Genomic DNA, 144,179 nt, shown 5'->3' on the forward strand with positions numbered 1-144,179 from the left:
AGCAATCCCTAGGCAATTTATTTTTTCATACGTGCACAAAAATATTAAAATTCATCGTAAAAAACTACACATCAGAAGGAGAAATATGCCAAAAGTCTCATCAAATTTGGACAAAAAATGAATCACTTATGAATTTTTAAAGATCATGAATCAAAATGAAATGAAAAATGAAAAAGAAAATGAAATGAAATGATTTTAATGTGAATAATGGCATTTTTGTAATATCAGCAACGAGAGCCAAAACGCGGTCGTTTAAATAAAAGCAGTGGCAACGTGTGAGTGGTTGGAACGCGCGGTAAACAAGAATTCGAAAAAAGGCCAGGCAAATCAGAATCAAACACGCGTATTCTTCATCATCTTCGTCAAACAAATTCCAGAAAATCATGATGAACAAAATTCAACCAAAATGATCAAACGATATATCAATGGAACCGTCTAAACACGTACATCATGGATATGAACTTAGTTTGACCTAATTCTAACTGTGTTGCACGGATCGAGCGAAAGAAGTCTTCACATCAAAACTTAAATCCTAGATTTCTCATTCGATACTCAACCAAATCCAAAACCACAAGTTGCATGCTACTCTACGTTGAAAGATCTACACAAACCACATCTCAATTCAAGCAATGGTTGAGATCGAAAATTTACCTTGTGGATGAAGCAGTTCGTGATTTGTGTTCTTCAATGTCCAAACAGCAAAAACAGATGAAGATTAATGGTGCAGAAGTTGATTGGAATACGTGCCTCAGCTCAATTGCGCTCCAGTTTGAAGAATCAACAAAATGCCATGGATGAGCTTGCTTCCAACAGTCCAAATTCCTCAATGTTTTGGCCTTGAATTTGTGAAACAGATGCACACAACCACTGGTAGATGATAGATCAAGCACGAATTCACACTATGGATGATGAATCTTGATGAAAATGATGAAAAAGTGTGTGAAAGTTTTGAGAGAATTTGGAGGGAAAGTTGGTTAGATCTGAAAATGTGATTTTTGATTATGATTTTCTGTTACACTTAAGCCTTTATACCATACACTAATCCACTTGTTAATCTCAATTAGCAAAATGAAGTGAAATTAGCAAAATGCATTTTTAAGTGAAAAGGCCAAAATGTCCTTTTATTATGCAGCCAATGTAACAGTGCCAAGCCAATGCAAACAAGTTCTAAATGTCATTTGGAATGTGTTGAAATGAGTTTTAAGTGCAAATACCATGTAAATCTCAAAATCACCTTTTCATGCCAAAATTGCAAATTAATCCACTTGAAAAATGACATTTTGCCATGATGATTTTTGATGAAATGTGATGATGCATCATGAAAGTACACATAAAATGTGGTTTGCTCAAAGAAAGATCACCCAATTTGGCCATTCCATGTGAAAGTTATGCCACTTTGAATTTAGGCATTTTGGGAAATGATTTGATCATAACTTGCCAACCATACATGAGAAATGAGTGTTCTTGGACTTTTTGGAAAGGTGAGAGCAAGATCTACAACTTTGATGTTGAACAAAATTTCATTTGAAGCATTTTTGGACATGTAATTTTGAGGTGAAAAACTTTCCATTTTTGGAAACTTTCAATTACAAGTCACTTTCTATTTTTGGAAAGTTTTCTCCTGACTTTATTTTCTTCATTCTTGATGTTTGAAATGTCAAATGAAACTTGTTTCAACATGAATGAAGTGTCTCTAACCTCTCCCACCTCCAAATCCATCAATTCAAGCCCAGTTGACCACAGTTGACTTTTCTGACTGATAGATGAATTTGGCTATGCACTGATCCACTTGAGCCTCAATCTTCTGATGAAATGGCTCAATGATGAAACCCTAGCTTCCATAAGCTCCATACAATCATGAAATGATCCCCATATCCATTGTAGACCCCATCTCCATGCCAAGCCCTGATTGGCCCAATGCAGATGATTAGGGTTGACCAGAGGTCAAAACCCTAATCTCAAAGTATCTGATCAATCTATTGAATCTCTTGGTGATAACAAGACCATGATGATGATGATGTATCATTTCAACCAAGATCAAGCTCAATCTCCTTGAGAAACCATGAAACCCTAATTTGAATCACCAACCCTCAGATGATTAGTGATCAGTTCAATGAAACCCTAGCTTGCACCTTAACCTTTTATCTTCTGATCAAGACCTAGGAGGATGACTTGCTCAATGTTACCACATGATATGCAATTATGCAATGCCTAATGACCTAAGAAATGCAATGCAAAATGTTAAACTAGTCCCAAGAGAGGAGGGCAAATTTTGAGGTGTTACAGCTGCCCCTATTCAATCCACTGTGAACCTGTCGATATGAATAGCCTCGGCTTTCAGATGACCAGGGTGAAGAGTGATTGAATACCAAGAACAGACGAAAAATTTGCACTCTGATGGGAAATAATTAACAATGCCTGTCAGAATCGGCAAAGAACACAATCTTGAAGGAAGAATCCGTCTGGTACGGAGAAAGTCGGCCTGATCACCGAAACAGAAACATCGACCCGGATACCAAAATAAATGGTAACACAGGGATAACCATGGCCTGAACACCACATCCGCTGGGGATTATCATCTCCTTTCAATGCTTTTCTTGAACCCCGAAATCTTCTGATTCTTCCCTTTTCTTGAACCCCAAAATTTTCTTTCGCGCAAATGATCCCAAATCACTGCATTTGAACCCCGACATCTTGTTTGCCAAAATAATGAACCCCATTCTCCATTTGAACCCCAGTCGCCTGACGATAACTTGTGATCGCCATTGTGAACCCCATTCTCCAGAAAATGCCTCAACATTTCCCTTTCTCCATTCGAACCCCGCTCTCCAGAAAATGTCTCAACACTTCCTTTTCTCCATTTGAGCCCCGTCTCCAATTTCTTGTGATAATTCCGCTGGCAATGTCGGAAATAACACCAAACACCACTCTGAGGGCGACATATCAGAGGGTACACCTTCACAAAAGGAAGGTAACATGTGCATCTCTTCTTCAGAAGACACCCATAACGACTTCCATTGGCCTCAGCCCAAGTCTAAGGTGACACAAGAACAGAAGATAATCCTGAGGACCTCATCCTGGATATAATCTTCAACTCCAATCTCCATTTGGACCCCGATCTCCAGAAAATGTCTCAACATTTCCTTTTCTCCGATTGAACCCCGATCTCCAGAAAATGCCTCAACACTTTCTTTTCTCCATTTGAACCCCGTTTGTCGCGCTGATCGCGTAACGTCCTTTGATTTTATTTCCATCTCCGTCCGACGGAAAAATTTCCTCCAGTATCGCACTACTGGGGAACATTGCTGATCTGACATCACGATGTTAAACTCCTCAGAGTAACACTTTCAACCAGACACTGACTAATGACTGGGAAGAAAGTCGACGTTTACTGGACATCGAACAATGATGTTTACTAACACCAAAGAAAACTCGACCAGACATTAACCAATGACTAGGAGGAAACTCGACGTTTACTAGACATCGAACAATGATGTTTACCTGACACCAAAGAAAGCTCGACCAGACATTAACCAATGACCGGGAGGAAACTCGACGTTTACTGGACATCGAACAATGATGTTTACTGACACCAACGAAAACTCGACCAGACACTAACTAATGACTGGGAGGAAACTCGACGTTTACTGGACATCGAACAATGATGTTTACTTGACACCAAAGAAAACTCGACCAGACACTTACTGATGACTGGGAGGAAACTCGACGTTTACTGGACATCGAACAATGATGTTTACCTGACACCAAAGAAAACTCAACCAGACAGGGATCAACACGACACTTACTGGTATCACAAGAATGTTGAACTCCTCAGAGTAACACATTCCAACTTCCGTCTCGCACGACAGGAATCTCCTCTAGTATCGCACTACTGGGGAATATTGTTGAACCAACACCACCATATTGAACTCCTCAGAGTAACATCTCCACCATCCGGCGAAACTAAATCTCAAACGGTAACCACGGCTTGAGTTGCGCTGATCGCATAACATTCCCATCTCTGCCCGACGGAAAAGTTTCCTCCAGTATCGCACTACTGGGGAAGTACTGTTGATAAAAAACGGTGCCAAACTCCTCAGAGCAACACCTTCACCCTCAGGCAACCACTTCTCAAACGGTAACCACGGTCTGAGACTAGCTCATGCTTGCAATAATGATGCATGATTGATTTTTTTCAGCGTAATGCTCCATAATTATGGAAATGCTACGCGATTTATTTTTCTATGCAACATGCTATGCTATTTTTTCATGATGAATGTATAAAAGATATCCCCTTCAAGGGACTCTTCTGAGGAGCTCGAGACACTCTGCCGAGGAACTCATCAACACTCTGATTCCACCCTGCTGGGGATAGCACTGCTGTTGGAAAAGGCAACCCTTGCTGGGGATAACCTCCTTTGCACCCGATCCGCTTGGGGAATTGCTGGGGATAGATCCACCAATGCACTCTGTGGGGATACAACTGTCTTTGACTTGATGGGGATATCAATCCCGACTCTATTTGGGGAACCACCGCACACAGATACTTCCGCTGGGGAAATCGCAACCTTCAGGCCTGGCGACTGGGGAAGCATCAATCTGAAACCTGCTGGGGGTAACCATCCTGACCCTGCTAGGGAGATCATAGACCTTTGATCTGCGGGGAATAGTCCTCACGACTCTGTTTGGAGAGATGAGGAAATCTGGTACTGAACACCAGACGACTCGTCGAACCTTTGGTATTCATATCCAACTCCCATATCAGCTTTCCAATTTTGAGAACTGCCAGACTCGTCCGGACCTTTCTGCTCCATCATCTTGTATTCCAAACCGCTCCGTACTCAACGGAAAGCGAACTCCTGGGACTTATACAGGCTTTTCAATTTTCCGATTTTGAAGAGTCTTCTTGATTAATTCCAAGGGTCGTCGTACGTCTCGTCGCCTTTTCACCGTCTTTCCATCCATTCGTCCCTGATTGGACTCCGTGGGGACTGTTTCGTCAAGAGCTTCCACATCACAACCTGCAAGTGAGTGAAAAATATCTAACAACACCTGCAAAAGAGATCGTTAGATAAAACCGTGCCCCAGGCGTGTCAAGATTTCAACACTTGGGTCACTCAACCTTCCGAATAAGATTTCAAATGAACCTCGTCCGGCTTGTGGTACATCACATTGCCAAGCACATGTTAACCTAACATGAAGGAGGCAACATGAGACCACACTAATCCTAGGTGTATACTCGGGCCTGGGTTTTAGCCCCACTCAGAACACCCACCCCAAAACAGAGGAACCACCTGCACAGAGGACGACAACATGATAGTATGATGCAGTGCAAATATTTATGCAAATATATACACAATCAGAATAATAAATGCAATAAATAAAGCGGCACAAGCAACCTAAACTATCCTAGAACGCTAGGAGAGACTCGCTTAGGGAAGATGGACCAGCAATAGGTCAACTTCTATATCCCCAGCAGAGTCGCCAGCTGTCGCATCCGCGAAAAACAACCGGCGGGCTAAAACAAAACAACACAGAGCCGCCACCGTGCGTTATTTATCCCAAAGAGGGAAAGAACGCTCAGAGTAAACCTGGAAAGAACATGGTCTCGCGACCAAAGAGAATGGGATCGGGAGTCGGTTACGCAAGGGGAAGGTATTAGCACCCCTCACGTCCGTCGTACTCGACGGGATCCACGCTCTAAAAGAAAGAAAAGGTTGCTAAAACAAACATCACACACACACGCTGAAAACAACACAGGTGGGAGAAGGGGGAAGAGGGCTCGCTAGGATATCGCATCCTATGCCTACATATCTCGTCTGGAACGAGAATCAGAGCTGCCGTAGTTTGGCTCATGCACGCCAAACAAGACACACACAAACACGGGCAAACATGGAACCCGAACGTCAATCGCTGGACTTACATCGGCTTCCGAACCAAACAAACACACTCAGGATACGGACAGCCAATCGCTGGTCTTACATCCATATCCCGACACACAAGAGGGAACAAACAACAAGTTACTAAGGAGTCAGGCACTCGAGCCTAGCAACGGCCAAGCAAACACACACAAAAATAAAAAAAGGTGCCCGGAGAGACCTCGCACGGTCTCCTGCCTACGTACCTCATCTGGTATGAGGATCAGGGCGACGTAGGTTCCCCTGAACGGGAAAGAAATTCTAACCAGATACAAAGGGAGACACACTACTAGGGAGCTGAACTCGAGCCTAGGTGTTATCATGCATCATTGCCCTATGTTATGGTTTCTACCTACTTGCACAACAGCAAGCTAATCCTAACCAGGAAAAGCAAAACACACATGCTCAATCAAAATAAGGCAAAACATCCACAAGTAGCACACACTATATCCAGTCAAGTGAGGCTCAAACAAAGGTGAGACTGCCAAGGCAAGTCAACTGTATAGGGTAGTGTTCGCTCTTAACCCTGACATTGAGAGTCAGGGTGAAGCAGATGAAAGGTGAGTGAAGATGAGACTTCACATCTCTTATCCCTGGCCAGGGAGAGCTTCAGACAAAGGAGCGTGGGTTCAGAAAGTAGGAACCCTTCTACACTCATGACTCTGACTCAACTGATCTTGGGTTAATGTCCCAATGCATCAACGCAATGGTGTGAGCAGAGGGACGACTCAACAGAATAGCGGGGGATGGATTGCACATCCCTTGGGTTCCGCCAATTGCCTTAATCAAGGTCTTTTCCTGCTTGGGGACAAAGTTAAACAATCACAAACATCGCCTCTTAAGGAGGACTTCAGACAGGTGCCTGGCTAAATAACAAGCCAGGTCTTCCAGACTACATGGAGACAAGAGAGTCTACCTCAATTGGTTTATACAACCAAGCAGCAGCACAAAGCAAGTTCAAAGATGAATTGTAAGCGACTAAAGTACCTGAAATCAATCTAATCCAGTCAGTATACCAATCACACAGTCAAAACAACAGTATAAAAACCAACAGACAATGTGCAATCAAACAATGCAATGTGCAAAGCACAATCAACTTAAGTGAGCCAAGCATCCTACAAAATAAAACAAGTTAGTTCACAACAATTAACCAAATCGAACTTAATTAACTTGCATTAAATTCTTCAAAGCATTTGCTTCTCAACCTGAAAATCACATTCAAACGTGAGAAACAAGACCACTAGGACAAGCCTAGGGTCCAAAGGAGATGAAAAATCCAAAACAGCAAGTGAAAATCATCCAAAATCAAGATTTATCAAGCAAAAAGAGAAGAATCCAATTGGTCTCATGCTCATATCATTCATTATCATCATTTCATAAACAAAATATCACAAAGCATGCCATTTACAACCTCAAAATACCAAACAGAATGATCACAATCAAATCAATATCAAAACAGCTCAATAAGTTCCACAAAAATTCCAACCTAAACAAAACACATTCAATGAGCATCATATCAAATTTCATGCTATTTGGACCAGAGGAAGTATGGAAATTAAATTCACTAAGTTCAGACAAGTTCAAGCAAGCCAACACAAGGCATCAAACAATCATCAACTTACATCAATCATAAAACAGAAATGAAATATGATAAATGAATGGGATCAAAACCACAATGACCTATAATGTGTCTAGAATGCTCATACCAAGTTTCACACTCATCCAATTAATGACCAGAATTTCACAAAGCAAATACCAACATGTATCACAAAAAATCAACAAATGACCAAACAGAGGGAAAAATTCTAATCAAATAGGAAATGCCATCAATAAATCCAGAAAAATACACATGTATTCTCAACGTCCATATGCTCAATCATGCAAAAATTTAACTCAATCCAATGTTCACAAGCACATCAAATAAAATCATGAAATTCACAAAGCATGGTGTGACACAAATTGTCACACCTCTAATCAAAAATTCATATCTCATCAACCAAGGATCCAAAAACTGCAAACCATACATCAAAATCATCAGCAAAGAGTCCAGAATAGGCATGTAAAATTTCAAGCATTTCTATGGAAGCATCATCATTTTATGAATGATATGGCAAGCATGGTACACAAATGATACATTCAAGCAATCCCTAGGCAATTTATTTTTTCATACGTGCACAAAAATATTAAAATTCATCGTAAAAAACTACACATCAGAAGGAGAAATATGCCAAAAGTCTCATCAAATTTGGACAAAAAATGAATCACTTATGAATTTTTAAAGATCATGAATCAAAATGAAATGAAAAATGAAAAGAAAATGAAATGAAATGATTTTAATGTGAATAATGGCATTTTTGTAATATCAGCAACGAGAGCCAAAACGCGGTCGTTTAAATAAAAGCAGTGGCAACGTGTGAGTGGTTGGAACGCGCGGTAAACAAGAATTCGAAAAAAGGCCAGGCAAATCAGAATCAAACACGCGTATTCTTCATCATCTTCGTCAAACAAATTCCAGAAAATCATGATGAACAAAATTCAACCAAAATGATCAAACGATATATCAATGGAACCGTCTAAACACGTACATCATGGATATGAACTTAGTTTGACCTAATTCTAACTGTGTTGCACGGATCGAGCGAAAGAAGTCTTCACATCAAAACTTAAATCCTAGATTTCTCATTCGATACTCAACCAAATCCAAAACCACAAGTTGCATGCTACTCTACGTTGAAAGATCTACACAAACCACATCTCAATTCAAGCAATGGTTGAGATCGAAAATTTACCTTGTGGATGAAGCAGTTCGTGATTTGTGTTCTTCAATGTCCAAACAGCAAAAACAGATGAAGATTAATGGTGCAGAAGTTGATTGGAATACGTGCCTCAGCTCAATTGCGCTCCAGTTTGAAGAATCAACAAAATCCATGGATGAGCTTGCTTCCAACAGTCCAAATTCCTCAATGTTTTGGCCTTGAATTTGTGAAACAGATGCACACAACCACTGGTAGATGATAGATCAAGCACGAATTCACACTATGGATGATGAATCTTGATGAAAATGATGAAAAAGTGTGTGAAAGTTTTGAGAGAATTTGGAGGGAAAGTTGGTTAGATCTGAAAATGTGATTTCTGATTATGATTTTCTGTTACACTTAAGCCTTTATACCATACACTAATCCACTTGTTAATCTCAATTAGCAAAATGAAGTGAAATTAGCAAAATGCATTTTTAAGTGAAAAGGCCAAAATGTCCTTTTATTATGCAGCCAATGTAACAGTGCCAAGCCAATGCAAACAAGTTCTAAATGTCATTTGGAATGTGTTGAAATGAGTTTTAAGTGCAAATACCATGTAAATCTCAAAATCACCTTTTCATGCAAAAATGCAAATTAATCCACTTGAAAAATGACATTTTGCCATGATGATTTTTGATGAAATGTGATGATGCATCATGAAAGTACACATAAAATGTGGTTTGCTCAAAGAAAGATCACCTAATTTGGCCATTCCATGTGAAAGTTATGCCACTTTGAATTTAGGCATTTTTGGAAAATGATTTGATCATAACTTGCCAACCATACATGAGAAATGAGTGTTCTTGGACTTTTTGGAAAGGTGAGAGCAAGATCTACAACTTTCATGTTGAACAAAATTTCATTTGAAGCATTTTTGGACATGTAATTTTGAGGTGAAAAACTTTCCATTTTTGGAAACTTTCAATTACAAGTCACTTTCTATTTTTGGAAAGTTTTCTCCTGACTTTATTTTCTTCATTCTTGATGTTTGAAATGTCAAATGAAACTTGTTTCAACATGAATGAAGTGTCTCTAACCTCTCCCACCTCCAAATCCATCAATTCAAGCCCAGTTGACCACAGTTGACTTTTCTGACTGATAGATGAATTTGGCTATGCACTGATCCACTTGAGCCTCAATCTTCTGATGAAATGGCTCAATGATGAAACCCTAGCTTCCATAAGCTCCATACAATCATGAAATGATCCCCATATCCATTGTAGACCCCATCTCCATGCCAAGCCCTGATTGGCCCAATGCAGATGATTAGGGTTGACCAGAGGTCAAAACCCTAATCTCAAAGTATCTGATCAATCTATTGAATCTCTTGGTGATAACAAGACCATGATGATGATGATGTATCATTTCAACCAAGATCAAGCTCAATCTCCTTGAGAAACCATGAAACCCTAATTTGAATCACCAACCCTCAGATGATTAGTGATCAGTTCAATGAAACCCTAGCTTGCACCTTAACCTTTTATCTTCTGATCAAGACCTAGGAGGATGACTTGCTCAATGTTACCACATGATATGCAATTATGCAATGCCTAATGACCTAAGAAATGCAATGCAAAATGTTAAACTAGTCCCAAGAGAGGAGGGCAAATTTTGAGGTGTTACAGCTGCCCCTATTCAATCCACTGTGAACCTGTCGATATGAATAGCCTCGGCTTTCAGATGACCAGGGTGAAGAGTGATTGAATACCAAGAACAGACGAAAAATTTGCACTCTGATGGGAAATAATTAACAATGCCTGTCAGAATCGGCAAAGAACACAATCTTGAAGGAAGAATCCGTCTGGTACGGAGAAAGTCGGCCTGATCACCGAAACAGAAACATCGACCCGGATACCAAAATAAATGGTAACACAGGGATAACCATGGCCTGAACACCACATCCGCTGGGGATTATCATCTCCTTTCAATGCTTTTCTTGAACCCCGAAATCTTCTGATTCTTCCCTTTTCTTGAACCCCAAAATTTTCTTTCGCGCAAATGATCCCAAATCACTGCATTTGAACCCCGACATCTTGTTTGCCAAAATAATGAACCCCATTCTCCATTTGAACCCCAGTCGCCTGACGATAACTTGTGATCGCCATTGTGAACCCCATTCTCCAGAAAATGCCTCAACATTTCCCTTTCTCCATTCGAACCCCGCTCTCCAGAAAATGTCTCAACACTTCCTTTTCTCCATTTGAGCCCCGTCTCCAATTTCTTGTGATAATTCCGCTGGCAATGTCGGAAATAACACCAAACACCACTCTGAGGGCGACATATCAGAGGGTACACCTTCACAAAAGGAAGGTAACATGTGCATCTCTTCTTCAGAAGACACCCATAACGACTTCCATTGGCCTCAGCCCAAGTCTAAGGTGACACATGAACAGAAGATAATCCTGAGGACCTCATCCTGGATATAATCTTCAACTCCAATCTCCATTTGGACCCCGATCTCCAGAAAATGTCTCAACATTTCCTTTTCTCCGATTGAACCCCGATCTCCAGAAAATGCCTCAACACTTTCTTTTCTCCATTTGAACCCCGTTTGTCGCGCTGATCGCGTAACGTCCTTTGATTTTATTTCCATCTCCGTCCGACGGAAAAATTTCCTCCAGTATCGCACTACTGGGGAACATTGCTGATCTGACATCACGATGTTAAACTCCTCAGAGTAACACTTTCAACCAGACACTGACTAATGACTGGGAAGAAAGTCGACGTTTACTGGACATCGAACAATGATGTTTACTAACACCAAAGAAAACTCGACCAGACATTAACCAATGACTAGGAGGAAACTCGACGTTTACTAGACATCGAACAATGATGTTTACCTGACACCAAAGAAAGCTCGACCAGACATTAACCAATGACCGGGAGGAAACTCGACGTTTACTGGACATCGAACAATGATGTTTACTGACACCAACGAAAACTCGACCAGACACTAACTAATGACTGGGAGGAAACTCGACGTTTACTGGACATCGAACAATGATGTTTACTTGACACCAAAGAAAACTCGACCAGACACTTACTGATGACTGGGAGGAAACTCGACGTTTACTGGACATCGAACAATGATGTTTACCTGACACCAAAGAAAACTCAACCAGACAGGGATCAACACGACACTTACTGGTATCACAAGAATGTTGAACTCCTCAGAGTAACACATTCCAACTTCCGTCTCGCACGACAGGAATCTCCTCTAGTATCGCACTACTGGGGAATATTGTTGAACCAACACCACCATATTGAACTCCTCAGAGTAACATCTCCACCATCCGGCGAAACTAAATCTCAAACGGTAACCACGGCTTGAGTTGCGCTGATCGCATAACATTCCCATCTCTGCCCGACGGAAAAGTTTCCTCCAGTATCGCACTACTGGGGAAGTACTGTTGATAAAAAACGGTGCCAAACTCCTCAGAGCAACACCTTCACCCTCAGGCAACCACTTCTCAAACGGTAACCACGGTCTGAGACTAGCTCATGCTTGCAATAATGATGCATGATTGATTTTTTTCAGCGTAATGCTCCATAATTATGGAAATGCTACGCGATTTATTTTTCTATGCAACATGCTATGCTATTTTTTCATGATGAATGTATAAAAGATATCCCCTTCAAGGGACTCTTCTGAGGAGCTCGAGACACTCTGCCGAGGAACTCATCAACACTCTGATTCCACCCTGCTGGGGAATAGCACTGCTGTTGGAAAAAGGCAACCCTTGCTGGGGATAACCTCCTTTGCACCCGATCCGCTTGGGGAATTGCTAGGGATAGATCCACCAATGCACTCTGTGGGGATACAACTGTCTTTGACTTGATGGGGATATCAATCCCGACTCTATTTGGGGAACCACCGCACACAGATACTTCCGCTGGGGAAATCGCAACCTTCAGGCCTGGCGACTGGGGAAGCATCAATCTGAAACCTGCTGGGGGTAACCATCCTGACCCTGCTAGGGAGATCATAGACCTTTGATCTGCGGGGAAATAGTCCTCACGACTCTGTTTGGAGAGATGAGGAAAATCTGGTACTGAACACCAGACGACTCGTCGAACCTTTGGTATTCATATCCAACTCCCATATCAGCTTTCCAATTTTGAGAACTCCCAGACTCGTCCGGACCTTTCTGCTCCATCATCTTGTATTCCAAACCGCTCCGTACTCAACGGAAAGCGAACTCCTGGGACTTATACAGGCTTTTCAATTTTCCGATTTTGAAGAGTCTTCTTGATTAATTCCAAGGGTCGTCGTACGTCTCGTCGCCTTTTCACCGTCTTTCCATCCATTCGTCCCTGATTGGACTCCATGGGGACTGTTTCGTCAAGAGCTTCCACATCACAACCTGCAAGTGAGTGAAAAATATCTAACAACACCTGCAAAAGAGATCGTTAGATAAAACCGTGCCCCAGGCGTGTCAAGATTTCAACACTTGGGTCACTCAACCTTCCGAATAAGATTTCAAGCTTTCAATCTTATATACATGCATTGGAAGGGACCTGTATGTCTTAAAATGCAAGATTCTTTATCAAAAATAACCTGGATGTTTTTGCAATCAAAGCGGTAATGAAAAACAAAAACAAAATTATCTGACTGAGTATGCATTTTATTGATTTGAAAAGTGTGGCTCAAATTGAGCAATACAAAGGAAGCAATTCCTGAAAAGAGGTAATTGCGCACAAAAGGAAAAATCTATCCTAATGGCAATATGAAACCCGTGATCTCATCGAGTTCCAACTCGGTTACACCCCATATGTCCTCAGACTCTCCGTGCCTTCTGCCTTCTGAACAAGACGATTCCGATTGAACCCTACCGGGTATTATCCATGATGCCTTAACCAAAGCGCAAACGATCCTGCTAGACGCAATTGTTCGTTTCAATCCCTCTTTTGCCTGGACCGCCCTTTCGGGTTTTCAGCCCACCGGGATACCCTTTTTTGCCCAAGCCGCCTTTTCAGGTTTTCGACTTGCCGGGTGTACAATTTTTCTTTTTTATCCCTAATTTTTGCCCGAACCTTTCTTTCTGTTTTTTTTTGTTCGCCGGGATGCCCATTTTTGCCTGGACTATTTTATTCTTTTCGTCCAGCGGGTCTCTTTATACGAAGTATTTTTTAACTGCGTCCGCATTCATAGGGGATGGAAAATCTTCGCCATCCATGGTCGTTAGCAACAAGGCTCCGCCAGAGAAAACCTTCTTGACCACGAATGGACCTTCATAATTAGGTGTCCATTTGCCCCTTCGATCGTTTTGAGGAGGAAGGATCCTTTTCAGCACCATATCACCTACGTGATACACCCGAGGTCGTACCTTTCTGTCAAAAGCACGCTTCATTCGTTGCTGGTATAACTGCCCATGACAAATGGCTGCCAGCCTCTTTTCCTCAATCAGGCTTAACTCTTCGTACCGGGTCCTTACCCATTCAGCCTCTTGCAATTTCACGTCCATCAGGACTCTCAAAGAGGGAATCTGAACCTCAACCGGTAGCACGGCTTCCATTCCATATACCAATGAGAAAGGAGTTGCCCCAGTAGATGTGCGCACCGACGTTCGATACCCATGCAATGCAAACGGCAACATCTCATGCCAGTCTTTATAGGTCACGACCATCTTCTGCACAATCTTCTTTATATTCTTGTTGGCTGCCTCAACCGCCCCATTCCTCTTCGGACGATAGGGAGAAGAATTGTGATGCTCAATTTTGAATTCCCGGCACAATTCTGCCATCATCTTATTGTTCAAATTAGAACCATTATCAGTAATGATTCTCTCGGGAACCCTGTATCTGCAAATGATGTCTCTCTTGAGAAACCTGGCAACGACCTGCTTCGTCACGTTCGTATAAGAGGCTGCTTCTACCGACTTGGTGAAGTAATCAATAGCCACTAATATGAACCTATGCCCATTCGAAGCTGTAGGCTCAATCTTTCCGATCATATCAATGCCCCACATAGCAAACGGCCATGGGGACGACATCAAACTCAACGGATTTGGAGGCACGTGCACCTTATCAGCATAAATCTGGCATTTATGACACTTCCGCACGAAATTGAAACATTGGGCCTCCATTGTCATCCAATAATAACCTGCCCTCAGCAGCTTCTTCACCATCGCATTCCCACTGGCATGGGTACTGAACGATCCTTCGTGAACCTCTTTCATCAATTGGCTTGCTTCTTTATCATCAACACATCTGAGCAAGACCCAATCAAAATTTCTCTTATACAAAACCCCATCCTTATTCAAATAGAACACCATGGCCAACCTCCGCAGAGTCTTTCGGTCCTTCTTCGATGCTCCCTCAGGATATTCTTGAGTCTCCAGATAGCATTTGATATCGTAATACCACGGCTTCTCATCATCAGGCGCTGTATCAACAGCAAACACATAAGCCGGTCTATCCAGACGACCTACTTCCACACTGGGGAACTGATTCCACCTTTGCACCTTAATCAAGGCGGCCAGAGTAGCCAAAGCATCTGCCAAAGGATTCTCCTCTCTAGGCACATGATGCATCCTCACCTTGGTGAAAAACGTCAATAATCTCCTCGTATAATCCCGATACGGCACTAAATGAGATTGATGCGTATACCATTTTCCGTTAACCTGATTTACAACCAGAGCTGAATCTCCATATATGACAAGGTTCTTGATTCTCAAATCAATCGCCTCTTCAATCCCCAATATGCAAGCTTCGTATTCAGCCACGTTGTTGGTGCACTCAAATGTTAGCCGGGCAGCAAAAGGAATGTGGGATCCTTTCGGCGTAACCAAAACAGCACCAACACCGCTTCCATTCACGTTAACGGCCCCATCAAACATCAGAATCCATTCGAATTCAGGGTCAGGCCCCTCCTCCGGGATTGGTTCCTCACAATCTTTCGATTTGAGAAACATGATGTCCTCATCAGGGAATTCAAACTTCATCGGTTGATAATCATCAATGGGTTGCTGAGCGAGGTAATCAGACAATACACTCCCCTTGATCGCTTTCTGAGAGGTATACTGAATATCATATTCTGTCAGAATCATTTGCCACCTCGCAACCCGTCCGGTCAATGCTGGCTTCTCAAAAATGTACTTGATTGGATCCATCTTGGAAATCAACAAAGTGGTATGAACCAGCATGTACTGCCTTAGTCGGCGAGCAGCCCAGACCAAAGCACAGCAAGTTTTCTCGAGCAGTGAATATCTTGTTTCACAGTCGGTAAACTTTTTACTAAGGTAGTATATGGCATGCTCTTTTCGACCAGACTCGTCATGCTGCCCCAATACACACCCCATAGACCCCTCGAGGACCGTCAAGTACAGAATTAACGGTCTTCCCTCCACAGGAGGCATCAGAATCGGAGGCTCCTGCAAATATTCTTTTATCTTTTCAAATGCCGCTTGGCAATCATTATTCCACCTGACCGTTTGATCTTTTTTCAACAACTTGAATATTGGTTCACACGTGGTTGTTAGATGAGATATGAACCGCGAAATGTAGTTCAATCTACCTAAGAAACCACGAACCTCTTTCTCCGTCCTCGGTTCAAGCATTTCTCTTATCGCTTTTACTTTAGCAGGATCAACCTCGATTCCTTTTTCGCTTACAATGAACCCCAGCAATTTACCGGACCGCACTCCGAAAGTGCACTTATTCGGATTCAACCTCAGTCTGAACTGTCTCAACCAGTCGAACAACTTGGCCAGACTACCAAATTCCCCTCTTCTGTCTGGGACTTTGCTATCATGTCATCAACATAGCATTCAATTTCATGATGAATCATATCATGAAACAAAGTCACCATGGCTCTCTGATAAGTAGCACCGGCGTTCTTGAGACCGAATGGCATCACCTTATAACAAAAGGTGCCCCACGGTGTGATGAACGTTGTTTTCTCCATATCATCTGGCGACATTTTGATTTGATTATAGCCAGAAAAGCCATCCATGAAGGAAAACACCGAGAATTGAGCCGTATTATCTACCAACACATCAATGTGAGGTAGTGGAAAATCATCTTTCGGACTAGCTCTGTTCAGATCTCGGTAGTCCACACACATTCTCACCTTCCCATCCTTCTTCGGGACTGGCACGATGTTCGCAACCCATGGCGGATAATTAGTGACAGCAAGGAACCCAGCATCCCATTGCTTCTGCACCTCTTCTTTGATTTTCATTGCCATATCAGGTCGAGTTCTGCGCAATTTCTGTTTCACTGGAGGACAATCAGCTCTCAATGGTAGCTTATGCACAACGATATCGGTATCCAACCCTGGCATATCTTGATAAGACCAGGCAAAGATGTCGACACACTCTTTCAACAGTGCTACCATTCTGCTCTTGACACTTTCCTCCAAAGCAGCCCCGATTATCACTTCTTTCTTGACCTCGTCGGTACCCAGATTCACAACCTCAATCTGCTCTTCATGCGGCTGAATCACCTCCTCCTCTTGTTTCAACAACCTGGCTAATTCCCCTGGCAGTTCACAATCTTCTTCGTCTTCTTCTTCAGCATGATAGATCGGATTGTCGAAGTCATACGAGGGTGTAACAGGATTGTTATCAATGAGATCCGGAGACTGATCGCATCTGCATGAATGTTGATTCATGCATTGCTTTAGAACCGGAACGAGACAAATTGAAAAAGAAAAATGAAAACATTGCCATTTTTATTTTGTTTTTATTTTTAAACTGCAAAAATAAATGAAAAACAAGGAACACCGCTTTTAACTGAAAAACATCCTTTTATTGATGATGCAAAACTTGCAAATTTAGACATGAGGTGGCCCTTACAATGAACCGTTACGTGTCGGGCAACACGTATGGCTTTCATGCATATAAAATCAAAACAGGAAAAATATTACTCTTCCAGCAGAGTGACCGTGATGATCTTTTCAGCCTTCCAATTCTGGATTCCCATCCCTGGTGCGCACGGCTTTATCCATCGGTCTATTTCACAGTCGCTATCAGCTTCATCACTCATCATGCAGATGTGATCCGGATCCAGCATTCCGGCACTAGTGAAGGTGACTGACGTACGGCGTCCTCTGCCTTGTCCCGAGCCTCTGCCTGGCTGATACCCCACTCCGAAGCGGTCTTTCTTTGTGGAGATATCCATCATCCTGCCCCAACCAGGAGCCTCCCCATTCTTCACCACCTCAGCGGCCTGCTTATACGAAGATATGGACGGTTTTTCCTCTTCTTTGGCAAACAGAGCATTCTCCACCTTAACGGTTTCAAATGCTTGACTGGGCGTCTCCCATATTTCACCGTCCATTTCAACGTACTTGAATGAGGACAAGTGGCTGACAAAGATGTCCTCTTCTCCGCACACAGTGACGACCTGTCCTTCCCAGATATATTTCAACTTTTGGTGCAAAGTCGAGGTCACTGCCCCAGCAACATGAATCCACGGGCGACCCAACAGGCAACTGTATGCCGGCTGAATATCCATGACGTAGAAAGTCGACTTAAACACCTCCGGGCCTATCTTCACAGGAAGCTCAACCTCTCCAAACACGGCCCGCTTCGACCCATCGAACGCCCTTACTATTAGATCAGTGGGAGTCAGAATCAGCCCGTCACAATTCAGCCTTCTTTGGCAACACATTCAATGAGGAGCCGGTATCAACCAGCACATGCGAAAGCACAGCTCCTTTGCATTCCATTGCAATGTGTAGAGCCCGGTTATGATTTCTCCCATCCACAGTCAGATCCATGTCTGTAAAACCCAACCCATGGCTGGCATGCACGTTAGACACGACCGTCTCCAACTGGTTTATCGTTATCTCCTGAGGAACATAGGCTTTCTTCAGAATTTTCAATAGAGCCTCTCTATGCCCCTCAGAGCTTAACAGCAACGACAGAATCGATACTTTGGAGGGAGTCTGCTGCAGATGGTCCACCAACTTGTACTCAGACTTCTTGATGTTCCTTAAGAATTCCTCTGCATCATCATCAAGTTTCTCTTCCGACCCCACGGGCGCCGGTGTCACCACTGGAGTACCATCGCTCACCACTGCTTTCCCTTTCGCCCTGGCTAAAGCCTCGGCCTTTTCTTTTTTCTCTTTTTCTCCTTCTTCTCTCCTCAACGCGTCAGGGGCAAACAGTCTTCCACTGCGAGTGAAACCACTGGGACCGACATTATCCACCTTTGAAACGGTGGTTTCATCCGCAGTCTGCTCTTCCACTTTCTCCCCATTGCAATATACCTCCCCACCATAATGCCATGGCACGGCATCATCTTTGTCATACGGAATTGGTCCAGGTACCGTAATAGTAACTGGAGCCGCCTCAGCTAGATTTGACAAATCCACCGGATCAAAATAAATTGTTATGGTGGAGACTTCATCTTTCCCCAAATCAACCTTCTCGATCAGAATACTCCCATTGTCCATCAAACCCTGGACAGTCTCTCTCAACAATTCACATCAATTGTGAACAACAGTGCACTCAGCACAATCAATACCACAGCCCGGATGAACCCCACTTATCAACAACTGCCTCTTAACCTCAGCCAGAGGAGTCTTCAACTTATCAACAGTAGACAGCCCCACCCTACTCTCCTCAGAAATAGCATTCACCCCCCTTTGACCATGCGCGGGCATGGGATTAGCATTGACACTGGGAGATGGTGCGAAGTTGATAGCTTTCGAGTCCACCAGGTCTTGAACTGTGTGCTTAAAAGCTTTGCAGTTCTCTATGTTATGCCCGGGAGCACCTGAGTGGAATTCACATTTTGCATTCTCATCATAATTGGCTGGCCTCTGATCAGGTCTCAAAGGTGCCAAAGTCCTTAGTTATACCAACCCCAGATCCTGTAATTTCTTGAACAAGAAAGAGTAAGTCACAGGTGGCCTGTCAAACTGCCTATCATTCATCCTCCCCCGCACCTGGTAACCAGCCCTCTGAGGCCTCTGCTGAAATGGTTGTCTTTGTTGTTGAGGTTGCTGCTGTTGCTGCTGCTGTTGCTGATTATCAGCAGGAATAGTTACCGCAGCAGTGTGCTGAAAGTAACGATCCCTACTAGGTCCCCTCTGAGCGTAGACCGCACTGGTATCACCCTCTTTTTTCCTCTGACCGTTATTGAAGGGCTTCTTCGACCCTGAAGACGAAGCACTACCCTGTATCTTTCCAAGCTTCAGCCAGCTCTCTATTCTTTCCCCAGCCACCACTATATCTGAAAAGTTGGTCACCGGATAACCAACCATCCTCTCAGCATATGCCCCCTGCAGGGTCCCCATAAAGAGATCAGACATCTCTCTGTCCACAAGTGGAGGTTGCACTCTGGCAGCCAATTCCCTCCATCTTTGGGCGTATTCTTTAAACCCCTCGTTATTCTTTTGAGACATACCCTGCAGCTGGGTACGACTCGGAGCCATATCAGCATTGAACTGATACTGTTTAAAGAAAGCGTCCCCCAGATCTTGCCAGTTCTTGATATCTGAGGACTTGAGCTTGGTGTACCACTCCAGTGAGCCTCCGGACAGACTGTCCTAGAAGAAGTACATCCACAGCTTTTGGTCCATGGTGTATGCAGAGATCTTGCAGACAAACGCCTGCAGATGAGTCTCGGGGCAGGAACTCCCATTGTACCTATCAAATGTGGGTGCTTTAAATTTCTGTGGGATCACAATCCCCTCCACTAGCCCTATATTTGACATGTTGACCACCCCAGGAGTGGCATAGCTCTCCAAAGCTCGGATCTTTTCAGCCAGCAGCTGAATCTCTTTGTTCTGTGGTGGGGCACCGTATTGACCAAACGGTTCGTTGTGCATCGAGAACTGATCAGCCTCCCTGTCTTCCTCTCTGTCGTCATCAACCCCAAAGAAAGGCGGGAACAGACTGTCCTTCAGATTCTGCCCAGGTTGACCACCAGCAGCACCAAAACCAGCGGCGTTGTTTACTATACCCACTGTTGTCCTCTTACCACCATCTCTGGAACCACCCAGCCCCTGGTTGGAGACACCATCCAGGTTCACACCACTGTTTGCCGCTGAAGCCCGCTCGAGCTTCTCAACTTTATCAGCTAGAGCCTTCTGACCAACTGCAAAACCTTGCATGATGTTGATCAGCTCGTTCATCTTGTCCTTCAGCTCGAGGATATCTGAATTCGGGAGATCCATCAGTCTAGGAGTATTGCGTCGAGTGAAATATTTGTGCGGGCGTGTTGAGTGCAAAGGTACAGTTCTGCGAGCACGAGCAATGATTCCTGAAACAATCAAGCACGTTAGAACTGATACCTGCAAAATAAAACACAAGTTATTATGATCATGCATGAATGCAGTGTTTATCCACATGAGGAACACTTTGTCTCTTGATCCTGGTTTCATCGAGACATATAATAACCCGGCAGCAATATTCTGATATTCAGCATTTGATTTCATCATACAGATCAGAGATAGATGATTTAGCAAAATACTACCCAACCATGTGTGTGTGCTGTGTGAGTGCATACAGGAAAGCAAATAAAGCTTGAAGATCAATCATTGAATGAAAATAACCATCACATAGCAAAATGCACAATAAGTGCCATAGTCATACATCAAATCAGATACAAATCTCCAGAATCGGGAAAGAAATACAAGCAAATGAATTCCGTCAACAAGCCTGACGGTAATCCACACAAATGACAAAGGTCTAGCCTGACGAGGGTCCCACAGAAGGCCCTATATCATCAACCATCTTCACGAACTCTGCGGCGAACCTAAGCTCGGTGTTCTCTTGCTGTAATCTCCCCACCTCTTTCTGATGAATCTTCATCTGCCTGAAGTAATGATCTCTCTCTGCCATGTAATGATCTCTCTCGGCGATGATCTTCACATTCTCTGTTTCCTTGATCTTCAGCTTTGCCTCCCACTCAGCAATGAGAACTCGGACTCTGTCATCCCTCTGATCTCTCATGAGGATTTGCCTCCTCTTCTCATCTTCGATGACCCTTGAAGCTCTGGCTAGCTTCTCCTTCGTGATGTCGTGCTCCTTTGTCGAAGATGCCAAAGCCTGACTGACCTTCCCATAGTAGGCAGTATCCATCTCAAAGCGCTTTGCTTCCAAGGCATGTCGCTTGTCTTGATCTTCCATTTTCACTCTAATCTCCTGATTAGCCATCTGAACCCGAGCAACACTCATCTCCAATTCAGCTTTCTCTGCAAGCAACTGATATCTGGCTCTCTTCATCTCGAGGAATTCTTCCATACTGACAGAAGAACGCGGACCCTCAATCAAAGGACACCCAGGATCACCTCCAGGAAATGGCAGACGTGTGATCTCGATCCTCTTCCGAAGCCAATCATCAAATAGAGGAAAATACCGACTGTTGACCTTGCCATAAGGAACTTTACCCTTTCGCTGAATGTCACGCCATTCATCCAATACTTGCCTCAGCTTGGCCTGATTGCCCTCAATTGGGAAGTAAAAGGACTCCTGAATCTCTCGTCCAAGAGGAGGACCCTCCACAGCAAACCCCATATGTCTCCTGAGAAGCACCGGGTTGTAATTGACGCAACCCTGAACTCCCACAAGAGGCACATTGGGAAGACTCCCACAACTGCATATGAAATCCCGTCCTGCCATACCGTTATGAGTCCATGCTATATCAGCAGCCCGCAAACCCATCAATCTGAATGACCACTTGACAGTCGGATCGAGATGAGCAAAAGCACCTCGGGAAGGCAAATACCCCATAAACCACCTGAATAGCATCTGAGCACAACATCGGATCAGACCACCACGCCGCTTCTCGTTCCTGTTATGAACCGAGTAATAGACATCTCCAATCAGAGTAGGAATAGGGTTCCTCTGCATGAACAATCTGATAGCATTATGGTCGACAAAGCTCTTCTGATTAGGAAACAGAATAACACCATAAATGCTCACAGCAACCAAAGCACAAACCGTCTTCCAGTTACCCACTGCAGCATACTCCTTGGCTTTAGCTTCCAAGAAACTCAAGTGAAAACCCGGTAATTTTCCCTTCTCCTTCAAACCCTCCTTGATCATTTCCGGACTCAAATAAAGAGCACGGGAAATCCCAAGAATGTCAGGCTCCACCCTAGTAGCATGGAAAGGAATCTAATCACGGATCTGCATACCCAGGATGCTAGCATAATCCTCCATCAGAGGTCCCAACAAATAATCTGGAAACACAAAACATCTCAAGCCCGGGTCATAGAACTGGAGAAGTGTATGAATGGCGCTCCTGTCGCTGTCGGTGAGCCTGAAAACCATCTTCAGAATACTACCGTATGACTCTCTGAACATCCCCACATGGTCGGGTGTAATCAAGGGTATCATATCTCTCAACACACCTATCTCTGGATCGAAGAAACTGTAGGCAACATCATGCTTCAAACCGGTCCTCATGTCTGAGCAAAGAAATCTCTCAACCAGGATCTCAATCAAAAATGTCCCTGCATATGGATAAACATGTGTTAGATGCAGGTAAATGCAAATGTTAATGATGCTGATGAATGAATGCAATGCATTGCCATCCTCCAAGTCATCTGATCATCTGTTGCTCTGAGTCAAGGCCCTGATCTCTGAACCGATCACAACCATCTGAGGGAATATGTAACCACGAATCCAACTCAAGGGTTCCGAAATAAACGGAAGATACATCACCATCATCATCAAACAATCTCTGAACAGATACCCACAATCCTCTGAATCGGCCCGGGGAATCCTGAAATAAACGGATCCCCACTGATAAATAACTCGGACAACACTCCGGCGTCTCAGCAATAAATGACCATAAATCCGACTTATAAATAGGACTCTGATCAACTGTTGAATCGATAGTCACCATCAAAGTCACCATCTGAACATGCATCTGAAAGAATCACCCTCCCCTCACAGGTAAATTCTAATCAGGTCATCCTAAGGCGGATAATAGTCTCGACAATCGGGCAGAGACACTCAATGGGTTTGCCCTTTCAGGTGTGCCATTGTAGCTCTCCTGAGATCGTCTAAACCAAAGATCCAGGAAATGATCGGCCACCAGAGTCAATAGCTCAGATGAAGTGACTCAACCAGAGTGGAGTACCCCACAAAGGAAGAGCACTGTCAAATGAACCTCGTCCGGCTTGTGGTACATCACATTGCCAAGCACATGTTAACCTAACATGAAGGAGGCAACATGAGACCACACTAATCCTAGGTGTATACTCGGGCCTGGGTTTTAGCCCCACTCAGAACACCCACCCCAAAACAGAGGAACCACCTGCACAGAGGACGACAACATGATAGTATGATGCATGCAAATATTTATGCAAATATATACACAATCAGAATAATAAATGCAATAAATAAAGCGGCACAAGCAACCTAAACTATCCTAGAACGCTAGGAGAGACTCGCTTAGGGAAGATGGACCAGCAATAGGTCAACTTCTATATCCCCAGCAGAGTCGCCAGCTGTCGCATCCGCGAAAAACAACCGGCGGGCTAAAACAAAACAACACAGAGCCGCCACCGTGCGTTATTTATCCCAAAGAGGGAAAAGAAACGCTCAGAGTAAACCTGGAAAGAACATGGTCTCGCGACCAAAGAGAATGGGATCGGGAGTCGGTTACGCAAGGGGAAGGTATTAGCACCCCTCACGTCCGTCGTACTCGACGGGATCCACGCTCTAAAAGAAAGAAAAGGTTGCTAAAACAAACATCACACACACACGCTGAAAACAACACAGGTGGGAGAAGGGGGAAGAGGGCTCGCTAGGATATCGCATCCTATGCCTACATATCTCGTCTGGAACGAGAATCAGAGCTGCCGTAGTTTGGCTCATGCACGCCAAACAAGACACACACAAACACGGGCAAACATGGAACCCGAACGTCAATCGCTGGACTTACATCGGCTTCCGAACCAAACAAACACACTCAGGATACGGACAGCCAATCGCTGGTCTTACATCCATATCCCGACACACAAGAGGGAACAAACAACAAGTTAATAAGGAGTCAGGCACTCGAGCCTAGCAACGGCCAAGCAAACACACACAAAAATAAAAAAAGGTGCCCGGAGAGACCTCGCACGGTCTCCTGCCTACGTACCTCATCTGGTATGAGGATCAGGGCGACGTAGTTCCCCTGAACGGGAAAGAAATTCTAACCAGATACAAAGGGAGACACACTACTAGGGAGCTGAACTCGAGCCTAGGTGTTATCATGCATCATTGCCCTATGTTATGGTTTCTACCTACTTGCACAACAGCAAGCTAATCCTAACCAGGAAAAGCAAAACACACATGCTCAATCAAAATAAGGCAAACATCCACAAGTAGCACACACTATATCCAGTCAAGTGAGGCTCAAACAAAGGTGAGACTGCCAAGGCAAGTCAACTGTATAGGGTAGTGTTCGCTCTTAACCCTGACATTGAGAGTCAGGGTGAAGCAGATGAAAGGTGAGTGAAGATGAGACTTCACATCTCTTATCCCTGGCCAGGGAGAGCTTCAGACAAAGGAGCGTGGGTTCAGAAAGTAGGAACCCTTCTACACTCATGACTCTGACTCAACTGATCTTGGGTTAATGTCCCAATGCATCAACGCAATGGTGTGAGCAGAGGGACGACTCAACAGAATAGCGGGGGATGGATTGCACATCCCTTGGGTTCCGCCAATTGCCTTAATCAAGGTCTTTTCCTGCTTGGGGACAAAGTTAAACAATCACAAACATCGCCTCTTAAGGAGGACTTCAGACAGGTGCCTGGCTAAATAACAAGCCAGGTCTTCCAGACTACATGGAGACAAGAGAGTCTACCTCAATTGGTTTATACAACCAAGCAGCAGCACAAAGCAAGTTCAAAGATGAACTGTAAGCGACTAAAGTACCTGAAATCAATCTAATCCAGTCAGTATACCAATCACACAGTCAAAACAAACAGTATAAAAACCAACAGACAATGTGCAATCAAACAATGCAATGTGCAAAGCACAATCAACTTAAGTGAGCCAAGCATCCTACAAAATAAAACAAGTTAGTTCACAACAATTAACCAAATCGAACTTAATTAACTTGCATTAAATTCTTCAAAGCATTTGCTTCTCAACCTGAAAATCACATTCAAACGTGAGAAACAAGACCACTAGGACAAGCCTAGGGTCCAAAGGAGATGAAAAATCCAAAACAGCAAGTGAAAATCATCCAAAATCAAGATTTATCAAGCAAAAAGAGAATCCAATTGGTCTCATGCTCATATCATTCATTATCATCATTTCATAAACAAAATATCACAAAGCATGCCATTTACAACCTCAAAATACCAAACAGAATGATCACAATCAAATCAATATCAAAACAGCTCAATAAGTTCCACAAAAATTCCAACCTAAACAGAACACATTCAATGAGCATCATATCAAATTTCATGCTATTTGGACCAGAGGAAGTATGGAAATTAAATTCACTAAGTTCAGACAAGTTCAAGCAAGCCAACACAAGGCATCAAAACAATCATCAACTTACATCAATCATAAAACAGAAATGAAATATGATAAATGAATGGGATCAAAACCACAATGACCTATAATGTGTCTAGAATGCTCATACCAAGTTTCACACTCATCCAATTAATGACCAGAATTTCACAAAGCAAATACCAACATGTATCACAAAAAATCAACAAATGACCAAACAGAGGGAAAAATTCTAATCAAATAGGAAATGCCATCAATAAATCCAGAAAAATTCACATGTATTCTCAACGTCCATATGCTCAATCATGCAAAAATTTAACTCAATCCAATGTTCACAAGCACATCAAATAAAATCATGAAATTCACAAAGCATGGTGTGACACAAATTGTCACACCTCTAATCAAAAATTCATATCTCATCAACCAAGGATCCAAAAACTGCAAACCATACATCAAAATCATCAGCAAAGAGTCCAGAATAGGCATGTAAAATTTCAAGCATTTCTATGGAAGCATCATCATTTTATGAATGATATGGCAAGCATGGTACACAAATGATACATTCAAGCAATCCCTAGGCAATTTATTTTTTCATACGTGCACAAAAATATTAAAATTCATCGTAAAAAACTACACATCAGAAGGAGAAATATGCCAAAAGTCTCATCAAATTTGGACAAAAAATGAATCACTTATGAATTTTTAAAGATCATGAATCAAAATGAAATGAAAAATGAAAAAGAAAATGAAATGAAATGATTTTAATGTGAATAATGGCATTTTTGTAATATCAGCAACGAGAGCCAAAACGCGGTCGTTTAAATAAAAGCAGTGGCAACGTGTGAGTGGTTGGAACGCGCGGTAAACAAGAATTCGAAAAAAGGCCAGGCAAATCAGAATCAAACACGCGTATTCTTCATCATCTTCGTCAAACAAATTCCAGAAAATCATGATGAACAAAATTCAACCAAAATGATCAAACGATATATCAATGGAACCGTCTAAACACGTACATCATGGATATGAACTTAGTTTGACCTAATTCTAACTGTGTTGCACGGATCGAGCGAAAGAAGTCTTCACATCAAAACTTAAATCCTAGATTTCTCATTCGATACTCAACCAAATCCAAAACCACAAGTTGCATGCTACTCTACGTTGAAAGATCTACACAAACCACATCTCAATTCAAGCAATGGTTGAGATCGAAAATTTACCTTGTGGATGAAGCAGTTCGTGATTTGTGTTCTTCAATGTCCAAACAGCAAAAACAGATGAAGATTAATGGTGCAGAAGTTGATTGGAATACGTGCCTCAGCTCAATTGCGCTCCAGTTTGAAGAATCAACAAAATGCCATGGATGAGCTTGCTTCCAACAGTCCAAATTCCTCAATGTTTTGGCCTTGAATTTGTGAAACAGATGCACACAACCACTGGTAGATGATAGATCAAGCACGAATTCACACTATGGATGATGAATCTTGATGAAAATGATGAAAAAGTGTGTGAAAGTTTTGAGAGAATTTGGAGGGAAAGTTGGTTAGATCTGAAAATGTGATTTCTGATTATGATTTTCTGTTACACTTAAGCCTTTATACCATACACTAATCCACTTGTTAATCTCAATTAGCAAAATGAAGTGAAATTAGCAAAATGCATTTTTAAGTGAAAAGGCCAAAATGTCCTTTTATTATGCAGCCAATGTAACAGTGCCAAGCCAATGCAAACAAGTTCTAAATGTCATTTGGAATGTGTTGAAATGAGTTTTAAGTGCAAATACCATGTAAATCTCAAAATCACCTTTTCATGCCAAAAATGCAAATTAATCCACTTGAAAAATGACATTTTGCCATGATGATTTTTGATGAAATGTGATGATGCATCATGAAAGTACACATAAAATGTGGTTTGCTCAAAGAAAGATCACCCAATTTGGCCATTCCATGTGAAAGTTATGCCACTTTGAATTTAGGCATTTTTGGAAAATGATTTGATCATAACTTGCCAACCATACATGAGAAATGAGTGTTCTTGGACTTTTTGGAAAGGTGAGAGCAAGATCTACAACTTTCATGTTGAACAAAATTTCATTTGAAGCATTTTTGGACATGTAATTTTGAGGTGAAAAACTTTCCATTTTTGGAAACTTTCAATTACAAGTCACTTTCTATTTTTGGAAAGTTTTCTCCTGACTTTATTTTCTTCATTCTTGATGTTTGAAATGTCAAATGAAACTTGTTTCAACATGAATGAAGTGTCTCTAACCTCTCCCACCTCCAAATCCATCAATTCAAGCCCAGTTGACCACAGTTGACTTTTCTGACTGATAGATGAATTTGGCTATGCACTGATCCACTTGAGCCTCAATCTTCTGATGAAATGGCTCAATGATGAAACCCTAGCTTCCATAAGCTCCATACAATCATGAAATGATCCCCATATCCATTGTAGACCCCATCTCCATGCCAAGCCCTGATTGGCCCAATGCAGATGATTAGGGTTGACCAGAGGTCAAAACCCTAATCTCAAAGTATCTGATCAATCTATTGAATCTCTTGGTGATAACAAGACCATGATGATGATGATGTATCATTTCAACCAAGATCAAGCTCAATCTCCTTGAGAAACCATGAAACCCTAATTTGAATCACCAACCCTCAGATGATTAGTGATCAGTTCAATGAAACCCTAGCTTGCACCTTAACCTTTTATCTTCTGATCAAGACCTAGGAGGATGACTTGCTCAATGTTACCACATGATATGCAATTATGCAATGCCTAATGACCTAAGAAATGCAATGCAAAATGTTAAACTAGTCCCAAGAGAGGAGGGCAAATTTTGAGGTGTTACACCCCTCACTAGCATGTTGAAGCTATCCTCACATGGTGGATTTGTGGTTTTAGGTTGAGTTTTCTCCCTTGGATAACAAAAGACCTTAAGGCTTTTGGACCAATCAATTCACCAACTTGTTTTGAGATTTTTACCCCGAACTACGAGGTTTTGATCCTAATATTTTTTAAGATGGTACGTAGGCAATGGGTTCATCCATCCAAACACAAAATGTAAATAACTTGTATATTCTCTTCTCATTTCTTCAATCATGTTTGCACAAACAAATATTCACAAAATACCAACCTTACAACAAATATGAAAAGGGCTCCCTAGGAGTACCTAGGATGTTTTGGGTGTTAAAACCTTCTCATTGCATAACCAACCCCCTTACCCCGATCTCTGACATTTTTACTAGTTTTTGATTCGATAAAACTTATAGGTTTTTGTTCGCTTTCTAACCATTCCTTTGGATAAATAGAAGTGTGGTGGCGACTCGACTTGTATGGTTTACCTTAGATTTAGTCAATATCTCGAATGGTAACGAATACCCCGCTACAATGTTCAAACTGTTTTGATCTGAATCTCATCATATAATGTGAATTGCTTGTGTTCAAATGGTTTTTTGAAGTCCTCGTGCAAGAGGCAAGCCAGTGGTGGCTTTGATTTCATATTTTGAGAAGTTTCAATTTGCATACCTGGAAATTCAAGCTTATATTTCTCATTCAATAGAGATCTTGAGAGAAATCCAAGGTTACAGGGGTGATGTACATCACCCCAGCTTCATTTTGGTACCACGATTGTGCATTTTGGTTTAGGTTTAAAAACCTACAACTGGTGGCCGGAATCAGTTGGTCCACCGGAGAAGACGGTGGTTTCCACCACCGTCCCAACGTGGAATCATCTGACCCCTTGGATCCCACTCATTTGATCTAATCTTGGCCTTTAGTTCTTTTGACCTTTTTAATTCATGTTGCTTCGCGCTTGACTCATGACTATGGTGGAAGCGCGCCTCTGAGCCATTGGATTTGTCCACGTCAATTAATGAAGTGGATCCAGCGCTCCAGGATTTTTCATATTTTCTAATTTCTGTTTTATTTTCTTTTAATTCCATTTATTTTCAAAACTTCATAACTATTTTATTTGGAATCACAAAAATATGAGTCCAACACTAAATTTTTTCTTGAAAAACCTAGTTTCATAATCTGATTTTTTATTATTTTTGTGATTCCATTTAATATTTTTTGTGAATTATTTTGTTTTTAATAGTTTTTAATTCATTTTAATTACTTTTTGATATCCAAAAATTCCAAAAATATTTTCTTAACACATATGGATCATGATAAGTCTATGAAAAATATTCTCATCAATTTCTTAATTGATTTGAGATTTATTTGAGATTTTAATTCATTTGTGTTATATTTTATTGTTTTTAATTGTTTTAAAATAGTTTCTGTTTTCAAAAAATGTTGAGAAAATTTGTCAAACCTTGTTTGACCATGTTAGACTTATGATAATTCAATTGGACTTATCCAAGTTGATTTGAATTGAATTTGAAGTTTGACCTTAGTTTGTTCGTTTTATTTTATGCATTTATTTTAATTTCAAAAATACCAAATATTATGTTTGACTTTGTTGACTTCTAATCTTCATTTCTCTTCTGTTTACCATTGGTTGATGTTGATTTCATTCACATTTGATCATTGTGTTTTGATTATGTCATTTGAATTCTCCTTTATCCATTTCATTTCATCTTCATCTTCTTCTTCTTTTTTTATTTTGGCCAATGAGTTAATGATTTGTGGTTAGCCTTGACATATGAGAGGCTTAGCCTTCTTTGATCCAAATCAAACTCAACTTGATCAAAGATCAAGTGAGTTGCTTTGTATCCCAGATATGTTGCTTCTTGGTCAATCAAAAAACCTAAGATCCATACAAGGCCTTTCCTTCTTTTCTTTTCGCATGGCAAGTTATAGGAACTTGGCTTACTAGTCATGATCTCTAACTTGTGTTTATTTGCCTATAGTGTTATTGACTGGCCTTAGATAGGTGTGACTACTACATTAGTCCACTTACGATTGCTTAACATAGCGCTAAATTGTCTTATGACACACTAACACTAACTACTAATTGCTATCTTTGATTCAAGCATTTAATTTTTGAAATTTACTTTAATGCAATTTACTTTCTTGCTCATTTATTCATATTGTCTTTTCCCTTTGCTCACTTGAGCTCATATTTTATGTTTATGTCATTTTTCTTTTGCTCATTTGGGCTCATTATTGTATATAAATATATTATTGCTTTGTATTTCTTTTGTGTTTGTTTGTGTGAACCCAATGCAAAAAAGGAGAAAGGACTTAGAATTAGGACCTTACCTATGCTTAAAGGAGTTCAAGAGCAACTAGGCCTCATGCCTTTAGAATGCTAAACTTGTTGAAGAGAAACTAGGCCTCATGCCTTTAGAATGCTAAATGTTAAAAGTTGACTTGAAAGGACCTATAATTCTAAACTCATTCTTTATCCATTCCTCTTATTGCATTGTGAACCTTTTGATTGTTTGTTCTTGTGTGATAGGGATTCCAAAATTGAGATAGTAAGAAGGATTATTGTCATGAATAGCCAAGTTAAGAGTGACAAGCCAAATGGAGATCCTAGGAGTGTGAATGTATATTTGTTTTGATTGCTTGTTGCTTGCTAAGTCCAAAGGAAAGGAGCATCTTGAATTATCTTTATGATCTCAAGAAAGGGAACTCCAAGGGTTTTATCTCTTCTCTTATCTTTGCATGTTTAGGACTAGCCCTTCTCTTCTTCTATCCATTCTAACCCAATCCAAATTCACTTTGTGCAAACATTGACATTGTTTTTAAAAACTAGAAACTTAGGCCTTATGCCTTTGACTTTTCAAAATCTTTTCATCAATACTCATTGTGAATAAATCTTAATCTAACTTTGACTTCACTTTGTAAATACACTTAACTTGTAAATACAACTCACTTCAAGTTATTTTTGTGGTTCCAATGGCCACCTTTGTTAAACCTTTTCATAAGCATTAGTCATAGGTTTGAGTTATCATAGTGGTTGATGTAAACCTCACCTTATCCTTAATGATTGGACTATAAGTCTTCCATACTTATTATAGGGTTAACCCCTCACTAGTATGTTGAAGCTCTCCTTACATGGTGGATTGTTGGTTTAGGTTGAGTTTTCTCCCTTTTATAACAAAAGACCTTAAGGCTTTTGATCAAATCAATTCACCAATCTTTTGAGATTTTTACCCCAAACTACGAGGTTTTGATCCTACCTTTGTGATGGTACGTAGGCAATGGGTTTATCCATTCAAACAACAAAATTGTAAATAATATGTATATTCTTTTCTCGTCTCCCCAACCTTGTTTGCACAAATATTTTCACAAATACCAACCTACAATACACATTTGCAAAAAGGGCTCCCTAAGAGTAATAAGGATGTTTTGGATGCTTAAAACCTTCCCATCTCATAACCAACCCCCTTACCCAGATCTCTGACATTTTTATTAGTTTTTGATTTGATAAAACTTCTTACATGGTTTTTGTTCGCTTTCTAACCTTTCCTTTGGATAAATAGAAGTGCGGTGGCGACTCGAGTTGTATGATTTACTTTTGATTTAGTCAATAAATCTAAAGGTAAGGAATACCCCGCTACATTAACGCCATTAGAATTTTCTTGATTGGGAATCATGTGCCTACTCTGTTAGGAGATATGTACTTCTCTTTGCATCTAAGAATTTCTAAAAGTGGTTTATTTTGCACTTGCCTCAGACGCCTACTTTTGTGGAGAACAAGCAATGTCTACGGTGGTCTCAGAGACTTATGTCTCTCCCTAATGATGATATAGTTTGGTATGAACCTTCATTAAGAATTTTGGAGATTATTGATTGTTGTGGTGATTTGTCTAATGTGCCTCTCATTGGTACACAAGGAGAAATTAACTACAACCCTACTTTGGCTCGTCAACAACTTGGGTTCCCCTTGAGAGACAAACCTAATAACACTTTGTTAGAAGGTCTTTTCTATCACGAGGGTAAAGATCCCTAACATTTGAAGCAGAAGATTGTGCGTGCTTGACATAATGTGTAGCTTTGGAAGCTTACACTATTTGGGTGAAGAAGAGAGATTTGGAATTGAAAATTCCTTATGCTTATGAAAGACCTAGGTCTATGGTTGTGGTTGAGCCATTAAATCTCCCTAACCAAGATGTAGAGGAGTTGGAAGACGTGCTCGCCGAGATGAAGCAAGAGAAGGATATGTGGGAAGAGCGATTCCATGCTTTGAGAAGAAAGCATGAGGAGTTGCAGCTTGAGTCAAAAGACAAAGATGCACTTATTGAGTTTCTTGAAGACCGATTGACGAAGAGACAGAGAGAACCGGAGGTTTCATCTTCCTCTAGTATGCCTCATCCTTTCGTCGCTTGGAAGAAGATTATTGATCAACTTTTCCTCGAGAAGACACAGATGAAGACTTCTTTTGAGACCGGGATTCGATGCATCCGAAAAAAATACGCGCCTACATCCAGATCTTCTGATGTTATTATTAGGGATCCTTAGACTGACTAGTTTCCTTCTCTCTTGTATTTTGTATTTTGGTTTTTGAAATTGTACTCAATGTAATCCTTCCAATTATATAAATAAAAGAAATTTTTATGGTCAATCAAATTGTTGCAACTATTATTGTCATATATATATATATATATATATATATATATATATATATATATATATATATATATATATATATATATATATATATATATATATATATATATATATATATATATATATATATATATATATATATATATATATATATATATATATATATTATATATATATATATATATATATATATATATATATATATATATATATATATATATATATATATATATATATATATATATATATATATATATATATATATATATATATATATATATATATATATATATATATATATATATATATATATATATATATATATATATATATATTTGCAAATAATATAATAAGTTCTTCGAAAAATAAAAACAATCAAGCATTGCATTTCATGCATCATTTGCATAGCAGGTTTCTCTTTCGCCAGATGTCTTATTGGTATTTCTTTTGTGCTTCAGCCAAGCTGACTCATCGATACAATACCTGCTCCAATCAGTCAAAGATTATGGAGCATCTAGAGCAAGAGAACAGAGACTTGAAGGACGAGATCGTTCTCCTGACTTCCATGATGGAGTTAGTCCTAGATACTCAAAACCAATCTTCTCCAGCACCTGCAACTCCTTCTCAGAGGACTGTTATTTCAGAGGTGTATACCTCTACCATTCCTGCCACTGCTGCTCATTTTGCGCCTATCATTCCTTCCGGGTTCCCATGGGGAATGCCGCCCAAATTTATGCCTGAAGGTTTTTTACCTACCTTTGCTTCCATGTCGACATCTAGCCCGGTCATGTCTGTGCCGCCGCTAGTTGTGCATACTCTACCCCGTGTTGAAGACACCATCTATCATTTTGAGCCATCTGAGGGCCTTGACGTGTATGAGAAGATGGATGAAATGAAAGATCAATTCCTTGAGTTATGAAAGGATTTGAAGACGTTGAGGGGTAAAGCTCTGTTTGGTAAGAGTGTTGCGGAACATTGTTTGGTTCCGAATGTGAAGATCCCGGTGAAGTTCAAAGTGCCTGACTTTGAAAAGTACAAATGGAATACTTGTCCACTCATTCATCTTGTGATGTACGCCAGAATAATGTCGATGCAAACTGATAATGATCAGTTACTGATCCATTATTTTCAAGACAGTCTGACCGGTGTCGTGTTGAGATGGTACATGAGCTTGGATAGTGCGAGCATTCGTACATTCAATGATTTGGATGAAGCACTTGTGAAACAATACAAGTATAATGTGGACATGGTGCCAGATAGGGATCAATTGAGGTTGTTGTCTCAGAAGGATAAGGAGACGTTCAAGGAGTATGCTCAAAGATGGAGAGAGCTTACCGCTCAAATTACCCCTCCTTGGAAGAGAAGGAGTCGACCAAGATTTTCCTCAAGACCCTGAGCTCGTTTTACTATGAGCGGATGATTGCCAGTGCCCCCAGTGATTTTACCGAGATGGTAAACATGGGGATGAGGCTAGAAGAAGGTGTCCGAGAGGGACGGTTAGCTAAGAAGGAAGCGTCGTCCAGCAAGAGGTATGGTAATAGTTTTGGTAAGAAGAAAGAGAACGAAGCTAATGCAGTGTCTGTGGGGAGGCAGAGGAGGCCTCGTGTAAGAAGAAGTAAACCACCCCGTCAACACCATCATCAAGTATCACCTGTAATCCCAGTATTTTCTAGCAATCAATCAACAACAATGTCAACAACCTCCACAACAATGAACAAACACCTACAACAACAACAATACCAACAATCATCAACAACAACCAAACTTTGAGAGGAATAAGGTCTCTTTAGACCCTATTCCTATGACGTACGCAAAATTGTATCCATCATTGGTTCTCAAGAACCTTTTGCAATCGAGAAACCCACCTCAAATCCCTGAACCACTTCCATGGGGGTACAAACTAGAACTTCGATGTGCCTTTCACCAAGGAGCTCCTGGTCATGATATCGAGAACTGCTACCCCCTGAAGTATGAAGTCCAAAAGTTGGTTAAGAATGGAATGATGTCCTTTGAGGACTATGTGCCGAATGTCAAAGTTAACCCACTACCTGTCGATGCTAGAGAATGGTCAAGAGGTTCCTTTTCCTACGACCAGTTCTTTTGTGAGCATAGCTAATGTTACGAAGGGGATCCATAGTGGTCCTGTCTTTGGGATGGTGTTCCCGAAGGAGGTGGAAGATTTATCTGTTAGTAAGAAAGTTGAAGTGCATGTGATAGATTTTGCTAGTGCTCCAAAGTGTCAGTCTGGTGAATACAGCGGTTTGAAGCCTAGCGACGATGATGAGGTGCTCAGATTGATCAAGAAGAGCGAGTTTAATATGGTGGAGAAACTTCTCCAAACTCCCTCCAAGATTTCAGCGTTGTCTTTGTTATTGAACTCAGAAGCGCACATAGAAGCACTGTAGAAAGTTCTAGAGCAAGATTATATGGAACATGATGTTACGGTGGATCAGTTTGATCATATTGTAGCTAACATCACTTCCTGCAATATTCTTAGTTTCTGTGATGAAGAACTCCCCGAGGAGGGTAGAAATCATAACTTGGCTCTACATATCTCGATGAACTGCAAAGATGATGCTCTGTCAAATATGTTGGTTGACACCGGGTCTTCATTGAATGTACTTCCGAAGTCAACTCTTTCCCGACTGTTGTACCAAGGAGCTCCGATGAGATATAGTGGCGTGATCGTCAAAGCATTTGACAGTTCTCGTAAAACTGTGATCAGTGAAGTAGACCTTCCAGTGGAGATAGGTCCGAGTGACTTCCAAATTACTTTTCAAGTAATGGATATCCACCCGCCCTATAGTTGTTTGTTAGGAAGGCCATGGATTCATGAGGCAGGAGCTGTTACGTCAACATTGCATTAGAAGCTGAAGTTTTTCAAGAATGGAAAGCTTTTTATTATTGGTGGTGAGATGGCTTTGTTGGTAAGCCACCTGTCATCTTTCTCTTATGTAGAAGCTGAGGATGAGATTGGAACTCTGTTCCAAGCCTTGTCTATTGCTGAGGAAAGGAGAGTTAGGGCATCATGTCCTCATTTAAAGGTGAGTAGAAAATTGTTGAAGATGGTCAGTCTGATCAGTGGGCACGAATGGTAGAAGTCTCCGACAACAAGAGCAGAGTCGGTTTGGCTTTCCAACGAGGGTCATGTGTGACTAGAGCTGAAGATGTGCAACCCAGTTTCCGTAGCGGAGGGTTCATTCATGGTAATCAACAAGACTTAGCTGATATGGTCGAGGGTGATGAAGACGAAGATTGCACCAATTTTGTGACGCATGGAAAAGCTTGCAATAATTAGATTGCTGTTGATATTCCTGTTATTATGCATCGATCTAAGTAATTGCTTTTATTTATTTTTGAAAATCCTTCTCTTATGCCTAAGGGAGAAGTGAACATTGTTTAGGCATTTCAAATTCGATCATCAATAAAATATAATTATATTCATCCACATCTATGATATTTTATTTTCACTTTTTGCTTTAATCTGAAAATGGTAATCACAAAAAACATAAATAAATAAATATGACTATCCATCTGCATAATATTTGGTTACAATTCACTTCTCTAAAATCAAAATATCAAATCATTATGCAAGTTGGTTTCTAACCCTATTGAATACAATGATCCTACTCCTTCTCCAAATTTTGAAGTCCCTGTGTTTGATGCTGAAATTCTGGTATCAGATATGAGATGTCGAAGGTAATGTCATGACACTAATATCTGAACAATACAAACAGGATAAGCGATAAAGAATAGTAATGCAAGAGACACAAGCAATTGTTAACCCAATTCGGTGCAAACTCACCTACGTCTAGGGGCTACAAAGCCAGGAAGGAAATCCACTAAATAGAATCAATTCAAAGACTCTCAGTAAACAACTTCAAGTTACAGTCTTTTCACCTAATCTCTACCCATGTGACTTCTACCTAAGAACTCTTAGATATGAGATCCTACTCACTCCCCCTCAATCATAGCAGTGATACAAAATAAGAATTACAATGAAAATAAGACACTCTTCAAAGACACATACTTGATCTTACTTAAAAGCTTCAATCAAGTAAACACACACTCATGCTTCAAAGCTTAGAGTGGACAAATTACAACTCAAAAATCAAACCAATTCAATCATCTATGGATGAATTGAATGGCTTACAATTCACACGACCACACAAGACTTAAACCCGTATTCTCTCTCAATATTTTGTTCGTTATTTCTTGTGTATAAAACTAGGTTTTCCATGTCCTTTATATAGAAGCAATTGGCTAGGCTTGGACATCATAAAACCCTAAAACTATTTTCCATTCAAATCTTTGTTATGAGATATAACAGACTTCCTATCATGCTTCTATATAGACTTTGATCTACACTAACACCATTTTCATCTTTTGAGACTTTCAGATGTGTAGGAGCAGGTGTCCTTTTATGACTTGCACTCTTCATGCCAAACTTCTTTACAATGTTTTTGGCATATTTTCTTTGAGATAGAAAGATAGAATCTTCCATCTGCTTGACTTGTAGCCCAAGAAAATAGGTCAGCTCTCCAACAAGGCTCATCTCAAATTCAGACTGCATTTGTTTAAGAAAATGTTCGACCATCTGATCTGACATCCCACCAAACACAATATCATCCACATATATTTGAGCCATCATGATTTTTCCTCCTTCATTCTTAACAAATAGGGTCTTGTCAATACCTCCCTTCCTGTATCCATTGTTAGTGAGGAACACTGTTAGTCTCTCATACCAAGTGTAGCGGTGTATTCGTCGCTTTCTGATTTATTGATTAAACCATAAGCAAAGCATACAATGAATCGAGTCGCCACCGCACTTTTATTTATCCAAAGGACTGGCTAAAAAGCGAACAAAAGCCTAAGAAGTTTTACACATAGAAAACTAATGAAAAGATCAGAGAATCTGGGTAAGGGGTAAATTACGCAATGGGAAGGTGTTAGGCACCCACCACGTCCTAGGTACTCCTAGGGAGCCCTTTTCACACTTGTTGTACTAAATTGTTATTTATTATGAAATATTTATTGTGCAAACATGATTGGGATGATGAGAAAAGAATATACAATTTTTATTGTTTTTTGTGTTTGAACGGATGAACCCGTTGCCTACGTACCTTCCATCAAAGGTAAGGATCAAAACGCCGTAGTTCGGCTAAAAGATTTCCAAAAGTTAGTGGATTCAATTTTAAACACAAGCCCTAAGGTCTTACGTTATCCACGGGAGAAAACTCAACCTTATACAAACAACGAGTCCACCATGTGAGAAAAGCTTCAACTTGCTAGTGAGGGGTTAACGCTATAATAAGCAAGGAAGACTTACAATTCAATCAACTAAGGACAAATAGGTGAGATTATAATCAACCAACTAGGATAAATCAAACCTATGACTAATGTATGAAAACTTAACAAGAATGGACAAAGCCACAAAACAATTGAATGGGTGAAGTTAATTGATTATGATTATTCACAAAAGGAGGGTCAAAGTATGATTAAGGTTGATTCAAAAGAAGTATTATGAAATAGAGTTTGAAAAGTCAAGGACTTAGGGTCCAGGTTTCTAATTTGAAAGCATGAAGATGTTTGCATAATATTTATCTCAAGTTTTGAAAGTAATGTGTGAAAAGGTTTAGGACAAAGAGGGATGAATGGATGAAGACGGAGTGTAAAACTTCCTAGAAGGTTCACCTCTTGAGATCATATAGAAGATGATTCAAGTGTGTCCTTTGGAATAGGCAATGAGCAATAATAAACAAGCAAAGCAAAAGGAGAAAGTCAACAAAAGCGGATACTGGATGCCAATCACTGGACTTATACCAATCTCCTAAAGCAAAACTGGATATCAGAGGCCACTCTATGGACTTATACCAATCTCCTCAACAAAGAAATAAAAAGTGGATACCGGATGCCAATCTATCTGGGCTTATACCAATCTCCAACATAACAAAGCAAACACTTGGATGTCAGATGCCAATCTATCTGGGCTTATACCAATCTCCAACATAACAAAGCAAACACTTGGATGTCAGATGCCAATCTATCTGGGCTTACTCTAACCTCCAACATATGATCATGGGTAAACAAATGCCAAATTACATGGACTTACAATTGCATCCTCACATACAACGAACAAATGCATCAAGCAAAGAGGAGATGAGTGGCCAATGAAATGGTCTTATACTCACTTCCATATCATAGGAACAATGGCCAATGAATGGTCTTACAATTGTCCTCAATGGGCAAATAACAAAGATATGCCACAAAGACAAATGAAATGATCATGCACTAATGAGCAATTAATGATGATAAATGCACAAAGCATGCAGGCAGATATGTACAAATGAACTAAGTAATCAATCAACCAAAGTCATTCAACACACTCTATAACCAAACAATTAGGCTCATACAAAGGGTAGGCATTGAAGCCAACTGGAATAGGGTTAATGGTGCTCTTAACCTTGACATTGAGAGCCAAGGTGAAGCAGATGAAAGGATATGAGGGGTGTGTCTCATGCTCTTATCCCTGGTCAGGGAGAGCTTCAAATGATAGAAGGTGTGGGAGTTCAGAAAGTGGGAACTCTCTCCACAGATTATTGACTCGATTGATCTTGGGCTTTTACTCACTATGCATCAACACATGTGGTGTGAGCAAGGTGAGTGACACACAGAATAGTAGGAGATAGGTTACATATCTCTTGGGTTTTACCAAGTGCCTTATTCAAAGTACTTTTCCTGCTTGGGACAAAAGTAAACAAGCACAAACATCGCCTCTTGAGGAGGACTTCAGACAGTTGCCTGGCCAAGTAACAGGCCAGGTCTTCCAGACTACATGAAGACAAGAGTTTCTACCTCAATGCTAATGCTTAACAAGCAAAGCAATGCAAGTTCTTAAAAGAATTGAGCAACTAATGGTACCTGAAACCAATCAAACAGAATCAGTATGCAACTCAAAGTCAAAACCAATATAAGATAAGGATCAACAGTCAACACAATCAGTCAAATGTGCAATGCACAAAGCTCAAAGCATATGAGCTAAGCATCCTACAAAACAAACAAGTTAGTTCACGACAATCAATCAAACTCAATTAACTTGCATTAATCTCCTTAAAGCATTTGCTTCTTAACCTGAAAAGCAAACTCAAACATGAGAAACAAGACCACTAGGACAAGCCTAGGGTCAAAAGGAGATAAAAAAAATCAAAACAGCAAGTGAAAGCTATCCAAAATCAAGTTCAAACAATTAAGAAACAAACCCAAGTGGTTTCACATTCATATCATTCATCATTATCATTTCACAAATAAATTAGGTCAAAGCATGTCAAATAGAACCTCAAAGAAGTCAACAGAAACACTCCACTCAAATCCAATCACAAACATTTCAATAAATCCTCAAATAATTCATGATCAAACATCATCCATAACATGATAAGCATACCAAATTTCAGCTCATTTGGATCAAGGGAAGTAGGTCAATCAAAATCAGAAAGTCAAAGCAAGTTCAAGCAAACTCATACAAAGCATCAAAACATGCACCAACTTCAATTAATCATAAAATAGAAACAAAACATGATAAATGAATGGGACCAAAGCCATGATAAACTTCAAGATGTCTACATTACTCATGCCAAATTTCACATCCATCCAATTAATAACCAGAATTTCACAAACCAAATACAAACATGTATCACAAGAAATCAACAAATGACCAAACAGGGGAGAAAATTCCAATCAAATAGGAAATGCCATCAATAATTCCAGAAAACTTCATATGTATTCTCAACATCCATAAGTATCTTCATTCGAAAATCCAGATCATTTTGAGTTCAATAAGCATGGTAATTAAAATCATGAAGTTGGACATGAATGGTGTGACACAAATTGTCCCACCTCTATTCAAAAAATCATATCTCATCAACCAGCAATGATAAAATCACAAACTCTACACAAAAATGACCATGAACATGTCTATTTTAAGCACAAATAATTTGAGAGGCATTGGATTAAGTATCATCATTTCACAAGCAAAATGGCATGGCATACACAAATTGGACACATATGAACAAACCCTAGGCATTTTTAAAATCTATACGTGCAAAAAATCTGGAAAAATCACCATAATAAACTAGAGATCATGAGGAGCATTTCACAAAAAATCCCACATTATTTGGACAAGTATTGACAGAGTTATGAATTTTTTAAGATTGGCATACCAATTGAAATAAAAATTGAAAAAAAGAAATGATTTAAATGAAATATAACACGGACAATGGCATTTTTGTAATTACGAGGCTCACTAAGTGAAACGCCGCGTTTCACTTAGTGGCGTGGCAGCCAGTGATTGGCTTCATGGGCAAAAAACCGCGGAACGCATGCAGGACACGGGATTTGAAGATCAAACACGGGTTTCTGGGTTTGAAATTAGGGTTTTGAACGTGTTCTTCATCATTTTTTCCAGATTTTCCAGCAAGAACATTTTGTAACCAAAATCAACAAACAATATACCATTGTGTTCATCTCCTAATGCTCATCAATAATCCAACATTCATTAACCCTAATTCGAGCTAACATGGAAGAAACAAGCAACATAACATTCACATATGAAACTTCATGTCAACATAACTTTCACACTACTTGATGAAATTTCACGATTCAAAGCTCATTACAACCAGCATGGAAAGATCTATAACAAGCATATCATGATTTCATCATTGGCAAGGTTCGAAAATTTACCTGATTTGAAGAACAATGTTGATTCGTGGTTATGTGGCCTTGGAAAGTAGAAACAGCAGCTCAATGATGCTCCAGGAGGTGAATGAGTGAAGATCCTAGCTCAGCAACGCTTGGTAGTGCTCAAAAATCTGACTGCCATGTGAGGATGCTCAATGTAACAGTGCTGGTTTTTGCTCTACAGTTGTGGATTCATGCTTGCAAAGGCTTCCAAAATGATAGTAGATGATGGACCAATGCACAAGAGCACGAGTTCTTTGGAGATTTTTCAGAAAAATTCCAAGTGAAGAAATGAGAGATTTTGAGAGAAAAGTTTGGATCTCAGTTTTTGTAAATTGTGGCTAGGGTTTTCAGTCTGAAATATGCAATATATACTCCTGATTAACAATGCCTAAACTTGGTTAATAAGGTGGTAAATGAAATTAGCTCAATGGAGGTGTTTTGGCCAATTAGTGAAATCACTCATGTTGCATGTGCATGGCATGCTACAGTGCGAAAATGGGCCTAAACATATTCCAAATATGGTTTTTGGTCATTTGCAATTGGTAGAAAGTGTAGGCAAGGCTTAATTTGAAAGTAATTTTTTCACCTCTCCCTTTTTAAATTCAATGCACTTGAAAAAGGCCATTTTGATTGGATGATTTTTGGTGAAATGTGATGAAGGATTTGGATAGAGCATGTCAAATGTGACTTGTAGCAAAAAAGCTCACTCAATTTGGCCAAATGGTTTGGAAGTTATCTCACTTTGAAGTTCAAAAATTCTTGAGAATGATTTGATCATAACTTGCCAACCACACATGAGAAATGAGTTTTCTTGGACTTTTTGGAAATGGGAGAACAAGATCTTCAACTTTCATGTTGGACAAAAATTTATTTGAAGCTTGTATGATGAAGTAATTTTGAGGAGAAGAACTTTCCATTTTTGGCAATTTCCAATTACAGGTCAACTTACTATTTTTGGAAACTTTTCACCTGACCTCAAATTCTTAAATGATGATGTTTGACATGTTATATGAGGCTTGTATGGACATGAATGAGACCTCTCAAACCAATTCCCACCATCAAATCCCTGATTAAATGCACAGTTGACCATAATTGACTTTGCTAGGGTTTTGGTTGACTGAACCATGTTCTGATGAATTCCAAGCCCCTACCACTTGAGATCTTGATTCAAAATGATGTCACAACTCATATGAACTCTTAATGAATGATCATGGTGCCCAAATTCTTCAAGAATGGCCACCATCCACTGTTCAATGGCTGATTTGACTGTTTTGACCTAGCTTGCTTCGTCTGCAAGCAACATGGTTAGATGACAATATTTTTGTACTTTTGGTTAATAGACAGATGAAAAGCAATGATATACAAATGCAAAACATGCTTGGTGATCAAGAACCACACTCACAAGATAACCCACCCACTAGGAGGGAAGCAAAGGTGCACAAAGATCCTTGAGGCAATGATATGGTATGATATGATGCCATGAGGGATCTTAGGGACAAAAATTGGGGTCTTACAGATGCCCCTATTTAAGGTCATTCTAGCCGGAGAAGTGAAGTTTAGAAATCTTCATCTCGACGCGGTAGAATGGGCTTAAATAACAGTAATGAGACAAATTTTGGTCCCTAAGAGACCTCATGATGCAGATGTATGCATACAAAAGACACAAACTCTGTGGGGATATAGTTCACACAGAAGAAAAGACGATCCATCGGAGTAATACACTCACCAGGAGCAGAGACTCTAACAAGACTCTCGTTGGGGATAGTATAAAAGAAAAAGAATGCGTGAGCAAGACACGACTTTGAGTTGGGGAAAACAAAACTGACACAGCGTGAACAAGACACGACTCTGATTAGGGGATAACAGAAATCAGACCGGAGACCTCACTGGGGAGTGAAGGACTCACACTGGGGAAAAGAAAATTCCAAAGGAAAAAACATCCATTGGAGAGACACAAACTGACTCCTCGGGAGAAGCAAAAGGAAACTTCACTGAGGAAGCACCAAAGAATTGAGGTGTTACCGGTATAAGGGTAACAAACTCAGGAAGGATGAATATCTAAGACCGGTATAAGGGTGAGAGATATCAATCAACCGCACATCTGAGAAAGACCTGGAAAAGGTACATAAACTCAGGAAAATCTGACTCCACAGGGGACCGAGGTCATAATAGGGAGCAGAAGGGGATGGAACACCAGGGATACCGAGGTATATAATAGGTAACCGACCGAAACGCGAATTGGTATATATGCCAAAACACTCATCATCCGAAAGGAGGGCTTGAAAAAGCAAATCGACTTACAGGATGGATATTCGAGTCCATAACGGGAGAACGAATCTTACTCAACTGGGGACACAAACCCAAAGAGTGCATGAGATATAATATCCATTACCGGCAGACCGTGGATAAGAATACTCACATGAGATATATTATCTATTACCGTTAGAACGTAGATAATAAACTCGCATGGTAAGAAACACCAGAGATACCGAAACATATAATAGGTGATCTACCGAACACGTGAATTGGTATATATGCCAAAACACTCATCATCCAAAACACAAACTGGTTAAAGGATGGATATTCGATTCTACAAAGAATACGAATCTTGCTCAACTGGGGAAAATCAACAGAGGATTCCAACTAAAGAGCGCTTGAGACATATTATTCATTACCGGCAGACCGTGAATAATATACTCGAAAGGAAAAGACACCAGAGATACCGAAGTATACAATAGGTGACTAACCAAAAAGAGAAACAATCGATACCAAGCATCCGGGTAAACGAAAGACAACTCAAAGGGATAAATTGCAAGCATCCGGCAATTATCCAACAACAAAGAACATTCGACTCCGCAAAAGGAAGTACGAAACTTACTCGACCAGGGAAACTTAAAAGGCTTCGACTGAAGAGTGCATGAGATATATTATTCATTACCGGCAGACCGTGAATAACATACTCGCATGGAAAATTATCCACAACCGGTTACTGGGTTAATAAAAGGAAGGCATCGGGGTACCAAACTAGGTATATAATGGTGACCAACCAAAGGGAGCAACAGACATTATCAACAAGAGGGTAAATGAAAGGAGACCCGCTGGGGATAAATTGCAAGCATCCGGCAATTATCCAATTGTACCACAAGGCACAAACTCCGCTGGGGAGAAACATCACCACTTGGGATTTACAACTACCGAAAACGGGGTAGAAGACCACAAACTCAACTGGGGATAGAAATCGCCACAGGGAGACACCAACTCTGTTAGGGATAAAACCACAACAACAGGAATCCACTTATAACCAGGACGAACCACAAAAGTTACCCTGTTAGGGGAAAAGAGATAGGACTTACAACTACCGAATACGAGGTAATAGCCATACTCTGGTGGGGATAACCATGAATTAGGGTTTACATCTACCGAATAAGGGGTAGAAAACCAAAAATCTTGCCGAGGAATAAAAGGTATATAACCACCAATTCCGCTGAAAGGGCAAAGAAAATAGGACTTACAACTACCGGTATAAGGGTAGAGGCCCGAAAAACTCCGCTGGGGAACAACCCACTGGGAAGCACAAGACAGTTGACAAATAGCCAATTCGGGATCAATCCGAAAAGACAGACTGAATCAAGACACGTCCTAATGAGGATGTAACTCAAATAGAAGAATCCATCCCAATATATATGTTGGGAGGAAACGGAAGAAACCGTCATCCATGAGGAAATATCTCAATGGGGAACTGCAGAAGGAAAGACAAAAGACACTTTCTGCTTATGGGGCTGACTCTATATGGAGAGATTTAACACCCGACATCTGCTAGGGGAGATCTCTTGGGGATCTGTATCACCATAGCAAGGAACAATCAACAAGAGATATATGGCGAGAAATGCAACATGAATATCTGAATGTTTATGAATATGCATGAATATGCATGATTTATGTTTTGATGAATGCTGACAAAACAGACATATCTAACACAAACAGGTCCAGGAATCAAACGCCCGGTACTATACTTCCAGGGGAAAAACCAACTGGAAAGCCAATCTGCGAAGATCTACATGCTATAAAGCATAGATCTGGGGGTACTGCTGGGGAAGCAGAGGCTTAGAGACATCAGGAAATACCAAATCTCTGAGTGATGGATCAGCAAACAGCCCAACCAGGGTACAGAAAAGTCACAACAGGCAAAACAGCCACCAAGACGAATCTGTTGGGGAACAAGAGAAAATCTCGAAGATCCACAGGGGATCTCAGCATCAACTGAGAAACAAAGAGCTTTGTAACTCCAAACAACTCCGGGGAACAACCCATTGAAGGAGAATAACATCATCCAAGTAGAATCCAACTGCATAAGCAACTCTACTAGGGAAAACTGCTGCTGGAGAAAACTGAGTCTTCAACAACACTTTGCTTGCAACTATGCTGGGGAACAACCCCATCACAAGATCTGGAGAAAGAAGATACAAACAAACCAGGAATATGAACCAAATGTCTTACCTGTTGGAGATCATGCCACCCTTGGGAGAGCACTGAGATATTCTTGAGTATCCTTTCAACCTTATGGATATTCACTTTGTTTAAAAACAGCAAATTTTGAAAAATTTGATTTGGTTAAAAACAATGATATTTTATCAATTAAAACATGCAAAACATTTGTTGAATTGAAATAACTAAGAGTGCAAATAATTGGATAAAAGCTCAAATTCATTTGATGGAATGGTAGCCTGCAAATGGCAAGACTCCGTAGATCTGTACAAATTTGAAATCAGTGATATATATTGGAAGAGGGCTACATTGAACATAATGATCCTTTCTCTACCAATTTGAATCTCGATGTATTCGAAGCATCAGTTTGACGACGAATCGAGAATCCTCTGACGAAATGACAGTTGTGGAACAGAAAGTCTTGTCAGGATGCAGTTACTTGCCAAATCCCTAATTTTTGCCTAGATTGCCCCAGAGTGAGGTACTCAATCTAGCGGGATGCAAATATTCTTTTTTTTCAAGTCTCTAATTTTTGCCTGGATTACCCTTGCGGGTTCTCCACCGAGACGCTCATTTTTGCCTAAGCCGCCCTTTCGGGTTTTCAACTTAGCGAGCAATTCTGTTTTTCTTTTGCATATACTTTTTTTTTAGGCAAAGTATTTCTTGACCGCATCTGAATTCACAGGACGAGTGAAATCCTCCCCATCCATTGTTGTAAGCATCAAAGCTCCGCCTGAAAAGGCTCTCTTAACAACATATGGACCTTCATAGTTTGGAGTCCACTTGCCCCTGGAATTGGGCGCGAAAGACAAAACTTTCTTGAGCACGAGGTCACCCTCTCGGAACACACGAGGCTTGACCTTCTTATCGAATGCTTTCTTCATTCTTTGCTGATATAACTGACCATGACACATGGCAGTTAACCGCTTCTCTTCAATCAAATTCAATTGGTCATAACGACTTTGAATCCATTCAGCATCAGTCAACTTGGCTTCCATCAAGACTCTCATTGATGGGATCTCCACCTCTACTGGGAGAACAGCTTCCATGCCGTAAACAAGAGAGAAAGGGGTTGCCCCTGTTGAAGTGCGTACAGACGTACGATATCCATGCAAAGCAAATGGCAGCATCTCATGCCAATCTTTGTACGTGACGGTCATCTTCTGGATAATCTTCTTGATATTCTTATTAGCAGCTTCAACAACCCCATTCATCTTAGGTCTGTAGGGAGAGGAATTATGGTGTGCAATCTTGAATTCAGCGCACAACTCATCCATCATCTTGTTGTTCAGATTAGATCCATTATCAGTAATGATCCTCTCTGGCACACCATAACGGCAAATCAACTGATTCTTGATAAACTTCACAACCACCTGCCTGGTTACATTTGCGTACGAAGCGGCTTCAACCCATTTGGTGAAGTAATCAATTGCTACGAGAATAAACCGGTGTCCGTTGGACGCTTTCGGCTCAATCATGCCGATCATGTCGATTCCCCACATAGAGAAAGGCCATGGTGATGAAATCACATTCAGAAGTGTCGGAGGAATATGAATCTTATCCGCATAAACTTGACACTTGTGACATTTCTTCACATATTTGCAGCAGTCAGACTCCATTGTCAGCCAATAGTAGCATGCTCTCAACATCTTCTTAGCCATGGCATGTCCATTGGAATGAGTACCAAATGAACCCTCATGGACCTCAGTCATCAACAAGTTTGCTTCGTGTCTATCCACGCATCTGAGCAAAACCATGTCGAAATTTCTCTTATACAGCACTTCACCACTGAGGTAGAAACTGCCTGACAACCTTCTCAAAGTTTTCCTATCTTTCACAGATGCCCCAGGCGGGTAGACCTGGTTCTGGTGGAAATTCTTGATATCAAAATACCAAGGCTTGTCATCTTTCACTTCTTCGATTGCAAATATGTGAGCTGGTCTGTCCAAACGCATCACAGTAATATTGGGGACATCATTCCACCGTCTGACCATAATCATGGAAGTGAGCGTAGCAAGAGCATCTGCCATCCGATTATCCTCTCGAGGAATGTGATAAAATTCAACTTCTGTGAAGAATGTTGAAATCCTTCTTGCATAATCTCTGTATGGTATGAGACTTGGTTGATTCGTCTCCCACTCACCCTTGATCTGATTAACAACCAGTGCCGAATCACCATACACATCAAGATGCTTGATTCTCAAATCAATGCATTCTTCAAGTCCCATAATACAGGCTTCATACTCCGCCATATTATTCGTGCATTTGAAAGTTAGCCTTGCTGTAAACGGAATGTGTGAACCTTGAGGAGTAATGATCACTGCCCCAATTCCATTTCCATATTGATTAACAGCGCCATCAAACACCATCGTCCATCTGGAACCAGGTTCCGGACCTTCATCAAGTGTAGGCTCATCGCAATCTTTCATCTTCAAATACAAAATTTCCTCATCAGGGAAGTCATACTGAACAGGCTGATGATCTTCGATTGGCTGGTGCGCTAAATGGTCAGCCAAGATACTACCTTTGATAGCTTTCTGAGCTCGATACTCAATATCATACTCAGACAACAACATCTGCCAACGGGAAATCCTCCCAGTTAAAGCAGGCTTCTCGAAGATATACTTAATTGGATCCATTCTGGATATCAACCAAGTTGTATGATTTATCATGTACTGGCGCAAACGCTTAGCAGCCCAAGCCAAAGCACAACACGTCTTCTCAAGCATAGAGTACCGAGACTCACAATCAGTAAACTTCTTACTGAGGTAGTATATAGCAAATTCCTTCTTCCCTGATTCATCTTGTTGACCGAGTACACAACCCATCGAGTCTTCAAGAACTGTCAAATACATAATCAGAGGTCTTCCTTCCACAGGCGGAGACAAGATCGGAGGTTCAGACAGATATTCTTTGATACTGTCGAAAGCTTTTTGGCAATCCTCGGTCCAATCATGAGGCTGATCTTTCCGGAGGAGCTTGAATATCGGCGCACATGTGGCAGTCATGTGGGATATAAATCTGGAAATGTAATTCAAGCGGCCAAGAAAACCTCGGACTTGCTTCTCAGTTTTGGGTGCAGGCATCTCTTGTATTGCTTTGACCTTTGCAGGATCAACCTCAATACCTCTTTCACTTACCACAAAACCCAACAATTTGCCAGAACGGACTCCAAATGTACATTTGTTTGGATTCAGGCGAAGTTTAAACTTCCTCAAACGCTGAAAAAGCTTCAACAAATGCTCAATATGCTCAACTTCCGTTCGGGACTTAGCAATCATATCATCAACATAGACCTCTATCTCCTTGTGCATCATATCATGAAACAAGGTAGTCATAGCTCGTTGATACGTGGCTCCGGCGTTCTTCAAACCGAAGGGCATCACTCGATAACAGAATGTTCCCCAAGGTGTGATGAATGTTGTCTTCTCCATATCCTCTGGTGCCATCTTGATTTGATTATATCCGGAAAATCCGTCCATAAACGAAAAGACTTTGAATTTAGCTGTATTGTCTACCAACATATCAATGTGTGGTAGAGGAAAATCATCTTTCGGGCTAGCCTTATTCAAATCTCTATAATCAACGCACATACGGACTTTTCCGTCCTTCTTAGGAACAGGCACAATATTGGCCACCCATTGAGGATATGTAGAAGTCACCAGAAACCCCGCATCAATTTGCTTCTGAACTTCCTCTTTGATCTTCACTGCCATATCTGGATGAGTTCTTCTGAGCTTCTGCTTCACAGGCACGCAATCAGGCTTCAAAGGCAGGAAATGTTGCACAATATTTGTATCCAAACCCGACATGTCTTCATATGACCATGCAAAGATATCTGAATATTCTCGTAGCAAACTGATCAAATCTTCCTTGACAGACCCTTCAAGAAGTGCCCCAATCTTCACCAGACGAACACAATCCTCAGACCCCAAGTTGACTGTTTCCAAGTCTTCGAGATGCGGCTGAATGATCTTCTCTTCGTGCTCAAGGAGACGGGTGATCTCATCAGGAATCCCCTCAACGTCATCTTCCTCTGCCTCAAATACAGGGAATTCAAAATTAGGAGATGGCGTTGGATCATTATGTTCAATGGGTTTTAGGATCAACCTGCATAATGATTTTGGTTAATGAAAAACTTCAGAATTTAAACAAACAAACCATTATGCAGATGAAAAAAAAGATTGCTTTTATTCTTGTTTTTATGGGTTTTTTGTGATCACTGATTTCATGCAAAAGCAAAAAGTGAAAACAAAGGAAAAACAAATGTTTAACAATGCATTAATTGAATGAAAACATCATTGTATATATGCTTTGCCAACAATGTCATCACTTCTCCTTTTGGCATGGGAGAAGGGTTTCAAACAAAGTGAACAATTACTCTGATCTATGGATGACCGTAGGAACATCTACAGCGACCCAATTGTGGCAGACACCACCAGGAATAACGAAGTTGTTCACGTCTTCTGCATCCTCTTCCAAGATAGCAGCAGCTTCCTCCTCAGATTGATCATCATGGATGAATCCTCCACTCTTGAACAAACCTTGCTCATTATATGCCCCAGAACAGTAGCCAATGCCAGCCTGGGATCTATTGTCTTCAAGCTCGATCACCTTCCCTAAACCAGCAACTGCACCACATTCAATGGCCAGCTTTGCATCTTTGTAGGAAGTGAATGAAGGAGACTTCTTCTCGATTGGTTCATCAATAGATAAAGCTTGGAATGGCATTCCAACTTCATCTTCAGCGTCAATATACGAGAAAGAAGACAGATGGCTAACCAGGAGAGCCTTTTCTCCCCCTACCACCACCAGTTTCTTATTTTTGACAAATTTCAGCTTCTGGTGTAGGGTGGATGTCACGGCGCCAGCCTCGTGAATCCATGGTCTGCCTAAGAGACAGCTATAAGATGGGTGGATATCCATTACCTGGAAGGTAACTTGGAAATCACTTGGTCCAATTTTGATTGGGAGATCAACTTCCCCAATCACGGTCTTGCGCGACCCATCAAATGCCTTCACAATAACCCCACTCTGCCTCATAGGAGGACCTTGATATGACAATCTGGAGAGTGTGGTTTTTGGCAATACATTTAGAGAAGATCCAGTGTCCACCAGCACATTGGACATTGCATCAGATTTGCAATTCATGGAGATATGTAAAGCCATGTTGTGGTCTCTTCCCTCCTCAGGGAGATCAGCGTCACAAAAGCTCAAAGTGTTGCAAGCGGTAATGTTTGCAACAATACTATCAAATTGCTCAATGGTGACGTCGTGATCAACATACGCCAGATCCAAGACTTTCTGCAGAGCCTCCCTATGGGGTTCTGAATTCAGCAGCAGAGAAAGAATGGAAATCTTGGATGGCGTTTGTAGAAGCTGGTCTACAACGTTGTACTCACTCTTTCTGATGAGCCTCAGCATCTCATCAGATTCTTCATCTACAATGCCACTCGGGCCAACTGAAGAAACGGGAGTTTTTTGTACAGAGGAGGATGGTTTGGCAACATCACGTGCCGGATTCTGAATATTCACAGCTGTCCCTATAGGACGCTCAACAGTATCAGAAGCAACAACCTTAGGAGGTGCAGAAAACACACGACCACTTCGGGTCAACCTGCTTACATCAGCGACGTTGGTCACGGAAGTTGAAGGCAAAGGCACTTCTACCCCATCTTGCACAGCAACAGGGTTATATCTGAACGGTACGGCTCTGCCTGAAGAGTAAGGCACAGGGCCTGCAGGTTTAATGACCAAAGAAGGGGAAGCCTTCGGCTTGCTGCTATCATAGCGGATAACAACAGGCTCAGGTAATTTGAACACTGGAGATATAACATTAACCTCCGGTTCGTCCTCGTCGACATTGCGATTCTGTAAAATCTCAATGGTTCCTTCGTCTAATAGCTCTTGCAACTCTCGGCGGACCTGATTACAACCCAGGCGATTCACAGAACAGATGCGGCACTTGTCGTGGTTGTGCTCCATGTAGCTGTATTGACACAGCAAACGATGTAATTCAACCAACGACTGTCTAATGTAGCTTACATATCCGACCTTGTACTTCCCAAGGCATTCCTGAACCATATTAACTGATTTCCCATGAGAAGGCAATGGGTTCTTGGTGACATTCGGGCCTGAATCTTCAAAACTCAAGATTCCACATCTCATAAGGTCTTGAACCTTAGTCTTGAGTGGGTAGCAATTCTCGATGTTATGGCCCGGAGCACCGGAATGGTAAACACAATGCTGATCTGGTTTATACCACCATTGTGGATTTGCAGGAATGGCAGGAGGATCCCTGGGAGAAACCAATTTCCTTTCCAACAAGGAAGGATAAAGCTCTGCATATGTCATAGGAATTGGATCGAAGCTGATCTTCTTCCTATCATAACTCAAGTTAGCTTGATTGGTTGTACTTCCACGAGGCTGGTAAGCCTGTTGCTGTGGACGATGTTGTTGCTGGTACTGAGGCTATTGATATTGTTGCTGATGCTGATACTGCTGATGTTGCTGAGCATTATCTTTAAAGACAGGTGCTATATGAGCCACCTGGTGCTGATGACCGGCACGACGTGCAGGCTTCCTCTGAACAGAGGGTCTTCTGTGCTTGGGATGGGATTGCACAGCATGTGCTTCCCCATCCTTCCTCTTAAACGCCCCATATCGTTTAGAAGAAGAGCTCTCATCTTTCGCCAATCGTCCTTCGCGGACACCTTCCTCAAGACGCATCCCCATGTTCACCATCTCGGTGAAATCAGAGGGAGCGCTTGCTACCATCCGCTCATAATAGAATGAGCCAAGAGTCTTCAAAAAGATCTTGGTCATTTCTTTCTCCTCTAGCGGTGGAGTAATCTGAGCTGCCAGCTCTCGCCACCTCTGGGCGTACTCCTTGAATGTCTCCTTATCCTTCTGAGACATGGCCCTGAGTTGATCACGGTCAGGCGCCATATCAACATTGTATTTATACTACTTGACGAAGGCTTCGCCAAGATCGTTGAAGGATCGAATATTAACACTGTCCAAATTCATGTACCATCTGAGCGCAGCACCGGACAGGCTGTCTTGAAAATAATGAATCAACAGCTGATCATTATCAGTTTGGGTAGACATCTTCCTGGCGTACATGACTAGGTGAGCGAGTGGACAGGTGTTCCCTTTATACTTTTCAAAGTCAGGTACTTTGAATTTAATCGGTATCTTCACACCGGGAACAAGGCACAACTCGGCAACAGACTTGTCGAACAAATCTTTACCTCGAAGAGTCCTCAATTCCTTTCTCAGCTCAAGGAATTGGTCGTTCATGGCGTCCATCTTTTCATCAACATCCGGGCCCTCAGACGGCTCGGAGTGATAGATGGTGTCGTCTACCCTTGGCATGGTATGCACGACAGGAGGAGCGGCAACAGGGACCGGGCTAGATGTCGGCATGTGAGCAAAAGTTGGCGCAGGCAGATCAGGCATAAAACCTGGAGGCATTCCCCAAGGGAACCCGGGTGGCATAACATTGGGCACATGATGAGCACTGACTGGCACAGTCGAAGCGACGACCTCTGAGATGACCATCCTCTGGGCAGGAGTTGCAGGCGGTTGAGCAGGTTGATTTTGAGCAGCAAGGAGTTGCTCCATCAAAGCGCCAAGTCTGGCGACCTCTTCTTTCAGTTCTCTGTTCTCTTGTTCTAGCTGCTCCATAACTCTTGCAGAATTGACTCGAGTATAATACCGGTGAGTCAGCTTGTCTTCAAAATAAATGAAGAACACAGAGTTAGGACAAGAAGACCAGAAACAAAGGGTACCTGCTTATGCAAAAATGATGCATGAAATGCTTGTGCAGATGCTTTATTTATTTTCAAGGAACCCTTAGGGTATTGTTTGCAATATTTTGAATAGTTAAAGCATTTTAATTTCTCACGGAAAATATCCCATTCAATATATCGAGACAAAGAAGTACAACATTTTTGGTCATTACAAAGAGAAAAGGGAAATAAACATCCTATGGATCCCTAGAAGCTCGGGATGCTGGAAGACGAGAAGTACACAGCTTCTTGATCTCTCTCTCATAGGCCGCTTCCATGTCTGCTTTCTCCTTTGCAAGTCGATCATACCTCCTTTTCCAGAATCTGGAAGACTGAGGAAGAAGAGAGGTCCAAGTGTCGTTCGGATCGTCGATCACTCGATGCTCGAGGAACTCAATCATAGCGTCCTTCTCCTTAAGTTGCTGAAGCAATTCTTCTCTTTCACGGATCCAAGCACGCGAAAGGTCTTCTTCTCTCAACTCCTCTACACGTTGGGTAGGGAGGGTTGAAGGCCCAGCCACATCCAACGGTGTAGGTCTCGGATGATCATATGGCATCAAGTACACGGCAACTCTCTGTCTGACCCAAGAGGTGTATGGCTCCAAAGCAATGCAGTTCTTTGGACCCAACTCGTTCCTACTCTTCTTGTGAATACTGCGCCAAGCACGGACAAATCTGGCTTTCAGGCCTTGGGGATCTTTACCCTCCTGGAAGAACACACCTTCTAACAGAATGTTATGAGGTTTATCCTTTAGGGGGAACCCAAGCTGACGTCGTGCGAGAATGGGATTGTAGTTGATCCCACCACATGTGCCAAGAAGAGGCACATTAGGGAATTCACCACAATAGTCAATGATCTGGACGGTATCATACACGCGATCATACCAAGAGATTTCATCATTAGTGAGAGACATGAGTCTCTGAGAGCACCGTAGACATCCCTTGTTCTCCTTGAAAGCAACTGTATGCGGCAAGTGCGAAATAAACCACTTGTATAGCAAAGGTAGACAGCAGACAATAACTCCTCCACCCTTTGCGTTCCTCAAATGCAAAGAGACATAGGCATCGCCCAACAAAGTCGGAACGGGATTAAGAACTGAGAAGATCCTAATGGCGTTCATGTCCACGAACTTGTCGAAGTTGGGAAACAACACCAATCCATAGATGAGCAGCACAAACAAAGCCTCAAAGGCATCCTCACTCATGGCCTTCCCATAAAAAGTAGCTTGAGCAATGAGGAACTCGGAAGGAAAACCCTGAATTCCGCCTTTGGTAGTCAGATTAGCTCTAATCAAATCTTCATCTATGTGCAACAAGTTGGCAATCTCTCGAGCAGTCGGAATACTCTTTAGGCCACTGAACGGCACTTGATCCAGAATCGGGATCCCAATAAGGTGAGAATACTCCTCCAAAGTTGGCAACAACTGGAAGTCCGGAAATGAGAAGCAATGATACAGAGGATCATAAAACTGCGCCAGAGTACTCATCAACCCTTCATCAACCTGAGTAGTCAGCAGAGGTAGAAGCTTCCCATAGCGAGCTTTGAAACCCAAGGGATCTAATACATAAGATGTCAGATTCCTTAACTCTTTTACATCGGGCTGTCTAAAGCTGTACTTCTTTGTATGCCTTTTTGGTCTTTCCATGTCTGAAAAATTTGCACATAAACCCTTTTAAGTTCCTTGAAAATTTTCTTCTTTTTTTTCTGATGACATGAAGTGCAGATGAATGCATGAATGCATGAATGCAACAATCACACTCAAGGATCAAACAAGTCACACCAAACAAAGGTCATGGGAAAGCTCATTGTATCCCTAATATCAATCATCCATTTTGGTGGATTTAGGTTTTCACCTTATCGACACCCAAGTTCCATTGATATTAACGGTACATGAACCGGCTCGAACATCCTTAATATCAACCATCCGTTTTGGGGGATTTAGGTTTTATACCTGATCAACGCCCAGGTTCCATTGATATTAAGGTTGTCTGAACGACTCAACCACGAATCACGGGTTTGCTGAGAGTCACGAGCATGGAGTCTCGGTTAAGAACCACCCAAAGGGAGTGTACTAGGGTTTAAACCTGCCAGACATGTTCTACCAGAGGTTCCCATAATCATCGTTCCATCTTTCGAATATTATCGGAGAAACGAATACTCGTATTCCAAAAATATTCTCAAGAGAAGCTCTTATGAGTGTAGTATCGCGTAACAATCGCATCAGATCTTACATCTGAACGACCTCCGCACTACGTCCTAAAAAATAGGCCAAGATGGGCTTGGTAAACTACGGTCCTTGGCTTCTGCGGCACATGATTGAAAGAATAATGCCTAACCACAAATAACTTGTGTGGCATTATTAATCCAACATGACATCCACCAAGTGAATGGACTCGCAAGTCAACTGGCTAAGGAATACTCCACACCAGTCAACAAGACTATGCCATTCTCCTATCCTAGAGTGCACTCGAGTTCGGGTATAGAACTCATCTCACAGAGATCACCAAAGCAAACAGCAATTGTATATCAAGCAATTCAAACATTACAATCAATACAGTTATCCCAAATTGTACAAAAATACGTCAAATAACAAATAATAATATAGCACAACAAGGGTGAAAAGTAGGCAATACCCCCAAGGATTCTCTCCCCAGCAGAGTCGCCACTTTTCTGTAGCGGTGTATTCGTCGCTTTCTGATTTATTGATTAAACCATAAGCAAAGCATACAATGAATCGAGTCGCCACCACACTTTTATTTATCCAAAGGACTGGCTAAAATGCGAACAAAAGCCTAAGAAGTTTTACACATAGAAAACTGATGAAAAGATCAGAGAATCTGGGTAAGGGGTAAATTACGCAATGGGAAGGTGTTAGGCACCCACCACGTCCTAGGTACTCCTAGGGAGCCCTTTTCACACTTGTTGTACTAAATTGTTATTTGTTATGAAATATTTATTGTGCAAACATGATTGAGATGATGAGAAAAGAATATACAATTTTTATTGTTTTTTGTGTTTGAACGGATGAACCCGTTGCCTACGTACCTTCCATCAAAGGTAAGGATCAAAACGCCGTAGTTCGGCTAAAAGATTTCCAAAAGTTAGTGGATTCAATTTTAAACACAAGCCCTAAGGTCTTACGTTATCCACGGGAGAAAACTCAACCTTATACAAACAACGAGTCCACCATGTGAGAAAAGCTTCAACTTGCTAGTGAGGGGTTAACCCTATAATAAGCAAGGAAGACTTACAATTCAATCAACTAAGGACAAATAGGTGAGATTAACATCAACCAACTAGGATAAATCAAACCTATGGCTAATGTATGAAAACTTAACAAGAATGGACAAAGCCACAAAACAATTGAATGGGTGAAGTTAATTGATTATGATTATTCACAAAAGGAGGGTCAAAGTATGATTAAGGTTGATTCAAAAGAAGTATTATGAAATAGAGTTTGAAAAGTCAAGGACTTAGGGTCCAGGTTTCTAATTTGAAAGCATGAAGATGTTTGCACAATATTTATCTCAAGTTTTGAAAGTAATGTGTGAAAAGGTTTAGGACAAAGAGGGATGAATGGATGAAGACGGAGTGTAAAACTTCCTAGAAGGTTCACCTCTTGAGATCATATAGAAGATGATTCAAGTGTGTCCTTTGGAATAGGCAATGAGCAATAATAAACAAGCAAAGCAAAAGGAGAAAGTCAACAAAAGCGGATACCGGATGCCAATCACTGGACTTATACCAATCTCCTAAAGCAAAACTGGATATCAGAGGCCACTCTATGGACTTATACCAATCTCCTCAACAAAGAAATAAAAAGTGGATACCGGATGCCAATCTATCTGGGCTTATACCAATCTCCAACATAACAAAGCAAACACTTGGATGTCAGATGCCAATCTATCTGGGCTTATACCAATCTCCAACATAACAAAGCAAACACTTGGATGTCAGATGCCAATCTATCTGGGCTTACTCTAACCTCCAACATATGATCATGGGTAAACAAATGCCAAATTACATGGACTTACAATTGCATCCTCACATACAACGAACAAATGCATCAAGCAAAGAGGAGATGAGTGGCCAATGAAATGGTCTTATACTCACTTCCATATCATAGGAACAATGGTCAATGAATGGTCTTACAATTGTCCTCAATGGGCAAATAACAAAGATATGTCACAAAGACAAATGAAATGATCATGCACTAATGAGCAATTAATGATGATAAATGCACAAAGCATGCAGGCAGATATGTACAAATGAACTAAGTAATCCATCAACCAAAGTCATTCAGCACACTCTATAACCAAACAATTAGGCTCATACAAAGGGTAGGCATTGAAGCCAACTGGAATAGGGTTAATGGTGCTCTTAACCTTGACATTGAGAGCCAAGGTGAAGCAGATGAAAGGATATGAGGGGTGTGCCTCATGCTCTTATCCCTGGTCAGGGAGAGCTTCAAATGATAGAAGGTGTGGGAGTTCAGAAAGTGGGAACTCTCTCCACAGATTATTGACTCGGTTGATCTTGGGCTTTTACTCACTATGCATCAACACATGTGGTGTGAGCAAGGTGAGTGACACACAGAATAGTAGGAGATAGGTTACATATCTCTTGGGTTCTACCAATTGCCTTACTCAAAGGACTTTTCCTGCTTGGGACAAAAGTAAACAAGCACAAACATCCCCTCTTAAGGAGGACTTCAGACAGTTGCCTGGCCAAGTAACAGGCCAGGTCTTCCAGACTACATGAAGACAAGAGTTTCTACCTCAATGCTAATGCTTAACAAGCAAAGCAATGCAAGTTCTTAAAAGAACTGAGCAACTAATGGTACCTGAAACCAATCAAACAGAATCAGTATGCAACTCAAAGTCAAAACCAATATAAGATAAGGATCAACAGTCAACACAATCAGTCAAATGTGCAATGCACAAAGCTCAAAGCATATTAGCTAAGCATCCTACAAAACAAAAAAGTTAGTTCATGACAATCAATCAAACTCAATTAACTTGCATTAATCTCCTTAAAGCATTTGCTTCTTAACCTGAAAAGCAAACTCAAACATGAGAAACAAGACCACTAGGACAAGCCTAGGGTCAAAAGGAGATAAAAAAAATCAAAACAGCAAGTGAAAGCTATCCAAAATCAAGTTCAAACATTTAAGAAACAAACCCAAGTGGTTTCACATTCATATCATTCATCATTATCATTTCACAAACAAATTAGGTCAAAGCATGTCAAATAGAACCTCAAAGAAGTCAACAGAAAGACTCCACTCAAATCCAATCACAAACATTTCAATAAATCCTCAAATAATTCATGATCAAACATCATCCATAACATGATAAGTATACCAAATTTCAGCTCATTTGGATCAAGGGAAGTAGGTCAATGAAAATCAGAAAGTCAAAGCAAGTTCAAGCAAACTCATACAAAGCATCAAAACATCCACCAACTTCAATTAATCATAAAACAGAAACAAAACATGATAAATGAATGGGACCAAAGCCATGATAAACTTCAAGATGTCTACATTACTCATGCCAAATTTCACATCCATCCAATTAATAACCAGAATTTCACAAACCAAATACAAACATGTATCACAAGAAATCAACAAATGACCAAACAGGGGAGAAAATTCCAATCAAATAGGAAATGCCATCACTAATTCCACAAAAATTCATATGTATTCTCAACATCTATAAGTATCTTCATGCAAAATTCCAGACCATTTTGAGTTCAATAAGCATGGTAATTAAAATCATGAAGTTGGACATGAATGGTGTGACACAAATTGTCCCACCTCTATTCAAAACATCATATCTCATCAACCAGTAATGATAAAATCACAAAATCTACACCAAAATGACCATGAACATGTCTAGTTTGAGCACAAAAAATTTGAGAGGCATTGGATTAAGTATCATCATTTCACAAGCAAAATGGCATGGCATACACAAATTGGACACATATGAACAAACCCTAGGCATTTTTAAAATCTATACGTGCAAAAAATCTGGAAATATCACCATAATAAACTAGAGATCATGAGGAGCATTTCACAAAAAATCCCACATTATTTGGACAAGTATTGGCAGAGTTATGAATTTTTTAAGATTGGCATACCAATTGAAATAAAAATTGAAAAAAAGAAATGATTTAAATGAAATATAACACGGACAATGGCATTTTTGTAATTACGAGGCTCACTAAGTGAAACGCCGCGTTTCACTTAGTGGCGTGGCAGCCAGTGATTGGCTTCATGGGCAAAAAACCGCGGAACGCATGCAGGACACGGGATTTGAAGATCAAACACGGGTTTCTGGTTTTGAAATTAGGGTTTTGAACGTGTTCTTCATCATTTTTTCCAGATTTTCCAGCAAGAACATTTTGTAACCAAAATCAACAAACAATATACCATTGTGTTCATCTCCTAATGCTCATCAATAATCCAACATTCATTAACCCTAATTCGAGCTAACATGGAAGAAACAAGCAACATAACATTCACATATGAAACTTCATGTCAACATAACTTTCACACTACTTGATGAAATTTCACGATTCAAAGCTCATTACAACCAGCATGGAAAGATCTATAACAAGCATATCATGATTTCATCATTGGCAAGGTTCGAAAATTTACCTGATTTGAAGAACAGTGTTGATTCGTGGTTATGTGGCCTTGGAAAGTAGAAACAGCAGCTCAATGATGCTCCAGGAGGTGAATGAGTGAAGATCCTAGCTCAGCAACGCTTGGTAGTGCTCAAAAATCCGACTGCCATGTGAGGATGCTCAATGTAACAGTGCTGGTTTTTGCTCTACAGTTGTGGATTCATGCTTGCAAAGGCTTCCAAAATGATAGTAGATGATGGACCAATGCACAAGAGCACGAGTTCTTTGGAGATTTTTCAGAAAAATTCCAAGTGAAGAAATGAGAGATTTTGAGAGAAAAGTTTGGATCTCAGTTTTTGTAAATTGTGGCTAGGGTTTTCAGTCTGAAATATGCAATATATACTCCTGATTAACAGTGCCTAAACTTGGTTAATAAGGTGGTAAATGAAATTAGCTCAATGGAGGTGTTTTGGCCAATTAGTGAAATCACTCATGTTGCATGTGCATGGCATGCTACAGTGCGAAAATGGGCCTAAACATATTCCAAATATGGTTTTTGGTCATTTGCAATTGGTAGAAAGTGTAGGCAAGGCTTAATTTGAAAGTAAATTTTTTCACCTCTCCCTTTTTAAATTCAATGCACTTGAAAAAGGCCATTTTGATTGGATGATTTTTGGTGAAATGTGATGAAGGATTTGGATAGAGCATGTCAAATGTGACTTGTAGCAAAAAACCTCACTCAATTTGGCCAAATGGTTTGGAAGTTATCTCACTTTGAAGTTCAAAAATTCTTGAGAATGATTTGATCATAACTTGCCAACCACACATGAGAAATGAGTTTTCTTGGACTTTTTGGAAATAGGAGAACAAGATCTTCAACTTTCATGTTGGACAAAAATTTATTTGAAGCTTGTATGATGAAGTAATTTTGAGGAGAAGAACTTTCCATTTTTGGCAATTTCCAATTACAGGTCAACTTACTATTTTTGGAAACTTTTCACCTGACCTCAAATTCTTAAATGATGATGTTTGACATGTTATATGAGGCTTGTATGGACATGAATGAGACCTCTCAAACCAATTCCCACCATCAAATCCCTGATTAAATGCACAGTTGACCACAGTTGACTTTGCTAGGGTTTTGGTTGACTGAACCATGTTCTGATGAATTCCAAGCCCCTACCACTTGAGATCTTGATTCAAAATGATGTCACAACTCATATGAACTCTTAATGAATGATCATGGTGCCCAAATTCTTCAAGAATGGCCACCATCCACTGTTCAATGGCTGATTTGACTGTTTTGACCTAGCTTGCTTCGTCTGCAAGCAACATGGTTAGATGACAATATTTTTGTACTTTTGGTTAATAGACAGATGAAAAGTAATGATATACAAATGCAAAACATGCTTGGTGATCAAGAACCACACTCACAAGATAACCCACCCACTAGGAGGGAAGCAAAGGTGCACAAAGATCCTTGAGGCAATGATATGGTATGATATGATGCCATGAGGGATCTTAGGGACAAAAATTGGGGTCTTACACCAAGCCCTAGGAGCTTGTTTCAAACCATAGAGGGCTTTCCTCAACTTGTACACATGCTTTGGAAGATTTGGATATGTGAATCCTTTAGGTTCTTCAACATATACTTCCTCATTTAAGTAGCCATTCAAGAAGGCACTTTTTACATCCATTTGGAACAGTTTGAACTTCAGAATACATGCCACTCCAAGCAATAGTCTAATGGACTCAAGGCGAGCTACAGGGGAAAATGTTCCATCAAAGTCAACTCCTTCAACTTGAGTATATCCTTGTGCTACTAATCTTGCTTTATTTTTAGTAACCACCCCTTGTTCATCAGATTTATTCTTATACACCCACTTTGTTCCTATGACATTTAGTCCTTCAGGTTTTGGAACTAGTTCCCATACTTCATTCCTCTTGAATTGACCTAACTCCTCCTGCATGGCATTGATCCAGAACTCATCAGACAAAGGCTTCCTTGACATTCCTAGCCCAGAAATATTCCTTCATCACTTTTGGGATCCATCTTCCTTCTTTGTTCACGATCAGTCAAGATATAACATTTACTACCAAACACATGGAAGTATTTGACTATAGGTCTTCTCCCTTTCCGGACTTCATATAAGGTAGTAGGAGTCCCTTTCTTCAAGGTTACTCTGTTGTGAACCTAGTAAGTTGTGTTCATAGCTTCAACCCAGAAGTGGTAGGGCAATTTCTTGGCATGAATCATAACTCTGGCTGATTCTTGGAGAGTTCTGTTTTTCCTTTCTACCATACCATTTTGCTGGGGAGTAATGGGAGATGAGAACTCATGACTAATTCCCTCTGATGCACAGAATTCAACAAAATTTCTGTTCTCAAATTCCTTCCCATGATCACTCTGATTTTGATAACTTGACTTTCTTTTTCTCTTTGAAGTCTTAGACAAAGATCTTTGAAGATTTCAAATACATCAGATTTTTCTCTTATAAAATTGACCCAGATGTATCTGGTGAAGTCATTTACCACTACATAAGCATACTTCTTCCCACCAAGACTTTCCACCTGTATGGGTCCCATCAAATCCATAAGGAGGAGTTCCAGCATTCTAGAAGTGGTGTCATGTCTGAGCTTCTGGTGTAACATTCTTGTCTTTTTTCCAATCTGACATTTCCCACAAACTCTTCCTTCATCAATATTCAAGTTGGGAATTCCTCTAACAGCTTCAACAGATATAATCCTCTTCATTCCTTTAAGATGCAGATGGCCCAATCTTTGATGCCATATCTTCACTTCTTCTTCTTTGGCTAGAGTACACATTGATGAATAGCCAGTTTCTTGAGAACTCCACATATAGCAGTTGTCCTTAGACCTAACCCCTTTCATGATCACTTCATTTTCTTTATTAGTAATCAGACATTCAAGTTTTGTGAAGTTTACAGTTAGACCTTGGTCACATAGTTGATTGATGCTTATTAGGTTTGTAGTCAGTCCCTTAACAAGTAGGACATTGTCAAGATTAGGAACTCCAGGGCAGTTAAGCTTACCAACTCCTTTGATTTCACCCTTTGCTCCATCACCAGAGGTTACATAGCTGGTGGCATGAGGATGAAGTTCAATTAGCAGGCTTTTGTTTCCAGTCATATGTCTGGAGCACCCACAGTCAAAATACTAGTCTTCTTTGGCTGAAACCCTGAAGGAAGTGTGAGCTATCAGGTTTGTAACACCAGTCCTAGGAACCCATTATTTGCTGGTGACAGGTATGTGATGTTTGGGTATGGGTTGATGATGACAAGGACTAGGATACCCATTATTATGCTCCTACGGACTTCCAGTTTCTTCGGATTTCTTTTCCTTAGTGGCAACATTTCCCCACAAAGATTTCTTTTAACATCCATATCATATGCATCATGAGGTCTCTTAGGGACCAAAATTTGTTCCTATATGGTGTTATTTAAGCCCATTCTACTGAGTCGATACGAAGATTTTAACCTTCATCTCCTCAGTTAGAACGTCCTTAAATAGGGGTAGCTGTAAGACCTTAACTTTGACCCTAAGATCCCTCATGCTATCTAATTATATGCATTAGCATTGAGATCATACATTGGCATCCTCCTTACCCCTGATTCATTGGGTTTGCATTAGGAGAGATCACCAAGCACCATGTGATTGTATAATACTTTGTATTTTATCATCTTTATTAACCAAAATGCCAAAAATATGTCTTTTCATTTGTCTAACTCTTTTGTAGATAGGGCACATGATCACCTTTGAGCTCACATCTAGAGTTTAAGACCCTCATTGCCAAGAGCACAATCAAGGAATGGTCTACAATATCTTTAGACATCATATATGGATCCCCATGAGCTTCACATGTTATTTTGATCATCAAATCATCAAGAGTTTGAAGTTAGTGTGCCTAGGAAACCCTAGTTCATCTGGGTATCTTATGTAACTTCTTCAATCAAGATTCTTCAACAATTGGTAAAATATTTCAAGGGACATCTCAAGTTTCATTATATTATGCATACATGATCTCCCATGAGTCCCAAGAGTCGGGAGAATTGTAAGCTAGCAAGTTGGTTAATGGTGGTTGACTAGAGGAATTCCTCTAATCAAAACTGGGGTCGCCTAGACCCTATCTCCTACAATGTTTGTCATATGAAACTGATTCCAAGAGAAAAGGCACTCTAAATGATATAAGAAACAACTTTCATGTTGGGGTCTAAAGCTAGTTTTGCTTGGAAAATCATTTTTTATGGTGAAAGATTATAGGTCATTTTGTCTAAACCCTAATTTGGAAGTCAACTTCCCAAGGCCATAACTTGCTCAAGTTTTATAATATGAAAGATTTCCAAGTTTCACAATCAAATTCAAGGTGTATACTTCAACTTTTATGTTTGGAGTAAGAGATAATTCAACTTTCATGAGCATGTGATATGAGGATACATTATAGGTCATTTTGGACCAATACCATTGAACAAGTGATTTTCCTCAATTTCAAAAATCTATAACTCCTTAATCTCAAATCCAAATGAGGTCAATTTTGTGACCATTTTGAAGGCCTTTGAAAGAGCTACAACTTTGATGAAGATACATTTCTCATTTGAAGCTCACATAAAAAGTTAGCCAAAGTGGATTAAGTGAACATATGGCTTGACACTTAGAAAAAAATTTGATATGTTAAAATTTCCAAACTTCCACCTCAAAATTCATCATGATAAAATCTTCAAATGGAAAAGTGTTCAACATAAGAGTTGTTCCGCATGATCTAACCTTTCCAAAAAGTCTAATTTCTTCCATTTTGGAGAAGATTTGATTGGGCTACGCATGGCTTGAACATGGCATCATCATTTGGCAAAATCAAAATTTCAAACAGTCATACACATTTGCCTTGCATTCGAAGTTGCTTTCAGACTCATTCACACTTGATTATGGACCTAAGAGAGTGACTTCATGGGCATGTACACGCCTATGCAAGCATGCATCATCCATTGCCAAATTTGGAAGCTTAATTTGAAGGTGCAAATAACATGAGTTGCAGCTATAAATAGAGGTCCCTATGCTCAGAATTAAGGATCCCCTAGCACCGGCTTTGCTCCAATACTCAAAACCCCTCCATTTGAAAGGAGAAACCTGATAATCTTATTTGAAAATTGAGTTTGAATCCCATTGTTTTGATATTCAAAACTCCAGGGATCCAAAGCCTTTGATTGATTCTAATTTACTTCTAAAAGCTTCCTGAGTGAGATCAAGCAAGAACCAAAGCAAGAGCAATCGAATTCTGCACTGCATTGAAGGTATTCTCTAGATTTTTTCATCTCTTCGATTCTCACTCAAATCTCAATAATTCTCTTGGTTCCTTTGTTTTCTGAAGTCCTACCAATGTAGGCAAGCAAATTGAGTTGCTTTGAGGTCAAATTGAAGCAACTCAGATCATGTACCTCAAATTTCAACTCCATGTATCTCTCAATATACTTGGAGTTAGGATGAATTGAGGCCAGATTCGTGATCAGTGCCATTGTTACTTTAAAATCATGTCCTTCTTTTTTATTTTAGTGATGGTGATGAGTGGACCAGTCCGGCAAGGGTCGCCTGAGAAGGTGACTAGAGTTTTACTCTGGTGATGTGTTGGCATAGTCCAGAGCCACATGATCTTTTCAAGTTGTTTTAATCTTAAACGTTGGTTTTGATTACCATTTGTGTGGCGCGCTGACTCAACTCCATCATGGAACGTGTGTTTGTATCCACTTAATCTGCCACCTCAATTAATGAGGGAGATCAAGTGGTTCACGTTTTTTCTGAATTTTCAATTTCCATTTTATTTGTGTTATTTTCATTAATTCGTATTAATTTTAATATTGATCCAAAAAATATGAGAGTTTCACCAAAAAAATTCAAACAATTTCCTCTTTAATTTTTTGAATTAAAATTATTTTTTGGATCATTATTAATATTTTTCATGATTTAATTGACTTTGTGAATATTTTTAATTGTTTAAAAATACTTTTAAGTTTCCAAAAATTATGAAGTTTTTTTCTCCAAGGTCCTGTGACCTTATTTGACCTATGATAAATCTCATGGATATTTCTTTGGTGTTTTGATGAGGTTTTTAGGAAATTGACCAACCATAATTTAATTTAATGCATTTTTAATTGTTTTTAATTGTTTAAATGCCAAATAAACTGTGTAGACCCATTTTAATTGACTTGTTGAATTTGACTTGTGTTGTTGGGCCTTGGTCAAGGTTGATTTGACTTTGTTAGGTTAAGATCATTGGATTTAGGGGATTGATGGAGTGTACATTCCATCTCTCAATGAATGAATGATCTTAACTTGGTAAAAGTCCTCCTTTGACCAATTTTTGATTAATCCATTCCCCCTCCCTCTTCATCTCATTCCCTTCTTTATTCATTCATATCATGGACCTATGATATCTCTATATCCTAAGGCTAGTTAATTGCAAAATCAACATGAGTATGGATGAGATTAGGTCCACCACTTTGCATATTCTTTTTGTTTGTAGTATGTTTCATGAGCATAGTCCATTATACTATGTCCCTAACATACATTAACACCAAAATTATGTTGCCCGACCTCAAATAGTTGTGACTTCTACATAAGTCCAATTACAATTGCTTAACACAACGCTAAATTTGTGACATAAAAGGCATAACATTCTAGTAAGTGGGATCTTAAGTCTCCCCTCTTTCATGGTATTGTGTGGAAACCTCGCCTTTTTTCCTTCCTTTGAAAGATGTCTTGGTTCAAGGATCCATGTTTGTGATAAGTGGGTTGAGTGTTCTCCAAAGAATGACTTAAACAAAAACAAAACAAAAGCAATACTAACTTATAATCAACTAACAATTAACATTTAATTTCAAGCCATTTACTTTTATGCACTTTAACTTTGAACTTTTAATTCATTTGCCATTATTCATACCATTCAATTTGTTTCCTTAATTCCTTTCTCACATTGCCTACTTGGGCCATAATTTGTGATATATTGTGTTTGTATATATATTTGTTTTCTTGTGTGGTCTTTTGACCTTAATATACATAATAAGAACAAAAGCCCTAAAAAAATCTTGTGTGGACTGTTGGTTTGATCTGAGACTATTGGACTTAGAATTTAGGCAACACTCCCTATACAAAGGACTTGGCCAATGCCAACTTTCATGAAACCAAGTGCTCGTGAAGTGAAATTTCATCTGATACAATAATGAAGATCAATTTGAGTTCATCTGCTACATGATCATATTGAAGCTGTTACTTTTAACCTGTGTCTAATGCCATCTTTGAAGTCATCTGATACATGGAATTTTGAAGAAAGATCATGGAGTTACTAAGCTTGTATGTGGCTATCTTTATTTGATGTCTTGCTTTTCACCTTGCTATTTGTGTATTGATGTTTCTTGATTCTAAAGTCCAAGGGAAATTTGGGTTTCTATATGACATTCTTGTCTGTTGGATTGCATCCCATTGGTCAGATCTTTTCAACATTTAACTTTTAAATTTATGCTTAGGATTAGTCTCTTCATCTCTTCCCCACTTATTTAATTTCAAAATCTCTCCCTCCTTTTAAAATCTTCTTTGCTTATGTTTGTCTTTTCAAAACTTAGACTTTATTGCAAATTAGAAACTTGTAAATCTCCCTACATTTTAAATCTCCTTTTAAAATTTCCCTGCATTTTAAAATCTTTTTCTTAATCATACTTGTAAATGAATCTAACCATATTAGACTTAAAACTTCAAAAGACAAAAAGAACTAACACTCATCCAAACTCTTTTAGGCATTTTGTGCCTCTTTTCAAATTTAAAATTTTATTAAAAGCAATTGACTCATTTTGAAATTGATACCACGAACTACGAGATTTTGATCCCTCATTTTATGTTGGTACGTAGGCACAAGTCAGAAGGTCTTGTCAAACACAAAAATATAATTACTGAATTCTTTTCTCATCTCTCCACTCTATTTATTGAAAACATCTTTTTATACAAAAACACATATGCATACAAGAAAGGGCTCCCTAGGAGTACCTAGGACACTTTGGGTGCTAACACATTCCCTCTGTGTAACCAACCCCCTTACCTGTAATTTCTGGAATTTTATTAGTTTTGATTTGAAAACTTCTTATCTTTTGGGTTTTGTTCGTACTTTTCCCTTTTCCTTGGAAACAATAAAAGTGCGGTGGCGACTCTGGTTTTATTGATGTCTAGCTTATCCATAGCTTGACGATCATTAATTTCCCGCTACACATATTGATTAACAGCTCCATCAAATACCATGCCCCAACGAGAACCAGGTTCTGGCCCTTCTTCAAGTAATGGTTCGTCACAATCTTTCATCTTCAAGTATAAGATCTCTTCATCAGGAAATTCATATTGTACTAACTGGTAATCTTCAATCGGTTAGTCAGCCAAATATCAGCCAAGACACTACCTTTGATCGCTTTCTGAGATCGATATTCAATATCATACTCTGATAACAACATCTTCCAATGGGAAATCCTCCCAGTTAAAGCAGGCTTCTCAAAAATGCTCTTGATTGGATCCATTTTAGATATCAACCAAGTAGTATGATTCAACATATACTGACGCAGACACTTAGCAACCCAAGACAATGCGTAACATGTCTTCTCTAACATAGAATTCCGAGTTTCATAGTCGGTGAACTTCTTACTGAGGTAGTAAATGGCATATTCTTTCTTTCCAGTTTAGTCTTGCTGAGCAAGAACACAACCCATACTTTCATCAAGCACAGTCAGATACATGCTCCATGGTCTTCCTTCCATAGGTGGAGACAGAATCAGAGGTTCAAGCAGATATCTTTGATACTGTCAAAAGATTTCTAGAAATCTTCGATCCAATCACAGGATTGATCTTTCCGAAGAAGCTTGAATATAGGCGCACACGTGGTAGTCATATGCGATATAAATCATGAGATATAATTCAAGCGGCCGAGAAAACCTTTGACTTGCTTCTCAGTTTTTGGCACAGGCATCTCTTGTATTGCTTTGACCTTGGCAGGATCAACTTCAAGACCCTTCTCGCTGACAATAAAGCCCAACAACTTACCAGAACAAACACGAAAAGCACACTTATTGGGATTCAAGCGGAGTTTGTACTTCCTCAAATGCAGGAATAGTTTCAACAAATGCTCAACATGTTCCTCTTCATGACTTGATTTAGCAATCATATCATCAACATAGACTTCGATCTCTTTATGCATCATATCATGAAAAAGAGTGGTCATAGCTCTCTGGTAAGTTGCACCAACATTCTTTAGACCAAAAGGCATCACTCTATAACAGAATATTCCCCAGGGTATAATAAATGTGGTCTTCTCCATATCCTTAGTTGCCATCTTGATCTGATTATAAGCGGAAAATTTGTTCATAAATGAAAAGACTTTTAATTTAGTTGTATTATCTACCAACATGTCAATGTGTGGAAGAGGAAAATCATCTTTTGGACTAGCCTTGTTCATATCTCTGTAATCGACACACATACGGACTTTTCCATCCTTCTTCGAAACAGGAACAATATTGGCCATCCACTGCAGATACTCAGCGATAACAAGGAAACCAGCATCAATTTGGTTCTGCACTTCTTCTTTGATCTTTACTGCAATATCAGGATAAGTCTTCCTCAACTTCTGCTTGACAGGCGGGCATTCTGCCTTCAACGTCAATCTATGCTCCACAATCTCATAATCTAAACCAGGCATGTCTTGATAGGACCAGACAAACACATCTGAATACTCTCGAAGAAGATAAACCAACCCCTTCTTAACCTGTGGACACAATTGAGGCCCAATCTTGACTTCCTTCACATCATCTTCGGAACCCAAGTTGACTAACTCAATCTGCTCTTCGAATGGCTAAATGACTTTTTCCTCATGCTCAAGTAGACGAGATAATTCATCAGATACTTCTTCATCGGTCTCCTCATCAGCCTCAAACATAGGGAAATCAATATTTGGAGAAGGAGTAGGATCATTGTATTCAATGGGTTTAGAAACCAACTTGCATAATGATTTGATATTTTGATTTTAGAGAAGTGAATTATGACCAAATATTATGCAGATGGACAATTATTTTTTTTATTTTTTTTGTGATTACCATTTTTAGAAAAGTAAAAAGTAAAAACAAAAACATCATAGATGTGAATGAATAGAATTGCATTTTATTGATGATAATTAAGAAATGCCCAACCATGTTCACTTCTCCCATAGGCATAGGAGAAGGATTTAAAATGATGAAAACAAATACTTAGAATGATGGATAATAATAGGAACATCAACAGCAACCCAATTATTGCAAGCCTTTCCATGCGTCACAAAATTTGGCGCAATCTCCATCCTCGTCACCCTCGATCACAGCAACTGAGTGTTGTTCATTACCATGCATGAAGCTTCCGCTATGGAAACTCGGTTGCATATCTTCAGCTTTAACACGAGACGGCCCTTGATGAAATCCCAACCCAGCTCTACTCTTGTTCTCGGCGATCTCTACCATGCGGCCCCACTGATTTGTATTGCCATATTCAATGAGTTTCTGTGCATCTTTGAAAGAGGACATGGGTGCCCACGTTTTCTTCACTTCAGCAATAGATAAAGCTTGGAATGGAGTTCCAACCTCTTCCTCAGCTTCCACATATTAGAAAGATGACAGATGACTCACCAACAGTGCCTTCTCTCCACCCACAATGACAAGCTTTCCATTCTTTACAAATTTCAATTTCTGGTCCAGAGTGGACGTTACAGCTCCAACTCTATGGATCCACGGCCTTCCCAATGAGCAGCTATAGGTTGGGTGGATATCCATCACTTGAAAAATAATTTGGAAATCACTCGGACCTATCTTAACTGGAAGGTCCACTTCTCATATAACAGTCTTGCGAGAACCATCAAAAGCTTTAACGATCATGCCATTGTACCTCATCGGGGCGCCTTGATAGGATAATCTGGATAGAGTTAATTTTGGGAGTACGTTAAGAGAAGAACCGGTATCAACCAACACATTCGACAATGCATCGTCCTTGCAATTAATCGATATATGTAGTGCCAGATTGTGATTTCTACCCTCGTCGGGAAGTTCTTCATCATAGAAACTCAAGTTGTTGCAGGAATTAATGTTATCCACAATATGGTGAAATTGATCCACAGTCACATCATACTCGACGTAGGCTTGCTCTAACACCCTTTGCAATTCTTCTCTGTGCGCTTCAGAATTCATGAGCATAGACAACATTGAAATCTGTGACGGAGTCTGGAGCAGCTGCTCCCCCATATTAAATTCACTTTTCTTTATTAATCTAAGTACCTCATCGTCATCATTAGGCTTCAATTTGCTGGATTCACCCTACTAACACATTGGAGCACTAACCGGGTTCACCACAGGCACATCAACCTTCTTACCAACATCTTCTACATCTTTCGGGAAAACGGGACCAAAAACACGCCCACTACGGGTCACCTTCGTAACATCAGCAATGTTCACAACAGAATTGGTCATAGGCAACGGAACCTCTTGACTGTTCTCCACCATTGTTGCATTATATTGGTATGGGACAGCTCTATCGGATGCATATGGGAAGGGGCCCGCTAACCGTATCATTGACGGTGATACCAATCTATTGACGTTGTTATTGCTGCTACTATCAAATTGAATCACTACCCGCTCAGGGGTCTTAAACACTAGTACTATCACATTGACATCGTCTATATCCCTCGACTGTTGAATCTGGATTGCATTCTCATCCATCAACTTCTAGACATCCCTCTTGACGATTAAACAACCATGGGGGTTTACACTGCAAATTGCACAACCGTCATGGTCATGCTCACAATCACTAATGATACATATGATCTTATACATATCTACCAAGGACCGATGAATATGTTGCACGTTGAACACTCGGAAACTTCCTGACAACCATCTACCATATTAACAGAGGAATTACCATGAGTGGCCAAAGGATTGACTTTCACGTTCGACGCACAGTCCTCAAAGGACACCATCCCACTCTTTAGAAGCACCTATACCTCATACTTCAACGGGTAGCAGTTTTCGATATCATGGCCAAGAGCTCCTTGATGAAAGGCACAACGGAGTTCAGGCTTATACCACCACGGAAGTGGTTCTGGAATTTGAGGGGGATTTCTTGGCTAGAGGAGGTTCTTGAGAACCAGAGATGGATACAATTCTCCGTACGACATGGGAATGGGGTCTAAAGGGACCTTTTTCCTCTCGAAATTATGTTGTCGTTGTTGATTATTGGTGTTGTTGTTGTAGTTATTTGTTCTTTGTTGCGGTTGTTATTAACGTTGTTGTTGAACTGAAATTGATTGATTGTTTGAAAATACTGGAATAACTGATGAAACTTGGTGATGATGCTGACGCGGTTGCGGATTTCTTTTGACATGAGGCCTCCTTTGCCTCCCTACTAACACTGCATTAGTTTCACCTTCCTTCTTCTTGGCGAAATTTCTTCCATATTTCTTGCTCGATGACACCTCTTCCTTAGACAGATGTCCCTCACAGACTCCTTCTTCTAATCTCATCCCCATGTTTACCATTTTGATAAAATCACTAGGGGCACTAGCGATCATTCGTTCGTAATAAAACGAACTCAGGGTCTTAAGGAAAATCTTGGTCATCTCCTTCTCATCCAATGGAGGGTTGATCTGAGCAGCTAGGACAGACTTCATCATAGCAGTCAGGAGAGCAATCTCATCTTTCAGTTATCGATTCTCTTGCTCTAAGTGCTCCATGATTCTGGGTTGATTGGCGCGAGTGTTGTATCAGTGAGTCAGCTTGGCTGAAGCACAAAAGAATAACTAATAAGACATCTGGCAAAAGAAACCTGTTTGTGCGAATGATGCATGAAATGCAATGTTTTTATTGTTTTTATTCTTTCAAGGAACATACTATTTTGCTTGCAAATATATAATAATAACAATTCGATTGACCATAAAAATCTTTTTTATTCATAAAATTTGGAAGGATTACACTGAGTACAATTTCAGAACCCAAATTACAAATATAAGAGAAAAATAAACTAATCATCCTAAGGATCCCCTAACAACAGTGTCAGATGATCTGGTTGCAGGCGCATACTTCCTTCGGATGCGTCAAATATCAGACTCAAAAGAAGTCTTCATCTGAGCCTTCTCAAGGACAAGTTGATTAACAATCTTCTTCCAAGCACCGGAAGGCTGAGGCATATTAGAGGAATATGGACCCTCTGGTTTTCTCTGTCTCTTCACTGCTCGGTCTTCAATAAGTTCAATAAGTGCATCTTTGTCCTTAGACTCAAGCTGCAACTCCTCATGCTTTCGGATCAAAGCATGGAATCGCTCTTCCCACATGTCCTTATTTTGCTTCATCTTAGCAAGTGAGTCTTCCAACTCCTCTACATCTTGGTTAGGGAGAGTTAATGGCTCATCCACAACCATAGACATAGGCCTCTCACAATCATACGACATCTTCAACTCCAAAGCTCTTTTCTTCACCCAAAGAGTGTAAGCTTCCAAAGCTACACAGTTGCACGGACCAAACTCGGATCTTCCTTTCCTATGCACATTATGCCAAGCACGTATCATTCGTTGCTTCAAGTGTTGGGATCTTTACCCTCTTGATAGGAAAGACCTTTTAACTGAGTGTTATTAGGTTTGTCTCTCAAGGGGAACCCAAGTTGATGACGAGCCAAAGCATGGTTGTAGTTGATTCCTCCTTGTGTACCAATGAGAGGCACATTAGAGAACTCATCACAACTATCAATAATATCCAAGCTACCCAATGAAGAAGCATACCAAACAATATCATCACTAGTGAGGGACATAAGTCTCTGAGACCATCGTAGACATTCTTTGTTCTCCACAAAAGCATATGTCTGAGGCAAGTGTGAAATAAACCACTTGTACAGAAGAGGAACACAACACATAATAGTCCCACCACCTTTATAATTCCTCAAATGGAAAGAGAAGTACATATCACGTAACAAAGTAGGCATAAGATTCCCAATCAAGAATATTCTAATGGCGTTAACATCAACAAAATTGTTAATGTTAGGGAACAAAGCCAAACCATAGATGAGCAACACAAATATGGATTCAAAAGCATCCACACTACCGACTTGAACAAAGGCAGTAGCTTTCCCTATAAGAAACTCAGAAGTCAACCCAAACATTCCTCCTTTCTTCACCCAATGAGCCTCAATCTCATACTTCTTCAAATGAAGAGCTTCAGCTATAATATGAGATCTGGGAATCTCATCCAATCCACTAAAAGGTACCTTGTTAGAAACAGGTATTCCCAAGAGATGGGCATACTCCTCTAACGTATGCACGAGCTGATAATCGGGAAAAGTGAAGCAACGATAGAGAGGGTCATAAAACTGAACTAACACACTCAAGAGTCCTTCAACTACATCAGCAGACAATACATATAAAAGGTTCCCATGACATTTCTTGAAGTTCAAGGGATCTAATACAAAAGATGATAGCTTCCTTAGCTCTTTCAAGTCCGGACATCTGAAACTGTACTTCTTAGTGTTTCGTCGTCCATAATCCATGGTCTGAAAATATTTTCAAATAAAACCTCAATTCCTTGAATTTAGTTTTCGTATGATGAATGTTATGATGCACATGAATGCATGAATGCAACAATCACAAATAAGGGATCACACACAAGGTAAACAAACAAATGTCATGGGATGAATCAAGTCATTGTCAAGATCAATCATCCATTTTGGTGGATTATGGTTTTCACCTTATAACCACCCAAGTTCCATTGATATTGACAAGACTTGATTGGATCAACCAAGAATCAAGGGTTTATTGTGAGTCACGAGCATGGAGTCGGGTTAAGAACCATCCCAAAGGAGTGTACTAAGGATAAAATACATGTAGATCATGTTCTAAAAAGTTCCCAGAGTCTTAATTCCATCTATCGTATATTATAGGTTAGGATGACTGACTCATAAATCCATAATATTCTCAAGAGAAACTCGTCTGAGTGTAGTATCGCATAACAACTATTATCAAGTCTACACCTGAACAATCTCCGCACTACGTCCTAAATAGGCCAAGTTAGGTTAAATTTTCTACGGTCCTCAGCTTCTCGGACCCCAAATCAGAGAAAGTAATGCCTAGCCACAAATAACTCGTGTGACATCAATAGCTCCAAAAGGGTCTCCACTGAGTAGATAGGTCTCAAGACAACTTGTTAAGGACTACTCCACACAAGTCGAACATGACTATACCATTTTCCTATCTTAATTGCACTCAAGTTTGGGTTAGAACTTATCTCACCACTCAGAGATCACCAAGCACAACAAGAATATTATATCACACAAATAAATATACAAACATCAAATACACAAATATATAGACATAAAAAAAGTAGGCTAAATCCACTAAGGACTACTCCCCAGCAGAGTTGCCACTTAATTTCTTTAGCGGTAAATTCATGACCATTAAGCTATGGATAAACTTAACGTCAATAAAACCAGAGTCGCCACCGCGCTTTTATTGTTTCCAAAGGAAAAGGGAAAAGTACGAAAAAAACCCAAAGATAAGAAGTTTTCAAATCAAAACTAATAAAATGCCAGAGATTACAGGTAAGAGGGTTGGTTACACAGAGGGAAGGTGTTAGCACCCAAAGTGTCCTAGGTACTCCTAGGGAGCCCTTTTTTATGTGTGTATGTGTTTTTGGTATAAAAGATGTTTGAGAAAAATAGAGTGTGGGGATGAGAAAAGGAATCATTGATTATATTTTTGTGTTTGACAAGATCTGCGGACTTGTGCCTACGTATCGACATAAAAATGAGGGATCAAAACCTTGTAGTTCGTGGTAATAATTTCAAAATGAGTGAATTACTTTTAACAAAATTTTAAGTTATAAAAGAGGCACAAAAGGCCTAAAAGAGTTTGAATTAGTGTTAGTTATTGTTGTATTTTGAAATTTTAAGTCAATATGGTTAAGTTCATTTAGAAGTTTGATTTTAGAAAAGAGTTCAAAAATGCAATGGCATAAGGCCGAAGTTTCTAATTTGCAATAAAGTCTAAGTTTAAAAATCACAAGCAAAGAAGATTTGAAAAGGGGGGAGAGATTTTAAATTTAAGAAATGGGAGGAGATGAAGAGACTAATCCTAAGAATTAATTTAAAAGTTAAGAGTTGAAAAGATGTGACTAGTGGGATGCAATCCAATAGACAAGAGTGTCATATAGAAATCAATTTTACCTTTGGACTTTGGAATCAAGAAATATCAATAAGAAAGTATCAAAATGAAGAGCAATGCATCAAATAAAGATAGCCACATCCAAGCTAGCAACTTCATAGTCTTCTTATTAATCTTCCCATGTATCAAATGACATAGTCCTTGAATGGATCAGAATAAGGCATTAGACACTGGTTCAAAGTAACATTTGCATCAAGACCATGTGGCATATGAACTCAAGTGGATCCCAATACTTACATCATATGAGAGCTCAAATCACAATAACTTGGTTTCAGAAATGTTGGCATTGGCCAAGTCCTTTTGCATAGGGAATGTTGCCTAATTCTAAGTCCAAAGCTCAGATCACATCCAACAGTCCACACAAACATTTTTTAGGTTTTTTTTTTTGTTTATTAAGTATTTTAAGGTCCTAAGACCACAAACATAAACACGATACACAAACAAATATATACAATAACAATATATGGCTCAAATGAGCAAATGAAAAATGGCACAAACATAAACAAGTTAAATGATATATAAATGGAAAATGGTAAATGACTTGAATTTAAATGACATAAATTAAATGACTTGAAATTAAAAGTAATAAGAATAAAAGTTAGTCAAATGTTAGTTGATTAGATGTTAGTATTATTTTGCTTTTCAATTGATTAAGTCATTCTTTGGGGAACACTCAACCCTCTATTCACAAGCATGGATCCTTGAACCAAGACATCTTCCAAAGGAAGGAAAGAAGGCCAAGTTTCCACACAATACCATGAAACGGGGGAGACTTACAATCCCACATACTAGAATGCTATGTCTTTTGGGTCAAAATTTAGCGCTATGTTAAGCAATCGTAATCAGACTTATGTAGAAGTCTCAACTATCTGAGGCCCGGAAATAGAAATTTAGGTGTTAATGCATGTTATAGATATGATACAATGAACCGCACTCCTAAAACATACCACACTCAAAAACAAACACTACGCCAAAAACTGGAATAGACAGCGCACCTTAGAGGGCCCTTTATTACAAAAGCGCTCTCTAAAGTGAAGCGAAAAATAAGGAGCAATAGACAGCGCACTTTAGAGGGCGCTTTTGTAACAAAGCGCCCTCTAAGGTGAAGCGAAAAAATAAGGAGGAGATAGAGGGACAACAATACATGGCGCTTTTTAGAAAGCGCCCTCTAAGGTTACCCTTAGAGGGTGCTTTTAATAAAGCGCTGTTATAAGTCCATGTGCATTTCCAGCTTATAAAGTGCTTCTGGAAAGCCTTAGAGAGCGCTTTCATAAGCGCCCTCTTAGGCCCCCTTTAGAGGGCGCTTTTTTTTCCACAAGCGCCCTCTAAGGTGAAACGAAAAAATAAGGAGGAGATAGAGGGACAACAATACATGGCGCTTTTTAGAAAGCGCCCTCTAAGGTTACCCTTAGAGAGCGCTTTTAATAAAGCGCTGTTATAAGTCCATGTGCATTTCCAGCTTATAAAGCGCTTCTGGAAAGCCCTAGAGAGCGCTTTCATAAGCGCCCTCTTAGGCCCCCTTTAGAGGGCGCTTTTTTTCCACAAGCGCCCTCTAAGGTGAAACGAAAAAATAAGGAGGAGATAGAGGGACAACAATACATGGCGCTTTTTAGAAAGCGCCCTCTAAGGTTACCCTTAGAGGGCGCTTTTAATAAAGTGCTGTTATAAGTCCATGTGCATTTCCAGCTTATAAAGCGCTTCTGGAAAGCCTTAGAGAGCGCTTTCATAAGCGCCCTCTTAGGCCCCCTTTAGAGGGCGCTTTTTTTCCACAAGCGCCCTCTAATGTCCCCTTTAGTAAACATTAAAATTATAAGATACTGCGCGTTTTATTATTTCACTATCTGTTATTTTCGTTCTTTTTCACGTTAGGGTTCTAAGGCGTTTTCCTTCCACCTCTGTTAGATCTACATTATTACTGCGCGTTTCCTCCTTCTACCAATCAAAGGTACACGCTTTTCCCAATTTCTGTTTTATGTTATTGCTTTGTTTTAGCTTTGCCCAATTTCTGTTTTACATTATTACTGCGCGTTTCCTCCTTCTACGTTTGTTTCGACCATGATAGCGCATGCAATAGGAAATTGACGGTTGGTTTTTAGTGACCATGATAGCGCATGCAATGGGACTATATTACCCAGTAGTTAGGGTTATACGACCTATGAACATATGATTTTGTGTCAACACCAGTATCATTAGAAACCTAGGTCCGAATGTGTTTGAACTCTTCTGAAATTGTTTTTTGTTTATTCTAATTAGTAATGGATAATACATGGATGTCTTCCAATCGATTGTCGAGAGAGTACGAGAATGGGGTATCAGAATTCGTTAAGTTTGCCGTTGCGCACGCCGAAGACCCCAGTAGAATGATATGTCCTTGCTTGGGTTGTTGTTATGGGAAACGGGTTGACGCAGTTCAGTTGACATCGCATCTAATGAGGCATGGAATTGATCGAAGTTATACATGTTGGAATTTTCATGGTGAGAAAAGTAACGAGAATGTTGAACCGGGGGATAGTACGACCTATGCCTCAAACTATAGTGGCGCAGATACATACGATTGTGATCGAGTTGAAGAGATTGCAGAAGCACTTGAAGGAGATCTTAAGGATTGTCCCGAAATGTTTGAGAGGTTGGTAAGTGATGCAGAGAAACCTTTGTATGATGGTTGCACTAAATTCACAAGATTGTCTGCGGTATTAAAGTTGTACAACTTAAAGGCGGGAAATGGATGGTCAGATAAAAGTTTCACAGAGTTATTAGCCCTTTTGAAAGATATGCTTCCTGAGGATAATGTTCTTCCCAATCGAACATATGAGACCAAAAAGATGTTGTGCTCTATTGGCATGAGCTATGATAAGATACATGCATGTCCAAACGATTGCGTTTTGTTTCAAAATGAGTATGCATCGTTAAATGAGTGTCCTAAATGCGGTGTCTCGCGATATAAGAACAAGTTGTCTCCAGCAAAAGTCTTGTGGTATTTTCCTGTTATTCCGAGATTTAGACGCATGTTTCATAGTGAAACCGATTCAAGACACTTGACCTGGCATGCAGATGAAAGAATTATATATGGAAAGTATCGACATCCGGCAGATTCACCACAGTGGTTGAAAATTGATAATGATTATCCTGAATTTGGAGAAGAATCAAGAAACCTTCGCTTGGCATTATCTACTGATGGAATGAACCCACACGGTATCCAGAGTATCTCACACAGTACATGGCCTGTGATTATTATGATTTATAACCTACCTCCATGGCTATGTATGAAGCGTAAGTACATGATGTTGTCTATGTTGATTTCTGGACCTAAACAACCAGGGAATGACATAGACGTGTACTTGAAGCCCTTAATCGAAGATTTAAAGATTTTGTGGGAGACCGGTGTGGAGGTTTATGATGGATATAGGAAAGAAAGTTTCAACTTGAGGGCGATGTTGTTTGGCACAATTAATGATTTTCCAGCATACGGAAATCTATCAGGGTATAGCATAAAAGGTCAATGTGCGTGTCCTATTTGTGAAGATAAAACAGATTGGAAGCGCTTGGAGTTTGGTCAGAAGAATGTCTTTCTCGGTCATCGGAGATTCTTAAATTCAAATCATCACTACCGTGGATGGAGAAAGGCGTTCAATGGAGAGACAGAACAAGGCAGAGCTCCACCTATATTGACGGGTGATCAAATTTTTGAAAAGGTGAAAGATTTGGATACTCAGTTTGGCAAGCCTTTTGCCCACACACTTGTCAAAAGTGGGTGGAAGAAGAGGTCAGTTTTTTTTGAATTGCCGTATTGGAAGTCCTTGTATGTGAGACATTTTCTTGATGTTATGCATATTGAAAAAAATGTATTTGAAAGTGTTATTGGCACGTTACTCAATATACAAGGAAAGTCTAAGGATGGCCTTAAGGCAAGAAAGGACTTGATAGCGATGGGAATAAGAACTGAATTAGGACCCTTGAAGAAAGGAAAACGAACATATCTACCTCCTGCTGCTTATACTCTATCTAGAAAGGAGAAAAAAACATTGTGTAAGTTTCTAAGTGAAGTTAAAGTTCCAGAAGGGTACTCTTCAGATATTAGAAGACTTGTGTCTATGAAAGACCTCAAGTTAAAGAGTTTAAAGACCCACGATTGCCATGTTATAATGGAACATTTTCTCCCAATACGTATACGTTCTATTCTTCCAGAAAAAGTAAGAAGCTCTATAACTAAGTTGTGTTCTTTCTTCAAGTCAATTTGCAGTAAGGTGATCAATCCTGCGATCTTACCAATGTTGCAAAAAGAAATCGTTATTACTTTGTGTGAGCTTGAAATGTTTTTTTCTCCATCATTTTTTGACATAATGGTACATCTAGTTGTTCATCTTGTGAAAGAGACACAATTGTGTGGACCAGCTTATATGAGATGGATGTACCCTGTTGAACGTTATATGAAAATATTAAAAGGGTACGTGAAGAACCGAAGTCGACCAGAAGGTTGTATGGTTGAAAGATACATTGTTGAAGAAGCGATTGAGTTTTGTACTGAATATTTGTCTAATGTTCAGTCAATCGGACTCCCCAAGTCTCAGCTTGTCGAAAAGAAAGAAGGAAAAAATCTAATTGGAAATAAAATCGTGGCAGTATCAAGGGTCGAACGGGATCAAGTGCATTTGTATGTTCTGCACAATGAGAATGAGGTTGAGCCGTATGTTGAAATTCACAAGGATGTTCTCCGAGGTTTAAATCCCAATAGAAATGAAAATTGGATAGTACGAGAGCACAATCGATGTTTTATACCTTGGTTTAAGGATCATATTTATTCAAAGTATTATTCAGATCCCGCTTCAATAACAGAAAGGTTGAGATGCTTAGCATATGGTCCAAGTTTCCATGTTTTTTCTTATAGCGCATACGCGATTAATGGATACACATTTTATACCAAAGAACAAGATGATAAAAGTACTATGCAGAATAATGGTGTCACCGTGGTAGCTGAAGCAATGCACATATCAAGTGTGAAGGACTTAAACCCCAAATTTGCAAATCTGTCGTATTTTGGTGTTATCGAGCGCATTTGGGTGTTTGATTATGAGAAGTTTCAGATTCCTATATTTGGTTGCAAGTGGGTTGAAAATAATAACGGCATTCGAATGGATAAGTCAGGATTTTTGCAAGTGGATCTTAATAGGGTGGGATACAAAGATGAGTCTTTTATTCTAGCCTCTCAAGCTAGACAAGTGTTCTATGTCAATGATCCGAAAAGTACGAAATGGTCTATAGTTCTTTTTTCCAACAAAGTAATTGATGAAAACACTGGAGATCAAGGTGATATTGATGTTGAGATTGAATCGTTTACCAGAAATGATCAAGATGAGAATATTATATCAAATGATTCATATATTAGAAATGATCATAATGAGGGTATTTGGATCAATCCAACTGTCCGTGTTGTTAAGAGACATGTAGAACATATTCCAACCAAGAAAAGAAAGAGAACTTAGTGAAAAAGGTACAGGTCAAATGATTTTAATTGTTTTCTTTATTACAGGTAAAATGACTTTTATGATTTTAATTGTTTTTACATTTGTCATCTGATTTTAATTGTTTTCTTTATTACAGGTAAAATGGCTATTATGAAGTCAATCATTCGTGCAAGAGACAAGGGTGTAAAATTTGAAGTACATTGGAGTGCTGAAGACCAACTAATTTTTTTTCATCAGGCTTGTGTCTCAATAGAGGATGGGTATCTACCTAAAGTTACTTTTGTAGTGGTCCAAAAGAGACATCACACCCGTCTCTTTCCTGTCAACCCCAAAGAGACCGATAGAAGTGGAAATATTATGCCAGGTTTTTTCAATATATTTCTCAACGCAACTGGTATATATTATCATTTGAATTTATCACTTTTTGCTGATTTTGTTGTTCTAAATTGTCAAAGGAACCGTGGTAGACACCAGCATTTGTCACCCTAGGGAATTTGATTTTTACCTTAACAGCCATGCAGGAATTCAGGTAATATTAGCTATGTCATTTAACTTTATGCCATTGTTTACTATTTGTTGCTCAATCGCCTTTTGACAGTTCTGTGTTATTTGCATTTGGACGTGTTCTTTTTGCAGGGGACTAGTCGACCAACGCATTATCATGTGCTGTATGATGAAAATAAATTCACTGCAGACCAGCTACAGAGTTTGACCAATAACTTGTGCTACACGTAATGATATGATTTGCTTTTTTAATCTTAATTAATGTTTTCTAAACTTGTACTGTTTTCATTTAATTTTAGAAGCCTTCTGATGCTATTTTTTTCCATTCAGTTATGCGAGGTGTACTCGATCTGTCTCAATAGGTTTGTTACTCGATTCCCTTTGCTTGTTTTTGTTTTAGGCTATACAAAACTTTAGTTTAACAAAAATGTTATCTTGTATGCAGTTCCTCCTGCCTATTATGCACACTTGCTATTATTCACCATGCCTTTTTTGGATATACTACTTATGCTGCCATCTGTTTTTTTGGTTGAGCCTTATTTTGTATGGATGTGCGATAGAACTACTAAACAGCTTTTGGATATACAGAACATGTTTGCCACCATGGGTGGATGGGCGTTATTTTGTTTAGTATTGGTTAGAACTACTAGACAGCTTTTGGATACAGTGGTCACTGGGTGTTGGTTGCTATGGATCTTTCGAGACTAATAGTGTATTATCTCGATTCGTTATCGGGTGATTGGAGTAAATATCCGAGTATGAAGAAGACGGTTGACGCGTAAGTGAAATTCCCCTAAATATTCGTGTGTATTTGTATATTTAATTATGTCTGTCAGATATTTCATCTAATTTGTTACTAAATCCTGAATATGTTTTATTCTCTTAATTGTAGTACTTTGAGGAATACAAATCTTACTCAAGAGCTCATTTGGATGAAATGAAGGATGAATTGTGCCAATTCATTGTTGATCAAAGAAACATATAGCTAGGTTGTATATTGTTGTACATAATTGTATGGAATGTTGTTGTTGTATGTTGTTGTTGTATATATGTTGTATATTGTTGTTGTACTTTTACTAAATCATGAATATGTTGTTGTATACTGTTGATCAAAGAATCATATATTAATGTTGTATATATGGAGGATTAATGTTGTATATAAATGGATTCATGTTGTATATATCAATGGATTAATGGTGTATAACATTGGATTAAAGGATGAAATCAATATGAATTTTACACTTTTGCAGCATGCGAACAGGTTACCAATTAAATATCCACTGTTTTTCAAACAAATTTTTTTAAAATAACTAACACTTTAGAGGGCGCTTTGTCCAGAAAGCGCCCTCTAAACACTTTACATTGACAACTTTAGAGGGCGCTTTTTCCTGAAAGCGCCCTCTAAACACTTTACATTGACAACTTTAGAGGGCGCTTTTTCCTGAAAGCGCCCTCTAAACACTTTACATTGACAACTTTAGAGGGCGCTTTTTCCTGAAAGCGCCCTCTAAACACTTTACATTGACAACTTTAGAGGGCGCTTTTTCCAGAAAGCGCCCTCTAAGGTGTCCCTTTATGGACCACTCCAGAGGGCGCTTTTTTCTGAAAGCGCACTATAATGTGGCCACTTTAGACAGCGCTTTCTCCAGGAAAATAAAGCGCTGTCTTTACCTATGCCAGCGCCACTTTAGAGGGCGCTTAAAAGCGCTGTTATAGGCCAAAATAAGCGCCCTCTTTTCCCTTATTTGGCGTAGTGAAAATGATCAAATGATGGACCTAATCTCATTCATACTTGTATTGGTTCATCTAACATAAGTTATTAATGAACCAATTAGCCTTAGGATATTGAGATGTCATTGGCCAATGGAAGGGATGGGATTGAAGATGAAGAGGGAGGGGAGATGAGATAAACACAAATTGGTCATGGGAGGAATTTTATCAAATTAAAATCATTCATTCATTTTGGGAGATGAAATGCACATTTCATCAATCCCCTAAATCCAATGATTTTAATCCAACAAAAGTCAAATCAACCTTGACTAAGGCCCAAACACATAGTCAAACTTCACAAGTCAATGGAATGGCCCAACACAAATTATTCACAATTAAACAATTAAAAATCAAATTAAAATGCATTTAAATTAAATTATGTTTGATAAAAACCTAAAATGTCTTCAGAACACCAAATAAATAGCATAGAGATTTATCCTAGGTCAATGAAGGTCAAAGGACCTTAGACAAAAAAAATCATAATTTTTGAAAAGTCAGAAGTATTTTTAAACAATTAAAAATATGCATAAAAACAATTAAATCATGAAAAATATCAATATTAATCCAAAAAGTAATTTTAGTTTATAAAATGAAAGAGGAAAAAATTTGAAATTTTTTGGTGAAAGTCCCATATTTTTTGGATCAATAATGAAATTAATATGAATTAATTAAAAATAAGCAATTAAAAGAAATAAATAGAAATTCAAAGAAATGAGAACCATTTGATCTCCCTCATTAATTGAGGTGGCAGATCAGATGGTGATAAGTGAACGTTCCACATGTGCCTTGGTCAACTGAAACACATGCGTGGTAATTAAAGTCAACGCACGAGATTAGAAGATGGAGAGAAGATCTGATGGATAGGAGCATGCCACCACACCACCGGAGCTAGGGCTCCGGTTGTCTTCTCCGGTGGACCTCACCAGACTGGTCCACCACCAACCACCACCAAAATGAAAAAGCAAGACATGGATTTAAAAAAAATGCTCAGGAGCTCGAATTTGGCCTCAATTTTGTCCAATGCCAAGTGTAGCGGTGTATTCGTCGCTATATGATCTATCGATTAAATCATAAGCTAGGAGATACATTGAAATTTCGAGTCGCCACCGCACTTTTATTTATCCAAAGGACTGGCTAAAAAGCGAACAAAAGCCTAAGAAGTTTTACACGTAGAAAACTAATAAAAAGATCAGAGAGTCTGGGTAAGGGGTAAATTACGCAATGGGAAGGTGTTAGGCACCCACTACGTCCTAGGTACTCCTAGGGAGCCCTTTTCACACTTGTTGTAAAAGATTGTTATTTGTTATGACATAGGTATTGTGCAAACATGATTGGGATGATGAGAAAAGAATATACAATTTTTATTGGGTTATTGGGTTTGAACGGATGAACCCGCTGCCTACGTACCTTCCATCAAAGGTAAGGATCAAAACGCCGTAGTTCGGCTAAAAGATTTCCAAAAGTTGGTGGATTTGATTTTAAACAATAGCACTGAGGCTTTTCATTATCAATGGGAGAATACTCGACCAAAACCAACATCCACCATGCGAGGATAGCTTCGACGTACTAGAGGGGTTAGCCCTGTTTTCAGTACGGAAGTCTTACTGTCGACTCACTAAGGATAGGCAAGATTTACATCAACCACAAAGATAATTGAAACCTATGGCTAATGCATGAAAAGATTAATGGACAAAGCCAAAACAAGTGAATGAGTGAAGTTACTGATTATGATTATGAAAATGGAGTCAAAGTATGATTAGGATTGATTCAGAGAAGTATTATGAAATGGAGTTTGAAAAAAGTCAAGGACTTGAGTCCAGGTTTTTAAATTTGAAAACATGAAGATGTTTGCATAACACTTATGTCAAGTTTGAGATCAAAGTGTGAAAAGGTTTAGGACATAATGAATGATGAATGGATGAGGATGGGATAGTAAAACTTCTTAGAAGGTTCACTTCTTGAGATCATATGGGAGATGATTCAAGTGTGTCCTTTGGAATGCAATGGATAATAGAAAACAAACAAAGATGAAATCCAAAAGGCGGATATCGGATGCCAATCACTGGGCTTATACCAATCTCCTAAAACAGAATGGGATATCAGATGCCACTCAATGGACTTACACTAATCTCCACAGAAGAAAACAAGAAATGGGATATGAAATGTGGAAGTCAACTGCCAATCTGTCTGGACTTAGGTTAACCCCACACATATGATCATAGGAATACCAATGCCACAAAGCAGGGACTTACAAGGATCCTCACATACAAGAACTATGCAACATGAGATGATGAGAAAGCAAAAGCCAACTTGCAGGGACTTACAATTGCAATTTCTCATACAATCAAACAAATCAAATTATGATCACAGGAAAACAGATGCCAACTTGCAGGGACTTATAGCTGTATCCTCACATACAAATCAAACAGATCAAATTATGATCATAGGAAAACAGATGCCAACTTGCAGGGACTTATAGCTGTATCCTCACATACACACAAAGCAATGACAGAAGATATGAGTGACCAAGGAGGTCTTGCACTCTATCCTTCCATATCACAGGAGCAAAGGCCAAAAGAGATGGACTTACAATTGTCCTCAATGGGCAAGCAACAATGATAGCATCACAAAAGCAAATGAGAGGATCATGCACTAATGGCAATTGATGATGATGAGTGCATAACATACAAGCAAGCAAGTGCATATGAAGCAATCAATCAATCAACGAATATCAAACAGCACACTCTATAGCCAAAACAATGGGGGGCTCACACAAGAGGGTTTGACTATGAAAGTCCACTGTAATAGGTAAATGTCGCTCTTAACCTTGCCATTGAGAGGCTAAGGTGAAGCAGATGAAAAGGAGATGAGGGGTGTGCCTCATTGCTTCTATCTCAGATCAGAGAGAGCATCAAAGAAAGTGTGGGAGTTCAGAAAGTAGGAACTCTCTCCACATTATTGACTCGATTAGATCTTGGGTATTTATCTCAATGCTTCAACCATGTAATGGGAGCAAAGAGAGGACACACTGAATAGTGGGGGATAGATTGCTTATCCCTACCTTCCACCAATTGCCTTACTTGAAGGACTTTTCCTGCTTGGGACAATTTTAAACACACACAGGCATTGCCTCTTAAGGAGGACTTCAGACAGTTTGCCCGGTCAAATAACAGACCGGGTCTCCAGACTACATGAAGAAGAAAGGTTTATACCTCAAAGCAAATGCTAAAAAGCAAAGCAAGTAACTAAAGCAACTAAAGTGTACCTGAAAAAGTCAAACTCATTAGTAAACAAGTCAACAATCAAAATCAAAAGAAAATGAACCAATAGTCAACCACAGAGGGACCAATTGTGCAAGGCACAAAGACTCAAGTATGTGAGTCACACCTACAAAACAAGGGTTAGCACAATATATAATCAAGCTCAATCCAATTTGAATGATCATTGGGGCGTTGGTGCTTAACCTGAAACAACAGCTCAATTGTAAGCTCAAAAGACCACTAGGACTAGCCTAGGGTCAAAGGTGAAAGAAAAAAGTCAAACAGCAAAGGAAAGTCAACCCAATTCATGTTCAAACATTTAATAAGCAATCTCAATTGGATTCACAATCAAATCATGCATCATTGTCATTTCATACACAAAACAATGCAAAGCATGGCAGTAAGAAGCACAAATAGGTCAACAGCAAGACTTCATTCAAAAGTCAACCCAAACATTCTCAAAAATTATCAAATAAATCACACTCAATCCTAACATCTAGCATGGCAAGCATGTCAAATTTCATGGCATTTGGATGAGAGGAAGGCAGTCAAGTAAAATTATGAAGTCAAACCAAATTTCAAGCATGCACAATGAAGGTCAACAAACATGGGTCAACTTCAAAAAATCATATCAAATTGAAAACAGATGAGAAATGAATGAGATTAACACCAATGCAAAGCTCAAGGTGTCTAGTTATCACATATGAAATTTCATGATCATACAATAAGATTTGAGAATTTCACAAAAGATTTGGCAACATGTATCACATAAAGTCAACAATTGACTAGGCATGGAAGAAAATTCACAATCAAATGGAAAACAGCAAGATTAATTCCAAGAAAATTCATACACAAACTAGACATGTGAAAGAACATTCATGCAAAATTTGGGATCATTTGGAGGCCAGGAGACATGTGAACAAAAATTGTGAAAATGCATGTCATCCATGTAGCATCAAATGTAACACATGACTTCAAAAATTTGTAACTCACAAACCACATATGATAAATGCACAAACTCTATATGGAAACAAAGGTCAATGTGTCTAGTTTCACCACAAAAAGTTTCAAAGGCATTGGATACAACATGAGTATTTCACAATTGAAATGGCACAAGGTATCATTTATGCACACATGTTAGAAAACCAATTATCATTAAAAATCCAGCCAATGGAAAATTAATCAAAATTCACAATAAAATACTAGATTCATTTGTGATCATCATGCAAAAGATTTAATAATTTTTGGATGAAATGTGAAAGAGAAATGAATTGTGGAAGATGAGGAAATAATTGGATGCAATATGAACAAATGGCATGGCATAATGGTCAACATGTGGTCAACCGATGGCAAAGATGTAAATATTCATCTCATTAATCAAAACGCCCCGTTTTGAAGGGACACGGGAAATGTTCTCATTGGCTGTTGCCAATGGAACAGTAAACTTGGCCAATAGCAAACGAATTTCTGGGTTTAAGCATAAACCCTAGGGTTTGGCCAACAGCAACATGTCTTGCCCAATCAAGCCAGCATGAAACGAAATCCAACATGACTTCATGAACAAAATACCAACTAACCATCATGCAGCATCAAACAGCTACAAACCAATACAGCATTCAAGCAAAATTCTGGGCAGGACAAGTGGTTTAACAGCAGCATATCATCATCACTAATCATGCATCCGAAATTTTTATGTGCCCAGAAATCGAAACCAAGCATGCTAACATCATCAATAAACATCAAGCAACAAGAGTATGGTGTCCATTTTCAATAACTCATCATGAATATAGCAAATCGAGCTAAAACTTGTTTGAACATAAATAATGAAATGCACTTTTCTCACAGCACAATCAACCAATTAGCATGATGTAAGTTGCAATGGATTCAGTTAAACAAGTTCTATCTAACACATGGCATAGATTTGAGAATGATGATGGTCGAAAACTTACTTGGTTGTGAAGAAAAATGTGAAACAGGGTTGTTTAGATGTTTTCAGCTCGAACCAGATGCCCACACAGCTACAGGATGATGGATATTTGAGGCTATTTGGCTTAATGATACTTGGAACTCCTCAAAGCTCTAACTGCCATTGTTGGATTCTTGGGAATAGCAGAGCATGAAGATGGTTGTGCAGAAGAGATTTGATGCTGCAAATCACTTCCAAATGGAGTCCAGATGAAGAAATAATGAAGGTGGTTCAAGGGTTTTTGGTGGTTTGTGCAGAAAAATCTCAAATGCCAAAAATGCAAAATGTGAAGGTGAGAGTATTTGGTCTGTGGCTGCGATTGTCTAGGGTTCATTTGTGACAGAAAAATGCATTTATATTGTCTGTTTAAGGTTGGTTTTGAGAATGCTAATCTTGCTTAGCTTAAAATGTAGTTTTTGCCTTTTTGCTAAATGTGTACAAGTGAACAATGGAGGGTGCAAGCTGGTCGAGTGGGCCTTGTAACAGGCTGTAGACAGACCATGTAAATGCTGTTTTTGGTTTGCTTGTGAAATGCTGGCTTGGAGTGGTTATGTGAAGCCAATTGCCAATTTTTCAAGTTTTGCATTTTAGGCCAAAATGATGGTAAAATAGTGGTATGATGATGGTTTAGGGCTTGGAACAAGTCACAAATATGATTTAACACATTTCCCAATTGGCCAAAGTGAGAAAAAGTCCATAAATCAAAAAGTCAAAGTTTGGTCAAACTTGTCTTTTTAATGAAATAGGTCCAAAAATGCCATTTTGAATGGTAGGGTTTTGATGAATGAAATTTATATTTTTGGAAAGAGGATGAAAAATGTGGTTTGTAGGAAAAAACCCCACCAAATTTGGCCTTATGGTTTGAGAGTTATGGCTCTTTGAAGTTCAAAAATTGGTGAAAATGAATTGATCATATCTTGACAACCACACATGGGATTTGGGTGTTCTTGGACTTTTTGAAAATGGGAGAACAAGATCTTCAACTTTCATGTTGGGCAAAAATTCATTTGAAGCTTGTATCATGATGTAAGTTGAGGATCAAGAAGTTTCCATTTTTGGCAGTTGAAATTACAGGTCCACTTTCTATTTTGGGAAATCTTCTGATTGGCTTGATTTTCTTCCATGATGAGGTTTGACATGATAAATGAGACTTATACAAGCATGAATGAGCTCCTTCAAATCAATTCCATCCATCAAATCCTGATTAAATCCTCAGTTGACCAAGTTTGACTTTTCTAGGGTTTTGGATGACTGAACCTCTTCTGATGAATTCCAAACCCTAATTCCTTGAGAACTTGACTTCAAATGATGTCCCAAGATGTATGAACTCTTGATTATTGATCATGGTGCCCAAATTCTGCAAGAATGGCCACCATCCATTGCTTTGACTGACTGTTGACTGTCTTTGACCTAATTGCTGATGATTGCTTCAACTGCAAGCAACAAGGTTAGACTGACAATATTTTTGTACTTGGGAATGATAAACATATGAAGAGAAAGAATATACAAATGCAAAGTATGCTTGGTGATCAAGAAACAACCCACAAGGCAATCAACCCACTAGGAGGGAAGCTAAGGCATGCAATGATCCTTGAGGTTATGACATGATATGATATGGGCCATGAGGGATCTTAGGGCCCAAAATTGGGGTCTTACAGATGCCCCTATTTAAGGTCACTCTAGCCGGAGAAGTGAAGTTTAGAAATCTTCATCTCGACGCGGTAGAATGGGCTTAAATAACAGTAATGAGACAAATTTTGGTCCCTAAGAGACCTCATGATGCAAATGTATGCATGCAAAAGACACAAATTCTGTGGGGAATTTGATTCACACAGAAGAAAAGACGATCCATCGGAGTAATACACTCACCAGGAACAGAGACTCTGACAAGACTCTAGTTGGGGATAATAAAAGAAATGTGTGAACAATACACGACTCCAAACTGGGGAAGATAAAACTGACACAGCGTGAACAAGACACGACTCTGGTTAGGGTAACAGAAAACAGACAGGAGAACTCACTGGGGAGTGAAGGACTCACACTGGGGAAAAGAATTCCAAAGGCAAATAAATCCATTGGGAAGACACAAGCTGACTCCTGAGGAGAAGCAAAAGAAAACTCCACTGGGGAAGTAACAAGCAAAATGAGGTGTTACCGGGCAAGGGTAACAAACTCAGGAAGGAGCACCAAAGATACCGGGTTGTAGGTATGTAACAGGTGACCGACCAAAGACGTGAATTGGTGTGTGTTCCAAAACACTCATCATCCTGAAGAGAGCTAGAAAAGCAAACTTGTTTAAAGGATGGATATTCGATTCTACAAAGAATACGAATCTTACTCTGAGGGGAAAGCAACAAAGGATTGACCCAAGAGTGAACGAGACATATTATTCATTACCGGCGGACCGTGAATAATATACTCAAAAGGAAAATTATCCTGAACCGGTTACTGGGTTGTTTAAGGATAAAGATCCGAAATCGTGAATTGGTTGTGTTCCAAGACACTCATCATCCTGAAGAGAGCGAAAGCAAACTTGTTTAAAGGATGGACAAAAAACGTGAATTGGTGTGTGTTCCAAAACACTCATCACCCTGAAGAAAGCTAGAACAGCAGACTTGTTTAAAGGATGGTCAAAAACGTGAATTGGTGTGTGTTCCAAGACACTCATCATCCAAAACGCAAACTGGTTAAAGGATGGGCAAAAAAGCGTGAATTGGTGTGTGTTCCAAGACACTCATCATCCGAAAGAAAGCTAGAACAGCAGACTTGTTTAAAGGATGGTCAAAAAACGTGAATTGGTGTGTGTTCCAAAACACTCATCATCCGAAAGAAAGCTAGAACAGCAGACTTGTTTAAAGGATGGACATTCGATTCTACAAAGAATGCGAATCTTGCTCAGCTGGGGAAAATCAACAAAGGATTCCAACTAAAGAGCGCATGAGACATATTATTCATTACCGGCAGACCGTGAATAATATACTCGCATGGAAGATTATCCTGAACCGGTTACTGGGTTGTTTAAGGATAAAAATCCGAAAAGAAAGGCATCGGGGTACCAGAATAGGTATATAATGATGACCAATCAAAAGGAGCAACAGACATTACCGACAAAAGGGTAAATGAAAGGCGAGCTGCTGAGGATAATTTGCAAGCATCCGGCAATTATCCACAGGGACTAGCTGGGGATGCATTGGTATACAACCAATGATCCGGGGAACACAATCACTAGCATACGGTGAAAGGACCCACTGGGGATAAAATTGCTAGCATACGGCAATTATCCACAAAAGACTTGCTAGGGATATAAGTGCTGATCTGAGCAACTTATACAAGCAAAGGAAAATCAACATCAAGAACTAGATGAAGATAACCACAAAATTAGGGTTTATATCTACCGAATACGGGGTAGAAGACCAAAAACTCCGCGTGGGGATAGAACAAGTCACAAATCCGCACGGGAAACCAAGATAGGGTTTATAACAAACCACAAACTGCTGAAGAGCAGGAAAATAGGATTTACAACTACCGGGTAGTAGGTAGAAAACCAAAGCCTCTGGCTGGAGAATAAAAGGTGTATAACCACAAATTCTGTTAAGAAAGCCAGGAAAAGTAGGACTTACAACTGCTGGTTTGTAGGCAGAGGCCCAAAAACATTCCGCTGGGGGACGACCCACTGGGAAACACAAGACATCTGACAAATAGCCAATTCGGGAATGATCCGAAAAGACAGACTGAATCAAGACACGTCCTAATGAGGATGTAACTCAAATAGGAAAATCCATCCCAATATATGTGTTGGGAGGCAACGGAAGAAACCGTCATCCACGAGGATATATCTCGGTGGGGAACTGCAGAAGGAAAGACATCATTTTCTGCTTATGGGGTTGACTCTATATGGAGAGATTTTAAACACCCGACATCTGCTTGGGGAGATCTGTAAAGAGATCTATATCACCATAGCAGGAGACACGACAAACAAAAGATATATGGCAAGAAATGCAACATGAATATCTGAATGTTTATGAATATGCATGAATATGCGTGATATATGTTTGATGAATGCTGACAAAACAGACAATTCTAACACAAACAGGTTCAGGAACCAAACGCGTCCGGTATTATACTTCCAGGGGAAAAACCAGCTGGAGAGCCATCTGCGGAGATCTACATGCTGAAGAGCAAAGATCTGCAGGTACTGCTGAAGAAGCAGAGAATCAGAGATATCAGGAAACAACCCAAACAGGGTACAGAAAGTCACAACGGGCAAAACAGCCACCAAGACAAATCTGTAGGGGAACAAGAGAAGTCCCAAAGTATATCTGCAGGGGATCCCAGTGTAAACTGAGAAACAAAAAGTGCATAAGCACGAACTGCTGTAGAAGCAACTCCACAAAACTCCACTGGGGAACAACCCACTGAGGGAGAATGATATCATCCAAATAGAATCTTACTGCATAAGCAACTCTACTGGGGAAAACTGTCGGCTACCCTCTTGGGGAATAAACCACTGAGGGAGGACAGATCAAACAAACATATTCTGCAACGAACCACTCCACTTGGGGAGAATACACAGCAAACTGATCACGACAAGTATATTCTGCAATACAAGCCACTCTACTGGGGATCACAAACAGTCAGGAAATCAATCCGCTCACTGGAGGCCAAAGCCATCATCCGACCATACTAGGGATTGAAGGAGTAATCAGCGGGCGAAGCTGCCACAACAAACATTCTGCAGATTGTGCTGAGGAAAAGATGGTTGCAATACTGGGATACCAGCCCAAATCAACCACTGAGTAGGAAAATAAATCCATGCTCTGCTGAGGAGAAAAAACTCATGATGGAGAGATAGCAACAATTCCACAGACGACTTCGCCGGGGAGAGGGTAAAGTACCGGGTATCAAACCACTGACTTACCGAATCTTCAAAAAGAAAGCGATCGTGCTGAGGAAACAGACAAATCCTGCTGGCACACTGCATGGGGAGAAGAGGTAACAACTCCACTTGCAACCCTGGTGGGGCTATTAATAACAGTTCTACTCGCGACTCAGAGGGGAGTATCAATCAATCAGTTATACTCATGACTGCTGAGGAGATAAATAAAGTCTGGGGATACGACCCACGGGAGAAAGTGACGGGGCGCCAAGATGACAAACCATCAACCGCCGAAACTTCACAATAAAACATCCATGCTGGGGGGAAAACTGCTGCTGGAGAAAACGAAATCTTCAACAACACTCTGCTCGCGACCATACTGAGGAACAACCTCAACAACAACTCTGTTTGAGGAACAACCCCAACAAAGATCTGAAGAAAGAAGATACCACCAAACCAGGAATATGAACGAATGTCTTACCTGTTGGAAATCATGCCACCCTCGGGAGAGCACTGAGATATTCTTAAGTATCCTTTCAATCTTGTGAATGTTCACTTTGTTTTAAAACAAAAATTTTGAAAAATTTGATTTGTTTAAAACAATGACATTTTATCAATTTAAAACATGCAAAACATTTGTTGAGTCGAAACAAATAAGAATGCAAATAATTGGATAAAAAGCTCAAATTGATTTGATGGAATGGTAGTCTGCAAATGGCAAGACTCCATAGATCTGTACAAATTTGAAATCAGTGATATATATTGGAAGAGGGCTACATTGAACATAATGATCCTTTCTCTACCAATTTGAATCTCGATGTATCCGAAGCTTCAGTTGACGACGAATCGAGAATCTTCTGACGAAATGACGACTGATGAACAGAAAGTCTTGTCAGGATGCAGTTACTTGCCAAATCCCTAATTTTTGCCTAGATTGCCCCAGGGTGAGGTACTCAATCTAGCGGGATGCAAATATATTCTTTTTTCAAGTCTCTAATTTTTGCCTGGATTACCCTTGCGGGTTCTCCACCGAGACGCTCATTTTTGCCTAAGCCGCCCTTTCGGGTTTTCAACTTAGCTAGCTATTCTGTTTTTCATTTGTTTTTTTCATTTGCATATACTTTTTTTCTAGGCAAAGTATCTCTTGACTGCATCTGAATTCACAGGACGAGTGAAATCCTCCCCATCCATTGTTGTAAGCATCAAAGCTCCGCCTGAAAAGGCTCTCTTAACAACATATGGACCCTCATAGTTTGGAGTCCACTTGCCCCTGGAATCGGGCGCGAAAGACAAAACTTTCTTGAGCACGAGGTCACCTTCTCGGAACACACGAGGCTTGACCTTCTTGTCGAATGCTTTCTTCATTCTCTGTTGATGTAACTGACCATGGTACATGGCAGTTAAACGCTTCTCTTCGATCAAATTCAGTTGGTCGTAACGACTCTGAATCCATTCAGCATCAGCCAACTAGGGACTTGAGGGTATAATCTTCTTTTTTTTCTTTTGGAAAAATTTTGAAAAATTTTCCTGATTTTTGATTTTTTTTTTTTTTTTTTTTTTTTGATTGCATTTGCAATGCCCCAGTTTGACTGTTTTGCTGATTCTCATGATACAGCTGAATGATCTTCTTTTGTGCTCAAGAAGGTGGGTAATCTCATCAGGAATCCCTTTCAACATCATCTTCCTCTGCCTCAGATACAAGGACTTCAAGATTGGGAGATGGCGTTGGATCATTATGTTCAATGGGTTTAGAAATCCCTGCATAATGATTCTGGATAATGAAAAGCTTTTGATTTTAAACAAGCAAATCATTGATGCAGATGAAAAATGTTTTTGTTTTTCATGGTTTTTTGTGATCACTGATTTCATGCAAAAGCAAAAAGTGAAAACAAATGGAAAAACAAATGTTGAACAATGCATTAATTGAATGAAACATCATTGTATTAAATGCTGCCAGCAATGTCATCACTTCTCCTTTTGGCATGGGAGAAGGGTTTTAAACAAAATGAACAAATCACGCTGACTTATGAATGACCGTAGGAACATCCACAGCGACCCAATTGTGGCAGACACCACCAGGAATGATGAAATTGTTCAGATCTTCTGCATCTTCTTCTAAGATAGCAGCAGCTTCTTCTTCAGGTTGATCATCATGGATGAATCCTCCACTTATGAACAAACCTTGCTCCTTACATGCCCCAGAACAGCAGCCAATGCCAGCCCGGGATCGGATAACCAGGAATAAATCCATCAAAAGCACATAGTCTGGCAAAATCCTCTCTGAATTCACAGCTCTCTTGCTCAGGATGATCCATCAATCTGGCAGAGTCGGCTCTGGTATAATACCGGCAAAGTGCGTCTTCAAAATAAATGAAGATCGCAGGGTCAGACCACAGGACGGGAGACCGGAACAAAACACCTGCTTATGCAAATGATGCGTGAAATGCTTGTGCAAATGCTTGGTTTTCAAGGAACCCTTAGGGTATTTTTGCAATATTTTGAATATTTAAACAATTTAATTACTCATGGAAAATATTTCATTCAAAATATTAAAACAAAGAAGTACAGCATTCTTTTTGATTTAATTATTACAAAGGGAAAAGGTAAATGACATCCTATGGATCCCTATCTGCTCGGGATGCTGGAAGACGAGAAGTGTACAACTTCTTGATCTCTCTCTCATAGGCAGCCTCCATATCAGCTTTCTCCTTTGCAAGTTGATCATACTTCCTCTTCAAGAATTTGGAAGACTGAGGAAGCAGGGAAGTCCAAGCGTCGTTCGGATCGTCGATCACTCGGTGCTCGAGGAATTCAATCATAGCATCTTTCTCCTTGAGCTGCTGCAGCAATTCCTCTCTCTCGCGGATCCAGGCACGCGAAAGGTCTTCTTCTCTCAACTTCTCTACACGTTGGGTAGGGAGGGTTGAAGGCCCAGCCACATCCAACAGTGTAGGTCTTGGATGATCATACGGCATCAGGTAGGTAGCAGCCCTCTGTCTGACCCAAGAGGTGTACGGCCCCAAAGCAATGCAATTCTTCGGGCCCAACTCATTCCTACTCTTTATGCGAATATTGCGCCAAGCGCGGACGAATCTGGCTTTCAGGCCTTGGGGATCTTTACCCTCCTGAAAGAATACACCTTCTAACAGAATGTTATGGGGTTTATCCTTTAGGGGGAACCCAAGCTGACGACGTGCAAGCGTAGGGTTGTAGCTGATCCCACCACATGTACCAAGAAGAGGCACATTGGGGAATTCACCACAAGAATCGATGATCTGAACGGTATCATACACGCGATCGTACCAGGTGATATCATCATTGGTGAGAGACATAAGTCTCTGGGACCACCGTAGACATCCCTTGTTCTTCTTGAAAGCGACTGTCTGAGGCAAGTGCGAAATAAACCACTTGTACAGCAGGGGTAGACAGCAGACAATGACTCCTCCATTCTTCATATTCCTCAGATGCATGGAGACATATGCATCACCCAACAAGGTCGGAACCGGATTAAGGACTGAAAAGATCCTAATGGCATTCATGTCGACGAACTTGTCGAAGTTGGGAAACAGCACCAATCCATAGATAAGCAATACGAATAGAGCCTCAAAGGCATCCTCACTCATGGCCTTCCCATAAAAGGTAGCTTGGGCAATGAGGAACTCGGAAGGAAAACCCTGAATTCCGCCTTTGGTAGTCAGATTAGCTCTAATCAGATCTTCATCTATGTGCAACAAGCTGGAAATCTCTCGAGCAGATAGAATACTCTCTAAGCCACTGAACGGCACTTGATCCAGAATTGGAATCCCAATAAGATGAGAGTATTCTTCCAAAGTCGGCAACAACTGGAAGTCCGGAAATAAGAAGCAATGATAGAGCGGATCATAGAACTGAGCAAGAGTGCTCATCAACCCTTCATCCACTTGAGTAGTTAACAGCGGCAGAAGCTTCCCATAACGAGCTTTGAAACCCAAGGGATCTAATACATACGATGTCAGATTCCTTAACTCTTTTACATCGGGCTGCTTAAAGCTGTACTTCTTTGTATGCCTTTTCGGTCTTTCCATGTCTGAAAATTTTGCAAATAAACCTTTAAGTTCCTTGAAAATTTTCTCTTTTGATGACATGAATGCGGATGAATGCGTGAATGCATGAATGCAACAAACACACTCAAGGATCAAGCAAAGCACGCCAAACAAAGGTCGTGGGAAAGCTCTATGTATCCCTAATATCAATCATCCATTTTGGTGGATTTAGGTTTTCACCTTATCGACACCCAAGTTCCATTGATATTAACGGTACATGAACCGGTTCAAACATTCTTAATATCAACCAGCCGCTTTGGTGGATTTTAGGTTATACACCTGATCCGGGATCCATTGATATTAACAATGTTTGAACGACTCAACCACGAATCACGGGTTTGTTGAGAGTCACGAGCATGGAGTCTCGGTTAAGAACCACCCAAAGGGAGTGTACTAGGGTTTAAACCTGCCAGACATGTTCTATCAGAGGTTCCCATAATCATCGTTCCATCTTTCGAATATTATCGGAGGAACGAATACTCGTACTCCAAGAATATTCTCAAGAGAAACTCTTATGAGTGTAGTATCGCGTAACAATCGTATCAGAACTGACATCTGAACGACCTCCGCACTACGGTCCTAAAAATAGGCCAAGATGGGTTTGGTAAACTAAGGTCCCTGGCTTCTGCGGAACATGATTGAAGGAATAATGCCTAACCACAAATAACTTGTGTGACATTATTAGTTCAACATGACCTCCACCAAGTGAATGGGCTCGCAAGTCAACTGGCTAAGGAATACTCCACACCAGTCAACAAGACTATGCCATTCTCCTATCCTAGAGTGCACTCGAGTTCGGGTATAGAACTCATCTCACAGATCACCAAAGCAAACAGCAATTGTATATCAAGCAATTCACACATTACAATCAATACAGTCATCCCAAATTGTACAAAAATATGTCAAATGACAGATAATAATATAGCACAACAAGGGTGAAAAGTAGGCAATACCAACCAGAGACTCTGGGTTCGATCCCCAGCAGAGTCGCCACTTTTCTGTAGCGGTGTATTCGTCGCTATATGATCTATCGATTAAATCATAAGCTAGGAGATACATTGAAATTTCGAGTCGCCACCGCACTTTTATTTATCCAAAGGACTGGCTAAAAAGCGAACAAAAGCCTAAGAAGTTTTACACGTAGAAAACTAATAAAAAGATCAGAGAGTCTGGGTAAGGGGTAAATTACGCAATGGGAAGGTGTTAGGCACCCACTACGTCCTAGGTACTCCTAGGGAGCCCTTTTCACACTTGTTGTAAAAGATTGTTATTTGTTATGACATAGGTATTGTGCAAACATGATTGGGATGATGAGAAAAGAATATACAATTTTTATTGGGTTATTGGGTTTGAACGGATGAACCCGCTGCCTACGTACCTTCCATCAAAGGTAAGGATCAAAACCCCGTAGTTCGGCTAAAAGATTTCCAAAAGTTGGTGGATTTGATTTTAAACAATAGCACTGAGGCTTTTCATTATTAATGGGAGAATACTCGACCAAAACCAACATCCACCATGCGAGGATAGCTTCGACGTACTAGAGGGGTTAGCCCTGTTTTCAGTACGGAAGTCTTACTGTCGACTCACTAAGGATAGGCAAGATTTACATCAACCACAAAGATAATTGAAACCTATGGCTAATGCATGAAAAGATTAATGGACAAAGCCAAAACAAGTGAATGAGTGAAGTTACTGATTATGATTATGAAAATGGAGTCAAAGTATGATTAGGATTGATTCAGAGAAGTATTATGAAATGGAGTTTGAAAAAAGTCAAGGACTTGAGTCCAGGTTTTTAAATTTGAAAACATGAAGATGTTTGCACAACACTTATGTCAAGTTTGAGATCAAAGTGTGAAAAGGTTTAGGACATAATGAATGATGAATGGATGAGGATGGGATAGTAAAACTTCTTAGAAGGTTCACTTCTTGAGATCATATGGGAGATGATTCAAGTGTGTCCTTTGGAATGCAATGGATAATAGAAAACAAACAAAGATGAAATCCAAAAGGCGGATATCGGATGCCAATCACTGGGCTTATACCAATCTCCTAAAACAGAATGGGATATCAGATGCCACTCAATGGACTTACACTAATCTCCACAGAAGAAAACAAGAAATGGGATATGAAATGTGGAAGTCAACTGCCAATCTGTCTGGACTTAGGTTAACCCCACACATATGATCATAGGAATACCAATGCCACAAAGCAGGGACTTACAAGGATCCTCACATACAAGAACTATGCAACATGAGATGATGAGAAAGCAAAAGCCAACTTGCAGGGACTTACAATTGCAATTTCTCATACAATCAAACAAATCAAATTATGATCACAGGAAAACAGATGCCAACTTGCAGGGACTTATAGCTGTATCCTCACATACAAATCAAACAGATCAAATTATGATCATAGGAAAACAGATGCCAACTTGCAGGGACTTATAGCTGTATCCTCACATACACACAAAGCAATGACAGAAGATATGAGTGACCAAGGAGGTCTTGCACTCTATCCTTCCATATCACAGGAGCAAAGGCCAAAAGAGATGGACTTACAATTGTCCTCAATGGGCAAGCAACAATGATAGCATCACAAAAGCAAATGAGAGGATCATGCACTAATGGCAATTGATGATGATGAGTGCATAACATACAAGCAAGCAAGTGCATATGAAGCAATCAATCAATCAACGAATATCAAACAGCACACTCTATAGCCAAAACAATGGGGGGCTCACACAAGAGGGTTTGACTATGAAAGTCCACTGTAATAGGTAAATGTCGCTCTTAACCTTGCCATTGAGAGGCTAAGGTGAAGCAGATGAAAAGGAGATGAGGGGTGTGCCTCATTGCTTCTATCTCAGATCAGAGAGAGCATCAAAGAAAGTGTGGGAGTTCAGAAAGTAGGAACTCTCTCCACATTATTGACTCGATTAGATCTTGGGTATTTATCTCAATGCTTCAACCATGTAATGGGAGCAAAGAGAGGACACACTGAATAGTGGGGGATAGATTGCTTATCCCTACCTTCCACCAATTGCCTTACTTGAAGGACTTTTCCTGCTTGGGACAATTTTAAACACACACAGGCATTGCCTCTTAAGGAGGACTTCAGACAGTTTGCCCAGTCAAATAACAGACCGGGTCTCCAGACTACATGAAGAAGAAAGGTTTATACCTCAAAGCAAATGCTAAAAAGCAAAGCAAGCAACTAAAGCAACTAAAGTGTACCTGAAAAAGTCAAACTCATTAGTAAACAAGTCAACAATCAAAATCAAAAGAAAATGAACCAATAGTCAACCACAGAGGGACCAATTGTGCAAGGCACAAAGACTCAAGTATGTGAGTCACACCTACAAAACAAGGGTTAGCACAATATATAATCAAGCTCAATCCAATTTGAATGATCATTGGGGCATTGGTGCTTAACCTGAAACAACAGCTCAATTGTAAGCTCAAAAGACCACTAGGACTAGCCTAGGGTCAAAGGTGAAAGAAAAAAGTCAAACAGCAAAGGAAAGTCAACCCAATTCATGTTCAAACATTTAATAAGCAATCTCAATTGGATTCACAATCAAATCATGCATCATTGTCATTTCATACACAAAACAATGCAAAGCATGGCAGTAAGAAGCACAAATAGGTCAACAGCAAGACTTCATTCAAAAGTCAACCCAAACATTCTCAAAAATTATCAAATAAATCACACTCAATCCTAACATCTAGCATGGCAAGCATGTCAAATTTCATGGCATTTGGATGAGAGGAAGGCAGTCAAGTAAAATTATGAAGTCAAACCAAATTTCAAGCATGCACAATGAAGGTCAACAAACATGGGTCAACTTCAAAAAATCATATCAAATTGAAAACAGATGAGAAATGAATGAGATTAACACCAATGCAAAGCTCAAGGTGTCTAGTTATCACATATGAAATTTCATGATCATACAATAAGATTTGAGAATTTCACAAAAGATTTGGCAACATGTATCACATAAAGTCAACAATTGACTAGGCATGGAAGAAAATTCACAATCAAATGGAAAACAGCAAGATTAATTCCAAGAAAATTCATACACAAACTAGACATGTGAAAGAACATTCATGCAAAATTTGGGATCATTTGGAGGCCAGGAGACATGTGAACAAAAATTGTGAAAATGCATGTCATCCATGTAGCATCAAATGTAACACATGACTTCAAAAATTTGTAACTCACAAACCACATATGATAAATGCACAAACTCTATATGGAAACAAAGGTCAATGTGTCTAGTTTCACCACAAAAAGTTTCAAAGGCATTGGATACAACATGAGTATTTCACAATTGAAATGGCACAAGGTATCATTTATGCACACATGTTAGAAACCAATTATCATTAAAAATCCAGCCAATGGAAAATTAATCAAAATTCACAATAAAATACTAGATTCATTTGTGATCATCATGCAAAAGATTTAATAATTTTTGGATGAAATGTGAAAGAGAAATGAATTGTGGAAGATGAGGAAATAATTGGATGCAATATGAACAAATGGCATGGCATAATGGTCAACATGTGGTCAACCGATGGCAAAGATGTAAATATTCATCTCATTAATCAAAACGCCCCGTTTTGAAGGGACACGGGAAATGTTCTCATTGGCTGTTGCCAATGGAACAGTAAACTTGGCCAATAGCAAACGAATTTCTGGGTTTAAGCATAAACCCTAGGGTTTGGCCAACAGCAACATGTCTTGCCCAATCAAGCCAGCATGAAACGAAATCCAACATGACTTCATGAACAAAATACCAACTAACCATCATGCAGCATCAAACAGCTACAAACCAATACAGCATTCAAGCAAAATTCTGGGCAGGACAAGTGGTTTAACAGCAGCATATCATCATCACTAATCATGCATCCGAAATTTTTATGTGCCCAGAAATCGAAACCAAGCATGCTAACATCATCAATAAACATCAAGCAACAAGAGTATGGTGTCCATTTTCAATAACTCATCATGAATATAGCAAATCGAGCTAAAACTTGTTTGAACATAAATAATGAAATGCACTTTTCTCACAGCACAATCAACCAATTAGCATGATGTAAGTTGCAATGGATTCAGTTAAACAAGTTCTATCTAACACATGGCATAGATTTGAGAATGATGATGGTCGAAAACTTACTTGGTTGTGAAGAAAAATGTGAAACAGGGTTGTTTAGATGTTTTCAGCTCGAACCAGATGCCCACACAGCTACAGGATGATGGATATTTGAGGCTATTTGGCTTAATGATACTTGGAACTCCTCAAAGCTCTAACTGCCATTGTTGGATTCTTGGGAATAGCAGAGCATGAAGATGGCTGTGCAGAAGAGATTTGATGCTGCAAATCACTTCCAAATGGAGTCCAGATGAAGAAATAATGAAGGTGGTTCAAGGGTTTTTGGTGGTTTGTGCAGAAAAATCTCAAATGCCAAAAATGCAAAATGTGAAGGTGAGAGTATTTGGTCTGTGGCTGCGATTGTCTAGGGTTCATTTGTGACAGAAAAATGCATTTATATTGTCTGTTTAAGGTTGGTTTTGAGAATGCTAATCTTGCTTAGCTTAAAATGTAGTTTTTGCCTTTTTGCTAAATGTGTACAAGTGAACAATGGAGGGTGCAAGCTGGTCGAGTGGGCCTTGTAACAGGCTGTAGACAGACCATGTAAATGCTGTTTTTGGTTTGCTTGTGAAATGCTGGCTTGGAGTGGTTATGTGAAGCCAATTGCCAATTTTTCAAGTTTTGCATTTTAGGCCAAAATGATGGTAAAATAGTGGTATGATGATGGTTTAGGGCTTGGAACAAGTCACAAATATGATTTAACACATTTCCCAATTGGCCAAAGTGAGAAAAAGTCCATAAATCAAAAAGTCAAAGTTTGGTCAAACTTGTCTTTTTAATGAAATAGGTCCAAAAATGCCATTTTGAATGGTAGGGTTTTGATGAATGAAATTTATATTTTTGGAAAGAGGATGAAAAATGTGGTTTGTAGGAAAAAACCCCACCAAATTTGGCCTTATGGTTTGAGAGTTATGGCTCTTTGAAGTTCAAAAATTGGTGAAAATGAATTGATCATATCTTGACAACCCCACATGGGATTTGGGTGTTCTTGGACTTTTTGAAAATGGGAGAACAAGATCTTCAACTTTCATGTTGGGCAAAAATTCATTTGAAGCTTGTATCATGATGTAAGTTGAGGATCAAGAAGTTTCCATTTTTGGCAGTTGAAATTACAGGTCCACTTTCTATTTTGGGAAATCTTCTGATTGGCTTGATTTTCTTCCATGATGAGGTTTGACATGATAAATGAGACTTATACAAGCATGAATGAGCTCCTTCAAATCAATTCCATCCATCAAATCCTGATTAAATCCTCAGTTGACCAAGTTTGACTTTTCTAGGGTTTTGGATGACTGAACCTCTTCTGATGAATTCCAAACCCTAATTCCTTGAGAACTTGACTTCAAATGATGTCCCAAGATGTATGAACTCTTGATTATTGATCATGGTGCCCAAATTCTGCAAGAATGGCCACCATCCATTGCTTTGACTGACTGTTGACTGTCTTTGACCTAATTGCTGATGATTGCTTCAACTGCAAGCAACAAGGTTAGACTGACAATATTTTTGTACTTGGGAATGATAAACATATGAAGAGAAAGAATATACAAATGCAAAGTATGCTTGGTGATCAAGAAACAACCCACAAGGCAATCAACCCACTAGGAGGGAAGCTAAGGCATGCAATGATCCTTGAGGTTATGACATGATATGATATGGGCCATGAGGGATCTTAGGGCCCAAAATTGGGGTCTTACACCAAGTATATCAAAAGATACAGGGATTTCAATTTTGGGTATCATGAACAGAGTGGCTTCGATTTGACCTCAAAGTGACTCAATCTTGTTGCCTACATTGGTAGGACTTCAGCAAACCAACAATCAATCAAAATGGATGAGAAATGAGGGAGAATCGAAGAAGAAAAGATTCTGAAATCTCACCTTCTAGGAGCTTTAAATTAGCTTGATCTTGCTTCCAATTTGGCTTGGCTTGACTCTAGAAGCTTGCAGGAGATGATTTGGATGGTTAAAAAGCTTGGACTCTTGGAGTTTCAATTCTAAATCAGAATGAGAATTGAAACTGCATTTCTCAAGAAACCTTCAAAATTATCCTTTCAATGGTGTTTGGGGAAGAAGGGGGTCGAAGCTTGGGCAAGAGAATCCCATTTCTGATCACCAGGGTCATGTATTTATAGGTTACCAAGTTCTTTTCACACACTTCCAATTTTGGCAAAAATTTGAATTTCCCTCTTGCATGGATGCATGGGCGTGCACTAGGCCCGTGAGATGATGTAATTTGATCCAAAGTTCAATGTACTTCATGCTGAAATCTTGTTAGAAGCTCATGCAATTGTGTGTGAAAACTGGAACTTGAAATTATCCAAATGGTGCTTTAACTTACACCCCTAGACAAGTCCCTTAATTTTAATCCAAATAAGATGATATCTGACTTTTTGGAAAGGTGAGATCAAGGGGAACAACTTTCATGTTGAACACCTTTTCATTTGAAGCTTGGATCATGATAAATTTTGAGGTGGATGTTTTGGAAATCAAACATATTTGAAAATTTTCTAAGTACCAAGTCAAATGTTCACTTCTTCCACCTTGAATAACTTTTTGTATGGACTTCAAATGAGAAAAGTTCCTTCATTAAAGTTATATCTATTTCAAATATCTTCAACATAGTCACTATTTTACCTCATTTGGATTTTTCATGAAGGAGATATGCATTTTAGAAGTTGAGGAAAATCACTTGTTCAATGGTAATGGTCCAAAATGACCTATAATGTTTCCTCTTGGCACATGCATTTTCTAGTTGAATTTGTGCTTCCTCCAAACATCAAAGTTGAAGTAGACATCTTGAATTTGATCATGATATTTTAATTGCTTTCATATCATAAAAATTGAGCAAGTTATGGTCTTGGGAAGTGGACCTCTAAACTAAGGTTCAGAGAAAATGACCTATAATCTTTCACCATAAAAAAGGACTTTCCAAGAAAAAATAGATCTTGACCTTAACAAGAAAGTTGTTTGTAATGTCATCATGGGTAACTTTTCTATTATAATTATTTTCATATGACAAAAATTATAGGAGATAGGGTCTAGGGAACCCCAGTTTTGACCAGTTGACTTTCTCTTGTCAACTACCATCAACCAACTTGCTAGCTTGATATTCTCTTGACTTTTGGGGCTCATGGAGGATCATACATGTATAACGTGATATAATGTGAATTATCCCTTGAGATATTTGACCAATTGTTGAAGAAACATGTTGAAGAAATCACAAAAGATACCCAGATGAATTAGGGTTTCCAAGGCAAACTAACTCCAAAATCTTGATGATTTCTTGATCAAATAACATGTGAAGATCATGGGGATCTATATATGATACTTAGAGCCAATGTGAACCATTTATTGATTTAGCTCCTTGCATTGAGGGTCTTAAACCCTAGATATGAGCTTGATAGGGCGTAGGTGAGCATACACACTACCTACAGAAGCAACATACTATATATTGACATATTTTTGGTATTTTGGTTAGTAAATAAAGAAAAAAAAGTATGATACAATCAAAAGTGCTTGGTAATATCTCCCAATGCAAACCCAACGAATGAAGGTAAGGAGAATGTCAAGGTGTGATCCAAATGCATATGCATATGATAAGATGGCATGAGGGATCTTAGGGTCAAAATTGGGGTCTTACACTCATATGCCTAAGGGAGAAGTGAAACATTGTTGGGCATTTTCAATATTATCATCAATAAAATACAACTTTATTCATTCATATTTGTGATGTTTTTACTTTTTTATTTTTCTTAAAATGGTAATCACAAAAAACATAAATAAGCAATAATTTTTCCCATACCTGCATAATATTTGATTGCACTTCATATCTCTAAAATCAAAATATCAAATCATTATGCATGTTGCTTCTCAAGCCCATTGAACATAATGATCATATTCCCTCTCCAAACTTTAATTTCCTTGTGTTTTAAGCTGAGGAAGAGAATGACGATGAAGACGTGTCTGATGAGTTGTCTCGTTTGCTTGAGCACGAGGAAATAACAATACAATTGTTTGAAGAGAAGATTGAGTTGGTCAACTTGGGTTCCGAGGATGTTGTCAAGGAAGTCAAGTTTGGGTCACAGCTTCGTCCAGATGTTAAGAAGGGGTTAGTTGAGCTTCTTCAAGAATATTATGATGTATTTGCTTGGTCTTATCAAGATATGCCAGGTCTTGATACTGATATTGTGGAGCATAGATTGCTATTGAGGCCAGAATGCCCGCCAATCAAGTAAAAGTTGGGAAGAACTCATCCTGATATGGCAATAAAGATCAAGGAGGAAGTGCAGAAGCAGATTGATGTTGGTTCCGTTATTACCTCTGAGTATCCGTAATGGGTGGAAAATATTGTGCTTATTCCAAAGAAGGACAGAAAAGTTCATATATGTGTTGATTATAGAGATTTGAATAAAGCTAGTTCGAAAGATGATTTTCCGCTGCCACACATTGATATGTTGGTAGACAATACATCTAAATTGAAAGTCTTGTCTTTTATGGATGTATTTTCTAGTTATAACCATATTAAGATGGCACCCGAAGATATGGATAAGTACACATTTATTACACCTTGTGGAACATTTCGCTATAGAGTGATGCCTTTCGGTTTAAAGAATGCTGGTGCAACATACCAGAGAGATGTGACCACTTTTTTTCATGATATGATGCATAAAGAGATTGAGGTATATGTTGATGATATGATTACACCTTGGGTGTCGAAGATCCTTTTTGTGATGTAGTCTGATCATTTTATTTAAAACAAAGATTTAAATAAAGACCTGAAATACAAATCTTTTTTTCATTTTTTTCTTCAATCATAATTGTATTTTTTATACATTATTTTTAATTATTAAAATTATATTTATTTTTAATTTAGGCATTTCAAAATTAGAATAAGGTTTTCAGATTGATTAGGTCGGTCCTAGATAATGACACATGCAATTATATTTAATTTATTTAATTTTTAACATTATTATCATCGTTGACATGTCACTATCGTGTACGATGTTGAAGGCGTGCATACCGCTGAAGCTCTTGCTGGTTTTGTAAACATGAAATGAGGTATTTATGTGAATGTATAAAGGATTATTGTATTCTTTTTCAATAATATTTAACATAAGATCGTTATTTCTTTGTTAATTTCATCATTTCATACATATTTTCAGCAATCACTAGCTTTTACACATTTTGAATCAATGTTATGAATACTTAGCAGTATAATCTAACCACTCCATATTGTCTTTCAATTTTATTCATGTCTTATAGATTATCACTAATACATTATATATTTCCTTGATAGTTAGTCATCTATTATGTTATTCATAACATTTTGAATGTTTTTAAACTTTATTTCGTTGGCGCTAGCATTTATTGAAGATATTCCAGCGTTTGAGGAAATATAAACTCCGCTTGAATCCTAATAAATATACATTTGATGTTCGCTCTGGTAAGTTTTTGGGCTTTATTGTCAGTGAAAAGGGTATTGAAGTTGATCTTGCCAATGTCAAAGCAATGCAAGAGATCCATGTGCCCAAAATTGAGAAGCAAGTTAGAGGTTTTCTTGGCTTCTTGAACTATATCTCAAGATTTATATCGCATATGACTGCCACGTATGCACCTATATTCAAGCTCCTTCAGAAAGATCAGTCTTGTGAATGGACCGAGGGTTTCCAGAAACCTTTTGACAGTATTGTCGCGTCACGCGAAAAAACCGGCGGGAAAAGAAAGAACAACAGAGCCGCCACCGTGCGTTATTTATCCCAAACGAGGGAAAGGAAACGCTCAGAGTAAACCTAGGAAAGAACATGGTCTTGCGACCAAAAAGAATGGGTTCGGGAGTCGGTTATGCGAAGGGAAGGTATTAGCACCCCTACGCATCCGTAGTACTCTACGGGATCCACGCACAAAAGGAAAGAATATGGTTGCTAAAACGCTGCTCAAACACACACACACTGGCTGAAAGAGACAAAAGAAAACTGACTGAAACTGACTCGGCAGGATGTCGCATCCTGGGCCTACTTAGTCTATCAGGCATAGACATCAGAGTCGAAGTAGTTCGGACTGGGGAGACGACACATGCTCGCTAGGATATCGCATCCTATGCATACGTATCTTCTCGGACGAGAGAAGAATCAGAGCATTCGTAGCTCGGCTGACACGCACACAAACAAAACAAGACACAGGCAAACGTGGAGCCCGACTGCCAATCACTGGACTTATATCAGCATCCGAACCAAAACACACGCAAAGAGGCAAACGTGGAGCCCAAATGCCAATCACTGGACTTACATTGACATCCGAACCTAAACACACGCACACTGGAACCCAAATGCCACTCGATGGACTTACATCGGCTTCCAAGCACACAACAACATAACAAGTTAATAGAGAGTCGGGGACTCGAGCCTATAACTGTCAGGCACACACTCAAACAAACAGGCAACAAATGCTAAGGAGTCAGGCACTCGAGCCTAGCAAAGGTCAGACAACACACACAGAAAAGAAAAGGGCGCCCGGAGAGATCAGCTCAATCTCCTGCCTACATACTTCATCTGGTATGAAGATCAGGGCGATGTAGTTCCCCTACAGAGGGATAAAGGACTAGCCTAACCAGATAACAGAGGGAGACACAACTAGGGAGACTACGACTCGAGCCTAGATGTTATCATACAAATTCATCCCTAAGTTAAGGTTTCTAGCTAACTTGCACAGGAAGCGAGCCTATCCTAATCATGACTTGCACAGGAAGCGAGCCACACACACATTTAACTTGCACAGGGAGCAAGCCAAGCAAAAACCTAACTTGCACAGGAAGCAAGTATAAACTAACCCTAACTCGCACAGGAAGCAAGTCAAACAAACATACAAGCACAGGTAGCACACACTATACACAAGCAAGTGGCTCAAACAAGGGTTAGGTTTTAGTCGAGGGGTCATATCAACCTCAACAAACAAACCTCTGGAACTGGGTGAATGTTGCTCTTAACCTTGCCATTGCGGGGCTAAGGTGAAGCAGATGAAAGGTGAGTGAAGATAAGACTTCACAGCTCTTATCCCCGGCCTGGGAGAGCTCAAGACAAGAATGTGTGGGTTCAGAAAGTGGGAACCCTTCTACACATTTAAAACTGACTCAACTGTGCAATTGCACAAGATCTTGGGTTTGTATCTGCAATGCATCTACACAGTGGTGTGAGCAAAACAGAAGACACACTGAATAGCAGGGGATAGGTTGCATATCCCTTGGGTTCTGCCAATTGCCTCTTCACTTAGGAGGTCTTTGACTCTATGCAAGGACAAAATTAAACATCCACAAACATTGCCTCTTAAGGAGGACTTCAGACAGTTGCCTGGCCAAGTAACAGGCCAGGTCTTCCAGACTACATGAAGAAGAAGAGACACACCTCAATGCAAATTGCTTATACAAGCAAAGCAAAGCAAAAAGTTCACAAGGAACTAAGCAACTAAAAGCACCTGAAACAGTCAAGCAGATGTTAGTATGCAACTTCAAACAAAGCAAAAGGAAACAGACACCAACAGTTAATTAGAGGCACATGGATGTGCAAGGCGCAAAGCTTAAGGCATGTGAGCCAAGCCACCTACAAAACAAACAAGTTAGACAATGATTTTTAAGCAAGCTCAATCAAAAGAATTGGTCTCAATGGCCATTTGTTGGTCAACCTGAAAGCACAAGCTCAAAGGTGAGTAACAGGACCACTAGGACAAGCCTAGGGTCAAAAATGAATGAGAAAGTCAAAACAGCAAGGGTTAAGTATCCAAAATCATGTTCAAACAATCAAGAAACAAAACCAATTGGGTTCACATTCATATCAATCACTATCATCATTTCATGAACAAATTAGGTCAAAACATGGCATTTAGAAGCTCATAGAAGTCAACAGCAAGACTTAACTCAAAAGTCAACTCAAACATTTCCAAAAATCACCAAATAAATCATGGTCAATCACAATCCACAGCATGGTAAGCATGTCAAATTTCATCTCATTTGGACAAGTGGAAGGCAGTCAATGAAAATCAGAAAGTCAAAGCAATTTTGAACATGCTCAAAGAAGTCAAACAAACATGTATCAACTTAGAAAATTCATAAATCAGAGATGGCATATGATAAATGAATGGGATCAAAACCATGGCAAATATGAGGATGTCTAGTTATCTCATGTGAAATTTCATGTCCATCCAATAAAGTATGAGAATTTCACAAATGAAATGGGAACAAGTGTCACACAAGGTCAACATATGACCAAGCAGGGGAGAAAATCCCAAACAATTAGGAAATGCCACAAATAATTCCAAGAAAATTCATATGTAAACTAGACATACAAGAGTAGGTTCATGCAAAAAATCAGATCAATTGGAGGTCAAGAAGCATGGTATCAAAAATCATGAAGTTGGACATCAATGGTGTGACACAAATTGTCACACCCTAATTCAAAAATTCATAACTCTCAAACCACATAAGATAAATTCACAAACTCTACACCAAAATCACCATGAGTGTGTCTAGTTTAAGCACAAAACATTTGAGAGCCATTGGATAAAGCATCATCATTTCACAAATGTTTTGGCAAAGTGTATAATATTTGGTCACATGTCACAAACCCTAGCACCGTTTAAAAACCATTGATCAAAAAAATCTGGAAAAAATATGATAAAATACTAGAGGTCATGAGGAAGACAATGCAAAAATTCCCATGATTTTTGGACTAAAATTGGAGGCGCAATGATTTTTGTAAGTTGGTGTCACAAAGTGAAATAAACGTTGAGATGAATTGATTTTAATTGGAATAAATATGTAATGAAATGCCAAAAGACCAAAACGCCCCTTGCTGAGTGTTGAAACTCAGCGTTTCATTTAAATGGGGAGGTCAGCGCTCCTTTTTAATATATATTTCATAGAAGGCGTTAAATAAATGAATTGGCATTGCGCCCCAGTGGTAAAACACTTGGTATCTAAAGCTTTGAGGCAAAGGTCTGGGGTTCAAATCCCCTTCACCCCAGGCCTTTTGGCATTTATTTGGAAACAAGGCAAGGCAGATACAAACGCTACAGTAAACATATTGCAGAACATATTCACATTGCAGAACATATTACAGTAAACATAGCAACATGTTCAAAACCCAGGTCGAATTTTTTTTCTCCAAATTCACAAAACAGGTATACCAATACGTGCATCTTCCATCACATGTTCACAATCCAACAATAGTTTTCAATGATTTATGCTAACATGAGAGAAACAAACCAAAACATATTCACATATGAAACTTTGAGACAACATAACTCCACAAATACTCAACCGTTTTCAGTGACTCAAAGCTCATAATGATCAGGATAAAGAGATCTACGCATTGCACACCATGATTTTGGAAAAAAGAGGATTCGAAATCTTACTTATTTTTGAAGCAGAAGGAAAAACAGTGTTGTTTTGGTCTTCTTGGCCCGAAACAGATGATGCAAAAGCCTTCCAATGATGATTGGTGAAGGTGGTTTGGTTCAGAAACCCTTGCGGTGGCTTAAAACTTGGACTGTCATGGGTGATGTGTGAGGAAAAACAGCCATGGGAAATGGCTTTCCGGCTGGAGAATGTTGATGGAAACCAGTTCAAAATGTTGTGTAGATGTAGTATTAAGCAAGGCCAGGCTCAGTTCTTTGAGAGTTTTTGACTGCTCTTTGAGAAATGGCCAAAATGAGATTTTTTAGAGAATGAGTTTTCTGTGGTTTTTGGCTGCTACTGCTGATTTCATTTGACAGAAAATGAGGTTTTTATTTGCTGTTTGATGTTGCTTGGATGAAGAAAACCAACAAAGCTTGCTTAGGTTACTTGAGGTTTTTTGACAGACTTTTGAAAATGCAAAGCAAGGTGATGTTTTTAGAATGAATGAGTGAACAATGTTTCTGCTGTTGGATGGTGGCTACTAGTAGTGTTTTTGCATGACAGAAAATGGTGGAAAATATTGTATCAATCAAGGCCAGTTTTTTTCTTTTTGGAAGCTTTGAACAGAAAATGATAAATGTCCAAGAATGAAGTCTTTAGCATGAGTGGATTTTTTCTATGCAAAATGTGTTTGAAGGATGCTAGTTAGGAGTTTCATTTGACAGAAAATGAGGGTATATGTTTGCTGTTTCTGTGGTACAAGGCATGGCCAAGCTCAAGTTCTTTTGAAGTTTTAGACAGCTTTTTGGAAAATGGCCAAGAGTGATTTTCTAGAGAATGAAGTTCTGTTGGTTTTTTCTGCTAGTAGTGGTTTGTAACATGACAGAAAAATGATGAAAAACCTGCTGTTTTGTGGTACAGTCCATGGTTTATGGAAGTATGGGTGGATTTAGTGAAAACATGTACTTTCTTCCAAAATTCAAGCAAGCAAGGAATGGCTTTTTTCTGTTGGTTTTAGGCTGCTACTGAGGTTTCAAATGACAGCAAATGATCTTTTAATTTTCTGTTTTAAGAGTACAAAGCATGGTATGGTGGATAGTATGGATAGATATGGTGAAAGTGTCCTTTTGTCCAAATTTCAAGCAAGTTAAAGAATGGCCATATGTACTGCATAATTGAGCTTGCAAACACATTTTAAATGACATTTCTGAGCTATTTCAATTGGCCCCAAGTGTTAAAAATGCATAGTTCAAAAAGTCAACCATTGGTCAAACTTGAATTTCACATATGCTAGGTTCAAATATGCCATTTTGATTGGCAATGTTTTGGCTCATGAAATTTATATTTTTGGAAAGAGGGGAACAAATGTGACTTGTAGGAAAAAACCCCACCAAAATTGGCCAAATGGTTTGGGAGATATGGCCTTTTGAAGTTCAAGAATTTCTGAAATCGATTCGATCATAACTTGCCAACCACACATGGGAATTGAGAGTTCTTGGACTTTTTGGAAATGGGAGAACAAGATCTTCAACTTTCATGTTGGGCAAAAATTCATTTGAAGCTTGTATCATGATGTAAGTTTGAGGATCAAGACTTTCCATTTTTGGTAAGTTTCAGTTACAGGTCCAGTTTCCATTTTTGGAAATTTTGATCTGGCTTCAAATTCTTCCATGATGGTGTTTGACATGATATATGAAGACTATTTGGACATGAATAAGATCCTTCAAACCATTTCCATTCATCAAATCACTGATTAAATGGACAGTTGACCAACAGTTGACTTTTAGGGTTTCTGGCTGACTGTGCATTGACTGATGACTTCCAAACCCTAATTCCTTGAGACCTTGACTTCAAATGATGTCCCAAGTTGTATGGACTCTTGATTATTTACCATGGTGCCCAAATTCCACAAGAATGGCCACCATCCACTGCTTTGACTGACTGTTGACTGTCTAGGGTTTTTGACTGTCTGTGCATGAACTGATGACCTCTGAGCCTTCAACCCTTGACTTTAACACTTAAAATGAACCCTCTAGTCATGTGAACTTGTTGGACAAACCCTAGGGCCTTGGCTCCTTGAGAATTGTGCTTGTTTGCTTGACTGACTGATCTCCTGACCAGTTTGACCTAATTTCTTGCTTGCTTGCTCTTGAGGCAACTGGGGATAATGCAATGCTATGCAATGGACCATGATATGCTATGACCTAATATGAGAATGTATGTACAATGATAGGTGCAAATTTGAGGTGCTACAGCTGCCCCTATTCAATCAGCTGGGAACCCGAATGGATGAGAGCAACGGCTGTCAGACTTTCAGGGTAAACAGGGATTGAATACCAAGAACCGTAGAATTTGCACAATACAGGGATCCACCAATGGAAACGTCCACTGGGATTTGATATTTATTACTGGGTATTTTTTTTGGTTTTGTTTTTAAAGGGTACAGCCACATCCAGACATCGCAACGACGATGAATGGGGGAAAGAAATCACAACTAGATGCCAACGGACAACTAGGAAAAACTCAACGTTTACCAAGACCAACGGAGAGGTAACCAGACATTAATGAATGACTGGAAAGGATACAACCATACATCAACGGACGAAATGGGAAAAACTCAACGTTTACCAAGACCAACGGAGAGGTAAATCCACATGGGGATAGGTACAACTGGACGTCATAGGACGAATAGGAAAAACTCGACGTTTATCGACACCAACGGAGAGGAGGAATTAACTGGGGACTGCCCTGCGGGGAAAGACATCAATTATACGCCAACGGACGCATAGGAAAAACTCGACGTTTATCGACACCAACGGAGAGGAGGAATACTTCACTATGGAAGAAGGACACAACCAAATCATCAACGGATGATCGGGAAAAACTCGACGTTTATCGAAACCAACGGAGAGGTAACTCTGCATGGAGAGGGGTACAACTAGACATCATCGGATGACTAGGAAAAACTCGACGTTTATCGACACCAACGGAGAGGAGGAAACTCTACTGGGGAGAGTGAACACAACCAAATCATCAACGGATGATCGGGAAAAACTCGACGTTTATCGACACCAACGGAGAGGAGGAAACTCTACTAGGGGAGGGACGACGTTACGAACATCGAAAGATGATGTTTACAGACATCAAAGAAGACCAGACACTTACGCATGACTGGGAATCACCGAAAGATGGTGTTTACCGACGCCAAAGAAGACCAGACACTTACGCATGACTGGAAATCACCGAAAGATGGTGTTTACTGACACCAAAGAAGACCAGACACTTACGCATGACTGGAAATCACCGAAAGATGGTGTTTACCGACACCAAAGAAACAACACACCCGGGTGCTGACAGGGTATACTGACATTCTCAAGATGACAAGGCTAGGCTGAACACTTGCAGGAGGTCTCACTGGGGAGAAACAAACTTTCTGTCATCAACAGGTGAGGAAATAAACCTCTGTGGGGATTATAAACACCAAATGTTGACTGGAGCAACTGTAGCAAATGCGTTGTACAGGTTGAACAAAAATCCGTCTCTACAGGGGATACGGTTTGATGGGGTTTCGAACACATGAATGCATATGTTTGAATTTTTCTATGGCGTAATGCTCCATTTATGAATGGAAATGCTACGCAATTTTTGAGGATGCAATGATTACTACATGCAAAATGCAAATGAACCCTGGCTAGGGAGCCGAAATGATCAGATACTCTGACTCTGTGGGGGGACTCCTCTTGGGGAAATATTCTGCGGGGAACACTGCTTGGGGAGTGGCGAAGCGACTCCGCTGGGAGGAAGACTCAACCAATCTTCAGATAGGATAAACCCTGCTTCGGAGAATGTCTGTTACTCCGCTAGGGATAACCCACGCGATCCATAGGTAGAATCGACTCAGCTGGGGATGCCGATATCAGTCTTCTACAGAAACCCGTCCAATCCACTGGTAGGATGAACTCTGCTGGAGAAATAAATGTTACTCCACTAGGGACGACCCAACCAATCCATATGTAGGAGAATCACTGCTGGAGATGTATTTCATGAGACCCGCTCCACTCGGGGATAACAATCGAAAGATTGACCAAAGAGTGCATGAGATTTATCTATAGTCGTCAAAACGTAGATAATACACTCGCATGGAAGATTATCCATAACCGGGTTGCAGGTTGTTAAATGAATAGTCGACCGAAAAGGAAGGCATCAGGGTACCAGGACTAGGTATGCAAAAGATGACCAATCAGAGGATAAAGTTGCTAACTCGGAGCAAGTATCCAAAGAGAAGGGGAAGACCCAATGGGGACAATACTGCTTGATCAAGGCAAGACTACCAATACCACAAAGAGGGGATTACATCTATCGGTTTGTAGGCAGAAAACCACGGAAAAAGTAACCGTCATCAATCAGGATGAGCACAAAGGGTTAACTCCAACAAGGGGATGAAAGTGGGATTTTACAACTACCAACTAGTAGGTAGAAAACCACAAAGATAGGACTTACAACTACCAGTTCGTAGGTAGAGGCCAACAAACAGAATGAACCACAAAGGTTACCTCTGCTAGGGGATGAAAGTGGGATTTTACAACTACCAGCTTGTAGGTAGGAAACCACAAAGATAGGACTTACAACTACCGGTTTGTAGGTAGAGGCCAACAAATTCCGCTGAGGATAAGATGAATGAGTGCCAGTTAGTGAGCGACTATTCATTTATGCCCCAGGGCAGCACAAGAGACAGCCAATAGGAAGCCAATTTAGGATCGATCCAAAAAGGCAAACTGAAACAAGACTCATCCTAATGAGGAAAGAACTCAATAGGGAAACCCATCCCGTGTGTTGGGAGGGAACGGAAACAACCGTCATCCACGAGGATGTATCTCAGTGGGGAAATGGCAGGAAAAGATTGACACTTTCTGCTTAAGGGGTAGACTCTACATGGAGAGATCAGACACACCCAACTCTGCTAGGAGGATCTACTGGAGAGATCTGTATCACCAAATAGCAGGAGGCAATCATCAACAGATACACGGCAACAGCTGCAACATGAGTACCTGAATGCTATGATTATGCATGTATGCTTTATACCTAAAATGCATGATGAATGTTGACAAACAGACATGCTTAACACGCAGGTCCGGGAATCAACCATCCGGAGAGAAAACCAAAGTCACCAGAGAGCCAAGAAAATCCACTGGAGGCTGGGACAATAGGAAACAATCAACATCCTGCAGGGGAGAAAGGCCACCCGAGGCTTCCGGAGGGATCGTCGGTCACAACCGGAGAGAAGAGTTCAACATACAAGCGGATGCGCCACAACAACTTGTGCTAGAGATACCAAAAAGCAATCAGATCTCTGATGAAGATAGATAGGCATTGAGAAAGCTTTTCATGCCAATAACTCTGTTGGGGAATCTATCTGAGGGACATGATGGAGTACTGGGATGTCAATTTGCAAAATACTGAATCTTCCAAGAAAAGCACCCATGCTGGGGAGAGATGAAGACTGCTCTGCTGGAGAGGCGAAAGTTGAAGTCTTCGGTAAACACTCTGATAGGGGAGCTGCCCCACAATAATGTCCGAAACAGCAAACTTGCTGGGGATGCCCCACGATAGGGCTCAAACAGCACTCTACTAGGGATGCCCCACAATAGAGCTAACAGGGATTTGGAGGAAGAATTTGTACTGCCGGGAACATGAAGATGAACAACTTCAAACAACACTGCATCGGGCAACTTCACTGAGGAGAGACCATACGAGGTTCTGCAGGACAAAGATACAGTCATGCTCGAGATACGAACAATTGTCTTACCTGTTGGTAATCATATCACCCCCGGGAGAGCACCGTGGGTCTCCTAAGTATTCTTCCATCTTTGTGAATGTTCACTTTGTTTAAGAACAAATTTTTTGAAAAATTTGTTTATTTTGAAAAACAATGATACTTTATCAATTAAAACATGCAAAACGTTTGTTGAGTTGAAACAAATAAGAGTGCAAATAATTGGATAAAAGCTCAAATTAATGTGATGGGATGATAGTCTGCAAAGGGCAAGACTCCATAGATCTGTACAAATTTGAAATCGGTGATATATATTGGAGAGGGCTACATTGAACGTAATGACCTTTCCTCTACCATTCTGAATTTTCGATGTATTCAGAGCTTCAGTCGACGATGAATCGAGAATCCCTGACGGATGACAGATATAGAGCGCAGTCTTGTCAAGATGCAGTTACTTGCCAAATCCCCAATTTTGCCTAGATTGCCCCAGTGTGAGGTGATCAATCTAGTGGGATGCAAATTCTTTTTCAATGTCTCTAACTTTTGCCTGGATCGCCCTTTCGGGTTTTCAATCCACCGAGACGCTCCTTTTTGACTAAGTCGCCCTTTGGGGTGTTCGACTTATCGAGCTTTTGCTTTTTTTTGTTTTTGTTTTAGGCGAAGTATTTCTTGACTGCACCAGGATTCACAGGACGAGTGAACTTCTTCATCCATTGTAGTAAGTGTCAGAACACTGCCTGAAGAGGCTCTTTTGACAACATATGGACATTCATAGCTTGGGGGTTCACTTGCCCCTGGAATCGGGTACAAAAGACAAGACTTTCTTGAGCACAAGGTTCCTCGGAACACACGAGGCTTGATCTTCTTGTCGAATGCTTTTTCACTCTCTGCTGATATGACTGACCATGACACATGGCAGTTGATCTCTTCCTTTCGATCGGATTCACTTGGTCGTAGTGACTCTGAATCCATTCAGCATCAGTCAACTTGGGACTTTGAGGGTGCTTTTTTTTTTGTTTCTTTCTTTGTTTCTTTTTCTTTTGATTTGGATTTCTTTTGATTTGGTTTTGCACCCTCCTCTTTCTTTTTTCTTTTTTTTTTTTTTTTTTTTTGATAATGCCCCAGTTGGCTGTTCTGCTGATTCTCGAGATGCAGCTGAGTGACCTTCTTTTCTTGCTCAAGAAGTCGGGAAATCTCGTCAGGAATTCCTTTCAACATTATCTTCTTCCGCTTCGAATACAGGGAATTCAAAATTGGGAGATGACGTCCGATCATTATGTTCAATGGGTTTGAGAAACAACCTGCATAAAGGTTTTGATATGAAAAGCTCTTTGAAAATCAAACAAGACAATCGTTATGCAGATGAAAAGATTGCTTTTATTCTTGTTTTTTAGGTTTTTTGTGATCACCAATTTCATGCAAAAAGCGAAAAGGGAAAACAATTGGAAAAACAAATGTTTAACATGAATTATTTGAATGAAAATATCATTGCACAAAATGTTGCCAACAATGTCATTACTTCTCCTTTTGGCATGGGAGAAGGGTTTTTAAACAAAGTGATTGTTACAAAGACTTATGAACAACTGTAGGAAAGCCCACAGTGACCCAATTGTGATAGATCCCATCAGGGACGACAACTGTCAGTATTTCTTGCATCAGCAGCTTCTGCTTTTCTAACAACCCTTCTGAAGAAAAGTCGGCGCCAGCCCCGGACTTGTTATCTTCAAACTTGATTAGCATTGGGACCTAAGTCCTCCAAGATCAGAATACCTGACCTCACAAGGTCTTGAACCTTCATCTTCAGCTGGAAACAACTATCCACGTCATGACCAGGAGCACCCGAATGATACATACAATGCTGTTCAGGCCTATACCACCACCGAGGGTTGACGGGTATGGGCGGCGGGTCTCTGGGAGTGATCAAGTTCTGCTCTATCAGAGTGGGATACAGTTCGGCGTAGGACATGGGGATTGGATAAAAAATGATCTTCTTCCTCTCATTACTTGTACCAGCTTGATTATCAATGGGAAGCCTGCTGCTGAGGACGACGTTGTTGATGCTGATATTGCTGAGTTGGTCTTCCCTGCTGTTGTTGAATTGCTGGAATAGTCACAGCAGCAGCCTGACGATACTGTCCTCTGTTTGCGCTCCTCCGACGGTGCACAGCATTTGTTTCAATCTCTCCCCTTTTGGGTGCCCCAGAGGATGGCTTCTTAGAACCGGAAGAATTTGAAGAGCCAGGATGGCGAAACGGAGCACAGGTTGCTCTGACATCAACAGTCTCTGCAGTAAGTGGTTGTTCACTGATTCTGATCCCCCTCAATTCATCGCCCAAGGCATAATCATTGACGAGAATGGTGACAGCAGCATTCTCATGAACGGGTACACCCACTGGTGAAGCACGGTGGACTGGTGGAATCACGGCTTCCAGTCTCTGGGCTAAGGCACGCAGCTCCTCTTGCCCCTGAACAACTCCTTGCATCATTGTCATGAACTGGGCCATGTTTGCCCTCATCTCAGCCAACTCTGTCTGAACCTGATCCATAATCTTCTGATGATTTAGTCTGGTTGCGGTGCGGACGATGATCAACAATCCTGTCTCAGTCAAAACCCAAAGTGGGAAGTCACGTCCCCAAACATGTCTGTAATGCAAGGATGATATGTACATGATATGCGTATGATGCGGATGCTATTTTGTCATGAATGATCCTGATAAAGGATATGCGTATGCGAGTTAACTTTTTTTCTTTTTTTTTATGCATTATTATTTTTTGAAAATAAACATGCTATGATGCAAATAATGCAACATGACTGGTCAGGTTGTGCGTCCCAAGGCACAGGGTCAAAGCTTCGGCTTGAATTCTGAACCACACTCATCTGAAACCCAAAGTCAATCTGATCAATTGGCATTTGAACCCATGTCTGGAGAACTGAGTCACCATCTGAGCGAGTACCCTCAAATTCAGCCCAGGGATCCGAAATAAACGGAACCCTCTGATCAAAACCAGGGTCAAACCTCCGGCGTCCAGAAATATGACTCGTAGTCACCATCAGTACCAGGAGTCACCAACTGTACCTGTTAAAATGATCAAACCCGCCCCGCTCACGGGTGTCATCTAGGCCAGGGTAAGGTCGAGAGAAACGCAGCATAAATAACCTTTCGCAGAATATCATCCTGTGCACACCCGATGTATGCACCGATAATATCCCACCAGGGTCTGAACTGCTCGTGATATCAATGTTCCGCTAAGTGGCGCCATACCACCCGCTTCCCATGAATCACTCTATTCCTAGGTTTCCTAGATTTCACTCACAGCCTGGGTATTGGGCCTTTTACCTCGAGTAACTCCCACCCCCAAACAGAGAAACACAGACAGCACAGCAGATGAATATGAATGAAATGCAAACATTAATGCAAATAATAAATGCAAGCAATAAATGCACATATATACAATGAATGCAATAAAAAAAAACAGCACAAAGCAACCAAAACCCTAACCTAGAGAGCGCTAGGAGAGACTCGCTCAGGGAAGATGGACCAGCATAGGTCAACTTCTCTATATCCCCAGCAGAGTCGCCAGCTGTCGCATCACGCGAAAAACCGGCGGGAAAACAAGAAACAACAGAGCCGCCACCGTGCGTTATTTATCCCAAAAGAGGGAAAGGAAACGCTCAGAGTAAACCTAGGAAAGAACATGGTCTCGCGACCAAAAAGAATGGGTTCGGGAGTCGGTTATGCGAAGGGAAGGTATTAGCACCCCTACGCATCCGTAGTACTCTACGGGATCCACGCACAAAAGGAAAGAATATGGTTGCTAAAACGCTGCTCAAACACACACACACTGGCTGAAAGAGACAAAAGAAAACTGACTGAAACTGACTCGGCAGGATGTCGCATCCTGGGCCTACTTAGTCTATCAGGCATAGACATCAGAGTCGAAGTAGTTCGGACTGGGGAGACGACACATGCTCGCTAGGATATCGCATCCTATGCATACGTATCTTCTCGGACGAGAGAAGAATCAGAGCATTCGTAGCTCGGCTGACACGCACACAAACAAAACAAGACACAGGCAAACGTGGAGCCCGACTGCCAATCACTGGACTTATATCAGCATCCGAACCAAAACACACGCAAAGAGGCAAACGTGGAGCCCAAATGCCAATCACTGGACTTACATTGACATCCGAACCTAAACACACGCACACTGGAACCCAAATGCCACTCGATGGACTTACATCGGCTTCCAAGCACACAACAACATAACAAGTTAATAGAGAGTCGGGGACTCGAGCCTATAACTGTCAGGCACACACTCAAACAAACAGGCAACAAATGCTAAGGAGTCAGGCACTCGAGCCTAGCAAAGGTCAGACAACACACACAGAAAAGAAAAGGGCGCCCGGAGAGATCAGCTCAATCTCCTGCCTACATACTTCATCTGGTATGAAGATCAGGGCGATGTAGTTCCCCTACAGAGGGATAAAGGACTAGCCTAACCAGATAACAGAGGGAGACACAACTAGGGAGACTACGACTCGAGCCTAGATGTTATCATACAAATTCATCCCTAAGTTAAGGTTTCTAGCTAACTTGCACAGGAAGCGAGCCTATCCTAATCATGACTTGCACAGGAAGCGAGCCACACACACATTTAACTTGCACAGGGAGCAAGCCAAGCAAAAACCTAACTTGCACAGGAAGCAAGTATAAACTAACCCTAACTCGCACAGGAAGCAAGTCAAACAAACATACAAGCACAGGTAGCACACACTATACACAAGCAAGTGGCTCAAACAAGGGTTAGGTTTTAGTCGAGGGGTCATATCAACCTCAACAAACAAACCTCTGGAACTGGGTGAATGTTGCTCTTAACCTTGCCATTGCGGGGCTAAGGTGAAGCAGATGAAAGGTGAGTGAAGATAAGACTTCACAGCTCTTATCCCCGGCCTGGGAGAGCTCAAGACAAGAATGTGTGGGTTCAGAAAGTGGGAACCCTTCTACACATTTAAAACTGACTCAACTGTGCAATTGCACAAGATCTTGGGTTTGTATCTGCAATGCATCTACACAGTGGTGTGAGCAAAACAGAAGACACACTGAATAGCAGGGGATAGGTTGCATATCCCTTGGGTTCTGCCAATTGCCTCTTCACTTAGGAGGTCTTTGACTCTATGCAAGGACAAAATTAAACATCCACAAACATTGCCTCTTAAGGAGGACTTCAGACAGTTGCCTGGCCAAGTAACAGGCCAGGTCTTCCAGACTACATGAAGAAGAAGAGACACACCTCAATGCAAATTGCTTATACAAGCAAAGCAAAGCAAAAAGTTCACAAGGAACTAAGCAACTAAAAGCACCTGAAACAGTCAAGCAGATGTTAGTATGCAACTTCAAACAAAGCAAAAGGAAACAGACACCAACAGTTAATTAGAGGCACATGGATGTGCAAGGCGCAAAGCTTAAGGCATGTGAGCCAAGCCACCTACAAAACAAACAAGTTAGACAATGATTTTTAAGCAAGCTCAATCAAAAGAATTGGTCTCAATGGCCATTTGTTGGTCAACCTGAAAGCACAAGCTCAAAGGTGAGTAACAGGACCACTAGGACAAGCCTAGGGTCAAAAATGAATGAGAAAGTCAAAACAGCAAGGGTCAAGTATCCAAAATCATGTTCAAACAATCAAGAAACAAAACCAATTGGGTTCACATTCATATCAATCACTATCATCATTTCATGAACAAATTAGGTCAAAACATGGCATTTAGAAGCTCATAGAAGTCAACATCAAGACTTAACTCAAAAGTCAACTCAAACATTTCCAAAAATCACCAAATAAATCATGGTCAATCACAATCCACAGCATGGTAAGCATGTCAAATTTCATCTCATTTGGACAAGTGGAAGGCAGTCAATGAAAATCAGAAAGTCAAAGCAATTTTGAACATGCTCAAAGAAGTCAAACAAACATGTATCAACTTAGAAAATTCATAAATCAGAGATGGCATATGATAAATGAATGGGATCAAAACCATGGCAAAGATGAGGATGTCTAGTTATCTCATGTGAAATTTCATGTCCATCCAATAAAGTATGAGAATTTCACAAATGAAATGGGAACAAGTGTCACACAAGGTCAACATATGACCAAGCAGGGGAGAAAATCCCAAACAATTAGGAAATGCCACAAATAATTCCAAGAAAATTCATATGTAAACTAGACATACAAGAGTAGGTTCATGCAAAAAATCAGATCAATTGGAGGTCAAGAAGCATGGTATCAAAAATCATGAAGTTGGACATCAATGGTGTGACACAAATTGTCACACCCTAATTCAAAAATTCATAACTCTCAAACCACATAAGATAAATTCACAAACTCTACACCAAAATCACCATGAGTGTGTCTAGTTTAAGCACAAAACATTTGAGAGCCATTGGATAAAGCATCATCATTTCACAAATGTTTTGGCAAAGTGTATAATATTTGGTCACATGTCACAAACCCTAGCACCATTTAAAAACCATTGATCAAAAAACTCTGGAAAAAATATGATAAAATACTAGAGGTCATGAGGAAGACAATGCAAAAATTCCCATGATTTTTGGACTAAAATTGGAGGCGCAATGATTTTTGTAAGTTGGTGTCACAAAGTGAAATAAACGTTGAGATGAATTGATTTTAATTGGAATAAATATGTAATGAAATGCCAAAAGACCAAAACGCCCCTTGCTGAGTGTTGAAACTCAGCGTTTCATTTAAATGGGGAGGTCAGCGCTCCTTTTTAATATATATTTCATAGAAGGCGTTAAATAAATGAATTGGCATTGCGCCCCAGTGGTAAAACACTTGGTATCTGAAGCTTTGAGGCAAAGGTCTGGGGTTCGAATCCCCCTCACCCCAGGCCTTTTGGCATTTATTTGGAAACAAGGCAAGGCACATACAAACGCTACAGTAAACATAGCAACATATTCACATTGCAGAACATATGTAATATTGCAGAAAACATATTACAGTAAACATAGCAACATGTTCAAAACCCAGGTCGAATTTTTTTTCTCCAAATTCACAAAACAGGTATACCAATACGTGCATCTTCCATCACATGTTCACAATCCAACAATAGTTTTCAATGATTTATGCTAACATGAGAGAAACAAACCAAAACATATTCACATATGAAACTTTGAGACAACATAACTCCACAAATACTCAACCGTTTTCAGTGACTCAAAGCTCATAATGATCAGGATAAAGAGATCTACGCATTGCACACCATGATTTTGGAAAAAAGAGGATTCGAAATCTTACTTATTTTTGAAGCAGAAGGAAAAACAGTGTTGTTTTGGTCTTCTTGGCCCGAAACAGATGATGCAAAAGCCTTCCAATGATGATTGGTGAAGGTGGTTTGGTTCAGAAACCCTTGCGGTGGCTTAAAACTTGGACTGTCATGGGTGATGTGTGAGGAAAAACAGCCATGGGAAATGGCTTTCCGGCTGGAGAATGTTGATGGAAACCAGTTCAAAATGTTGTGTAGATGTAGTATTAAGCAAGGCCAGGCTCAGTTCTTTGAGAGTTTTTGACTGCTCTTTGAGAAATGGCCAAAATGAGATTTTTTAGAGAATGAGTTTTCTGTGGTTTTTGGCTGCTACTGCTGATTTCATTTGACAGAAAATGAGGTTTTTATTTGCTGTTTGATGTTGCTTGGATGAAGAAAACCAACAAAGCTTGCTTAGGTTACTTGAGGTTTTTTGACAGACTTTTGAAAATGCAAAGCAAGGTGATGTTTTTAGAATGATTGAGTGAACAATGTTTCTGCTGTTGGATGGTGGCTACTAGTAGTGTTTTTGCATGACAGAAAATGGTGGAAAATATTGTATCAATCAAGGCCAGTTTTTTTCTTTTTGGAAGCTTTGAACAGAAAATGATAAATGGCCAAGAATGAAGTCTTTAGCATGAGTGGATTTTTTCTATGCAAAATGTGTTTGAAGGATGCTAGTTAGGAGTTTCATTTGACAGAAAATGAGGGTATATGTTTGCTGTTTCTGTGGTACAAGGCATGGCCAAGCTCAAGTTCTTTTGAAGTTTTAGACAGCTTTTTGGAAAATGGCCAAGAGTGATTTTCTAGAGAATGAAGTTCTGTTGGTTTTTTCTGCTAGTAGTGGTTTGTAACATGACAGAAAAATGATGAAAAACCTGTTGTTTTGTGGTACAGTCCATGGTTTATGGAAGTATGGGTGGATTTAGTGAAAACATGTACTTTCTTCCAAAATTCAAGCAAGCAAGGAATGGCTTTTTTCTGTTGGTTTTAGGCTGCTACTGAGGTTTCAAATGACAGCAAATGATCTTTTAATTTTCTGTTTTAAGAGTACAAAGCATGGTATGGTGGATAGTATGGATAGATATGGTGAAAGTGTCCTTTTGTCCAAATTTCAAGCAAGTTAAAGAATGGCCATATGTACTGCATAATTGAGCTTGCAAACACATTTTAAATGACATTTCTGAGCTATTTCAATTGGCCCCAAGTGTTAAAAATGCATAGTTCAAAAAGTCAACCATTGGTCAAACTTGAATTTCACATATGCTAGGTTCAAATATGCCATTTTGATTGGCAATGTTTTGGCTCATGAAATTTATATTTTTGGAAAGAGGGGAACAAATGTGACTTGTAGGAAAAAACCCCACCAAAATTGGCCAAATGATTTGGGAGATATGGCCTTTTGAAGTTCAAGAATTTCTGAAATCGATTCGATCATAACTTGCCAACCACACATGGGAATTGAGAGTTCTTGGACTTTTTGGAAATGGGAGAACAAGATCTTCAACTTTCATGTTGGGCAAAAATTCATTTGAAGCTTGTATCATGATGTAAGTTTGAGGATCAAGACTTTCCATTTTTGGTAAGTTTCAGTTACAGGTCCAGTTTCCATTTTTGGAAATTTTGATCTGGCTTCAAATTCTTCCATGATGGTGTTTGACATGATATATGAAGACTATTTGGACATGAATAAGATCCTTCAAACCATTTCCATTCATCAAATCACTGATTAAATGGACAGTTGACCAACAGTTGACTTTTAGGGTTTCTGGCTGACTGTGCATTGACTGATGACTTCCAAACCCTAATTCCTTGAGACCTTGACTTCAAATGATGTCCCAAGTTGTATGGACTCTTGATTATTGACCATGGTGCCCAAATTCCACAAGAATGGCCACCATCCACTGCTTTGACTGACTGTTGACTGTCTAGGGTTTTTGACTGTCTGTGCATGAACTGATGACCTCTGAGCCTTCAACCCTTGACTTTAACACTTAAAATGAACCCTCTAGTCATGTGAACTTGTTGGACAAACCCTAGGGCCTTGGCTCCTTGAGAATTGTGCTTGTTTGCTTGACTGACTGATCTCCTGACCAGTTTGACCTAATTTCTTGCTTGCTTGCTCTTGAGGCAACTGGGGATAATGCAATGCTATGCAATGGACCATGATATGCTATGACCTAATATGAGAATGTATGTACAATGATAGGTGCAAATTTGAGGTGCTACAGCTGCCCCTATTCAATCAGCTGGGAACCCGAATGGATGAGAGCAACGGCTGTCAGACTTTCAGGGTAAACAGGGATTGAATACCAAGAACCGTAGAATTTGCACAATACAGGGATCCACCAATGGAAACGTCCACTGGGATTTGATATTTATTACTGGGTATTTTTTTTGGTTTTGTTTTTAAAGGGTACAGCCACATCCAGACATCGCAACGACGATGAATGGGGGAAAGAAATCACAACTAGATGCCAACGGACAACTAGGAAAAACTCAACGTTTACCAAGACCAACGGAGAGGTAACCAGACATTAATGAATGACTGGAAAGGATACAACCATACATCAACGGACGAAATGGGAAAAACTCAACGTTTACCAAGACAAACGGAGAGGTAAATCCACATGGGGATAGGTACAACTGGACGTCATAGGACGAATAGGAAAAACTCGACGTTTATCGACACCAACGGAGAGGAGGAATTAACTGGGGACGGCTCTGCGGGGAAAGACATCAATTATACGCCAACGGACGCATAGGAAAAACTCGACGTTTATCGACACCAACGGAGAGGAGGAATACTTCACTATGGAAGAAGGACACAACCAAATCATCAACGGATGATCGGGAAAAACTCGACGTTTATCGAAACCAACGGAGAGGTAACTCTGCATGGAGAGGGGTACAACTAGACATCATCGGATGACTAGGAAAAACTCGACGTTTATCGACACCAACGGAGAGGAGGAAACTCTACTGGGGAGAGTGAACACAACCAAATCATCAACGGATGATCGGGAAAAACTCGACGTTTATCGACACCAACGGAGAGGAGGAAACTCTACTAGGGGAGGGACGACGTTACGAACATCGAAAGATGATGTTTACAGACATCAAAGAAGACCAGACACTTACGCATGACTGGGAATCAGCGAAAGATGGTGTTTACCGACGCCAAAGAAGACCAGACACTTACGCATGACTGGAAATCACCGAAAGATGGTGTTTACCGACACCAAAGAAGACCAGACACTTACGCATGACTGGAAATCACCGAAAGATGGTGTTTACCGACACCAAAGAAACAACACACCCGGGTGCTGACAGGGTATACTGACATTCTCAAGATGACAAGGCTAGGCTGAACACTTGCAGGAGGTCTCACTGGGGAGAAACAAACTTTCTGTCATCAACAGGTGAGGAAATAAACCTCTGTGGGGATTATAAACACCAAATGTTGACTGGAGCAACTGTAGCAAATGCGTTGTACAGGTTGAACAAAAATCCGTCTCTACAGGGGATACGGTTTGATGGGGTTTCGAACACATGAATGCATATGTTTGAATTTTTCTATGGCGTAATGCTCCATTTATGAATGGAAATGCTACGCAATTTTTGAGGATGCAATGATTACTACATGCAAAATGCAAATGAACCCTGGCTAGGGAGCCGAAATGATCAGATACTCTGACTCTGTGGGGGGACTCCTCTTGGGGAAATATTCTGCGGGGAACACTGCTTGGGGAGTGGCGAAGCGACTCCGCTGGGAGGAAGACTCAACCAATCTTCAGATAGGATAAACCCTGCTTCGGAGAATGTCTGTTACTCCGCTAGGGATAACCCACGCGATCCATAGGTAGAATCGACTCAGCTGGGGATGCCGATATCAGTCTTCTACAGAAACCCGTCCAATCCACTGGTAGGATGAACTCTGCTGGAGAAATAAATGTTACTCCACTAGGGACGACCCAACCAATCCATATGTAGGAGAATCACTGCTGGAGATGTATTTCATGAGACCCGCTCCACTCGGGGATAACAATCGAAAGATTGACCAAAGAGTGCATGAGATTTATCTATAGTCGTCAAAACGTAGATAATACACTCGCATGGAAGATTATCCATAACCGGGTTGCAGGTTGTTAAATGAATAGTCGACCGAAAAGGAAGGCATCAGGGTACCAGGACTAGGTATGCAAAAGATGACCAATCAGAGGATAAAGTTGCTAACTCGGAGCAAGTATCCAAAGAGAAGGGGAAGACCCAATGGGGACAATACTGCTTGATCAAGGCAAGACTACCAATACCACAAAGAGGGGATTACATCTACCGGTTTGTAGGCAGAAAACCACGGAAAAAGTAACCGTCATCAATCAGGATGAGCACAAAGGGTTAACTCCAACAAGGGGATGAAAGTGGGATTTTACAACTACCAACTAGTAGGTAGAAAACCACAAAGATATGACTTACAACTACCAGTTCGTAGGTAGAGGCCAACAAACAGAATGAACCACAAAGGTTACCTCTGCTAGGGGATGAAAGTGGGATTTTACAACTACCAGCTTGTAGGTAGGAAACCACAAAGATAGGACTTACAACTACCGGTTTGTAGGTAGAGGCCAACAAATTCCGCTGAGGATAAGATGAATGAGTGCCAGTTAGTGAGCGACTATTCATTTATGCCCCAGGGCAGCACAAGAGACAGCCAATAGGAAGCCAATTTAGGATCGATCCAAAAAGGCAAACTGAAACAAGACTCATCCTAATGAGGAAAGAACTCAATAGGGAAAACCCATCCCGTGTGTTGGGAGGGAACGGAAACAACCGTCATCCACGAGGATGTATCTCAGTGGGGAAATGGCAGGAAAAGATTGACACTTTCTGCTTAAGGGGTAGACTCTACATGGAGAGATCAGACACACCCAACTCTGCTAGGAGGATCTACTGGAGAGATCTGTATCACCAAATAGCAGGAGGCAATCATCAACAGATACACGGCAACAGCTGCAACATGAGTACCTGAATGCTATGATTATGCATGTATGCTTTATACCTAAAATGCATGATGAATGTTGACAAACAGACATGCTTAACACGCAGGTCCGGGAATCAACCATCCGGAGAGAAAACCAAAGTCACCAGAGAGCCAAGAAAATCCACTGGAGGCTGGGACAATAGGAAACAATCAACATCCTGCAGGGGAGAAAGGCCACCCGAGGCTTCCGGAGGGATCGTCGGTCACAACCGGAGAGAAGAGTTCAACATACAAGCGGATGCGCCACAACAACTTGTGCTAGAGATACCAAAAAGCAATCAGATCTCTGATGAAGATAGATAGGCATTAAGAAAGCTTTTCATGCCAATAACTCCGTTGGGGAATCTATCTGAGGGACATGATGGAGTACTGGGATGTCAATTTGCAAAATACTGAATCTTCCAAGAAAAGCACCCATGCTGGGGAGAGATGAAGACTGCTCTGCTGGAGAGGCGAAAGTTGAAGTCTTCGGTAAACACTCTGATAGGGGAGCTGCCCCACAATAATGTCCGAAACAGCAAACTTGCTGGGGATGCCCCACGATAGGGCTCAAACAGCACTCTACTGGGGATGCCCCACAATAGAGCTAACAGGGATTTGGAGGAAGAATTTGTACTGCCGGGAACATGAAGATGAACAACTTCAAACAACACTGCATCGGGCAACTTCACTGAGGAGAGACCATACGAGGTTCTGCAGGACAAAGATACAGTCATGCTCGAGATACGAACAATTGTCTTACCTGTTGGTAATCATATCACCCCCGGGAGAGCACCGTGGGTCTCCTAAGTATTCTTCCATCTTTGTGAATGTTCACTTTGTTTAAGAACAAAATTTTTTGAAAAATTTGTTTATTTTGAAAAACAATGATACTTTATCAATTAAAACATGCAAAACGTTTGTTGAGTTGAAACAAATAAGAGTGCAAATAATTGGATAAAAGCTCAAATTAATGTGATGGGATGGTAGTCTGCAAAGGGCAAGACTCCATAGATCTGTACAAATTTGAAATCGGTGATATATATTGGAGAGGGCTACATTGAACGTAATGACCTTTCCTCTACCATTCTGAATTTTCGATGTATTCAGAGCTTCAGTCGACGATGAATCGAGAATCCCTGACGGATGACAGATATAGAGCGCAGTCTTGTCAAGATGCAGTTACTTGCCAAATCCCCAATTTTGCCTAGATTGCCCCAGTGTGAGGTGATCAATCTAGTGGGATGCAAATTCTTTTTCAATGTCTCTAACTTTTGCCTGGATCGCCCTTTCGGGTTTTCAATCCACCGAGACGCTCCTTTTTGACTAAGTCGCCCTTTGGGGTGTTCGACTTATCGAGCTTTTGCTTTTTTTGTTTTTGTTTTAGGCGAAGTATTTCTTGACTGCACCAGGATTCACAGGACGAGTGAACTTCTTCATCCATTGTAGTAAGTGTCAGAACACTGCCTGAAGAGGCTCTTTTGACAACATATGGACATTCATAGCTTGGGGGTTCACTTGCCCCTGGAATCGGGTACAAAAGACAAGACTTTCTTGAGCACAAGGTTCCTCGGAACACACGAGGCTTGATCTTCTTGTCGAATGCTTTTTCACTCTCTGCTGATATGACTGACCATGACACATGGCAGTTGATCTCTTCCTTTCGATCGGATTCACTTGGTCGTAGTGACTCTGAATCCATTCAGCATCAGTCAACTTGGGACTTTGAGGGTGCTTTTTTTTTGTTTCTTTCTTTGTTTCTTTTTCTTTTGATTTGGATTTCTTTTGATTTGGTTTTGCACCCTCCTCTTTCTTTTTTCTTTTTTTTTTTTTTTTTTTTTGATAATGCCCCAGTTGGCTGTTCTGCTGATTCTCGAGATGCAGCTGAGTGACCTTCTTTTCTTGCTCAAGAAGTCGGGAAATCTCGTCAGGAATTCCTTTCAACATTATCTTCTTCCGCTTCGAATACAGGGAATTCAAAATTGGGAGATGACGTCCGATCATTATGTTCAATGGGTTTGAGAAACAACCTGCATAAAGGTTTTGATATGAAAAGCTCTTTGAAAATCAAACAAGACAATCGTTATGCAGATGAAAAGATTGCTTTTATTCTTGTTTTTTAGGTTTTTTGTGATCACCAATTTCATGCAAAAAGCGAAAAGGGAAAACAATTGGAAAAACAAATGTTTAACATGAATTATTTGAATGAAAATATCATTGCACAAAATGTTGCCAACAATGTCATTACTTCTCCTTTTGGCATGTGAGAAGGGTTTTTAAACAAAGTGATTGTTACAAAGACTTATGAACAACTGTAGGAAAGCCCACAGTGACCCAATTGTGATAGATCCCATCAGGGACGACAACTGTCAGTATTTCTTGCATCAGCAGCTTCTGCTTTTCTAACAACCCTTCTGAAGAAAAGTCGGCGCCAGCCCCGGACTTGTTATCTTCAAACTTGATTAGCATTGGGACCTAAGTCCTCCAAGATCAGAATACCTGACCTCACAAGGTCTTGAACCTTCATCTTCAGCTGGAAACAACTATCCACGTCATGACCAGGAGCACCCGAATGATACATACAATGCTGTTCAGGCCTATACCACCACCGAGGGTTGACGGGTATGGGCGGCGGGTCTCTGGGAGTGATCAAGTTCTGCTCTATCAGAGTGGGATACAGTTCGGCGTAGGACATGGGGATTGGATCAAAAATGATCTTCTTCCTCTCATTACTTGTACCAGCTTGATTATCAATGGGAAGCCTGCTGCTGAGGACGACGTTGTTGATGCTGATATTGCTGAGTTGGTCTTCCCTGCTGTTGTTGAATTGCTGGAATAGTCACAGCAGCAGCCTGACGATACTGTCCTCTGTTTGCGCTCCTCCGACGGTGCACAACATTTGTTTCAATCTCTCCCCTTTTGGGTGCCCCAGAGGATGGCTTCTTAGAACCGGAAGAATTTGAAGAGCCAGGATGGCGAAACGGAGCACAGGTTGCTCTGACATCAACAGTCTCTGCAGTAAGTGGTTGTTCACTGATTCTGATCCCCCTCAATTCATCGCCCAAGGCATAATCATTGACGAGAATGGTGACAGCAGCATTCTCATGAACGGGTACACCCACTGGTGAAGCACGGTGGACTGGTGGAATCACGACTTCCAGTCTCTGGGCTAAGGCACGCAGCTCCTCTTGCCCCTGAACAACTCCTTGCATCATTGTCATGAACTGGGCCATGTTTGCCCTCATCTCAGCCAACTCTGTCTGAACCTGATCCATAATCTTCTGATGATTTAGTCTGGTTGCGGTGCGGACGATGATCAACAATCCTGTCTCAGTCAAAACCCAAAGTGGGAAGTCACGTCCCCAAACATGTCTGTAATGCAAGGATGATATGTACATGATATGCGTATGATGCGGATGCTATTTTGTCATGAATGATCCTGATAAAGGATATGCGTATGCGAGTTAACTTTTTTTCTTTTTTTTTTATGCATTATTATTTTTTGAAAATAAACATGCTATGATGCAAATAATGCAACATGACTGGTCAGGTTGTGCGTCCCAAGGCACAGGGTCAAAGCTTCGGCTTGAATTCTGAACCACACTCATCTGAAACCCAAAGTCAATCTGATCAATTGGCATTTGAACCCATGTTTGGAGAACTGAGTCACCATCTGAGCGAGTACCCTCAAATTCAGCCCAGGGATCCGAAATAAACGGAACCCTCTGATCAAAACCAGGGTCAAACCTCCGGCGTCCAGAAATATGACTCGTAGTCACCATCAGTACCAGGAGTCACCAACTGTACCTGTTAAAATGATCAAACCCGCCCCGCTCATGGGTGTCATCTAGGCCAGGGTAAGGTCGAGAGAAACACAGCATAAATAACCTTTCGCAGAATATCATCCTGTGCACACCCGATGTATGCACCGATAATATCCCACCAGGGTCTGAACTGCTCGTGATATCAATGTTCCGCTAAGTGGCGCCATACCACCCGCTTCCCATGAATCACTCTATTCCTAGGTTTCCTAGATTTCACTCACAGCCTGGGTATTGGGCCTTTTACCTCGAGTAACTCCCACCCCCAAACAGAGAAACACAGACAGCACAGCAGATGAATATGAATGAAATGCAAACATTAATGCAAATAATAAATGCAAGCAATAAATGCACATATATACAATGAATGCAATAAAAAAAAACAGCACAAAGCAACCAAAACCCTAACCTAGAGAGCGCTAGGAGAGACTCGCTCAGGGAAGATGGACCAGCATAGGTCAACTTCTCTATATCCCCAGCAGAGTCGCCAGCTGTCGCATCACGCGAAAAACCGGCGGGAAAACAAGAAACAACAGAGCCGCCACCGTGCGTTATTTATCCCAAAAGAGGGAAAGGAAACGCTCAGAGTAAACCTAGGAAAGAACATGGTCTCGCGACCAAAAAGAATGGGTTCGGGAGTCGGTTATGCGAAGGGAAGGTATTAGCACCCCTACGCATCCGTAGTACTCTACGGGATCCACGCACAAAAGGAAAGAATATGGTTGCTAAAACGCTGCTCAAACACACACACACTGGCTGAAAGAGACAAAAGAAAACTGACTGAAACTGACTCGGCAGGATGTCGCATCCTGGGCCTACTTAGTCTATCAGGCATAGACATCAGAGTCGAAGTAGTTCGGACTGGGGAGACGACACATGCTCGCTAGGATATCGCATCCTATGCATACGTATCTTCTCGGACGAGAGAAGAATCAGAGCATTCGTAGCTCGGCTGACACGCACACAAACAAAACAAGACACAGGCAAACGTGGAGCCCGACTGCCAATCACTGGACTTATATCAGCATCCGAACCAAAACACACGCAAAGAGGCAAACGTGGAGCCCAAATGCCAATCACTGGACTTACATTGACATCCGAACCTAAACACACGCACACTGGAACCCAAATGCCACTCGATGGACTTACATCGGCTTCCAAGCACACAACAACATAACAAGTTAATAGAGAGTCGGGGACTCGAGCCTATAACTGTCAGGCACACACTCAAACAAACAGGCAACAAATGCTAAGGAGTCAGGCACTCGAGCCTAGCAAAGGTCAGACAACACACACAGAAAAGAAAAGGGCGCCCAGAGAGATCAGCTCAATCTCCTGCCTACATACTTCATCTGGTATGAAGATCAGGGCGATGTAGTTCCCCTACAGAGGGATAAAGGACTAGCCTAACCAGATAACAGAGGGAGACACAACTAGGGAGACTACGACTCGAGCCTAGATGTTATCATACAAATTCATCCCTAAGTTAAGGTTTCTAGCTAACTTGCACAGGAAGCGAGCCTATCCTAATCATGACTTGCACAGGAAGCGAGCCACACACACATTTAACTTGCACAGGGAGCAAGCCAAGCAAAAACCTAACTTGCACAGGAAGCAAGTCTAAACTAACCCTAACTCGCACAGGAAGCAAGTCAAACAAACATACAAGCACAGGTAGCACACACTATACACAAGCAAGTGGCTCAAACAAGGGTTAGGTTTTAGTCGAGGGCTCATATCAACCTCAACAAACAAACCTCTGGAACTGGGTGAATGTTGCTCTTAACCTTGCCATTGCGGGGCTAAGGTGAAGCAGATGAAAGGTGAGTGAAGATAAGACTTCACAGCTTTTATCCCCGGCCTGGGAGAGCTCAAGACAAGAATGTGTGGGTTCAGAAAGTGGGAACCCTTCTACACATTTAAAACTGACTCAACTGTGCAATTGCACAAGATCTTGGGTTTGTATCTGCAATGCATCTACACAGTGGTGTGAGCAAAACAGAAGACACACTGAATAGCAGGGGATAGGTTGCATATCCCTTGGGTTCTGCCAATTGCCTCTTCACTTAGGAGGTCTTTGACTCTATGCAAGGACAAAATTAAACATCCACAAACATTGCCTCTTAAGGAGGACTTCAGACAGTTGCCTGGCCAAGTAACAGGCCAGGTCTTCCAGACTACATGAAGAAGAAGAGACACACCTCAATGCAAATTGCTTATACAAGCAAAGCAAAGCAAAAAGTTCACAAGGAACTAAGCAACTAAAAGCACCTGAAACAGTCAAGCAGATGTTAGTATGCAACTTCAAACAAAGCAAAAGGAAACAGACACCAACAGTTAATTAGAGGCACATGGATGTGCAAGGCGCAAAGCTTAAGGCATGTGAGCCAAGCCACCTACAAAACAAACAAGTTAGACAATGATTTTTAAGCAAGCTCAATCAAAAGAATTGGTCTCAATGGCCATTTGTTGGTCAACCTGAAAGCACAAGCTCAAAGGTGAGTAACAGGACCACTAGGACAAGCCTAGGGTCAAAAATGAATGAGAAAGTCAAAACAGCAAGGGTTAAGTATCCAAAATCATGTTCAAACAATCAAGAAACAAAACCAATTGGGTTCACATTCATATCAATCACTATCATCATTTCATGAACAAATTAGGTCAAAACATGGCATTTAGAAGCTCATAGAAGTCAACATCAAGACTTAACTCAAAAGTCAACTCAAACATTTCCAAAAATCACCAAATAAATCATGGTCAATCACAATCCACAGCATGGTAAGCATGTCAAATTTCATCTCATTTGGACAAGTGGAAGGCAGTCAATGAAAATCAGAAAGTCAAAGCAATTTTGAACATGCTCAAAGAAGTCAAACAAACATGTATCAACTTAGAAAATTCATAAATCAGAGATGGCATATGATAAATGAATGGGATCAAAACCATGGCAAAGATGAGGATGTCTAGTTATCTCATGTGAAATTTCATGTCCATCCAATAAAGTATGAGAATTTCACAAATGAAATGGGAACAAGTGTCACACAAGGTCAACATATGACCAAGCAGGGGAGAAAATCCCAAAAAATTAGGAAATGCCACAAATAATTCCAAGAAAATTCATATGTAAACTAGACATACAAGAGTAGGTTCATGCAAAAAATCAGATCAATTGGAGGTCAAGAAGCATGGTATCAAAAATCATGAAGTTGGACATCAATGGTGTGACACAAATTGTCACACCCTAATTCAAAAATTCATAACTCTCAAACCACATAAGATAAATTCACAAACTCTACACCAAAATCACCATGAGTGTGTCTAGTTTAAGCACAAAACATATGAGAGCCATTGGATAAAGCATCATCATTTCACAAATGTTTTGGCAAAGTGTATAATATTTGGTCACATGTCACAAACCCTAGCACCATTTAAAAACCATTGATCAAAAAACTCTGGAAAAAATATGATAAAATACTAGAGGTCATGAGGAAGACAATGCAAAAATTCCCATGATTTTTGGACTAAAATTGGAGGCGCAATGATTTTTGTAAGTTGGTGTCACAAAGTGAAATAAACGTTGAGATGAATTGATTTTAATTGGAATAAATATGTAATGAAATGCCAAAAGACTAAAACGCCCCTTGCTGAGTGTTGAAACTCAGCGTTTCATTTAAATGGGGAGGTCAGCGCTCCTTTTTAATATATATTTCATAGAAGGCGTTAAATAAATGAATTGGCATTGCGCCCCAGTGGTAAAACACTTGGTATCTGAAGCTTTGAGGCAAAGGTCTGGGGTTCGAATCCCCCTCATCCCAGGCCTTTTGGCATTTATTTGGAAACAAGGCAAGGCACATACAAACGCTACAGTAAACATATTGCAGAACATATTCACATTGCAGAACATATTACAGTATACCAATACGTGCATCTTCCATCACATGTTCACAATCCAACAATAGTTTTCAATGATTTATGCTAACATGAGAGAAACAAACCAAAACATATTCACATATGAAACTTTGAGACAACATAACTCCACAAATACTCAACCGTTTTCAGTGACTCAAAGCTCATAATGATCAGGATAAAGAGATCTACGCATTGCACACCATGATTTTGGAAAAAAGAGGATTCGAAATCTTACTTATTTTTGAAGCAGAAGGAAAAACAGTGTTGTTTTGGTCTTCTTGGCCCGAAACAGATGATGCAAAAGCCTTCCAATGATGATTGGTGAAGGTGGTTTGGTTCAGAAACCCTTGCGGTGGCTTAAAACTTGGACTGTCATGGGTGATGTGTGAGGAAAAACAGCCATGGGAAATGGCTTTCCGGCTGGAGAATGTTGATGGAAACCAGTTCAAAATGTTGTGTAGATGTAGTATTAAGCAAGGCCAGGCTCAGTTCTTTGAGAGTTTTTGACTGCTCTTTGAGAAATGGCCAAAATGAGATTTTTTAGAGAATGAGTTTTCTGTGGTTTTTGGCTGCTACTGCTGATTTCATTTGACAGAAAATGAGGTTTTTATTTGCTGTTTGATGTTGCTTGGATGAAGAAAACCAACAAAGCTTGCTTAGGTTACTTGAGGTTTTTTGACAGACTTTTGAAAATGCAAAGCAAGGTGATGTTTTTAGAATGATTGAGTGAACAATGTTTCTACTGTTGGATGGTGGCTACTAGTAGTGTTTTTGCATGACAGAAAATGGTGGAAAATATTGTATCAATCAAGGCCAGTTTTTTTCTTTTTGGAAGCTTTGAACAGAAAATGATAAATGGCCAAGAATGAAGTCTTTAGCATGAGTGGATTTTTTCTATGCAAAATGTGTTTGAAGGATGCTAGTTAGGAGTTTCATTTGACAGAAAATGAGGGTATATGTTTGCTGTTTCTGTGGTACAAGGCATGGCCAAGCTCAAGTTCTTTTGAAGTTTTAGACAGCTTTTTGGAAAATGGCCAAGAGTGATTTTCTAGAGAATGAAGTTCTGTTGGTTTTTTCTGCTAGTAGTGGTTTGTAACATGACAGAAAAATGATGAAAAACCTGCTGTTTTGTGGTACAGTCCATGGTTTATGGAAGTATGGGTGGATTTAGTGAAAACATGTACTTTCTTCCAAAATTCAAGCAAGCAAGGAATGGCTTTTTTCTGTTGGTTTTAGGCTGCTACTGAGGTTTCAAATGACAGCAAATGATCTTTTAATTTTCTGTTTTAAGAGTACAAAGCATGGTATGGTGGATAGTATGGATAGATATGGTGAAAGTGTCCTTTTGTCCAAATTTCAAGCAAGTTAAAGAATGGCCATATGTACTGCATAATTGAGCTTGCAAACACATTTTAAATGACATTTCTGAGCTATTTCAATTGGCCCCAAGTGTTAAAAATGCATAGTTCAAAAAGTCAACCATTGGTCAAACTTGAATTTCACATATGCTAGGTTCAAATATGCCATTTTGATTGGCAATGTTTTGGCTCATGAAATTTATATTTTTGGAAAGAGGGGAACAAATGTGACTTGTAGGAAAAAACCCCACCAAAATTGGCCAAATGGTTTGGGAGATATGGCCTTTTGAAGTTCAAGAATTTCTGAAATCGATTCGATCATAACTTGCCAACCACACATGGGAATTGAGAGTTCTTGGACTTTTTGGAAATGGGAGAACAAGATCTTCAACTTTCATGTTGGGCAAAAATTCATTTGAAGCTTGTATCATGATGTAAGTTTGAGGATCAAGACTTTCCATTTTTGGTAAGTTTCAGTTACAGGTCCAGTTTCCATTTTTGGAAATTTTGATCTGGCTTCAAATTCTTCCATGATGGTGTTTGACATGATATATGAAGACTATTTGGACATGAATAAGATCCTTCAAACCATTTCCATTCATCAAATCACTGATTAAATGGACAGTTGACCAACAGTTGACTTTTAGGGTTTCTGGCTGACTGTGCATTGACTGATGACTTCCAAACCCTAATTCCTTGAGACCTTGACTTCAAATGATGTCCCAAGTTGTATGGACTCTTGATTATTGACCATGGTGCCCAAATTCCACAAGAATGGCCACCATCCACTGCTTTGACTGACTGTTGACTGTCTAGGGTTTTTGACTGTCTGTGCATGAACTGATGACCTCTGAGCCTTCAACCCTTGACTTTAACACTTAAAATGAACCCTCTAGTCATGTGAACTTGTTGGACAAACCCTAGGGCCTTGGCTCCTTGAGAATTGTGCTTGTTTGCTTGACTGACTGATCTCCTGACCAGTTTGACCTAATTTCTTGCTTGCTTGCTCTTGAGGCAACTGGGGATAATGCAATGCTATGCAATGGACCATGATATGCTATGACCTAATATGAGAATGTATGTACAATGATAGGTGCAAATTTGAGGTGCTACAAGTATTAAAGAATATCTTCTTGAGCCTCTGATTCTGTCTTCGCTTATGGAAGGAAGACCTTTGATCATGTACTTGATTGTGCTTGAAGAAAGTATGGATGTGTTCTTGGTTAGCAAGACAAATCCGGAATAAATATGTAATTTACTACCTCAGTAAGAAGTTCACCGATTGTGAGTCTCAGTATTTTATGCTTGAGAAGACATGTTGTGCTTTAACTTGGGTTGCTAAACGCCTGCGCCAGTATATGTTGAATCATACTACTTGGTTGATATCCAAGATAGATCAAATCAAGTACATATTTGAAAACCCTTCTTTAACTCGGAGGATTGCTCGTTGGCAGATGTTGTTATCTGACTATGATATTAAATACCGAGCTCAAAAAGTTATTAAAGGTAGTATCTTGGCTAACCATTTGGCTCACCGACCTATTGACGATTACCAATTTGTGCAATATGATTTTCCTAACGAAGAGATATTATATTTGAAGCTGAAGGATTATGATGAACCATTGCTTGAACAAGGGCCAGAACCTGGTTCCCATTCGGGCATGGTATTTGAAGGAACTGTTAATTCTTATGGTAATAGCATTGGGGCAGTCATTATTACTCCTCAAGGCACTCATTTTCCATTTACAACTAGATTGACCTTCAAATGTACAAATAATATGGCTGAGTATGAAACTTGCATTATGGGGCTAGAAGAAGCCATTGATCTCAGCATTAAATATCTTGACGTCTATGGAGATTCATCTTTGGTTGTTAACCAAATCAAAGGTGAATGGGAGACGAATCAACCCGGTTTGATACCGTACAGAGATTATGCGAGGAGGATATCAACTTTCTTTATAAAGGTTTAGTTTCATCATACCCCTCGAGATGAAAATCGGATGGCAGATGCTCTTGCAATGTTGGCTTCTATGATTATGATGAAGTTTTTGAGTGAAGTTCCCAATCTGACTATCATGCGTCTTGATAGGCCAGCTCATGTGTTTGTTGTTGAAGAAATCAAGGATGATAAGCCATGGTATTATGATATCACATGTTTCCTCCAAAGTCAGATTTACCCACTTGGGGCATCTTTAAAAGATAAGAAGACTTTGAGAAGATTAGTTGGAAACTTCTACCTGAATGGTGATGTGCTTTGCAAGAGAAACTTCGATATGGTTTTGCTCAGATGCGTGGATAGGCACGAAGCAGACCTATTGATGACAAAAGTACATGAAGGTTCCTTTGGTACTCATTCCAATGGACATGTTATGGAAAAGAAGATGTCGAGAGCATGTTACTATTGGATGACAATGGAATTTGACTGTTAAAAGTATGTGAAGAAATGCCACAAGTGTCAAATTTATGCAGATAAGATTCATGTTCTTCCGAAACTTTTGAATGTCATCTCCTTTCCATGGCCCTTTCCATGTGGGGAATTGATATGATTGGCATGATTAAGCCTAAAGCATCAAACGGACATTGTTTCGTTCCGGTGGCTATTGATTGCGTCATAAAGTGGGTTGAAGCGACATCGTATGAAAACGTGACCAAGCAAGTTACTGTAAGGTTTATCTAAAATCAGATTATATGCTGATATGGTGTGCCAAGTAAGGTCATTACTGATAAAGGATCGAACTTGAATAACAATATGGTGGAAGCTCTTTTCAAAGACTTCAAGATTACACATCATAATTATTCTCCTTACATACCCAAGATGAATGGGGTTGTTGAAGTTGCAAACAAGAACATTAAGAAGATTATCCAAAAGATGGTTGTGACGTACAAGGATTGGCATGAGATGCTCTCATTTGCTTTGCATGGGTACCGTACATCCGTCCTCACTTCAACATGGGAAACCCC

At 40.1% G+C, this 144,179-nt stretch overlaps 1 protein-coding gene across 1 annotated transcript; it reads right to left on the minus strand.

The window, feature by feature from the left end:
- Window positions 1–48,605: 48,605 nt before the first annotated feature.
- On the minus strand, window positions 48,606–49,841 carry LOC127097890 (uncharacterized; the record flags this gene model as incomplete). The annotated part of the gene is made up of 1 exon (XM_051036377.1): window positions 48,606–49,841. A coding segment is annotated over one exon (1,236 nt), but the record flags the coding sequence as incomplete, so codon positions are not given.
- Window positions 49,842–144,179: the final 94,338 nt, after the last annotated feature.

Source organism: Lathyrus oleraceus, chromosome 6 (assembly GCF_024323335.1).
Source record: "Lathyrus oleraceus cultivar Zhongwan6 chromosome 6, CAAS_Psat_ZW6_1.0, whole genome shotgun sequence".
Lineage (NCBI taxonomy): Eukaryota > Viridiplantae > Streptophyta > Magnoliopsida > Fabales > Fabaceae > Lathyrus > Lathyrus oleraceus.